The sequence below is a fragment of the Dermochelys coriacea genome, chromosome 13 (assembly GCF_009764565.3).
Source record: "Dermochelys coriacea isolate rDerCor1 chromosome 13, rDerCor1.pri.v4, whole genome shotgun sequence".
NCBI lineage: Eukaryota > Metazoa > Chordata > Testudines > Dermochelyidae > Dermochelys > Dermochelys coriacea.
Window position 1 is genome coordinate 4481397 of NC_050080.1, and position 142100 is coordinate 4623496.

Consider the following 142100-nt stretch of genomic DNA (forward strand, 5'->3'; position numbering starts at 1 on the left):
CTCCAGCCCCCCAAGTTCCCAGCCCCCAATTCTCTGCCCTCAAGTTCCCATTATCCCTTCAGCCCCCCCAGTCCCTGGCCCCCCAAGTTCCCATCAGGCCCCTCTCAACCTACCCAAGGTCCCCTCCCCCCGAGCGCCCCCCCCACCTCTCTCGCCAACCAACACGTTAAATCTTTGCTCCCGTCTCCTTCGTCCTGACGCCATCCGCTGCCTTCTGGCCCCGCCCCCTACCCGTGACGCTTGTTTCGTGCCCCGCCCATCACGCCCGAGTCACCCCTTTCGTGGCCCCACCCACTAAGAGGCCGTTTCCGGTCCGGGGACGTGGCGTAGCTGATGACGTGTTGGGCCCGCGCCTCCCCGGAAGCGGGCGCCTGAGGGGTCGCGCGGCGGGTTGCGTGCTGGGTGTCGGCGCCGCTCCCCTTCTGCAGCCGCTCCGCGGGTCCGGCCCCGAGATGGAGAGCGCGAGCCAGGGTACGGCGCCGGGGCCGCCGTGCCCTGAGGGCGGGGGCTCGCGGGCCCTGGGGGTGGCTCCGGCTGAGGCTGGGTCGCCCCCGGCTGAGCTGAGGCGGCGCCTGCTCTCGCGGTTGTAGCGGCTCGGTGGGGGGGGGGCGGGTGCCCCCCCCCCGCCGCCGCCGCCCCTGCCCGCGTCAGGGTGCCTGGGCCCTGGGCTGCTGAGGCCCGGCCTGGCTCCCTCCCTGCCGTCCGGGGGTGGGGGGTGGGGCTGAGTGAGGAAGGGCTGGAAGCTCCTGTTCCTGTCGCGGGCGCTTAGGAGGGCTGCTCCGCCTGCAGCACGCTGCACTGATGAACTAGCCGCCACAGTCGTGGTCCCGCTGGAGATGAGCCCCCTCCCTAGGCAGTAATGATCGGGGGAGAAGGCCTCCCCTGGAGAAGCCCATCCCCGTGCCTGGCTGAGCGAGGCTGTGTCTGATGTTGCCCTGATTATGGTTTCAGAGTAGCAGCCGTGTGAGTCTGTATTCGCAAAAAGAAAAGGAGGACTTGTGGCACCTTAGAGACTAACAAATTTATCTGAGCATAAGCTTTGAAGTGAGCTGTAGCTCACGAAAGCTTATGCTCTAATAAATTTGTTAGTCTCTAAGGTGCCACAAGTACTCCTTTTTCCTGATTATGGTGTCACGGCTGAACTCTGTCTGGAGGAAGAAATGTCTTAACTTCTGCGATTTCTCATATATTAGAAAACTCACCTGGAGCTGGAGCCACCCCTATTTTTAATAGACTGAGAAATGGAGGGTGAGGCTATAAACAAATGTATTTGCAATTATAGGAATGAGGGCATCTGACTCCCTTCTTCATAGTAATTATGGTTTGATTCTGTCAATCTGTAGATGCCATGCTGCTCTAGAGAGCCCACTTGCTGGAATGACTTCAAAGCTTTCTTGCCTCTGCAATGCTAACAGTATCAGCTGCAGTGTACTGCATGTAGTTCACTAAACTAGTAGTTGAGGTCATGACACTTGTTAATTTAATGGAAGCTGAATTGTTGCCTTCCCTTATACACATTCTGTAAATGAGAGAGACGCTTCAAGCTAGTTCAGGGGATGTACTGGCACAGATGTTCCCTGTGGGACAGTCTCTCTCTGATGTGTTATAGGTTCTGACGGATTGCCCAGTTTATAATTAACTTCTGATCCAGTTCTTATCAATCCTCTATAGAGAGATGCACCTTGTTTACCCTGCCTTGTATATTAGCAATGCATGTGCTCAGTGATTGATGTGTTACTTTTGGCCAAAGAGCTGTTAAAATATTTTTGACTAGTAAATTTTTCTTCTGATACTTCTGAAAGATGCTAAGTCTTTTATTAGATGAGAAGTTTCTCTTCCTCTTTTTCTCCCCTGGACTCCATCTGGAGCACATCTGCTTGCATAACATGCTTTGCTTGCTAGCGGCTTATTTTTTCCACATTCTGCTTCTTGTCTGTGACAGATATCAACCTTAACTCTCCCAACAAAGGTCTGTTGTCGGATACCATGACAGATGTACCCGTGGATAATACTGTTAGTGCAAGGACCTCTGCACCAGAGGGGCTGACTGAAGCTGAGGAAGAGGAGTTAAGATCTGAGCTTGCCAAGGTAAAATGGTGCTACCATTTCTGTTAAGATTGTGCCTCTATATCTGACAGAAGTAAAAGAGACAAGTGGCAATTCCATCCGCTGTAAGAAAGCTTAAGGGACACTAAATGTTTTAGACTTCAGCAATGGTGTAATGTTAGTCTCTTCTCTGGAATCTAAATCCATCATTTCACTGCTGAAGAATTAAATTAATTGCTAACTTTGTAGACTTTAACAATATGCTTTATTTCATGTTCTCCCTTCTGGTTTTGCTACAGCACTTAGCACCTTTATCAGAGTTTTCCTGATATCAAAGTTACAAGGAAAATGGTTTTCCCCAAACTGAGACTAAACAAAAAGCCATTTAATGTCAGGCTCCATTCAGAGTGAGAAAACAGGTGGAGTGTGGGGGAGAAACTACTCTTGAATTATGAGAACATGGAATTCCTTTTAATGTTCCTTCCCATTATAGGCAATGGCTTTGAATCTGAAAGCTTTTAAGATATTGCGGGTTTACAAATTTACATTCAAATATGAATGGGCAAATAATGAAGGTGACCTCTTTAAATGTCAGTTTATAACTTGCACCTGAAACAAAACAGGAAGTGAGAGCTACAGCTGTTTTCTTGTAGTTACTGAACTCCCTGTAGAAACCTAGTCTGATTTTGACTTGAACGCAATTTCAATAATGCAAAGCAGTCCAGAGGTACTGAGTTGTGGCTTGTTAAGATTTGTTTCCTTCTGCCGCTACCTATTTTCTGATGCTTACAGTTCTGATGCCAAACTGGATTGAAACCAGAGAATAAACCACAGGGAAAGATGGATCTTAGTTTCTTAATAAAAACAAAGGAACAGAATTATAAAAATAAACCATTTTCCTTGTATGCAGGATTCTGCAGTTTTTCAGATCTGTTAATAGAATCTACTGTTAACTGAGGATGCAGCCCTAGAAAAGGCTTCTGGGACTTTTTTGTGACATTAAGTGGCCCAGTAGGGTTATTTTTCTGGAAATTTTCCTAACTTAACCCCCAATTTTTTTTATCAGGGGCATACTTAAGTTAAACTGTCTAAAATTTTAAAATCATATTTAATTGGTGTCTGTGGAATTTAGATTTCTTCTCACATTTTTGTTAGCAGAGTTTCAGTGTATAAATATATCAGATTTATATTGAGGGAGCTGTGAAAAGTTATTGCCTATTTTTCCATGTTTAACCACTTAATTAAAAGTTGTGATCAAACTGAATTTCTGTAACACTAAGGCATGCTTCTAACTGGGAACCTGTCTTGTAGGTGGAAGAGGAAATTGGTACCTTACGTCAGGTATTGGCTGCCAAAGAGAGGCACTGTGGAGAGCTGAAGAGAAAACTGGGTTTGACCACTTTTGATGGGCTGAAGCAGAACCTGTCAAAGAGCTGGCATGATGTCCAAGTCTCCAATGCGTAGGTGTTCCCTATACCAAAGATTTCAAACATATATAACTCTCTGTAAAAAGCAGTTCCTTCCCAGTGAGGTTCTTCTGTGACTTTCTTAGTGGAGAGAGGGTAAAGAAACTTTCACAATATTTGCTTGTCATAGTAAAATGTGACTGCCAAGCAAAAAGTACCAGAAATCTATCACTTGTGATTGTCTGGGAAATGATTTGGGTAAAGCATTTTCTAATGAGTGCATGTCATAGTTCAGAGGCTTGATCATTGGGAATGGTCCTGGAGTAAGTATTTTCTTTTTAAAGGTTGAAATGCTAACTATTATTCAGTATTTGTAATGTAAACCAGTACATTGGCTCAGTGGGGATCTATGTTCCATTGGTTAAATTTAATGCTCTTAATTTCAGATTTTAGCAGGGATTGGAATTGGTTTATAGTGCATATGGCCTAGAGCATGTAATGCTCAGTAGAGCTCACCTGATGACACACACAGGTGAAGAGAAACAAACTATAATTGAGCTCTAAATCTCATTGCTACAACTGCCCCATTTATTTTATCCTAAATGGAATATCACTCCTTTGAGCTCAGGTGAATCATTCCATAATAGTTTTGCTATTAGAGAAGTTGCAGAGATCTCTCCTTTATTAAACAGAACAGTCTAATCTCTTTACATTTTTATACCTCTTGGAGAGCGTCTCCTGCCGACGTAGTGCTGTCCGCACCAGCACTTCTGCTGGTTGAATTTATGTTGGTTGGGGTGGGTTTTTTGTTTGTGGTGGTTTTTTTTTTTTTTTTTTTTTACATCCCTGACCAACAAAAGTAATAGTGTAGACAAAGCCTCGCTGTTCAGAGGGAAGGGCACAAGGCATTTCTAATACGTAGAAAACCACAGTTTACTCAATCCCCGCTTCAGGTCACCAGTTTTTGAGTCCTATAGCTAGGGCCCCTACCAAATTCATGCTCCATTTTGGTCAATTTCACGGTCATAGGATTTTAAAAATCATAAATTTCATGATTGCAGCTATTTAAATATGAAATTTCACGGTGCTGTAATTGTAGGAGTTCTGACCCAAAAAGGAGTTTATAGGGCCCTACTTATAGCAGACTGCACCCAGGAACAGAATATAATGAGGCACCTAAACTTCATGAAAAGATGTGAGGTCATGGTTTAGACAGTCTAATGAGTCATTCCAGACTCTCTCTATCCCTGACCGGTACTACTAGTGTTGAGACTCAGATTTTTTCCTGTGTCTGGCAGTACGAAGTACATGCAAACGAGGTGAGTTAAGAGCACCACCATTGACTGCCATTAGAGTATGATCAAGAGGGAAAGGAGGCGTTGTAACCAGAGGAACCCTATCCAATATAAGTGTTCTCATGTTGACTGTAACTAGAATCTGAACTGACTGACAATGCCATCATGTGGGGAAGGACTTTCTTGCTCCCCATTTCTTCTCCCCTCAGTCTCTGATCGTTGGCTGGTTTCAATATGTCACTTAAATCTCAAAAGTGATGACTTATCCTTATGAAAATGTTCCCACTTAAAAATATGATTAATCAGATTTTTTGTTTCTAGTTATATGAAAACATCTGAGAAACTTGGAGAATGGAATGAGAAAGTGACACAGTCTGAACTGTGAGTTCCTCTGGTCATCAGCACCACCTGCTTGCTCCTCACTCTATTCTCCAATTTGTACTGCTGCTTGTTCTTTTAGGCATTAAGGGTTGATTGTATGCTTGGGGCAGAGTGAAGTCCTGTTCAAGTCTCTTGTTTATTAACAATGTACATGACTTTCAACGGCTGCAGAGATGATGGAAGCAAAAGATATTGCTGTCATCTCTTTAGCTGTCTATTGCCATAGCTGAAGTAAAATTCCAATCAGTTACCAGGCCACGCTTTACATAAAATGAAGCATGAAATGTTAAGAATTACTGTTGACTGTCAGCTAGCCCTTGTTAGGCAAAGTGTGAATGAAGTCCCATGCTGTATCAGAGTGAACATTGCATTTCCTGTTTTAAAGCTAATCTGTACTTTCTCCCCTTCACTCCATAAAAATCATAGCAAACACTTTGGGGACCAGCTGACTGACTCCATTCTTCTGGCCACAAAGGTAGACAAGATAATTGGATGTGTTCAGTCCTAGGAGGAATGAGGGCCAAACAAACTTGGGCATGTATGTGTCAGCTACTAGTAGCTACTACCATGTTCGTGTGACTTTGACAGTTTACAAATACGGGCCTTTTGTTTATCGGTTGGATGCCAGTATAGGTTAGAATGCTGTGAATTTTAGTTGGTGTGGTGTGGTAGAAATTCAATTACTAGCAGACAGTAGTTCTTGCAATGCATTTCTAGTTACTTGGTCATCTGTCTTAGGCATTCATTGATCTTAGTTCTAAAATAATGTAGGTTATGCCATGTAGTAGAACTTCTAGTGATTGAGATCTTGTAAGTTTTTTGGATTTATGTAATTTCCTGTTAAAGATGAGGAAATGGAGATGAAAGTTACATGACTTGCACAGGGTCATGCAAGGCAGTATCAGAGCTGGAAATAGAACTTGTATATAGTGCTATATAGTGCATGGACGGGGGGGAGTGGTTCCCCATAGGAGGGCAAAGTGGTGGACCGTACAACTTTGAACTGGCCTGATATCTTCTGTACTCCTAGCTTAAATCTGTACAATTTCTTTGGCCATCAACAGTTATCTGAATAAAGAGGAAACCTGGGCTTCGATGTTTGCCCACATCTAAAAGAACAAAGTGTTTTATAATTCTTTCCTCTAGTAGCCATTCCCTCCCCCTGTCTATCACACGGGAATAGCACTTTTTCCTTAAACATCTAGATGCATTAGTTATGTGGAAGGTCCAGGAAGGAGAGCATCTATCTTGAAATCATTGGCACCTTTTCTAATTTCCGTTGTATTTGTAGATATCTTTCAGCCAGCAGCACACTGGAGGACTGGAATGAAAAATTAACCCAATCAGAAGCGTGAGTGTTTTAACCTTTAGTATAAACCAACTTTCAAAAAAAAGCACATTGTCACTAACACTCTCTGCCGCAAGCTAACAATTTTCTGCTTTGACTAGTCCCATAAAGTACTATCAACAAAACCTTTGTATGTTTACCCAATAAATCAGAGGTGGGCAAACTACGGCCCACGGGCCCCTCCCCTGCAGCCTCAGCTCACTGCGCTGCTGGCCCAGTGCTCTGGGCGGCAGGGCAGCAAGCTCCTGGGGCAGCATAGCTGCAGAGCCTGGCCTGACCGTGTGCTCTGAGCTGCGTGGTGGCATGGCTGTCTCCAGCTGGGCAGCTTGGCTGTAGCGCCACCAGCCACTGGCGCTCCAGGCGGCATGGTAAGGGGGCAGGGACCGGGGGGGTTGGATAGAGGGCAAGGGAGTTCGGGGTGGTGGTCGGGGGTGGGGGTGGATAGAGGGCAGGGAACAGGGGGGTTGAATGGGGGCAGGGGCCCCGGGGGGGGCCAGTCAGGAATGAGAGGAGGGGTTGGATGGGATAGTGGGGGGCAGTCAGGGGCAGGGGGTCCAGGGGCAGTCAGGGGACAGGGAGTGGTGGATGGGGCAGGAGTCCTGGGGGTGGGCCATCAGGGGACAGGGAACGGGGGGGGTTGGATGGGGCAGGAGTCCTGGGGGGGCCATCAGGGGGCGAAAACCGGGGAGGGTTGGATAGGGGTCGGGAGGCTGGGCCACGCCTGGCTGTTTGGAGAGGCACAGCCTCCACAAACTGGCCCTCCATACAATTTTGGAAATCGGATGTGGCCCTCAGGCCAAAAAGTTTGCCCACCCCTGCAGTAAATACCCATTTTATATTCAAGTCACTGATGTGCATCCAACTGTGGTCAGTAGTGACATCTTTACCCTCCAACATCTGTCTACTGATCTGGGAGAAATGAGCTGATTCATTCCAATTTTTGGTGGATGGGGTCCATATCACTCTGACCATCTTCAGAGGTGGCACTGGGTTTGTCAGTCTGACCTGACAAGCCATGGATTGAATAAACAGACTGAGCTATCTAATACCTAGATATGGTGAGAGATAGTAATGGGTCTGTGATGCAGCATGCACTTTTTCCTATTTGGTGTCTGGTCTCAGAATCAATATGGCTTCGGTTTCCAAGGCATTCAGTACACCATTTTAAGAACATCGAGTAAATGTTAAAAGCTTACGAACCCCACAGCTATTGTATTGTCTGTCAATCTCAAATAGCCCTTTAATCACTCTTCTGATGTTAAGCAATCCCTTCTTTGGGTTGAGGTTCCTCCTTTCCATGCTAATTTTAGGGTGTTAACAGTGCTGCAGTAAAATCTGGGTCTAACCTGTGAGCTTAACTCATATCTAAGCAGATGGTTACATCTCACTCCTCAGGAATCCTAGTAACTACTGTCTTCTAAAGATAAACTTTGCTTAGCTTGCATAATAGCCTTGCTGCCTGTCATAGTATGGCCAAAATTGCCTGCTTGCACAGTAGCTTGACTGCGGGAGTTCTTACATAATTTGTTTCCTTGGTTGGAGCTGAATATTAAATTAGACTACTTTTTATTTTTTATTTTTTTTCTGCTTAGCTGACTGGAGTCTTCTCTGGAGTAAATGCTACCAGTATATTATAAAAATTATCCCTAGCCCTCAAACTGCTTATTACATTTTTAATGCAATCTCCATTTGTAATTGACTGTAGCTGAGTGGATTATGAGAGGCAGGTAGGATCTCCTTAATTTTTCAGTTTTGCTTAGATAACGGCAGATGTAGGTCATGGGTCATTTGTAGCTGAACTCCCTTCTGTACATCGTGATATGGAATTCAGTTTCTTTTCTGGTTTCAGAGTAGCAGCCGTGTTAGTCTGTATTCGCAAAAAGAAAAGGAGTACTTGTGGCACCTTAGAGACTAACAAATTTATTAGAGCATAAGCTTTCGTGAGCTACAGCTCACTTCATCGGATGCATTTGGTGGAAAAAAACCAAAACCTTTGGTTTTTTTCCACCAAATGCATCCGATGAAGTGAGCTGTAGCTCACGAAAGCTTATGCTCTAATAAATTTGTTAGTCTCTAAGGTGCCACAAGTACTCCAGTTTCTTTTCTGGTAACCTGAATTATATTAACTGCCAGTGTGTGTGTCAGCATAAAGGTGGCTTCCTGTCATGGGAGCAAATGGAAGATTTTTTTCACTGTGTAATACAGTGTGGAGTGCGTGCGTGTGTGCAGGGGGGAAGTGAGAAACATCAGAACTTACCAGAGTGTGGGGTTCTACTTTCCAAGTAGACTGTCCACTTGCATTACAAAATGAGAGTAAACCCTGGCTGTTCTGTTACTTGGTGATATTGAGCACTATTGTTTAAACGCTAGTTATTACCTAAGTCATTGAATAACTTTCCCTGGTAGCATTTAATCAGAGTTCAGTCCATGGGTGTGTTCTCATAGAATAAGAAATTTCCTGTTAGATCTGTTTCCTTGCAGTCATTAATAATAAATTGCCAGAAAATGGCAGTAGGAAGCCTGCCTATGTAGCTTGTTCAAGAGCTGTTTTTTTACACCTAAAATAGTTTTTGCATGCCATTCTTCCTGCTTGGATTGGCGCTAGAAAGAATGTTATCTGGCAGTTGGAATGCTAGCAAGCTAGACAATGTTGTTGTCGTGTTGGTCACAGTATATTAGAGAGATAAGGTGACTGAGGTAATATTTTTTTATAGGACTAACTACTGTTGGTGAGAGACAAGTTTTTGCTTGTTTCTCTCTCTCCAGCAGAAGTTAGTCCAATTAAAAATATTACCTCATCTGCCTTGTCTCTCTCTAGCAAGCTAAACACAAATTTAAAATAAAGTGGGAAGGGATGAAAAGTGATATTCCTAGGGCATTCTGGGAAACAAGTGCAGAATTCCCGTTTCCTCAATCTAGGATTAAATAAATGCCAGTAATCAGATTCAAGAAATACGAGGTTGTTTTTCCTGCCAGGTTTCTTGGGACTCTTCTGCTGAGTAAGTAGTTATTTTCTGTTGTACCACTTCGTGAGCTGCTAGGCAGCATAACTTCCAAGCTTCCTGACTGAATTGAAAACAAAGACCTAACCTATGACACTTGTAGCACTTTCAAAGAGAAATCCTTTGTGCATTGTTGAGAGGCTTCTCTTAGCTTCCAGGCCTTGATGCAGAGTGTGGTTTGCCATCTAATCAAAGCATGCAATGTGGAGAGAGGGTAGAAGCTGGTGCACTTGCCTAATGTTTACATGAGGTGGGTGGAGGAGATTGCAGAATCATTTAGTCAGATGAGAGAACTGTCAGTGGCAGATGTAGATGTTCTGTGATTTCTGCTTTCTCTCTTTCACACTGGTAGCTGGATGGGAGCAAGCAAGGGGGAGGTGATTCTAGTGGGGGAGGGGAGAATTTTATGGGTCTAGGTATAAGCCTTCGCCGTGTTGAAGGGATTTGTCCAAGAGGTGTGCAGTTCAAAAGTGCTCTTACATCCTTGATACTCCTGTATACCTATCTGACATATGCAAAACTACCTCTCTTCAGCAGCATTTAGCATCAATTTGCAAGTCTGTTTTCAGAATCCATACCTCACTACAGTAATTCATGCTTTTGGCTTGCAGATAGCAATAATCTGATGTGTTCTCCCATTTAAGACCACTTGCATTCTGCACTAGCTGTAACTTGTTGCTGCCTAGCAGGGTCAGTTGCGTGGAACATATTGGACCAGTTCTTCAATAGTTCTTGCTTTCTGGTCACTTTCAGGTACAATAAAATTTTTACTTTGAAGTCCTGTATAGGTTGAGTACTGGCTCTTTGAGAGACCTACCTCTCTTTTTGCCTTTGACCTCAACTGTTAAGAACATCAAGGGCTCCCAGGGTAGTAGTCCCCGTATTTAAATAACTGATTGGGGTGGGGAAGGGGGATGACAGTGTACTTATTAAAGGGCTTGTCCTCTATTCTAGAAATTGCTCCCCTCTCTGCTGATCTGACAGTGCCTGACTTTGACCCGTTTATAGTACAGTGCAAGGCCATCTTTCTCTGGCTTGTGTGAAGTGGGTGGGGTGTAACTGGGCACATCTACCCTTTGAGCAGGGCTTGTAACTCCCAGCTTGTGACATACCTGTACTAGCTCTGATAATTTTAGCGCACTAGCTTGAAGAGTGTAGCTGCAGCAGGAGGGGCCAGCTGCCCCGAATGCGTGCCTAGCTTCTTGGACAGGCCCATACTCGGGATGGGTTGCCCCTTGCACCTCCGTGCTTACACTCTATTTTTAGTGCTTGAGCTTGTTCAGCGCTAGCACAGATATTAGGCCCCCAGCTCAAAGTGTAGGCGTGCCCTTATTTGAGTGAGGATGGAGTCTTGGTTGTCCCTATTGGAGGCAGTCTACTGAAGTCGTTTGTTAAACTTTATTATGACTAAAGGGTTAATAGTAAAAATGTTCTTGTTCCTAATTACACTCTGTTTACTCTTGGGTTCTGTCAACTTGGACAATGGCAACTAATTATGCCTCTAGCTTTTGTTGTTTGGATCTACTTTCAGTTTCCTAATGCTGCAGTGTTGGAAACCCAAACATTGCAGCATTACTTTAAAAAAGGAAGATTACATCTTAAACATGTGGAATGCTCCCAGTGCTCTCAATTTCATAAAAATGAAATATGGGGCAATTTAAGTTTGTATAATATTGCATATGTGTCCACTGCCATCGTACTGGTCTTCATTAATATGTGCAACCTGCTGTCCTAACCTGCATTGGAGCCTGAGGCCTCTCCGTTTATGGGCATTACTGGAGTCCAAAAATTAATGTGTGGTGTGATTCAGTTCTTGTCACACTTTTGTTGGATAGCACTACTGAACAGTGTGACAGCCTGCTCAGGGCAGATGCCCAGTACCCAGGAGGGATGGGCCTGAATTCCTTGTATTCCAAGGAAGTTTTGACTCTGCAGGTCAGGTGTAAATTCATTAGCTGTAACAATGCCCAAAAGCCTGTGTTAAAGCTAACAGCATTCAATACCTCTCTCTCAACCTTAAATCATATAATTACCACCACTTCTTACAAAACAAGTTGTGCTGTGGGAAGGATCATGAGTGAAGCTGGAAGACTTGGATGTTAGACATCCAATGTCCTGTGGATTTTATGTCGTCTGAATTTTGGGGCATGAATTTGGCAAATGGCTAGATGACACAATCTGAATAGTCATTTTTGTTGGGACTGGGGGTGAAGAAGTAAAGCTGGTTCATTACTGAGCTTTGTGAAGTACTAAGCATGTGCAATAACTAGTATAGTTGAGTCAAGAGGCCTGTTCATGTTACAGAATGTGGGTTGTTGGGCTTAAAGAAGCATAGTTAAGAGGACTTCTTGGAATCTGGCTCAAAGTGCCACTGTGTTCTCTCCCACACTCCCATCTGGAGAGTGAGAGAGAGAGAAATAACTGTCAGCCTAAATTGTCTACTTGAACTTGTTGCTTCTTGCTTTGGTATTTGAGGGTTGAGAGAGTAGTGGGTGACTCTTACATGTCCTGTTCCAAAATACTCTATCACAGTTTATGTAAGAAGGATAACTTCAGGCTTAAATATTCAGGAGCCAGAAAACCCAGATTTAATTTATCCCAAATTTAATATTCTCTTGTTGGTGTATGTAGCTGATTTTTTTTTTTCTCACAAGTTGAAGTTGCTGTAGATCTAGATGCTAATTGCCAACCTAGAGTAACTTGGATAGGATGCAGTTGTGTAAGTGCTTAGCATGTATTTGTTCACCTGTGGTCCCAGAGCATGGCTTGAAATAGAAAGGCTCTGAAGTGCCTCTTCTCTTGACCCCTCTTATGAACTGTTCAAATATGTATAAAATCAAACTGATGTAAAGCTGTTCAAGACTTCTCATTTACCTGTGGTTAAAGGTTACTGACTGGAAACTTTTCTAGCTATTGGTTCTAAGCTGCAATTGCAAAGGTGATGCTCATTCTTGCACTTCTTACCTATTTTGTAACATGTCGGTATTACCAGTTTCTTCTTCCATACTGAATTCTGCAACAAAAATGCTTTGTCTTCACTCAGGGCTGAAAGTTTATTTATGAGAACAATTTACTCAATACTGAAGGGGGCAATTTTTTTCCTTAAAAGGAAAAAAGGAAGAGTGGGGAGCTATAAAAACTTTAAAAAATCCCAAACTGGAAATTTCAAAATGTTCACTGAAATAACCGATGTTAATCAGATTTAATGGTTAGAGAGAAATTAAAATATCAACATAGTAAAAAATATAGAGTAAATATGAAGAAATACATTAAATCTACTTTCATTTTCTTGCTAAAATTCAAAGCCATAAGTAAATATGAGGTCAGAAGAGTAGCTTTCAGCCATGTCAGTGCAACTTGCTAACCTAGTGCCCTGCTTTCTTTGCCTCGGCATCTTTTTCAAAATGCTGGCAGGTGCTGCTCACATTGCTGCTTGTAATATTTCCCCCACTAACCTTCAGTTGTTCAACTTCTTTCTGCTTAGTTATAAGAAGACTCAGGAAACCCTGTCCCAGGCAGGTCAGAAGACTTCAGCTGCCCTTTCCAATGTGGGCTCTGTTATCAGCCGTAAACTTGGTGACATGAGGTAAGAGCTCTGTTCCACTTTCCCTCTAGCACTGGAGTCCAGGATTCACACAATGTTGAGGTTTAAACACCTGGAATTCATGCCTAGTTTTTTTTCCATTTTCAGTTCTGTGCGCTGTAGTTAATGGCAAAATGAATCTGATACAGCTGTTCCCTGTGACCCGGTATATATTTCTCAGGGTTTAATACATATTTTTTAGCTATTTCTGGATTCTCAGGAATCCTTTCTTCATCGCTTTCCCCAGCAGTGTTCTGAGAGGTCTGTCTTTGGTAACACTTATCGCTTTAATTTTCAACAGTTCCCAGAACATTTAAATATTTGATTCTCTTGTTCCACAAACTCATAAAATTTTGTAGTCTCCCCCGTACTGGGAAGAAGTACCATATTATTCCATTGCAGTTCATTCATCCTGTTTGAATAGTGGTGTTGAAAAGATTTGAGGGGAGCCCTTTCTGTTCTTCTGCAGGAAGATGGAACTCCATTTTCTCACTTCTTATGCTGGTGTTTAAAATAGAGTTTGGCTCCATCAGAGATGTAGAGAACCTGAAGGTGGAGAAAACTGGATATGTAATATGCAACGAAAATAATGCGCATCAGTTCTCTGATGTATGAAAATTAAAATTCCTTGCTGATGGGCACAACTACCTAGCACAGTGGGGAATGGGTATTGGCGGTAGGGGGGTTTAATAAGGGAAGTGACTCAGTCCAGATGTTTGTTACTAATATGGACTAGAACTTTCCCTGTTCAGTAACTACAGAGGTGTATAAACCCACTAATTTGGTGAAAGGGAACAGGAGGAATTGTTTAAACATCTAGAATTAATGTCACTTACCCAAATTCTCACATCTTTAGATGTAAAAGCTAATATTAAATTATTGCATAAGTTTTAGACACTTGTATTAGCTACTGTACCAGGAAGGCTGCTAATGTCTCACTGTGTAGCGGAGGAGGTAGCTCCCTGGGACAGCAGAAGGTGGTTTTAGAATCTGTGGATAAATCAGTGTTCATATTAGCCATTGGAGCACAAAACTAATTATATTTCAGCTGTCTTTCACTTAGATATGGGGGATATTTAACCTCATAAATATCTCTAATGATTTGAGGTTGCTATAATCAATGAAATAATGCAAGTTAGGAAATGAGGCATTCCCAGGCATTCATGTGCGATCAACTCAGGATTTCAGTAAGCGCCATCTAGTATTGGTTTGACCTAATTTTGAGGGCAGGAAGTATCAGTCAATAAAACACCTATCTCAAGGGGATACTGACAAAGTAATTTAATTTCTTTATGAATTCCTTCAACTGAGCTATGAAACTCTGGTGATTCACTTTCTGCTGAATCTTTTCTAACATTTCACTTGGCTTGGATGGCTAAACTAGTCAGTTTCTAGTTCTCTTGTACTAGTCCAGTGCTTTTTGTGTTCATAGCTATGCAAAGGGAAGTTCCAAGTTAAAACAGTCTTCACTGAACTAAGAGAATTCCTAGGTAACTTAAGTTGACAATATCTCTAACTCAGATGCATCAAAGAAGTAGTGTTCAAATCTGTATAAGGTTTAGCCTTGCCTTCAGGTTCAAGGTCAGTTTAGAACTCTGGTTCAGACTGGTTTTAAAAAACCCCTCTAGATTTTAGCCACACTTTAACTGAAAAATTATCTGTTTGGCTTTGGGTGCGGTGCTTGCTCTGATTTAAGTGTTCATATTGCACCCATCAGTATGGTGTCTAACAGGGAAACCAAACCATAAGGGCAGATTTGAGTCAGTGGTTCAAGTGGAAATAATTCAAAGGTCTTCACATGAACAATTTGCAGTTTTAGCTCATCTCTAAATATTATTATTGCCTGTGCTTGAGTATTAGTTGCCTCAGTTTTGCAAGACTGATTACTAAATGTGATCATATTTAGTCCAGAACCTTCATGCAAAACTAGTATCTAGTAATTGTAGAGTGTAATCCCCTCTGGAGAGGACGGGGGAAAAAAGTCTCAGGATGACTTCAGCCATTGCTCTTAAACTCTGTTACATGTGTATTAGTCCTAAGGGAGTTATATGGTGTGTTTTTGTAAAGCTGTACTTTGCATACAGGGTCAGTTAAAAAGCATTGTGATCCAAGTGTTTGCACTAAGGGGTTTAGAACAGCAGAAACCCACTTACTCCATTCTGTGCCAGAACTGTCTTGCATGGGCCAAACGTAATGGGGAAAGAAGAAGTTAGAAGTCTTCCAGACAGTTAATGACAGTGCACAGAAAAGATATCCTGTAAAATACAGTATTTAACTTTTTCTCTAGAGTTTTTTTTTGCAGGATATCAACTCTTCCCTGGACTCTGCATACACAGCTGCCTAATTTATTAGAATAACTTTTTTGGTTTAAAAATAAAACTGTCTTTAAACATGACATTTGACAAAATTCAGATTGGGCAGTTTCTTCATCACAGCTCTCATTCTTCCCAGGGATTCTCCTTTTCCTCTGTGGCTGTGAGTACCCAGGTGGTAAGCATTTGATGTAATCTCTGATCACATAGTACTGGATATTCCAAATTTACTCTCACTGAGTTGTACATGGTATTCCTGGACTAGCAGATATTGTTGCACATTTTCAGTAGCACCCAGCTTGTGTGAATTGGGTAGAGAACTAGTCCAGTTTCTAATCTTTCTAGTGTGCATTTGACTCCTCTTTCCTACTAATGACACAGCAATTTGTATAAATCTTTTTTTCTCCCATTTATTTTAAGGCTGTAGCAGACTGAAATGGGCAAAATGTGGTTCCTTTTGCCAGTGTCATAAGTGCATAATAAATGTGGGGGTCTACCTACCAAACATGGTAGCTGTGGCAGAAGTGTGTGAATTCTGTCCCCTCTAAGTACAATCACTTCACAGTCTGATTGGGAGCATTTGTGCTACCCCTAACCTGGCGTGACTAAACCATGCACAAATATTGTTTGTTCAGCAATGTGAACTTGTTAGTTCTCTATTTAACTCTGTAACCTTAAATTTCCTAGAGCAATGCCAGTGTCCACATCAAAATACATAGGCTGTGTAGTATGAATTCAGCAAGAAAAAGTGAATAGAAAAAGGTACACGTTCATTGTAATTTACATTGAAGAAACCTCTGAATTTCCTGTCTAAACATGCAGCACTAAAATTGTGAAAACACCCTACATTAATGCAATTAACACTTCCTTCTTGGAAGACAAAATGGTGGGTCTATGGGCAGCTTCTCTGTCGGAATTATATAAAATCAGTCAAAGCATTACCAAATAACTCTGCAGGATTTGCTGTGGATTTATGGCCTTATAGTGGAAAACAAATGAAAGTAACCTTTGCTTCTTTCCTGTGAAGATTTAATAACACTTCTTCCAGTCTTCCTCTGTTGTGTGTGTAAACCTATATTGCTCTCAGTTTGTACTTCTCTGCTGGCTTCAGGTAAAAAATACAGTCCTGAGAGTTTCAATACAGATTCAATTTTTTATTTTCTTTTTTTGGAGCAAAGTCTTCAGTAGCAACATTCCCTCGAAAAAGAACTGTAAACTGTTGGTAGTTGAAATGTGATCAGAGATTACAGTGAGTGAGGTTGGTTTCTTGTAGTGAGCAGTTTCCTCTGAATGGGTGAGATGTTACTTGTTTTCAATGAATCTCAGTGCTAGCCTTTAACTGTAATTGCTTGTTAGAATTCTCCTGGGGCTTTCTCTGTCCCTTCATCCTGCATTTTTTATAAGAAAAGGATCCAGACATTTATTTTCCCATCTTGTGGAAGGATTGAGGTAAATGGAAGGGGACGCTGTAGACTGTTTGTCAGCCTTTGTTAGCTATGGAAAAATGCTAGAAAGGGGGTAATGACAACATAAATGTGCAGAATGCTTGGTCACAATTCCCTTGTATAAAATGTTGCCACTATAGAATCAAAATAACTTGTGTTGGGAGACATCTTCAGTACATCAGTTGCCATACATTGCTGGATTGTCTGAAATCTAATAGCTTTAGAATTAATCATGTTCAATAGTTAACCTGTGGTACTTGAAGTTGTCTATGTATAAGAGGACTGATGTTGTTAGTTACTCTATTATCTTCCCCAGCCACCTAATCTCTGAGACTAGTCCATATGGTGGCTAGCTTAATTAATGGGAATGGGTGTTCTGCAAGTAATGTACAGCATTGCTATTAAAGCTATAAAAGTCTTAGCCAGTTTAGCTTTCTCTGTTATCTCTGCATTCTCCATTGATGCAGGTTTCAGGCATTCTGACCTTACAGCATTTTACTGTAGTGTATAATTTCAGTAAACTAATTTTAAGGGAATGCAGTCTTCCCCATTAGAGAGGATAATTTTCAGAATGTATATTTTCTAATATACATTTAATTTCAATGTTTGAAGGAGTCTGCTACTGTAGCTACTACTACAAGCATATTGATTGTTATTTTGAGCTGATGATGACTGGCTGCAGGACAGCTCCTGAATTTATGTAATCTGGAGACATTTTATCAAAGAAGGAAAAGGGCTACAAAAAGCACAAATAGATCTTCAAAAGTTCTGTTTCAGGTGCTAAATAGGCTGAGCTGTGCTTGTGGTAATAATACATACAGTGTTGGGAGTGGTGTATGTTTGTGTATATTATCCAAGTTGTTAATCTTTATAGAGGAATGAGTTGTAGAAACTCTCACTTTCAAACATACCAGTGTTTTGGCTTTGGCTTTGGCTCTGGCTCTAGCTGTTGAAGAGATGGCCTTAATATATGTTGGGGGAAAACCACAAAGCACGACTAACTTCTTGGACTTTGGTGTAATCAGAGCCCCTTGTTCTCCATGGAAAATTTTTGTCTGAAGTGTGTGGCGAGACTACTTAGTTTCTACTGCACCGCACTGCTGCAAAAGATGAAGCTCTGGCAGCTGCATTTAAATAATATAAAAGAGAAATCAGAGTAGCCTCAGTGGTTTTTCTTTGTAAATTCATTTTACGCCATCTCAGTGTTCTCAACATGCCTTAGACTCTCTTGTTTTGGCAACAGGTAACAGTTGTAGAAGCTGTCATGGGCCTGGATAGGATAGTTTAGTCTTGGTGGGTGGAGTAGTTGTGACTTGGCACCCAAGAATGGGTGGAAGGCAGTTTTGGGATTGTGGCATAAATTATAGTGAGGATGAACAGTTCTTGTTATCGTGCCCTCACCAGCCATGTCTGCAGACTCAGGAAGAAAACAGTACCCTGGCTTTTATTTGTTTCCTGTAAGGAGTATTCACAACAGCAAGGCTAGCAAAGCTTTTTAAGTGAAAGCTTAGGGTGTGGCCACTGTAGCGGGAAGAGGTGGGTTTTCCATTGTTTGCTAACCCTTGATAAAATCCAAGTGTTGACAACTTGTGGGTTAAAACCTTTTTTTTCTAATGAAGACAAGGCTTGAGCGTGTGAACGCAGCTTTGTGGCAGGGGCTAGATTCAATAGTGCTGGAATACGCAGTGTTCTGGCTGTAACTTCTTACTGCAGACAGTAGCATTATTGATGTTTGCAAAACTTCATACCTCAGTTCACATAATACAAGATCATAGGGTAAGAAATATGTCTTGGGCAGCTTTTCTTAATCCCTCTTGAGGCAGATTTTGTTGTAGATAGGTGGGCTTTCTGTCTAAGGCATTTATATGCAAGACTTATGGGCAGCTAAGTGGGGCAGTCAGCTGGACACTGGGGCCTAACTAACATTTCACTTTTCTCTCCTGCTGCGGCCGATGGGTTCTTCCAGGGCTCATCCCTTCTCGCATTCCTTTAGGTAAGACGCTTTTCAGGGCTGCTAAAAGAGGAGGCTTATTTATTTTTTTGCTAATCTTTCTAGGGGGCACTGCAGATTTAGAGCTGACCTGTAGGGCCCATCTGCACTGGTAATACTGATTAGTTAGAGAACTTGGTTGCAACAGATGCCCCTGGACTGGCTTTACAATGAGATTGCCATTGGTAGAGGGTTGAACATAAATAATTGCAGTGCTGTAATTGAGTCCCTTGACTTGGTCATATTTGTAGTGTAGATGGGGCTGTAGGCAGTTTACAGCATCTTTTTTATTTGAAAGCTGACAGCTCAGTGCAGTTCCATTCTCAGGATCACTCCATGCATCTTGTACCTCTTGCTGCTGTTCCTAAATTCTGGGAATATCCTGCCTCTTAAAATTAAACCTTGATTAACAGAGTAACTTGGTGCAAGAAAGCCAGTCATAGACCTTGTCAGCTCTTTTTTTTTTGTGTGGTGCCTATGCAACATCTCTTGTCTCTCAAATAAAAATAATTTAGTCCTGGATCTTGGGCCAGATGCCTTTTCTGGATATTCTTGGGCATAGTATGGTGTTTAAAAAGCTTTTCCTAAATTAAATTTTTCTGTGGGAGGTTTAGCTCTTTGTACTGACATAAGCAAATCTGTCAGCAGTTGAAGCATAAAGCCTCTAAACACCATTCACTCTGTCCATATCTTGCATTCTTCATTAGATACACTCAGGCTAACTAGTCTATAATTACAAAACTAGTTTGGACTACAGTGTGTCAAAAGGCAGGAGAGAGGGGCTTTTGTGGGTTATTTCTATTGCCTCAGCTATTTGCAGCAGCCTTAATGTTGTTGGATATAGTAAGTGTTCGGAAATTGTGCAAGACCTAACCTCATATGCTTCCAATGTCTGTTTGAATTGTCTAACTCTTCCTTCTCCACTTTTAATGCTTGCGAGTAGCAGTTATTCCATTCGCCATTCGATAAGTATGCCAGCGATGAGGTAACGTACGAAATGTCTATAAAAGTGGGATGAGTGGGAGGCGTAGTTAATTCCAACCCACTTCTAGGGCCTTTAAATTCAGCTTTCATTTTGTGTATTGGGACTGTTTCCTTCAGTTGACCTCTAATGTACATTGTGGGGTAATGTCTCCTGCAGCCCCTCTAGTTCAGGGCTTTGAGGCCTGTTGCATAGGTTTATTAGTGGCTATGTTAGACTCTCTCCTAATGAGGAGTCAAGTGAAGTGTTGTAATCCTGCCAAAACTCAAATTGCATTTTTATGGCTTTCAAAGGTCCCTAAAGAGAATTATGCTCCTTTTTTTAGAATTTCAATACAGTTGTGACTAGTAGTGCAGGTGACATCTCTCTAACCTCCCACTGTATCCCTGGTTTACAAGCTAATGGTCCAGCATGCCAAAATACCCTGACTTTTGCAGTAGAACAATGTCTTCCTTGTGTGGTAAAATCATAAAAGTATAGAGCTGGAAGGGTCCTCAAAAGGTCACCCAGTCCATCCCTCTGTGCTAAGACAGGACCAGGTGTCTGTACACCATCACTGACAAGTGTTTGCTCACCTGTTAAAAACCCCCAATGCAAGAGATTTCACAACCTCCCCATGTAACCTCTTCCAGAATTTAGCTACCCTTATGATCACTAGCTATTGAAGAAATTACAAACTGATTAAAAAGCCTGGTTTCTCTTGACAATAAAATGTTTAATTGGAAGCTCTGGTTTTAACATGTAAGAAAAATATTCCCTTAGTCCTCCTTTGCATGAATGTACTTTTGTTTGGGACAATATAATTTCCCTGAACAGAAATGTGCCTTTGTGTTTTCATCTTCATAGGAGTTAGCAATACAAATCCTTTCTACTCTTAAGTAATCTCCACAAAGTTGAGAAGCTTAATCCTGAATCTTACAAGTCAAAACTATCCTTAAAGCTACTCATTTTCTAGTAAAAACTTTAGCTAAACTTCAGAATTTAGCAGAATCTGGTATAAACTGTAATCCCCATTCCCACACATGGGGATGAATGAACTGTATGATGGGAGTAGAGCTGGGCAAAGAGTGCAGACCCTTTTCACTTGTTCAGATTCTTAGATGAGTTTTGCTTTGGTTGTACTCGCACCTTTTGCATTTCTGGCATACTAAAGCAGGTAAGTTTTTGTTGTATGGGTGCAAATGTTCAAAATGAGTCTTGTATACATGTCTAGGAACAGAAACTGAATTCTGTTCTCATGAATGTTCTTGCTGGAAGAACTTGTGCACTGCAGTCCATCGAGGGAACAATTCCCCATGATATATGTGCTAAATCATAACTCTTCGATACAGACTATTACTCCTGAAACATTTGTGATCGTTCTGTAAGAAGAAAGGCTACATTTATCAAACAGTGGATTAAAATGAATTGCTCACGTCTAAGGTTCAGTTCTCATATCACAGGACACAAATCTCTCCCACTGACATAAGTGACTACTTCTGTCGTGTGGTCAGAGAATAGAGTCCCGGGTATTCCTGTTGGGTTAGAACTCTCAACGTTCCGTTAATCTCTTTTGCTCCGGAGAAGCCCTTCCTTTTCAGCCTAATAGTAGCTAATGTAGAAAGCTGAAAGACTTTTTTCAAGCCTGTCTAAAATGTTCAGCTTCCCCTTTTGGACTAAAAACATGGCTTTCTTACATAAACGAGAAACCACTCCTTTGTCTGTGAGACTTGCCCCTTACTAATCTGTAATCCATTGACTCAGAACAGAACTCAGCCTGCCTTTTAGGTTTTTAGCTTGAGTGGCCTTTATTCAAACAATAGGAAAAATACAATGTGGTATAAATATTTGCCTTCAAGACCTTGCTGTATGCCAAGTATAGCATGTCTAATGCAGTTGGCCAGTTAAAGATAGTGAACTCTAACTTGCAGGGAGATGGCAAGATGACCGGAGTGATAACTGCCTTAGGTGTGTTGTGGGTGGTGGTGCTCTTGCATTTGAATGGCTAAGGAACTTTCACAGGCTTGATATTCTCAACCTGCTCAATTCAAACTAAAAACCAGTTGTTCCAGTAGCTTACCCCTTTTGACTTTACATTGCCTCTTTTCCTTCAAGGAACTCTACGACCTTCAAGTCATTTGAAGACCGAGTTGGAACCATAAAGGTAACTGTCTGTTCTCCTGTTGCTAAACTCCCACTTATATCCATGATAAGCAAATCCCTATGCAAGACAGTCTGTGTGAAACTAGCTTAAAACTGTCAAGGGGCGCTAGTGCTTACAGAGAACTTCCGGGGTAAATGGCACTTCGGGGCCCCTGTGCTTAAGAGTGTGCAGTCTCTAAGGCTAATAATTGGTAATAGATTATGGGGGGAGAATAACTTTACTGTATGTCAGTACACCCCTTGGAGAAGTGCTAACTGTCTGCACTGAGGACACAAGACCAGTGTCCTTCTCTTGTCATCTTCAACAACTTTTCTTGCTTTTGCAGTCCAAAGTGGTGGGCAGCAGGGAGAACAGCACTGACCCCCACTCCCCTACAGGCTCTGGCGACAAGTCCCCCCAGGACAACGCTCCTTTCTAACCCCTTGGTGTGGCTTTTTGCATGGCTGTGCACAACTGCAGGAGCCCCACTAGTTCTTCACAACAGCAACAGCGTGCAAATAAAGGAAGGGGGCAGTTCCCATTCTGAAGAGAAGTATCCATACATTCATACACCGACATTGCTGCTGGAGTCAAGTAAAATAAAAATGTTTTGTACACAAATATTTTACACTAAAGTTTGTAGATGAAATGTATCACTGTGCTGTCCTTTTGGGAGAGCAGGTAAAATAGTTTACTCAGCCGAGTCCAGAAATAGCATTTCTGGTGCCAAACACATGCATTTCTCACTCAGTGATAAGCTGTTTGAGTAGGCAAGATTGTTTCTTTAGGTAGGGTGGGACGAGCAAATATGGAAGAAGCCAACTGCATGGGAAACACAAATCTTCAATATCTGGCAGCAGCCCTCTGTTCTAAATTATTTATGAAGAGAAGTAGTTCCCAGTCTCCCATCACTGCTCTCTCCCACTACCACAGAGGTGCAGGGCCTGAGAGGCATTGAAAATTTTTCTCTCGTTAAGATGCGAATGGGGTAAACAGTCATTTTCTCTGGGCTCCCAAAAAGGAAACAACTGCCTAGTTGTTACACTAATGCTCTAGCTTTAACAGAACTAAAATCTTTATTTTTAAATGCAATGAACTTCAAAAATAAAAGCTGAGTGAGAGCTTTAGCATCATATAGGGAAATAATACCTTGGACTCTTAAGTTAAATCGCAAGCCTTACATCACCTTATGCTTTATTTGTTTATAATCTTTTTATATATAGAGAAATGTGAGGGTTACAAAGTTGGGTTTGGAGCACTGGAGTTTTGCATCATACAATAGTAGCAGCATGCCCATGTGCCAGTTATTGTGTTCATTTCAATGGTGCACTCTGTTGCCTGAGTATATAAAACTTGCTTCTCTGTTCTTGGGTGTATGCCTTCATCGTCCTGTAAGGAAGAAGCTCTGAAGACAGCTAGCAGTGTGGCCAGATTAGAAAAGGACAAAGCTCTGTCTCTAGCAATGTGGGCACTGTACTGGAGAATCCTGTCTCTACCCTGCCATTATGTAGGTGGTTTAGTTTGGAGGGTCCTAAATTTGATGGTACATTCTCTTGGCTAATATCTCCACCCATAATCTTTGTTTACAGTACTTGCAGAGAATCCTGGAGACTAACTTATTCCTTAAGTATCTGGATGTTTTACTATTCTGCTGTCCAACACTATCACTCAGGAGCTGTAGAATGAAAGGTTACTCAATGGTGGCCTGATCTTATTCTAGGCAAAGGTGCCTCCACATAAAAACCTAGAGTGAGCAATTCTGTGCCTTAGAGGCTAAGTGGGACTTACTCAGGTCTTTAGGTTTGCTTACATACGTATCAGTCATTTCTGTAGTTTGAGTTCCTCTAGGATAACAGTTTTTTTTGTCCTTTAGAGAAGCAAGTTTTGACATTTGGATCTGCTGATCGTAAACCTCAATAACCATGCTTGTTCCCCCATTTTGCAGGTGTTGGGGGAATGCATACTATGAAAAATTAGAAGGCAGATGTGATAGGAAATAGGTGGAGTGTAGAGTGTCATTTACCAGGTTTTATTGTTTGTGGCTGAAATTACCCACAGTGTGGGGAAAACAGTGTCAGTTAAATGAGGGACTGCTGAAGCTTAGATATTGAACTGTTTTTCTCTACAGGTGAATGTTGGGGAAATTTGTCAATAAAGCTTTCCATTGGGAAACAAATTACATGAATTTTTGGTCTTGAATTTATACTTAGAAATCTAAATGAGTAAGTGCAAAGGTTACGAACCCATCAAGGGCAATATCCAACTAGCAGAGTAATTTTGGGAGGGAGGCCTAAACTGGTGACTTCTGTGTAATGTATGTCATTCTGGCCACTAGAAGCCTCTGTATGTGCTATGCTTCAGCTGATGAACTGGTACCTCCAGTCTAGTACTTCCCTATAACAGCCACTAGCAAACATCAGTTGACACACACAGTATGCTCCCATGAACTTTTTGTGCAAAACTGACCAAAAGAGGTAATGGGGGAACTTGCATGCTGCTTAAAATTGGAGGAGCTGGCCCCTGTCAAGAGGAGAGACTGGAACCAAAAGGAACTTGGTGGAATGAGGGTATGAGCTGACAATTTCGTTATGCAATGAATCAGCAGAAAAGAGCTCAGTACATTGTATCGTCTGAGGCACAGAGCAGAACATACTTTCTACCAAAGCAAAGTAGGCACCAAAGCAGGAAAAATCAGTCTAGTACAGTGGTTCCTAAATGTTAACAGCCCATGAACCCCTCTAAATTGTGAAATCTCATGAACCCTCTCCTAAAAATGAATATTTCCAGGGATTTAAGTTTAAATTTCCTCCGTACTCCAGGGGGCTCCTGCTGCTGGACCCCGTTGACTGCTCCTGTCAACTGAGCTTGGGCTGCAGGTCCTGCTGACGGCCGGGGCTCAAGCTACCAGCCCCAACTGCCCGGCCCCACTCTCCCTGGGGCTTGGGCTGCCAGCCCCACACAGAGCGCTGAGGTTCAGGCAGCTGGCTCCCCTGCTGACGGGGGGGGGGGGCTTGGGCTGCCAGCCCCAACTGCCTGGCCCCGGTCAGCCAGGGGGTCAGGCTGCCAGTCCCGTGTGGAGTGCTAGGGTTCGGGCATCTGGCTCCCCCGCTGATGGGGGCAGGGCTCGGGCTGCCAGCCCCAACTGCCCTGCCTCGCTCTCCCTGGGGCTCGGGCTGTCTGCCCTGCAACCAGGTTCCACCTGGTGCCTCCAGTGTCCGGGGTCCTCTGGCTGCCATTAGTGAAATTTTTCTGGCGAACCTCTTGTAACATTGTGCGAACCCCAGTTTGGGAACCACTCTTCTAATACAACTCCCTTGGGAAACCTTGGGCCTAGTTTTGAGAAGGGAAAAAGTGCAGGAGCATTGAAGGATGCTAGTGCTGCATTAAAAATAACGTATGTGTAAATTATCAATGCCTGTCTACTTTTCCTGACTACTGTACCCCTTTCAGGAGTCTGATTTCTTGCATACCCCCATGTTTCACCTCACCTGAAAATTATTTGCTTAGAAAATCCGACCTAAAAATACAAAGGTGTCACAGCACACTGTTACTGAAAAATTGCTTACTTTCTCATTTTCCCATACAATTATAAAATCAATTGCACTCACATTTTTTCAGTGTATAGTATGTAGAGCAGTATAAACAAGTCATTGTATGAAATTTTATTTTGTACTGACTTCGCTAGTGCTTTTTATGTAGCCAGTTATAAAACTAGGCAAATATCTAGATGAGTTGATGTACCCCCTGGGAGACTTCTGTGTCCCGCTGGTTGAGAGCCACAGCTGTAGGCGATCCTGGCAAGTGGTTAACAAGCTGTAGGCCAAAAAGTGACTGAGGGGAGTGAGCCCCAGGTTAGTTCTTCAGAAAGGTCAGGTCACTCTCATACCCTTGCATATTGCCTTCAGTTGTACATGGGCATTTCTTCATTCTCTCTGGGAATAGTTTAGAAAAGGGGGGAGGTTTTTTTTTTAAACTTCCTCTTGTTCTCGCCACTGGAATGAGCCAGAGTAACCAAAGTTAACCTGCTGTTAACCCACCGCCTAAAAAGCCCCTCATTTTAATTTTTAAACAGCAAGGTCTTGAATGAAAACATTCCATGCCAGTGGGCTTCTAGGGCTGTGGTGCTGTCATTGCATGGGGAGTGTCAGTTGTTTCCCATCCTAGCCATTGATTCATCATTGCTTCCATCTCATTGATCTCCTTGTATTGGGAATTTATCTCAAATACATCTCTGCTAGAAATGTATGCTAAAGACTAATTGAACTTGACTTTAAGCTTCCTTCCAATAATTCCTCCTCAACCTTATTTTCGGCTTCTGTCCTATATTTGAGCTTTGGCGGTGGCAGCGGCAACAATTCTGGAAGTTCTTCAAGCCAGAGAAACTTGGAATATGGAAAAGCAGCAGCTGAAACACTGGCTTAAATTTTTAGCATGATAATCCTGGAAAATAGCTTCTTGAAACTATGTTGACAGTCGTGTGTGACTAAAGCAGTGCAAGGAAAAGGGAAATTCTGACTGTGATTAGCCTGGAACTGCTCTAAAGGCTGCACAACGTTTGGAGAAGGATGAATATGGACTAGACGTATGTTTCAGGGAAAGACAGCTCTGTGACCTCATAGGGAAATATTTTCTCCTTTCAGAAGGCAGCCAGGTGGCTGAACTTGAGACTTTGATTGGCTGACCACAAAAGCTATTTGGTTTTATTCATATTTGCTGCCTGACTTCCAAACATGGGGCCACATCCTATCATGATCCAGTCATGCAGCTCCCAGTGCCATCCACTGAATTGTGAGCAACGATCATGGGCATAATATTGTTGAAAGCACTTCACTCCGCAGATGCTGGATTCTTTTGTGGTGTAGAAAAGGTGGGTGGAGGGGAGACCCAGAGCACCAACTCAGTTTTCAATTTAATTTAAACTATAGCTTGACCAGCTTCACATAGGGTGAAAGAGTAAGAACGTGAGCCCCCTGTGTTGTCGGATGTGGTTATGATCTGCCCAGGATGGATATGCTGGATTTGGGGTTTGATCCCATCTATCTGTCTGTCACTACTGCTTGTATTTGATCTGGTAGTCCGTTAGTACATAATGCCATGCCATCTCCTTTCTCCCAGGGTCAAGCAGAGCTTTTCCCACTGCTCTTCAATGTCTCTTTGAATTGGTGGTAATTTGAAGAAATATCATGTACTCCCTTGTATTTTGGACACAGCAGTAGAAAGAGCCTCTCTGTTGCAGTGGGTGCATGGTCTTATTCATCTCTTTTCACCTGGTCCCATGAGAGAAGGGCAATGGCTCTCTTCCATGAACAGGATATGGCCTATTGTCTCCAGTTCTCCATGTCCCCACCTAGCCATGAACTATCAATATATCTTCCTCATCCAAGGTCAGGCAGAGAACTTGTCAGTCCCTGGCACATCTCCTTGCAGGCTAAGCAATAAGGGAAGAATGTTTGCTTTTCCACAGCTGTTAACTCCAGGATTACAGTTGAAGACATTTTATGGCAAGGCTGGACTGTCAGAGTGAGAGCAGGAGGCAGGTTCCAAGCAGAAAGTACAGATCCCCAGACAGCTGCTGTAGGTGCTAGCGCAGATGGGAGAAGAGATTTGTGTTTGTAAATACCTATATCAAAGGATCTTAAAGTGCTTTACAAACACTAATAAACTGTCTGATTACATCTGTCATTAGGAAATTTGTCCTCCTTTTGCAGAAGAGGAAATGGGAATGAGGGCCACATCTTTAAAGGTATTTAGGCACCTGACTCCCATTGATTTCAATGGGAGTTATGCACCTAATTACCTTTTAAAACTCTGGCCCTGAGCGGTTAAGTACAATACCCAAGGCCACATATGTATACTGTTACCATTACAGCTAGCTGCATCTTTGCCCCCTTTCTGGTCTGTGTGCACCCCCCACCCCCCAGTCATTTGGCAGGCCTCAAATCTAAATGCCCTGAGGTGGAAATCTGCATTCCTCCTACTTTTAGACCAGGCCCTCGGCTACCATACCCTGTGTATTAACTTTGCTTTCCTAGTAGGTCTGACTGGGTGTGGTACCTGTAGTTCTTTCTTGTGCCAGTCTGTGACCAGTGGTATTCAGTGACAAAATAGTCGTCTTAAAGCCAAAATACTGTTTTAACAGTAGGAACAAAGCATTTAGAGAGCGGATTTTAGAACACACGCTACACACGTCTATCTTGCTTTATGGCATGTCCCCCACTCATGGCAACCAAGATGCCCTGCCCCCGCAAGGACCTGTCAGTCTGGTCTGACTGAAAAACTCTCTGCTCTCCCTTTTTAATCCAGCCAGAGCTCCTTTGTTCTTGTGACTTCCCAGGCGTTGGCCCCAGTCACCCAAACCAGTTCTGTAAATTGGCTGGAACTAGGCAGTAGAATCTTCAAAGCTAATAGTTCAGGCCTTTGTCTCTTATCAACCATTAAGTGTTTTTCGGGGAGTGGCTTATTTAAAGCCATTGTTCCCTTTTCCCTCCCTGACAACTCCTTTATTAATCTAAATCAATATATTCATACAGCAAACATCCCAATAACCAGGTCACCATACCGTATTAATAAATTATTACAAAGCAGCATCACTTCTCAGAATCTCCTCGTTCCCATTCCTCTGTTTTTTTGTTTTTTTTTTAAACCTGATTATTTTTCCTTGTTGCTCTGAAGATCTGTATTCCCAGCACTGCTTGTCAGATTCTGGGACTAATGTTACCAGGTTCGATGCCTTTTACTTAACACTGACATTTCCTCCCACACTGGTGCTGTTGACTGTGCAGCAGTGAGCCTGCATCTTAGACCCCCTTCCACTGCTGAGAAGGCTCCTCTTTCACAGCAGTTGGTAGATGTTTTTTCATTGCATCATTTCGCTGTTGTAAGGAAGATGTTGTTCATGATGCAAAACTCTGGGACCCAATCTAATGTGTAGTATTTCTGAAGCACCTACCATTGGGGCATTAATGCAGTGGTATGTATCTACTGTGTGCCCCTGGTCAGGAGTCATGATCTTGGGCCTCCATCAGTGCAGCTAGAAAAGCAGACAAGATTACAGTCGTTGGATGGAAAATATTTTAGTTCCATGCCACTGCAAAGATCAATCACTCACATAACAAAGATGTATCAAAGATTCATCTCAACCAGGAGAAGTAGGTACTTCATAAAAAACAAAAACAAAAACCACAGTTGCAGTGTCTGAACTGAGCTTTCGTAGAGAAATAACTCAGGAGAGCAAGGCTTGGCTTCTTCCCTGTGCCAGTATGAAAATGAAAACTCAATGTCAGAATGCAGATTCCCAGAACCAGGAATTACAACATGCATCCACCAAGGGCTGCAGAGATGGGAAATAGAAAAGTGAAGAATCAAAGCAGGGTATGGCTGGATTTCAATGGGGCTGGTTTGTAACTTCAGTTTTTATCTGTTTTCAATAAATCCATCCCACTCTGAAAATATTTTTAATAATTGAAACACAGGGACATTAGTAATTTATAAATAAACTCCACCAAATATTGCAACGGTCTCAATTAAGCAAAACGCAGACCAAGAGATCTGATTTTTCTTTTATCATCTCTAATGACTGCAGAAGACTTCACACTTGAAAATTAAAAGGTATCTAGGCCCTTACCGTCAACATGGTGTTCAGTTTTGAAGGACCAGAGAGAGGCACAAAAAATGATTTGGAGATATCAATGAGAAATGTCTATTAAAGGGTGGAAAATAAATAAATATCCCTTACTAGTCTGGCTAGATGAGTAAAGGGGGATAGGACTGTTGTATATAAAATAGTGAAGGTTACAAAGGCAGTGCTTCTCCTGTTTGTCTGATCCCAGGTGCTGAAATTAAAAGGCAAGAAATTCCAAGCAGCTAAAAGGAACTACTTTTTACATACACAACATGCAATTAAGGTGTGGAATTTACTACTCCATGCTAATGTTAAAGCAAATATTGTTTGAAAAAATAATTTGATATAAATAATAGCAACTCTAGTTTAGACTAGGGAGAACAAAATTACACTTCACTCTGAAAAATGGATCAACAATGGGAACAAGGACAAAATTAAAACTTTTAGAGTGTAAGCAATTTGGAGTAGGAACTTGTACTTTGTACTTTATTTGTACAGGTTTTGTTTTCCCTAATGCACTGGGGACCTGATTCTGTTGGAGTTCTGGATGCTATAGGAACAGAAACATTACTGAATAATAATGAAGTATCTTCCATTCAGGAGCAAGCCACAGTTGGAGACAGGATGGACCATGTATCAGTCCCAGGTATCAGTCCCAGCATGTGATCAATTCAAGGAATACTAATGAGTGTGTATATGTCTTTCTTCACCTGTTTGGGGCTCTATAAGGTGACAAAGTAGCTCAATTTTGCTTGGTGGTTCTTCAGTGCATACCAGGATAATGGGCATGTGCCCATTGATGTATTGAATGAATGGCACTACTGCAGTATAACAGGATTCAGCCTGATTATTCTGTTAGTAAATGCATTATAATTTATTCCTTTAAAAATGTGGATCAGAGTAGTCAAATGCGAAAAAGCCTGTTAGAACTGTGAAAGGCCAGAAGCTGTGCTAATGCATATAATGTGGAGATGTCACAAGGCCAAGATATCAGAGAATCAAAGATGTATAGAATTTGAAGGGACCTCAAGAGGTCACCTTTTCCAGACCCGTGCGCTGGGCAGGACCAAGTAAACCTAGACCATTCCTGACAGTTATTTGTCCAACCTGTACTTAAAAATCACTGGTGAGGGGGATGCCACGAGCTACCTGGAAGCCTATTCCAGAGCATAACTATCCTTATAGTTAGAAAGTTTTCCCCTATTTCTAATTATGGAGAGACCGGAGAGATTGAAGTGTTCTCTGACTGGTTTTTGAATGTTATAATTCTTGATGTCTGATTTGTGTCCATTTATTCTTTTAGGTAGAGACTGTCCAGTTTGACCAATGTAGATGGTAGGGGGCATTGCTGGCACATGATGGCATATATCACATTGGTAGATGTGCTGGTGCACGAGCCTCTGATAGTGTGGCTGATGTGATTAGGCCCTATGATGGTGTCCCCTGAATAGATATGTGGACAGAGTTGGCAACGGGCTTTGTTGCAAGGATAGGTTCCTGGGTTAGTGGTTCTGTTGTGTGGTACCCAGGAACCTATCCTTGCAACAAAGCCCGTTGCCAACTCTGTCCACATATCTATTCAGGAGACACCATCATAGGTCCTAATCACATCAGCCACACTATCAGAGGCTCATTCATTTGCACATCTACCAATGTGATATATGCCATCATGTGCCAGCAATGCCCCTCTGCCATGTACATTGGTCAAACTGGACAGTCTCTACCTAAAAGAATAAATGGACACAAATCAGACGTCAAGAATTACAACATTCAAAAACCAGTTGGAGAACACTTCATTCTCGCCGGTCACTTGATCACAGACCTGAGGGTGGCTATCCTTCAACAAAAAAAACTTCAAAAACAGACTCCAACAAGAGACTGCTGAATTGGAATTAATTTGCAAACTGGATACAATTAATTTAGGCTTGAATAGAGACTGGGAATGGATGGGTCATTACACAAAGTAAAACTATTTCCCCATGGTATTTCTCCCCCGCACCCCGCCGTTCCTCAGACTTTCTTGTTAACTGCTGGAAATGGCCCACCTTGATTATCACCATAAAAGGTTTTCCTTCTTCCCCCCCCACTTCCTGCTGGTAATAGCTCATCTTAAGTGATCACTCTCCTTACAGTGTGTATGATAAAACCCATTGTTTCTTGTTCTCTATGTGTGCATATAAATCTCCCCCCTGTATTTTCCACCGAATACATCCGATGAAGTGAGCCGTCACGAAAGCTTATGATCAAATAAATTTGTTAGTCTCTAAGGTGCCACAAGTACTCCTTTTCTTCTTTCAACTCTGCAGGGCTTTTGTTTGAGACCCAGTGCTGTAACCCAGCTGTGCAGAGCTTAATGAAACACTGGAAAGGTTATCCAGGGCTCCCTGCTTAAACAATAGTGCACTCATGTCATAATATAAAGGGAAGGGTAAACACCTTTAAAATCCCTCCTGGCCAGAGGAAAAACCCTTTCACCTGTAAAGGGTTAAGAAGCTAGGATAACCTTGCTGGCACCTGACCAAAATGATCAATGAGGAGACAAGATACTTTCAAAGCTGGAGGGGGGGAGAACAAAGGTTCTCTCTGTCTGTTTGATGCTTTTGCCAGGAACAGAACAGGAATGGAGTCTTAGAACTTAGTAAGTAATCTAGCTAGATATGCGTTAGATTCTGTTTTGTTTAAATGGATGATAAAATAAGCTGTGCTGAATGAAATGGATATTCCTGTTTTTGTGTCTTTTTGTAACTTAAGGTTTTGCCTAGAGTGATTCTCTATGTTTTGAATCTGATTACCCTGTAAGGTATTTACCATCCTGATTTTACATAGGTGATTCTTTTACTTCAATTAAAATTCTTCTTTTAAGAACCTGATTGCTTTTTCATTGTTCTTAAGATCCAAGGGTTTGGGTCTGTGTTCACCGATGCAAATTGGTGAGGATTTTTATCAAGCCTTCCCCAGGAAAGGGGGTGTAGGATTTGGGAAGATTTTGGGGGGAAAGATGTTTCCAAGAGGGCTCTTTCCCTGTTATATATTTGTTAGACGCTTGGTGGTGGCAGCAATAAAGTCCAAGGGCAAAAGGTAAAATAGTTTGTACCTTGGGGAAGTTTTAACCTAAGCTGGTAAAAATAAGCTTAGGGGGTTTTTCATGCAGGTCCCCACATCTGTACCGTAGCGTTCAGAGTGGGGAAGGAACCTTGACAACTCATATTACCAAATGTATAAGCTTGAAGGGAGTTCACATGTTCAGCATACTACATGGACAATGATATCACCACCAGGAGAATAAACAGAAGAATCCTGGAAATTTAAGCTACTGGGGAAAAACACCCAGACTTTGAGCCTCAATTGTGTGTGTGTGTTTTTTTTTTTTTTTTTTTTTTTTTAAAAAGTAATGCACTACTGTGCTATAGCTTCCATCTTTTCATCTTACCATTCTAGTAATTTTAAATAAAATACATACCACAAATTGACAGTCATAATTAAAGCTGGGTTACAGTAAAAAAGGATGGTTTTTAAAGATACCTTAAAATAAGGCTTAGAATTAGCTGCATTTATTTTTGTGTGCTAAATGCCCAAATGCCAAAAAGTAAGGCAGATACTTGAGAAATAACTAACTTTAAATGTCTCTGGATGACTTAAAATACACACCAAACAAACATGTCAATCAGCTCTACTCTAATGCTTTGACGTGAGCTATCATGGAGCATGGATGTGGCCCCAGAGTGGTCAGATACACACTTTTTTTTTAGCATCCGAAGTGATTTTGCAAGAAACATAGATCTGCTGTGATATAGAATAGTAAATAAAGCATATTCCAGTAAAAGAAGTCTTCACTTTACCTGCTCCTCTACTGTGTTCTCCATCTGAACTCCATACGATGTTGGTATATGGTGAATGCTGAGCCATTAAAGCAGACTTAAATGGAACCAGTTGGTGTGATTTTGGGAGGCTTGAGAGTGATATGTATATGCGTCACTGGTGCCACATCCTCCATCAGGCAGTGGCCCATTTTGAGGAGAAGTGTCTTGCCCTTAAAGCTGAAAAGAGAGAGAGAGAGAGAGAAGGAAGGAAAAAGAAAGAATTTCTCCCAGCAGACAGCTGACCCATCAGGAAATATCTGTATCTACTGTGGGCAGATCTGTGGTTCCAGGATCAGACTCCTGAGTCATTTCAGACCGCTATGTAAATCATCCTCGAATTGAGGGATCGCTGATGATATATTTCACTGATCTCTTTTCTCAAAACTGTCTGAATCACTTTTGCTCAAACTTAAAAAAATGAAATCTCTGCTGAGGCAGAGAGAAAGCATGAAATATTAGTTCCAAACAGTTAAAGTTTGTCAAAGTTGAGACCAAGAACTTAGCAAGACTTAGAATGGGACTGGACATTTATATGGATCACAAGAATATCTAGAGCTCTTATAAATTACGCTAACAAAAATTCTGGAAGGGATATTAATCTTTGTGGTGCGGGGTTTAAACCAATCTCTATTACAGATTAAGATGAGATCAATGTGGGGGTCTGATTATCCCACATCTGCTACCGCAGACTTCTTACACCTTCCTCTGAAGCAACAGGTGTTGGCTGCTGTCAGAGACAGGATTCTGGATGAGATGGTCCTGGGCTCTGATCCGGTCTGGCAATTCCTATGTTCCCATGCTATAAGTAACCTGCATGTCTGTCACAGAGGTCATAGAAGTCTCAGATTCCGTGACTTTCCGTGATCTTCATGACTTCCACAGCGGGCAGCAGGAGCAGCAGCAATTTGGGTGTGTGGGAGGGGGCTCATGGCTCGGGGCAGGGGGTTTGGTTGTGGGGCAATGCTTATCTGGGGTGGGGGGCTCCTCAGTTCCCACCAGCATGTCACTGCAGCTCCTAGGCCAGGTGTGAGCAAACTATGGCCCGAGGCCCACATCTGGCCTGTCAGACCATTTAATTTGGCCCTCCGCTCCAGCTGGGGAGCAGGGTCGGGAGCTTGCCCCACTCCACGTGGCTCCCAGGAAGAAGCCAGCAAGACCCCCCTCCAGCTCCTATGTAGTACAGGGAGGCGTGGCCAGTCAGCTTGCTGTGCTGTCCTGTCCACAGGCACGGCCCCTGCAGATCCCATTGGTCGTGATTCCCAGCCAATGGGAGCTGCAGAGGAGGTGCCTGTGGACCAGGAAGTGCTGCAGAGACACCTGGCCGCGCCTCGGAGTTGGAGCGGGGATATGCTTCTGGGAGCTGCCTGTGCTAAGAGCAGCCCGGAGCCTGCACCCCTGAGGCCACCTCTCGCCCTCCAAATCCCTTGATCCCAGCCCAGAGCCCCCTCTTGTACCTCCGACACCCCAACCCGGAGCCCCCTCCCACTCCCTGAACTCATTTCTGGCCCGCCCCAAAGCCTGCACCCCCAGCCAGAGCCCTCAACCCCTCCTGCATCCTTACCCCCAATTTCGTGAGCATTCATGGCTTGCCATACAATTTCCATACCCCGATGTGGCCCTCAGGCCAAAAAGTTTGCTCACCCCTGTCCTAGGCGGAGGGGCCAGAGGTCTCTATGCACCCGCCTGTGCCTGCAGACCCTGCCCCCGCAGCAGGGTGAGGGCAGAATGAGGGGGAAGGGATGTGATGCAGGGACAGAAGAGGCTGGAGTGGGGGACATGGGACAAAAGGTGGGGGGCAGAGGCTGAAGAAGGACAGGGCAGAATGGGGAACAAGGGAGACAGCCCCAAACTCCTGCTGCCCCATCAATCTCACCCTGGCCTGCCCACCCAGGGTGATGCCCCCAGGCTTTACCTCCCAGCAGATCCTACCCTCTTTCTGCCAGGTACTGACTCTCTTCTGTGCCCGGTTGTTCCAGCACCACAGCTGCTCCTGATTGCAGCTTAGCCCCACTTGCTTCTGGGGAGGCGTCAGAGGAAAGACTCCTGCCATCCCTCTCACCTTCTGTTTGGCTGGGGATGATGGCATTGGTGACTTTTTCATTGCTGAGAAATGTCATGCATGGAACTGTGGAGAAATAGATCAAATGACTACTACCAGTAACATCCTGGGCATTTTTAATATGTAAGTCTGAGGCTGGAGGATCCAACAATGGTTGAAAGAAAGCTGCTGCTCTTTGGAGCACTCAGTGTATCATAATGCATTTCATTTATTTAAAAATATTGCATTGATATATTTCAGAGTGGCAGCCGCGTTAATCTGTATTCGCAAAAAGAAAAGGTGGACTAGTGGCACTTTAGAGACTAACAAATTTATTCGAGCATTAGCTTTCGTGAGCTTAGCAAAATTAGTACACAGGGTATGGTATGCATGCACTTTGCTATGTTGTATTGCAGTTAGACCCAGCTATTAGAGAGAGGAGGTGGGGGGGGGGGGTGAGGTCATATCTTTTATTTCCCCAACTTCTGTTGGTGAAAGAGGCTTTGGGGCTTACACAGAGGCTTTCTTCAGGGCCTGCTCCAAAGCTTGTCTCTCTCACCAACAGAAGCTGCTCCAGCCAAAGATATGACCTCACCCACTTTCTCTCTAACAGTGTATTGACTATGAAAATGAAAGTGGAACAAGGATAGGAAGTTAAGGCTGCCTGAGGAAGGCTGCTCACAGCTCCCTGGTGGTCTAGTGGTTAGGATTCGGCGCTCTCACCGCCGCGGCCCGGGTTCGATTCCCGGTCAGGGAACGTGGCTTTTTTTTTTTTTAGGGTCTCCTGCTCCCCTCCACGCTTCCTAATTCAAAGCCCCCCGTCGGTCGCGCTTTGAAGGGGCGCCGCCATGCGCGGATTTGCCTCCTCGCACGGTGCAGCTTTCTCCGGGCCGTTAGCTTCCGCTGCAGCGCTTCCCGGGGGCTGCTCCAGCCTTCCCTGCAGGGCGGCGGGTGACGGGGCCGCCCCGGAGCGACCGGGAGGGGCCAGAGGCGAAGCGAGTTTCCCGGAGTGACCCGCCGCCGGGACGAAGAGCACGGGGAGGCTGCCGGCGGCGAAGCCCGCTCGCCGGGACAGCCCCGGCACCCGTGCAAGCTTGTGCAATGCCCCCCGCCCCCACCGGTGCAAAGCGGCCCTGCGGGAAGCGCAGCCGCTGCCGCCTGCCCCCCCCCCCCGCAGAGAGCGGCCCCCCCGGCTGCGCGGCCCGGCTCGATCGCTTGATGTTTAAGCGGCGATGCGGCCGCCCCGCGAGCGAGGTGACACCGTCCAGCCCCCCGGCCCGCACCTTTGCTCGGCGGCGTCTGACGCGACGCAACCCGCCCCGCGCTGCTCCCGGTCCCCGGGGGGGTTCCCCGCAGTGACACGCCGCCCCCCTCCCGGGGCGCGGGGGCGGGGGAAGGGGTGGTGGCAGCGCGCGTGCACGGCGCGCGCCCCCGCCCCCGGGGCGAACCCCCCCCCCGCGCCTTTTCCCTGCCCCGCCGGGACTTGGCGCGCTCGCGGCCGCGCCCAGGGAGGGCGGCGCGCTCGTCCCCGCGGAACCGGGAGGGCGCGCGCGCGCACGCACGCACGCACCCACGCGCGTGCGTGTTTATGGGTGTGGGTGTGTGAGCGCGAGCGCGCACGCAGCCTCCCTCTGCCCTGCTCCGCGTCCCGCTCGCTTGTGGCGCTTGGCGGCGGCTGGGGCCGCTGAGGAGACGCCGCCGGAGCCCGGGCCGGCCTGTGAGGAGGAGCCGCCGCCCCGCACCCCCACCCCCGCAGGAGAGTCGAGAGCCCCCCCCCCCCGGCCCGCTGCGGAGGGCGCAGGTAAGTGAGGGGGGAGCAGGGTCGGCGAAGGGGGGGGGCCGGACCGGACCGGACCGGACCGGACGCCCCGTCGCACCCCCCCCCCCCGGTCTGTGGCGCCTCAGAGCCTCGCACGCACCCAGGGCCGGCTGGGCGGCTGCAGGCCAAGATGGAGCTGATGCTGCTGAGGGGGAGGGTCTGACGCTGCAGCACAGCGGGGGGGTGGGGGGGCATGAGGAGAGGGAGTGGGGGGGGGGCAGAGGGGATAGAATCGGGGATCTCATCAGAAAGTGGAATATCCCTCATCCCCCCCCCCCCACCCCCGCTTCCTGCTGGGTTCGTGGATCATGAGCTGTCTTTGTCCTGGGGGGTGGGGATTAGCTGTTGAGGGGCAGTATGTGTGTATGGGGACAAGGGATTATCTCATTTTGTCATAAATGCCACATAACTACAGAACCTGTTCATAAAAAGGTATTAAAATGATGAACTTCGTATTTTTCCCTGGGAACCTCTTGCTGGGGGGGGGGGGGGGAGGGAATGAGGAAAGCCCAGCTTCCCCTTCCCTCCTCCCACTCTTGCATACCTGGTACCAGAAGGACTTGCAATGTTTTTGTGTGCTTGTGTCCTCTGTCTTTGGACTTTGAAATGACAATAAAAAGTCCTCAAAGACGATATAAATAATAACTTTGGATTTAGGGCTTGTGTTAACTGAGACGCCTAATGGCAAATGACAGCTCACGGGATTTCAGATGTTGTCTCCCCCTATGTTGCTGCTTGGGATTTTTATAATTAGTGGCTGCTCAGAGTATTACACACTTGAGTTTTGTTAAATGATGCGTTTAGAACCAATGGGAAACCTAGTTTTTGAAACAGGAATTTGGAGAGAAGGGAGAACTCATTTATTTTGTGATGCTTTAATGAAGACAATTTGATTCCAATGGTATTCTGTCTGGATGTAGCAATGTGGATGGGGTAGTCAGTTTACTAACATACTTCGATTTTTTTGCTTATGCTTTAACTAGATCTTGCCATTGTATGCATAGTAACACAAGGCAGTTGGTTTATTACTGACGTATGATATAGAGATGGAGCCATTTCTCCCTCAGAGAAAAAGGTGAAAGCCATCCATGCCTGATGCTGCTGCTGTGTGACACACAAGGAGATTTTCAGCTTTTGTATCTTGCTTGCTTTTGTTTCAGTGAAGCATCAGTCTGCAGAGTGTGCAGAAAGTCATTGCTATGGGTTTGTCTGTGTGTATTTAATGTTCTCTCTGAGGCTGTAATCTGTAATAAAATGTGTATGCGAGTGTGAATGACAAATTCAAAAGATCTTCTTGGAGAAATACAAAGATGAGCCTGAATTTATAGCATATGTCTGTCTTTTCAGTCAATGGTGTTTTATTACGACAGTTTCTTTTGGGAAAAGAAAAAGTGAAATTATAGTATATCTGACATTATTATAATCTGCTACCATTGAAGCAAAAACTTGAAGGTTGGAGCCAATTTAGTGGTTGGCTTTGGCAACATTTTAGCGATCTCATTGCTTATGTTAAGCTATGATAAACATGCAAATCTAAAAAGAGCCAAGGGTTTTTTATTTCATGTGAAGTGCACTGAGGCAGGTCAAATGGCTGTCAGATATTGTTAGTTGTGTATAAGAAGCATTTGTTTTAGATTTGTTAAGCAATGGAAAAATTCAGTTAAACTGTAAGAACAAGTTCATGTTTTAATATCCCCCATTCAAACTGCCCAGGGTCATTGTGTACGTATATTTTTGTTGTTAGAAGTGGCCTGGTCTTAGATAGAGTAGCTAGTGCTGGGGGATAGATGCCAGCGATGCTGATGAGCGGGTTCTGTAAGAATTATAACTGTGCTGCTTTTCTTAATGCAAAGCTGGATCTCAGAAGAAATCATAACTAATACACAGAAGATAGAATTAACTTTAAGAAAGTAGTGTAGGGAAACTTGTGCTATCTATGTCCATGGTGTATTTGTTCTGTGGATAAGTAGGTCTTTGGGCTTCAGGTTTGTTGATCTAGCACCTTTTTATGAGCACTAAGTAAATAAATATCCTCCCCTTCCTTGCATATTTCATCTTAATGATAAATGTAAGCACAATCTGAGCAAAAGTCTGTTTGCGGTGGTGGTGATGAAGAGAATAAAACTACATGTTGTAGATGAGTCACTTTAGTCTGACACCATTTATTTTCTTCTACATGTTTTTGATACATCATATTGGTAAGTATGAGGTAATAGTGTCTAAGTACCTTGATGCCCCACACAGGGGTGACCTAAATGCATGGTGTATGTATGCTCTGTAGTTTAATATGTGTTTTATTAATATGTGCTTGAAAGAAACAGCAAGAGACAAAACACACTTTACTAGGTCATTAACACATGCCTTGGCTGTGCAGGGGTTGGAAGGCCTTTCAAAAGAATATGACTAATCAGTGCATCTCCTGCAGTCTTTCATAGTTAAAATACCAAGAAACCTATATTTTGATAAGTTAATGCACTTGAGCTACAAAAATAAAGTACAGTAATTGGGGTAATTTCACTGAGTTTGTAAATGAGATGGTGAGGCTGTCATACCAGTGCAGTCACTGGGGATTCATCACCCAAAGATGATTAGCAGCCAGTCATATAGTTGCTCTGGACAACTGATAATCAGAGAGACAATGAAATTACTTATTGAATGGGGCCAAGATTTTGTTCCTGTATCTGTATTTAAAGCATTTATAAAGTCATCAGTGGGAGCTACTGAGTGCTTAGTACTTTGGAAAATTAGGGAGGTACCAAAAATATGATTTTGGGGATCCTAGCTTAAGGTTTCTAGTTTTTAAAAATCTTGACATAGTTGAATTATTGCAGTTTAACCTGTTTGGTAGATAGTATTTCTGATTATTGATGCTTGTGCCTTTGATCATCATACTTGCTTTCTTTGTAAACTTCAAATATAGGTAACAAAAATCGTAGCATCCTAGAAACGTAGGGCTGGTCATGTAATGAGAGGTCATTACGGAATGAGACGGAACCTGCTCAGTTTTTTAAAAACTTTCCTCATTGGTCAGGTTTTCTAAACTTTTATCATTTCTCTCCTCTGGACTTTCCAGTTTGTCCACATCTTTTCAAAAGTGTGGCACGCACAATGGGACACAGTACTCCAGCTGAAGCCTCACCTATGCTAAACAAGGTGGGACAGTTATTTCCTGTGTCTTGCATACCACGCCCTGGTTAATGCATCCCAGAACGATATTAACCTTTTTTGCAACTGCGTGACATTGACTCGTATAATTTGTGATCCACGATAACCCCCTCATTTTGTTCAGCAGTATTACTGCCTAGCCAGTGATTCCCCATTTTGTATTTGTGCATTTGTTTTTTTCCTGTCTGAATGTTGTACTTTGTATGTGTCTTGATTGAATTTCATCTTGTTAATTTTAGACCAATTCCACAATTTGTTGAGGTTGTTTTGAATTCTAATCCTGTCGTTCAAAATGCTTGTGACCCCTCCTAACTTGGTGTCATTTTTCAGATTTTATAAGCATACTCTTCACTCAATCATCCAAGCCATTAATGAAAATATTCAATAGCACTGGACCCCTGCATGATCCCACGAGATACGTCCTTGGTTTGACAGCGAACCATTGATAACTGCTTTTTGAGTATGATCTTTCAACCAGTACACACCCACCATATAGTAATTTCATATAGACTACATTTCCCTAGTTTGCTTATGAGAAAGTCCTGTGAGATTGTGTCAAAAGCTGTATTAAATAAAAATATACCATGTTTACAGCCCCCCTGGAACAGCAACAGTAACAAAGAAGGATATTAGGTTGGTTTGGCATGATTTGTTCTTGACAAGTCATGCTGGCTATTTCTCATAACCCTGTTATCCTCTAGGTCAGTGGTGCTCAAACTTTCCTGTCGTAGAATTTGATTCTATGCTTTCTTTCACATATAGTGCCACTCCCACACCAGCACGACCTGTTCTGTCCATCCGATATATTCTGTACGCTGGTATTATTGTGTTCCATTGATTATCCTCATTCCACCAAGTTTCCCGGATGCCTATTATATCAATATCCTCATTTAATACAGGGCACTCGGGTTCGCCCATCTTATTATTTAGATGTCCAGCAATGATATGTAAGCACTTTAAAAACTTGTCACTTTTTAGCTGTCTGCCATTACATGATGTAATTGAATGGGACTCTTTTTCTTTTGACTGTTTCTCATCAGATCCTACCTGTATTTTATCATCTTCCATCCTCTGTCTCCTCCTTATTAGGATATAGGGAATCTGCATTTATAGATCCTCCCCTAAGGGATGTCCCAACCTCCTCTGTACCTGTTGGCTTTCCTCCAGCCCTTAGTTTAAAAATGACGATGGGTGTTTTGAGAGTTCTGGGCAGTTTATTAAATAATTTGTTCATTTAATTGTGTGCATAATATTTTAAGTTTTATAATAACGGTTTGTTAAGAACCCAAAGATTAGAATAAATTTTTAAATAATCATAATAAACTAAGGTTTCAGTGCACTAGCCGTGTTAATCTGTATCGGTAAAAAGAAAAGAAATACTTGTGGCACCTTAGAGACTAACAAATTTATTTGAGAATAAGCTTTCATGAGCTATAGCTCACTTCATCGGATGCATAAAGTGGAAAATATAGTGGGGAGATTTTATATACACAGAGAACATGAAACAATGGGTGTCACCATACAGACTAACAAGAGTGATCAGGAAAGGTGAGCTATTACCAGCAGGAGAGTGGGGGGAGGGGAACCTTTTGTAGTGATGATCAAGGTGGGCCATTTCCAGCAGTTGACAAGAACAGTAGGAGGGGAAATTAACAAGGGGAAATAGTTTTACTTTGTGTAATGACACATCCACGCCCAGTCTTTATTCAAGCTTAAGTTAATTGTATCCAGTTTGCAAATTAATTCAAATTCAGCAGTCTCTCATTGGAGTCTGGTTTTGAAGTTTTTTGTTGTTGAAGAATTGCCACTTTTAGGTCTGTAATCGAGTGACCAAAGAGATTGAAGTGTTCTCCGACAGGTTTTTGAATGTTATAATTCTTGACGTCTGATTTGTGTCCATTTATTCTTTTACGTAGAGACTGTCCAGTTTGACCAGTGTACATGGCAGAGGGGCATTGCTGGCACATGATGGCATATATCACATTGATAGATGTGCAGGTGAACTAGCCTCTGATAATGTGGCTGATGTGATTAGGCCCTATGATGGTGTCCCCAAATAGATATGTGGACAGAGTTGGCAACGGGCTTTGTTGCAAGGATAGGTTCCTGGGTTAGTGGTTCTGTTGTGTGGTATGTGGTTGCTGGTGAGTATTTGCTTCAGATTGGGGGGTTGTCTGTAAGCAAGGACTGCCCTGTCTCCCAAGATCTGTGAGAATGATGGGTCGTCCTTCAGGGTAGGTTGTAGATCCTTGATGATGCGTTGGAGAGGTTTTAGTTGGAGGCTGAAGGTGATGGCTAGTGGCGTTCTGTTATTTTCTTTGTTGGGCCTGTCCTGTAGTAGGTGACTTCTGGGTACTCTTCTGGCTCTGTCAATCTGTTTCTTCACTTCAGCAGGTGGGTATTGTAGTTGTAGGAATGCTTGATAGAGATCTTGTAGGTGTTTGTCTCTGTCTGAGGGGTTGGAGCAAATGCGGTTATATCGTAGAGCTTGGCTGTAGACAATGGATCGTGTGGTATGACCTGGGTGAAAGCTAGAGGCATGTAGGTAGGAATAGCGGTCAGTAGGTTTCTGATATAGGGTGGTGTTTATGTGACTATCGCGTATTAGCACCGTAATGTCCAGGAAGTGGATCTCTTGTGTGGACTGGTCCAGGCTGAGGTTGATGGTGGGATGGAAATTGTTGAAATCATGGTGGAATTCCTCAAGGGCTTCTTTTCCATGGGTCCAGATGATGAAGATGTCATCAGTGTAGCGCAAGTAGAGTAGGGGCATTAGGGGACGAGAGCTGAGGAAGCGTTGTTCTAAGTCAGCCATAAAAAATGTTGGCATACTGTGGGGCCATGCGGGTACCCATCGCAGTGCCGCTGATTTGAAGGTATACATTGTCCCCAAATGTGAAATAGTTATGGGTGAGGACATTGCAGATACTTTCCCTTCCTGTTTACTGTGATCATTACAAACTAGCATTCAACCTGATTGTAACCCTGATCATTAATACCACTGCTATAAGAAGCAGTAAGACTAATTTTATTTCCCACAGTGTATGCCTTTCTCTTGATGCTGGTTTTAAGCCTTCATCTTAAAGGGTCCTTAGCAATTTGAAAACTAGTCATTTCAAAAGTTTACAGTAATTTCAGGTAATACCCCTGTGTGTGAGTCCCCCTGCTAACTTTTGTTACAATTACACTTCTCAGTTGTCTTAAAATACTCTTTTCTCCCCCTTTTTATTTTTTCTGGATAAAAATCCCACACAAACATGGGAAGTGATGTAGGCTATATCAAACAAAGAACTTAAGCATGTGCTTAACTTCAAGCAAGTGAGTAGTCACATTAAGGTCAGTTGGACTACTTGTGCACTTAAAGTTAACCACAAACCTACTTTACTGGATTGGAGTAATGGTGAAACATAATGCATACAAAGTGATGTCCAGTGCACAAAGGAAACAAACTGTAAGAAAGTGTGGTTTTGCTTCTTTCATTTATAATATCCTTAACTAATTTGTGTAGCAATAGCAGGTAATTTTCAGACTGAAATTTGATTTTTTTAAGTAGTGTCCCTTTAAATATTTCTTGCTTTCAACAAAGTTCCATGTGGCACAGTTGCAGTACTTCAGAGTAGACACTCACAAGGGTGGTGGGAGGGATTCTCCCATCCATGTAGTTAATCCAGCTCCCCAAGAGGCACTAGGTAGGTCGATGGAAGAATTATTTTGTTGACCTTGTGTGTCTATATCAGGAGTTCGGTCATCTTCACTATGTCGCTCAGGAGTGTGGCTTTTTCACACCCCTGAGCGACGTAGCTGGATCTAATTAATTTTTGTGTGTAGACCTGGCCTTATTGTTCCTATTTTAACAAGAGGAACAGATACCTTGTAAATTTTGCTTGACTTATTTTTTACCTTGATGATGATAATCTATTGACACCTGTCTGTTACCTGTATTTCAGGTGAGCTCTTGAGATTTAAAAGTCAGTTCCTGAGTGCTAATTGACACCTAAAACTTACATTGGCAAAGCTGTCTTTCTCAGGGGCATGAAAAATACATATCTCTGAGAGACATACCTATTCCAACCTAATCCTCGGTTTAGACAGTGCTAGGTGGGTGGAAGAATTCTTCCAATGACCTAGTTACCACTTTTTTGGGAGATGGATTACCTATAGTAATGGGAGAATCTCTCCCATCACTGTAGTGAGTGTCTGCACTGAAGTGCTACAGTGTTTTAAGTGTAGACCTACCTTGAGTCTGTATGCCTGGGTGGATCTCATGCAAAGACATGTCATGTATAATTTCCTCAAATCAGATTAGGAAGGAATTTGTAGGAAAACTAGCTCGTACCCTTCCAGGTTTCTTGGTTTTCTGTTGCCCAAGCCTCACTTTGAGAAGCTAGGTGCCACTCCTTGTATAGGCCCATTATGTCAAATCTCCACTGGATGAGTGAGCTGCATAAATAATTTAATTCTGCTCCTTCTTTTATTTTGAACAAAGTTATTGCATGTTTGAAAAACAACTTTGGTTTCCTTAGTTGCTTCAGAAATACTAAGCTGCACTAATTTATTTTTTTGTGTCTTACCAAAGGACACTGCAAGCACGAATCAGATAAGGATGGAATTGAAAGAAACTCTGTTATCAGAAGTAATCTATTACAAGAAAATACCCAAAAAATAGAATTAGAAATAGAATTTTCTGTCTTAACAGGCTTTTTTTACTGTTCTTAATTGAATCTTGTAACAATTTCTCTTGGCTTTGAAATATTAAACATTTGACCCATACTCTATAATATATTTGAGTTTTTGCACAGATTGGTACACTCATCAAAAGATTTTTTTGCTTTCAAATCAGTTGATAATGCCATAAGAAGAAACTAAGCTGTAGGTAAAAAGGACAAGTTGCTGTTTGTTTTTGCTTTTTAACCATTGAATCAGCTGTTTGCAGGAAAAATGCTGACATACAAAAATTGCCAAGGGCAGTAAGTAGAGAGAAGAGTGTACGTAACTATCTAGAAATGTCAGGTACAGGAAATTCATACTGCTAGTACTTAATAGCCTCAAGCATTTCCAGTGAGATGCTTTTATAAATAAAAATTACAGCTATCATAGCTAAAAGATCAGCCACAAACCATTGTGATCATCTAGTCTCACCCCTTATTTAAGGCAGGCCACAGAACTTTCCCAAAATAATTCTTGCGTCTTTAAAAAAAAAAAAATTATAGTATTTAAGGTACTTGGAAGAGTTAAAGCAAATCTTTATAAGCGAAGGGGGAAAAAAGCATGTTAGAGGATTTTAGTCCTTTTCCTCCTCCATAGTCATGGATTCAGTGAAATTTTGCTTGGTTCTCAGTTCTAATAGAAACATGAGAGAAGTGCTGTCAGCAGACAAAGTGAACATGCAAGATCTTGCTCAAATATTGTATCGGAGAGTGACAGTCTACTTCCTATGGGGAAGACATGTGGTCATCAAGAGATCTGAGGGGAAAAATAAAAATAGCTAAATGTTCACGTGTCTGTGAAAGCCTGCAAGGAGCTCTTGTATTCAATGTAAAATCACCATCCACATTGCCTTCTGGTATCCTAGCCCTTTGTAAACTGTAAGAAAAAGTCCCCTCCCTAATTACTAACAAACTAGATTTCTGATTTCACTTCCTTGTACCTGACCTACTATGCTTTATTCCTTCTGTCTTATCCCATAGAACTCCTGATTTCCATTTGTCTTGTGGGGAAGAGTTCCTGTTATACTTGTAAGTACCATTTTGCTACAACATTTAGTTCATGATTTTAACTTGCAAACTCTAAGTAGGCAAGTGGATTTTTGTCAGTCATTGCTTGAAGAATAATATGTTTACGATTGTACAATACATAAAGTATAGTTGCATTAAGGGATTCTGGTAACAATATAAACTGTGAGCAAAGTTAACTTGTTTTGTTTCTGTTACCATATCTCTGAGAGAATTGTAACATTAGTTTGTGTACATTTGAAATGATAAAAATCCAAACTTCTCTCCTTCCCTTAATCTCTTGCTGTCATCTCATGTGCACCTCCCCACCCCAGCCTCCTGTGTCCTTTCTTATTTTCAACCACATTCCTTTCCTTATGTTTTGTTCTTGGTATCCTTTACTATAGTACTTTAGCTGTCCCCCTTAAGTGTTGTTTTTAAACAAATCCTGCAAAAGAGATTTCACTCTTCTTTCCTTGCTGTCATGCAGCAGGGTTTGTTAAAAATAAATTAAAATAAAATGTCAGGGTGTGTAAAGATACTATTGGAAAAGGAGTAGTGGGGGAAAGTGAGTTGTGAATTGTATTTTTCCCTCAATGTGTTTGGTCTATATCATTTTCCCTCCTTCCCTAGTTTGATAGTTTTAAATTCAATAATACTTCTGTGGCACCTTTCATTTGGGGATGTCAGAATATTTTATAAACAATTAATTGACGGGGATTCTCTGGAGGTGGTACTACTCTTCTCAGGGGGATTAGCAGTAGGTTAATATATAGGGGTGATGCTTGCATTCTGTGGAGAGCAGTATGGCATGAGGTATAATAGGATGCTTTTTATGTTCTAGTGTTGGTCAACACCAAAAAAGTAGATCCGATATTTTGCTCTCACTCAAACTAGTCTCAGACCAGTCATCATTTTGGCAGTGTGATCTCTCTCATTTTCTTTAGGGGAATAAAAATTTTACATTTAATAATTTGATACCTTACAGTACTAAAACCAATATATTGAGAATGGGAGTGACTTGTAACGATGCAGTAGAGTAATAAGTGCTCGTATTATAAACCCCTGAAGATTATTTTAAGTGTGGTTCTGCTCTGAAAACTGAGTTTATAAAAGTGGAATTTAAGGTTTCTCCATCTTACTGTCCCAATGATTTCTATATCAGTTTTGCTCATTTCAGATGCAGAATATTTTTTCTAACTACCCAGCTTGCAGACTGAAACTGGGATCTGAAATTCAAGCTGTGCTATTTCTTAATTATCACCAGTAATAAAGATTCTCAGCTACACCATTGTTTTTAATTTGTGCCCTTTGTTACACTGTGAAACACAGTTGCCTTCATTTGGAGTTTTTTCTCCTTGCGCAGCGTTCCCCGGTCTCTGCGCTTGTCAGGCAGGTCTTCTGTGACCTAGCCCTCTAGCCGAGTCACACTCTGTGTGAAACAAACTAACTTCTTCTGGGGTATAGAGTCTAAAATGTCCTGCAGCCCTCCTTGGGCTCAGTCTTTAACCCATCACGGTACCGTCAGTTGGTCCAGCTAGGTTGCAAGGTTCCTACTCTAGTACTGAACACCGTCTCTGGGGCTCCTTGCCTCTGCTCGAGGCCTCAGTGACCCCAGCGTTCCTGCTGAGCCACCCCGCTTGGACTCAGTTTGCTAACCACAGCTCCCCGCTAAGTCAGTCCCAGTAGTGTGATTCCCGTCCGTGGAGTGCCACAGTTGTAATTCCCTTCCTTAGGGTGTAGCTACTTCTGCCCAGTGGTTGGTTGGAAGGGGGCCTGTCCCACCCATTGCTCCGGGTCTCAACTCGGGGACCTTTTAAGTATAGCAACCTCATACTGTGTCCCTTTACTAATTGCTGCTCTGTTTTCCTGGGCTACTTTGCATGACAAATTCAAGTCTGGTCTTTTCTGGAAGTCTCTCTAGTGCCTAGAGATATAGTGAAATTGTGACATTACAAGAGCTGGGAGAGTGAAAATTAAGAGGAGGATGGGTTTTTAGACATACTGCTCAAAACTTAGATTTTTGGTATTCGTTAACACTGGTTAAGTTGAGCAATTAAAATTTTGGAGAAAGAAACGCTTCAACATTCATACCCCTTCATATAAGGTGTGAGAATTAAATATACATCCTCTGAGACCCTGGGGAAGACCAGATTTGATTTACCAAGTATTTCTGAGGTAAAAGAAAGTGTGGGGGGAAACCCAAACAAAAAACCAAACCCACATTTTTAATTCCCTCCAATAATCATGAAGAAGCAAAACTGAAAATAAGTCATATTTTAAAATAATCCTTTTGCAGACCATCTTTAAGATCGTTGAAATGCAACTGTTCAGAAAAATTGACTTCATCTTACCATCCAGGAATCGTTTTTGACCGTTGCCTTTTTACAACACAAACTGCTTAATACTAGTTATGAAATAGGAAGTGTTTGTGGGGGGGGGGGCAAACTCATGGTCTGTGCATAAATAGTTGCAGTAGATTCCTGGTGACTTCTTAAAGACACTTAAGCTATTCTGACAGGTTTCAGAGTAGCAGCCGTGTTGGTCTGTATTCGCAAAAAGAAAAGGAGTACTTGTGGCACCTTAGAGACTAACAAATTTATTAGAGCATAAGCTTTCGTGAGCTACAGCTCACTTCCGATGCATCCGATGAAGTGAGCTGTAGCTCACGAAAGCTTATGCTCTAATAAATTTGTTAGTCTCTAAGGTGCCACAAGTACTCCTTTTCTTTTAAGCTATTCTGTTTCTAGAGCTGGTTTCTATGTGAGGGACCAAGTTACCAGACAGAGAAGGGTTGGACGGTGAGTAGCTTTTCCTGAGTCCAAGGGTTGTCTCTCTCTTTGAACTTGATGTGTCAAGGGAGGATCACTACAGCATATCATTTCATGTGGTGGGGAGACCTTGTCTAGGTCAGCATTAGGGGAAGGGGACGTAATTGCTTACATTGCTGATGCTTAAAATTGGCTCTGTTGTTCTGAACATAAGAACATCAGAATGGACATACTGGGTTAGACCAATGGTTCGTCTAGCCTGGTACTCTGTCTTCTGACAGTGGCCAGTGTCAGATGCTTCAGAGCCAGTGAACAGATCAGGGCAATTTACTGAGTGATCCATCCCCTGTTTTCCAGTCCCAGCTTCTGGCAGTCAAACGTTTAGGGACTCCCAGAGCATAGGGTTGTGTCTCTGACGATCTTGGCTCATAGCCATTGATGGACCTATCCTCCATGAACTTATTTTTGAACCCCATTATAGTTTTGGCCTTCAAATCATCCCCTGGCAATGAGTTCCACAGGTTGACTGTGCATTGTGTGAAGAAGTACTTTTGTTTTAAACCTGCTGCCTGTTAATTTCATTAGGTGACCCCAGGTTCTTATGTTCTGTGAAGGGGTAAATAGCACTTCCTTATTCACTTTCTCCACACCATTCTTGATTTCATAGACCCCCATAGTTGTCTTTTCCAAGCTGAACATTCCCAGTCTTTCTAATATCTTCTCATGTGCAAGCTGTTCCACACCCACAATCCTTTTTATTGTCCTTCCCCATAATTTCTCCAGTTCTAATACCTTTCTTGAGATGGGGTGACCAGAACAACACATTATCAAAGAATGCTGTATGTTAAACTGCTCAAGAAGGACATCAGTATCCCAAAGGGTTCTGATGGATCTTTTTCTTGCTTTCTTAGATGTCAAAGTAGACTCCTCATGAGTAAGGATGTGTGCTCACATGGCTGAAGGGAAGTGCAGAACTGAATGTTAGAGAAAAGAAACTGAACACAAACAAAGCTAATTCTTCACAAAGAGGCTTTCTTTTTTGAACAATCATGGTCTTGACTAACCTCCTTACATCTATTACCAATAAGATCTTGGGTAGATACAGCCGAGAATTTTAATATTTGTATTTTTACTGTTTAGTATTTAATTTCTTCCTTTTCTCTCAGCTTGGCTGATGAAAATAGTCTAGTTGGTTTTGGTTTCAGGTTCTCTTGCACTAGTTCTGTGATGCTCAGATTGAAATGGTGCAAGGCAATGTTTGTTGGGTGGGGAGGGGGAACCAAAAGCCTGTTACAATTGGAATTAGTAACTAAATCATGGAAACATTTCTTTTGGGTTTAAGTTTTGTAAAGAGAAGCTTTTACGTAAAAATCTAATTTTTGGGCCAGACGTGAATTGATAGGATCCCTTTGTTTGTTTATAAAGGCCATTTAGCATTATTTGGATTTTTTTGTAAATCCTCTTTTTCAGTAATTCTCTGTTACTTTATAGTAACTGCAATAATTATTTATGAATGCAACAATTATTTATGAAGGCAGATAAAGCATTTGTCTCCTTTTTCTGTTCTCCCCTATTGTAGGAGGTAGATAGGGAGGGGAATTTCCAGTAAATCTGTGCCTTTCTTGGTGAAGTAATTGCTTTTACTTGGCAGATCAACATTAATTAAAGTGTGTGTTAATATCCTGGATATTATGATATTATGTTTTTTTAGTCCATTCTGGTGGTGGTGATTTTTCTTTAGATTTTCTCTACAACACTAATTTTAATTTGCTTATAACTTGTTTGCAATTATTTTTGACTACTCAAAACTGACTTTGGGGAAAGAAGCTTGTTGGACTAACCTCTCTTCTTCCCAGATAACTCAGTTAATCTAGTATAGCCATAATTTGACACATGCAGTTTGTTAAATGGAAAGATCCAGATGCTTACACAGTCTTTGTTTTTATTCTAGATTTTTATATGGCACCCTCCACTGAAGCATGTCCCAAAACATGTATAAATCTGTCTCCTCCAGTCAATAGAGCCTGGGCTTTTTGTTTGGTCTGATGTTATTTTTGGGAAGGCTAGGTTGGAATGGATTTTCCGTTTTGCTTTTTTGCATATTGGATGTTGCATTCCATCTAACTCAGGGGTGGGCAAACGTTTTGGCCTGAGGGCCACATCGGCCTTATGAAACTGTATGGAGGGCCAGGTAGGGAAGGCTGTGCCTCCCCAAACAGCCTGACCCTCCGCCCACTATCCAGCCTCCCCTGACAGCCCCCCTGGGACTCCCATGCCTATCCAACACCCCTTGCTCCCTGTCCCCTCACTGCCCCCGGGACCTTGTGCCCCTTATCCAACCCCCCAACCCTCTTCTCTGCCCCGTTACCATGGGGCTCAGAGCAGCAGGAGCTCGCAGCCCAGCCAGAGCCAGCCACGCTGCGAGCAGCGGGCCAGAGCACTGGCGGCAGGGTGAGGTGAGGCTGTGGGGAAGGGGGGACAGCGGGGGCTAGCCTCCCTGACTGGGAACTCAGGGACTGTGCAGGATAGTCCTGCGGGCCGTAGTTTGCCCACCTCTGATCTAGCTTCATTTCTTTCAATGTTTGGGAATCCCATGCAAAATTGTTGCAAGTGGGAGAAGAGTTTGGGAGAGAGTACTTCAAGGTCTGGCTATGTTTTGATAACTTCTGGTGTAATTTGCTCACTTTTTCACAGGAAAAGTAAAAATTGGCATACTGTGTTCTGATTGAAATAGTTTATACTAGTACAAAAACTGTGCAGACCAATATAGGGAAACTTTAAAGGGGGGATTTTAGCAAACCAAAACCTTAATACAAAAAACAACTTACTGTGCAGTTTTTCATGGACCTCCGGCTGTTTTTCCCCCCCTTCAGATCAAGTGCTTTCTTCTCCATCTTAATTATGAGTTTGCTGCAGTATCCTCCTATATGTGCCACCATTATGTTGCTGTGGAAATTACAGTAATGTCATAAATAATAATTGAACTTCCCTGCAGGATTAAATAGGGGGAATGGGATTTTAAACAATGAATGCAAATTTAAACAAAGCTTTTTGAATATTTGGTTTAATTGGGGAAAAGGTGAGAGTCGGGGTGGAGCATCTAAAATGGGAAGTTGAACTACATTTAAGGTATTTTTTTTTCCTTAAGATGTGAAAGTTCTTCTTGAGTAGATTTGAATCTTAGTCTTCTATAGGTTTCAGAGTGGTAGCCATGTTAGTCTGTACTAGCAAAAAGAATGAGTACTACTTGTGGCATCTTAGAGACTAACACATTTATTTGAGCATAAACTTTTGTGGGCCAAAACCCACTTCATCGGATGCATGCAGTGGAAAATACAGTAGGAACACAGACACACACCAGGAAAAAATGGGTGTTGCCGTACCCACTATAATGAGAGTGATCAGTTAAGGTGAGCTGTTAATCAGAATGGCCCAATTCCAACAGTTGACAAGGTGTGAGTAACAGTATGGGGTAAAAATAAGCATGGGGAAATAGTTTTACTTTGTGTAATGACCCATTCACTCCCAGTCTTTATTCAAGCCTAATTTAATGGTGTCCAGTTTGCAAATTAATTCCAATTCAGCAGTTTCTCATTGGAGTCTGTTTTTTGAAGTGTTCTTTGTTGTTGTATTGTGACTTTTAGGTCTGTGATCGAGTGACCAGGGAGATTGAAGTGTTCTCCGACTGGTTTTTGAATGTTATAATTTTTGATGTCTGATTTGTGTCCATTTATTCTTTTACGTAGAGACTGTTCAGTTCGGCCAATGTACATGGCAGAGGGGCATTGCTGGCACATGATGGCATATATCACATTGGTAGATGTTCAGGTGAACAAGCCTCTGATAGTGTGGCTGATGTGATTAGGCCCTATGATGGTGTCCCCTGAATAGATATGTGGACGGAGTTGGCAACGGGCTTTGTTGCAAGGATAGGTTCCTGGGTTAGTGTTTTTTGTTGTGTGGTGTGTGGTTGCTGGTGAGTATTTGCTTCAGATTGGGGGGCTGTCTGTAAGCAAGGACTGGCCTGTGTTCCAAGATCTGTGAGAGGGAGGAATCATCCTTCAGGATAGGTTGTAGATCCTTGATGATGTGCTGAAGAGGTTTTAGTTGGAGGCTGAAGGTGATGGCTAGTGGCGTTCTGTTACTTTCTTTGTTGGGCCTGTCCTGTAGTAGGTGACTTCTGGGTATTCTTCTGGTTCTGTCAATCTGTTTCTTTACTTCAGTAGGTGGGTATTGTAGTTGTAAGAATGCTTAATAGAGATCTTGTAGTTTGTCTCTGTCTGAGGGGTTGGAGCAAATGCAGTTGTGTCTTAGAGCTTGGCTGTAGACCAGTGGTCTCCAAATTTTTTTGATCATGCACCCCATCAGTAAAAATTTTTTGAGCATGCACCCCAATGTATGTGTATTTATTTATGTACAAATTATATACATGTACTATTGTACTAATACATTGTGTAAATTATAAAACATACACAAAAATAGAAATTAAAAAACAATGAGATAAAGATGAAATAAACAATATATTAAAATTTTTTATTTTATTAAAGGTACAAAAAACCTTTTTGCTCACTAAAAAAAAATATTTTTAGTGAGAGCAATGTGATTGAATATGCTTTATTATTTTTGAAAATCTTTGCTTAACACTTGGTGATACAGCAGGCGCTCAGCGTGGGGATGTGGGGTCTGGGAGGGAGTTAGGGTGTGGGAGGGTGCTCAGGGTGGGGATGCGGGAGGAGGCTCAGGGCTGGGGGAGGCAGGAGGTGCAGAGCACTTACCTGGAGCAGCTCCTGTTTGGTGGAGGGGGTGTGCAGTGGCTCTGTGCAACACAGCACTACCCCCATGGCCACAATTCTGGGAGCTGCCCCCGCCCGGCAGGCAGGGCCACCCAGAACACGGGTTTCAGGGCCCTGGGCTAAGGGGGCCCTGGGGCCCCGGCCTGCAGCTCTAAAGCCCCTTTTGGAATGCGGCCCTGAGAGCGTGGGCTGGAGGACTCAGAAGGGGCAGTCGCGCAGCCAGCGGCCGGAGAGAAGTGGTGCTTTCCCCTTCAAAGCGTCACTTCCCTCTGGCCGGCTTTGAAGGGGAAAGTGCCGCTTCTTTCCGGCCACTGACTGCACGGCTGCCCCTGCTCCTCCACGGGCCAGAGGACTCAGGGCTGCCTCCTTTTCCCTTCCCCCCTGCCCCTCCAGTGGTGCTCCTCCTGCCACACCGCCCTTTTGCTCCGGCGGTGCTCCACCTGCTGCGCCCCCCAATCAGATGTCTTGCACACCCCACTTTGGAGACCACTGCTGTAGACCATAGATCGTGTGGTGTGGTCTGGATGAAAGCTGGAGGCATGTAAGTAAGTATAGTAAGTGATCTTCCTAAAAACACCATCCTGGCCACTATGGATGTAGAAGCCCTCTACACCAACATTCCACACAAAGATGGACTACAAGCCGTCAGGAACAGTATCCCCGATAATGTCATGGCTAACCTGGTGGCTGAACTTCGTGACTTTGTCCTCACCCATAACTATTTCACATTTGGGGACAATGTATACCTTCAAATCAGCGGCACTGCGATGGGTACCCGCATGGCCCCACAGTATGCCAACATTTTTATGGCTGACTTAGAACAACGCTTCCTCAGCTCTCGTCCCCTAATGCCCCTACTCTACTTGCGCTACACTGATGACATCTTCATCATCTGGACCCATGGAAAAGAAGCCCTTGAGGAATTCCACCATGATTTCAACAATTTCCATCCCACCATCAACCTCAGCCTGGACCAGTCCACACAAGAGATCCACTTCCTGGACACTACGGTGCTAATACGCGATGGTCACATAAACGCCACCCTATAACGGAAACTTACTGACAGCTATTCCTACCTACATGCCTCCAGCTTTCACCCAGATCACACCACACGATCCATTTTCTACAGCCAAGCTCTACGATACAACCACATTTGCTCCAACCCCTCAGACAGAGACAAACACCTACAAGATCTCTATCAAGCATTCTTACAACTACAATACCCACCTGCTGAAGTGAAGAAACAGATTGACAGAGCCAGAAGAATACCCAGAAGTCACCTACTACAGGACAGGCCCAACAAAGAAAACAACAGAACGCCACTAGCCATCACCTTCAGCCCCCAACTAAAACCTCTCCAACGCATCATCAAGGATCTACAACCTATCCTGAAGGACGACCCATCACTCTCACAGATCTTGGGAGACAGGCCAGTCCTTGCTTACAGACAGCCCCCCAACCTGAAGCTAATACTCAACAGCAACCACACACCGCACAACAGAACCACTAACCCAGGAACCTATCCTTGCAACAAAGCCCATTGCCAACTCTGTCCACATATCTATTCAGGGGACACCATCATAGGGCCTAATCACATCAGCCACACTATCAGAGACTCCAGAGTAGCAGCCGTGTTCAGACTGGTCCAGGCTGAGGTTGATGGTGGGATGGAAATTGTTGAAATCATGGTGGAATTCCTCAAGGGCTTCTTTTCCATGGGTCCAGATGATGAAGATGTCATCAGTGTAGCGCAAGTAGAGTAGGGGCATTAGGGGACGAGAGCTGAGGAAGCGTTGTTCTAAGTCAGCCATAAAAATGTTGGCATACTGTGGGGCCATGCGGGTACCCATCGCAGTGCCGCTGATTTGAAGGTATACATTGTCCCCAAATGTGAAATAGTTATGGGTGAGGACAAAGTCACGAAGTTCAGCCACCAGGTTAGCCGTGACATTATCGGGGATACTGTTCCTGACGGCTTGTAGTCCATCTTTGTGTGGAATGTTGGTATAGAGGGCTTCACCAACAAACATAGTTTACACATTAATTTTTAAAACACAAACTTCAGTTCAAACTTACACTGAGGTCAAACAGTTAGTGGCTTGAAGCACAATGCTTCACATTACTAGTATCCCTTTGATTAAAAAGGAAAAATGGTTCTCTACCAGGTGGCTTGGAGGGCGGGTGGCCTAGTGGTTGGCATGCTTAGCTTTCTGCTCCCTGTTTGGTTGAGGATCCTCAGTCTTTAAGGCAGCAATGGCTAGGGGAACCAGGCCCTCCCTCTCCCAGCCCAGGGCCCTGTGTGTGTTGACCCCTGAACCTTGTGGGGTCCTCCTAGCAGGGCGTCTAAATCCACTGCCTTGGGCTACTTCCTACCACTTTCTGTTCAGTTTGTGGTATGGCCCCTCTAGTCCAATTTGCTGAGTGTCTTGTCTCCCATAGAACCCTTTCATGGATCTTGGGCAGTGCCCTGCTGTGGTCTCTGGCTCCTTTGGGCAGGGCAGCTGCAAGTTGGTCAGGCCAAACCCCATAATGTCTCTGAGCTTTTCTCACTTAGTTGCCTTAGATGCCAGAGTCTCCTAGGTCTTCTTTGCAATGTCCCTTGTCTGAGGAGACAGTAGTTACTCTCAGATGGCTACCTTGGCTGGCAGGCTAGCATCTCTTCCCCTCAGGTAGGGAAGGGTAGCTCCTGCCTCTTCTCCACACAGCCCCAAGGTGACCCAGGTGTTCTCCTTCTCTCCCTGCTCCAGACCTGGTATTGGCTGCAGTTATAGTGGGGTGGGGCTAGCTGGGCTCTCTTAAGCCGTGCTGTGTTGGCAGGTAGTTTGTTTGCTTCATCAGTTTCCTCTTGTGTATATAGTTAATATCTATCCTCTTTAACTCACAGGAACATAGTACTTAGAGTTGGAAGAACCTAGTAGACATTGCATCCCCCTGCAAGGGCAACATCTGTTCCTTGATAAAGGTCATATCAGATAGCAGACTGAACACTAGATCTTAGCCAAAAGGCTTCGTATTGTGATTTGGAAAAGGACACTGCTATGGGAAGTTATACATTGCACTGCAGAAGAGCATGTGGAAGTACTGCACTTTGAAGTTGCAATGAACCAAGCCATCTTCTCAGTCTGTTTATCAATATACTTGCAGTTACTATTTTAAGACAGGTAAAACAGTCTGTATCTAGAGTATTTTAACAGTAAGCCTTCCTGTGCATGGTGGTTAGCTTTTAGCAATTTGTTTAGTTTGTAGTCTATTTCATCTGATGATACTAATCCATTTTACACTTCATTAGTTAACCTTTTTAATCTTTTCATCAAACTTATGACATTTACAGATGTCACCTCAGAACAATATCTAGTTACAGTAATAGTTTTAGCTAATCAAATTTGTGAGCATATCATGCTTGCCGGTATAGACTGATCATCGGTGCCGTGTTATATGAAACGTTTTTCCTCCCAAATCCATGTTAATGGTTTGGAGTTTCCCTGTATGACAACTCTTAGAATTATTTAAATAGTTAATACAGTCACCTTATTTGCACTGATTCTTTGAATCCTTGTGAATTTATCCTTTTCTCATTTTGCTGATATATCACATCACAGGGTAAGATATTTTAATGATACATAAACAAAAAGTGAGGATCAGGGTTTGGACTCAGATTGACGACAGTATTTTATTGAAAGGAGAAATTACTTAAAAAACCCCTCTTCCTGTGTGTCGGAGGAGAGTGGCGCAAGTGTCAGAAATAGGCACTTTTTCTTTCACAAGGAAGTGGAAATATTAAAGAGAATCAGAAACACTGATGGAGTTAGGAATCTGTAGAAAAACTGGGAACATACGGCTTGATTCCTCAAAGAAGAGATGCTGAAAACACTAATTGGGGCAAAGCATAGAGAAGCAGAGAAAATTCTTTTAACATGCGATAGTTTGCATTGATTCAAAGAACTAGGGCAAATGAGACCGGCAGAAATTTTTTGAATAAATAATACACACAGTTAACGAGACAAGGGTACTCCCCAACAAAAATTCATGTAGACTTTAAAAAACTTTTTACATTAATATTAGTATATTATTGAATTTTGCTTTGCTATTTTGTATTCTTGCTTTCAGTTGCAATCTGCTTGTCTCTGGCATTCTTCAATCTTTTTGTTTGATTTGTATACCTGTTCATCTATCACATGCCTTTCAAGCACTTACTTATCCTCACTGGCCTTTCTTGCTCCTCCTATGTCTTTAAATGGGACAGACAACCCTGGAGCATATGTTAATTTTGTCTTTGAACATTTTCTGTTTCATTTCGGGGTTCCTTCCTTCTGTTTCAGCCCCATTTGTTTTTATTTTGAACACGATGTAATAATGAGAGAAGGTATTTACAAGTGATTACAGACTGGGTATTATGTAGATCTCTGGGTCAGTGGATCTGGCCTGTTGAATAATTGGATTGGACATGTGGATCAAAACGTTCCTGAATCACTAAATTAGAGTTGCCAGTTGCAACAGAAACCAAGCGAGTAAAATCCCAGAAATCTGTACTGCAGATGGCCCCTGAAGTGAACAGTGAATGCTATGAATAAGTGAGAATGGATTGTTTGTGAGAATGCTATGAATAAGTGAGAATGGACCCTGTGATATGATTTCTGGAAAGAGAAGATTGTAAGGAATATCTGGGACAGGGATTGTATGTTTGTATTTTAACAGAATTAAGCTGTTAGGAATTTACTATGTTGGTTTTATAAGTAGTTTCCAGCTGCAAATTATTTTTTCTGCTGCTAAAGAATTTTTCTTCATGTAGACAGAATTGAGGCTAGCAAACAAGCTCCATAGTTAATTCTTGAAGAAAAGAGACCATGAAAATATTTTTTCTTTCACGCATTTTTTCTTTGTTTTTTCCCCAGCTAGATTTTTTTGTACGTTTTTATTTCAGAAAAATGTTTCCTGTTGCCAGCATGTGGGCAGCTCTGTGCTGGTTTCTTGTACTTGCTTTGCTTAGTACTCTTCTCCACTTGTCATTGACAGTCAAACGCTGCATGCAGTCTTGTATGTGGTGAGGCAGAAGAGTGAAAGGCAGAAGAGTGAAAACAACCCTTATAGACATCAGTTTGACACATCTAGCTTCGCTTGTTCATAGATTTTTCAACTGTGTATTAGTGCTATACTGCAGTTTTACCTGATCTCCTAAATTCATCAAACTTAAATTTCAGGTTGAAACTGATTTACTAATTACAATACTTGTGGGAGCAGGGCTTGGAAAAATCTTACAGTACACCTAGCTAGAGGCTGGTACGATAGATTTGGGGTATACCATATGCAAGGTCCAGGCCCAGTAGCCTAATGAGAAGCCCATCCCAGTTCCTAAAGATCCCAGGAACCCCAACCCTAATTGTCAACATTATCAAGTTTTATTAATCTTTGCAGATTTCTGAATAGCACTTGTGAAACATCCATCTTATCAATTCACTCTGTTGCTGGAGGAAACTGAACAGAGGCACTAGAACTGCTGTCAGGTTAGAGGAGACACTATGTCCATTTGTATTTGGAAGGTTGTCTTTGGCCATGTCTGCACTACAGGTGCTACAATGGCACTACTCTGGCACCATAGTTAAACTGCTATAGTCTGCACTGAAGATGCTTTCCACAGTAATGGAAGGGGGTTTTCTGTTGCTGTAGGTAATCCATCTCCCTGAGTGATGGTAGCTTGGTTGACAGAAGTGTGCTTCCTTTGACTTAATCACATCTACACCAGAGGTTAGGTCAGCATAAATATGTTGCACAGGGGGTGTGAATTTTTCACATCCCTGAGTGCTGTAGCTATGTCGACCTAACTTTTGAGTTATGCTCAAATAAATTCGTTGGTCTCTAAGGTGCCACAAATACTCCTTTTTCTTTTTGTGACTACAGACTAACACGGCTGCTACTCTGAAACCTAACTTTTGAGTGTAAACCAGGGCTTTGAAACAATAAAGGCTAGAAACTGTCTAAAGGAAAGTTTTATTCTACTGATAGTGGTGGCTTAAACACCCCCATGTCCCAGAGAGAGTTTCTGACCCACAACTATCAGATGATCAAGGGGATTTATCAAGACCAGGATGGATGTTTACTGGGGTTCTTCATTCTTCCCTTAGTATGGGGGTGCTACTGAGTTTAATTAGCATCAGTTTTCTTCATTAACCGTACTCAGTGTTTGTGAAAGATTGACACCCATAGAGAAATTGTCTTCTGTTCTACAGTAGAATAGATGCTGCATGCCTAGCAGTAATGTAAACTTCTTTTTTTTGTTTGACTATTAAACTCCAAGTTTGATGTAGAGAGACCACCTCTGGGGCGAGTAGGTAGTTCACCCTCAAGCTCTTTCAAGTTTTGGTTTCTTTGTGTCTGTCAACAAAAATTTTTGGTTATGAATAACTCAGATGTATACTCTTGCCTGTTGGAAATTGGACTGAGACCCCCCCACCTTCGTCATTTAACTAAAGCTACTGTACAGTTTTTGGATGGCAACAACTATCAGTCACTATTGACTTGGACTGGATTTGCCCCTAGAAAAGGCCTCTTGTTCAAAAAAAAAACTGTATCCCATTTTTATTTTCCTGAATCATTGTCACATTATGTAGCATCCTGCAGCTTTTCACATCCATTCACTGAAGTTGGTTCTTGACTTTTCTCTTCTTTATCACTTATGTGTGACCCAGTGACTAGCAGCAACCTTTGCACCTTTCACCTAGAACACTGAAAGGAGAGCAGCTTATGTTGCTGAACCACATTTTTTCTCCTTGTATGGTAAAACATGAGTTACTGAGAGCTTGTCTACACTTAGGGTATGTCTACACTACGAAATTAGGTCGATTTTATAGAAGTGCTCCTGGCAGACCTCAGTGAGGTTGATCAGGGGCACCTGGACAGACATGGCTAGCCTCCTCTTAGAGCACCGAATGGGAGTGACTCCAGGTCATTCTCTACTTTAAGTTTCATCTCATGGAGATTCAGTCCTGCCTGGAATATCATGCGAGATGGAGGCTTCTGCTTCAGGCTGCTCTCCCAACCGGCAGCACCGTGTGGTCGCACTTGCCCCAGCCTGCCCCTTGCGCCCATGGTTCATGAAGCCTGGAGAGTAGAAAGGAGCAGTTCAATTTGTGGAATGACAAATCGAGAACGAAGGTTTGCACTCTATGGGCCACTTTAAGATTATTTCAGAGTCCTAGATAGCGTTTAGTCCATATAAAAGGCTTTATGAAAATTTTCCCCCGCCCCAACAAAAATATTAATTTATCAGAGTGGCTGAAAGGATAAGGAACCCGGGATTATAATTGAGAGAGAGCTTCCATATTTAACTCATAATAGATATAATTCAAAGTAAAATTTCACAGCGCGGTCTGTTCTAAAAACTAAAAATGCAGGAGGAAAGTCAGAAAAAGGAACCTGTTTCAAACACCTTTCGCATGTTAGGTGAACGTGGCGGAATCCCAACTTGAATGTATCCCTCGCGTGGTCCCTATTATACTTTATGTAATATGTGGTTGTGCATTAATAGTTTGGTGTGTCACGGGGCTTCTCTTTTTTTGCCACAGACTTGGCCGAATTCACAGGAATGTTTTCTCTAGCCACAGAAGCTACCTAATGCAATGTCTATATCTATGGCGTTCCTGCTCACAAAGTGGTCATGCCCCTGCCCAACGCTAACACAGCGTGGAGTGCATGTGACACAGCGACCTGGCTCGGGCAGGATCGCTAGCAAGGCATGATACTTTTGCTGTTAAGCAAACACAGCAATTCTTTCCTGGTCTCTGCCACTGAATACCTCCATGCATTAAGCTGTGATCTGTCAGTGCGGGAGGACTGCATGAGCACGGAAAACATGGCATCGCGAGTGTGGGTTTTTTTCACCTTCTAATCTGCGATAATCTCAGGGACAGAGATGATGGGGGAGTGTAGAAACATTCTGGGGGGAATGCATGGTCACCTGCGCTGCTGAGTGCTGCTGAGTTCGCCACGCTGGCCAAACAGGAAATTAAATTAAAAAGTTCCTGGGGCTTTTCCTGTGTATTTGGCTAGTGTGTCTGAGTTCAAAGTGCTGTCTAGAGCGGTCACAATGGAGCACTCTGGTATAGCTCCTGGAGGCCAATACCATCGAATTGCGTCCACACTACCCCAAATTCAACCCGGCGATGTCGATTTCAGCGCTAATCCCCTCGTCAGGGAGGAGTACAGAAATCTATTTTAAGAGCCCTTTAAGTCGACAAAAATGGCTTCGTCGTGTGGACGGGTGCAGGGTTAAATCAATCTAATGCTGCTAAATTTGACCTAAACTCGTAGTGTAGACCAGGGCTTAGAGTGCTGCAATGGTACAGCTGCAGCGCTTAGTGAAGATGCTACCTATGCCGACGGGAGAGCTTCTCCTGTCACTGTAGGTATTCCACCTCCCCGAGAAGCAGTAGCTATGTTGATGAGAAAAGTCCCCCTGTTGACGTAGCGCTGTCTGTACTGGAGGTTAGGTTGGTATAACTAGGTGACTTGGGTTTAGAAAATTCTCACCCCAGCGATCTACTTATACTGATGTAAGTTTGTAGTGTGGACCAAGGCTGCGACTGGTTCACTTTTCGCTATATATAATCTGCTCCAGGAATTATGTTAATAGAAGCCCTGTCTACATGAAGGAAATTTGCACTGGCCTAACTACATTGTTGTGGAGTCAGTGTGGTCCCCACAGCATGAAACTACAAACTTCTTGTTACTAATGTCATGTAAAATGGCATTAAAATTGGAATATTGGAATTCAGTTACTCCATGCATTTGCATGAGTCCTTTTAATTTCAATCGGACAATTTTGTACATAAACTGCCAAAAAAGGGGTGATGCCACAAGTAAAATATAGCTTTTTACTATGGATGGAATCTAAAAATTAAAGTTCACTTATTTCTAACAGGTCATACCATATGTCATGAAATTTTGTTTGCATTTTTTAAAACAAATTTCTTTATTTCTAAAAACATTTCAGATTATTAAAAAGGCATCATCAACTTAAAAATCATACTACTTTAAAGTTTTTAGCTACTGGTGTTACAAATAACACCTTAAATGATAATTATGGAAAGATTAGAAAATGTTTTACTTTGTGCATTCCACAACATTTTGTCTAGTCAGTTTTATTGTGGTTTGTGTGTGTGTGTGTGTGTGTGTGCGCGCGCACGCGCAGGCCTTTTATGTAGCAACTGGGTAGAAAAAAGAACTTTAAAAAAAAATCACTTTTCTTTAAACTACAAATATTGACAGGGGGCTGAGTTAGTTATTTGCAGATACCTCTCTCTGACTTTCTAAAAAGTTAAGTGTTCCTTTAAAATGTGGCTTGTTTTTTTAAATTTTTTTTTCACCATTTGCTGCCATTAACTTGCGTTTCCCTAAGCTTGGACAATGAAAATAAATTAATCTGTTCACTTTTCTGTTTTTATGGCCTGCCACAGTGAGGCAGTGTTTAGATCAAAACATAATGGGAATGTTTAAATGGAAACTAATTCATTTTAATAGACATGCAGATACAGTGTCTTGGGTTTTGTAAACCATTTTTACACAAAACCTAACATTTGTGTTTAAGTGCTCTGATAATGTCCCTTTAATCAGTCACTTATTTGCTACTGACTTTAAGTAGTCGTACATCCAGTAAGCATATACCGAGATAGTGATTTCAATTGTTGTTCTATTTAAACAGTCAGAAGGAAAATATTTGTTTCAAAAGTGAAGTATAAAATTCTCTTTTGGCATTTCACTTAAATCTGTTGTCTCTAGTATAGCATAAAGGCTAAGTGTAACAAGGTGACTGTGATATTTTTTATTAACGGTTACAGGGATTTAAAAAAAAACCACAGGAACAGAACAGTATTGTAGCATCATGCTAATACACAAATGGTTTGCTTGTTTTCTTCCCTTAGGAGGATTCAGTTTAATTTCTGTGGAAACGGGTATTAGACACCTAGGATCTAGTTTGACTATTTATTAAGGTAAGTAATGCCTTTTTGATTTCTTGCAGAGTTTGCAAATCTCATTTAATTGGCAGATACTACAAAAGGAGCAGAAGGTTCACATTTCGGGGGGTAGAGAAATTTCCCAACATCTTGATGGGGGTGGAAGGAGAAACAAAGTTTAGAACTCCTTCCAAACACCATAAATCATGCTACAGTCTGGTACATATGGGTTTTTCCTTTAGAAAATGTATATGAATTTAGTTCCCTAGAAAGATGCCAGATCGTGATAACTGCTCTTAGTTAGCGTGAAGCAGATGGACTGGATGTGGAGGCACGTAGTGGTATTGCACTTATGGTATAAATCAATATTTACTAATACGTGTGCTGATAGTTTGGGGTTTTATGCAGTCTTTTACCGGTAAATATTGGTTGAAACAGAACACTTAATTGAAAGTGTTAGTTTTCAGCTACATAATCTGCTGCACTGGAAAACTTGAGATTTCACTTTTTCATTTGGAAAGTTTACTTCTTTTAATATGTAATAGACGTTTAGATTTTACCAGTCAGCTGCCAGGATTCACTTGTGGGATAAAAAGCCTTCCCCAAAAATCTAGAGCATCACTAAATTATTTAGCAAAAAACACCCACTTGAGGTACTGTTTGTAATAGCTGGTAAAATCCCAGCCCCAGATCAGTCTCCATGCTCATCTGCTAAAGCAGCCTTGCAGGACAGTATATCTGGGATAGCTTCTTCATTTTCATGATGATCATTGTAAAGGATGGCAAGATTTTTTTTGTGAGGGCTGATACTTTCATGACAGTTTTACAAGCTGTGCTAAAAGTTCCCATAGGATAGCACTTTTTTACTTTACTCTCTCTGTTATTGTGGTGATTTTCTACCATTTGCATCAGATCGTTTATCATAGTATCTGTTAATCTTGCCAATGGGATTTTTTTCTTTAAGTGGAGGAAAAGATAATTCTTGGACTCAGTTCTAGAAGATGGATAGTTGATATTGATGCTAAAAGGCATCAATTGACATATAAATTGACACCTACATTGACACATATAAAAGGCTGAGGGTGCTTAATTTTCAACCCCTTCTCTGTTTTGAGTAGTTAAAACTCTCTCCTGGCCTTTCTTACACAATGAGTATGCCTGTCTCCAGACAAGCCCAAGAAAGAAAGGAAAGAAGTGTACTTGTGAACTCTCTCTCTTGTCTTAAACTATGTCCTTTCTGTTAGCAGAGTTCAATAAATATTATCCAGAGTGGTTGTATTGCCATTTTTACAAGAACTACCTAGGTTCCTCTTTCATAGCTCAACTGCAAATCCACTTGAGCAGCAGCCTGGTGGTAAGATGCTCCCTTCAGCATATGTGTCTGAATTCTCCTACTCCAGAAACTGATGATGACCTCAGCACCTGTAAATGATTTCTTTTCTCTTCTTATCCTCTGGCGGTTTGATTGGTGTCCGGATTCTCATCTTGTACTCCTGGAGGCAATCGAGTGGAGGTTCTTCACTGAGAAGGGAAGCTGTCATAGTTAGGTCCTTAAGGCTTCAGGGCTCCTCTCTTGGCCTAACTATCTTGCAGGGGGAAGAGCTGCTGTCTGACCCAGAGGAAGGAGATGTATCCAGCCTATTGTTTTGATAGAGCTCTTCTTTATTCCTTTCCCCGCTTCTTCTTTCTATGAATCAGCTGCAGAGAGCATAGTCTTATAAAGGCTAGGATGAGAAGCTCTTTTAAAAAATGAAAAATTCTTTGACTATTTTGCCCCTGAAGGTGATAGAGAGAAGTTATTAAAGGACTCCCTCTTTCCACAGTAGTTTTAAGGATCTGCACAAGTCACTTACCTCGTACCATGAAAAACATAGTTAGGACAGAATATGAATTCCTCTAATAAAGCCTGTCAACAAGCAAGCAATGAGTTCTAGAGGATTTCTGAGAGAAATGTTGTTGTTTTTCAGCTTCATATACTGGATATGTTGTTTATCCATGCTCACCAAAGATATATTTGCCTCCAAGAGACTTGTTTTTCTCAAAGAACCTTTCAGGTTTTTTTGTAATTAGATTCTGTTGAGGTTGGAAGTAATTGAGCTGGTTAGGTGGAAGGGCCTTTTATACCTTATTTCCAAAAGGCTTAGAGACTGAGTGAGATGCATGGATTCTGTCAATTTTTACTTCTGTCAATGATTCAGATGCTTCCATGGCATGCTAATCCTATAGTGTGGATCAGCTGAGGCAGAGATTTTGAACTCCTAGTTTCTGGTATGTAAATATCCTTTACAGGATTATTTTTCATTTCTCACAACTCTTTGAGGCTTATGCAGTTCATAGGGCTTGGCTACACTTGCGAGTTAGAGCGCTGTAAAGCAGCCCTGGGCACCCTAGCTCACTACCCATCAACACTAGCAAGGCATGTAGAGCGCTCTACGGCTAGAGCACTGCTGGTACTCCACCTCGGTGAGAAGATTAACGCTTGGTGCACCGAGGCTGAAATGCCTGTGCATCAGTGTGAACGAGGTGTTGCATTACTGCGCTCTGATCAGCCTCCGGAAACGTCCCATAATCCCTGTAAATCGAGTGGCCACTCTTGTCATTGTTTTAGAATCGCTGCAGGAATGCAGATATGCCCTTTGAAAGCTCCGTTTCTGACAGCTGGCTGCTTATCTGCTCTGAGACAAAGCAACTGTTAGTGTGGAATGCTGTGTATGAGAGAGAGGCGCGGGGTGGGGAAGGTCTGCTGCCATCTGAACTTACAAGACAGCATGCTGACATGCTCTCAGCCCCCCAAAAACCCAGTCTCTCTCTCTCTCCCCCCACATACACACAACACTCCTCGTCACACTCCACCCCAGCCCCCACCCCCATTTGAAAAGCACATTGCAGTCTCTTGCATGCTGGGATAGCTGCCCTTAATGCACTGCTCCCAGTGCCGCTGCAAATGTGGCCATGCCAGTGCAGGTGAAGCTGTTAATGTGCACAGACTGCAGCGCTTTCCCTACTGCGCTCTCCAAAGGCAGGTTTAACTCAAAGTGCTCTACATCTACAAGTGTAGCCATGCCTATAGAGTCAAACAGATCTACAACCCAGCATAAACTTTTTAGGCCTTAGAATAGTTTATTACATAGCTTTAAAATACCTTACTGCGTGGTGGTGGTAGACATTATATCTGTAGCCTAGCTGAAAAAGCAGTGGCACCAGAAATATTCAAGTGTTTAAGGAAGACATGCAAAGGAAGTTGCTTGAAAATGTCAGCTTGATCCAAACAATGTACGTTAAATTAGTTCTTAATACCAAGACAGGTTGGTTAAGCAGGACAGTCTTAGATTGTGAGGAAAAAGTCCCTTCACGCAGACTTAATTGTGAAGAACAGTTGTGTATCTTTGATAGACATTTTTATGACCAGATCTATAGAACATTGAACTACTATATCCTTATTAGAGGTTTCTTCCTCATTGAAGGCTTATGCTAACTGCTCTTTTCCCTGTTGGACCCTTGATCTGAGTTATTTATGCAGAGCTGTGGGAGAGTCTAATTGCCCAACATAACATTGGTTGATAGGTAAGATGCGTTTCAGCCTCACAAGAGGAATCGGCTGTCTGCAGATATATGGGTTATCCTACATATTCATCCATATTCCATATCCCTTTTTGATTTATTCAGGGATGTCAGTGCAGTGTTTGTGACACCAGTTCTTCTTTGAAATGATTCTGAATTTCTGTACTCAACAAATCATGCAGGAGGAGCAGATTGATCAGAAAGGAGAGTGCTTCAATTTATATAAGTGTCATAGTAATCACAATTGGCAATGTTAAGAAAAGATGTATAAGCCAAGTGTGGTGGTTCAGTGTTTCTGTGTAATTTGTATGCGTAGAAAATTACTCCTAAAATACTTTATCACTAACAATACACCACCATTTTTAATTGCAAAAACTGAACAGTATGAGCTAAGCCCAAAATTTTAAAATTTGGGTGGCAGAAGTTTTCAGAGGTGCTGAGCATCCTCAGTTCCATTTGACTCTCTTTGAATGTGCTATAAAGCAGTATTTCATCTGGGGAATTGGATTAAAGCAGTCATTCCATTGGTTATTCTGCTCAGAGCCCCTGCTAATTCAAATTAGTTTTGTATTTCTTTTCATCTTTAAATGTGTAAAGTAATATTAGAGGCAAGTTTGTGCTCTCCAGTTTGCAAATATTTCACTAATAAATATTTAATGCCTAAGTCTGGAAGCTAAAGGAAAAGCTACCATTGTTAGAATGTGCCACTTGACCATTAAACTTGAATGCACATGGACAATGCTGTCCATTGAGTTAGCAATGAACTGATGCAGAGCTTCAAGGCTGTTTGTTTCTAGCCATGATCTGGCTCTCATGAGTCCTATATTGTTAAATATAAGTATTTTAGAATGCTGTGTAACTAGGATGAGAGAGGGGGGGAAAAACCCAACAACCCTAAAACCACTGAAAGTGTGAGTTTCCAGCTGGCTGTCTGCTTCAGTTCTGAGGAGAGGATTTTTTATTCATTTTAGCTTAGGATGACAAGGTAGGTTTCAGCTGGGACTGAAGCATTTGGATTCTATCAAAGAGCATAGCTAAACTGGTTGGAGCATATGTCAGCAGGATCTTTATTTCAAGCAAAATGAGTGCTATTTGCATTATCCGCACTATATTACATGTATAGTGTTCTTGCTGGTTTGTAATATTAATAATTTTGACAATAGCTCTTCCATAAATAAAATTAGGTCAGGCTTTTCTTTCCCAATCAGGACACCTATGGTAATACAAAGAATTATTTTGATTTTATTTTGTAGCAGTTCTAGTCTTTCACAGTTTTTGAAATTTGAAAATATTATTCGGAGCTTGTCCACAACTTGCATAGCCTCTTCCAGGTACAGCATCAGTTCTCGGGTCCTTGATTCTTATGGTCAGGTGTGAGTAATTCTTGAGGATAATGTTTCCAGTGTTTCCTTTGATAGAGCACACAATGTTTTGGAGATGGTTTAATTTACTACTGTGTGACTACTTCACAAAGCTGACATTCTCTGTGGCTTTCAAAATGAGATGTCACTTGATACAGAACAGGATGGTGGCTTTGGTGTTTCCTGAGAAGCTAGAATGTTTGCTTTGAAGTTCTGTTCACAAAATTTACAGAGACTATCTAAAATGAACTGCAAAAATCCAGGTTTTAACAAAAAATCAAGGCGCATGCTACTTTTAATCATTTATTATTTATTTATATTACTAGAATGCCTAGGGGTCCTAATCATGTACCAGGATCCCATTGTTCTGTGCTTGTATAGCACCTGGCAGAAAGACAGTCTCTTCCCAAGGAGCTTACAATCTAAATGCATCTCTCTCTAGAAGATTGCAAACTTTTGTTTCTGATGTGGATCTTACCACCATAATTCACATATTTGGGAATAGTAAACATGGTTTTTGTAAAGGGAAACCATGCCTCACCAATCTACTAAAATTATTTGAGGGGGTCAACAAGCATGTGGACAAAGGGGATCCAGTGGATATAATGTACTTAGATTTTCAGAAAGCCTTGACAAGATCCCTCACCAAAGGCTATTAAGCAAAGTAAGCAGTCATGGGATAAGAGGGAAGGTCCTTTCAGGGATTGGTAACTGGTTAAAAGATAGGATACAAAGGGTAGGAATAAATGGTCAGTTTTCAGAATGGAGGGAGGTAACTAGTGGTGTCCCCCAGGGGTCTGTACTGGGCCCAGTCCTATTCAACATATTCATAAATGATCTGGAAAAAGGGGTAAACAGTGAGATGGCAAAATTTGAAGATGATACAAAACTACTCAAGGTAGGCAAGTCCTTGGCAGACTGCGGAGAGCATAAAAGAATCTCTCAAAACTGGGTGACTGGGCAACAAAATGGCAGATGAAATTCTATGTTGATAAATGCAAAGTAATGCACATTGGAAAACATAACCCGAACTAGACATACACAATGATGGGGTCTAAATTAGCAGTTACCACTCAAGAAAGAGATCTTGGAGTTATTGTGAATAGTTCTCTGAAAACATCCACTCAATGTGCAGCGGCCGTCAAAAAATCAAACAATGTTGGGAATCGTTAAGAAAGGGATAGATAAGACAGAAAATATCATATTGCCTCTCTATAAATCCATGGTACGCCCACATCTTGAATACTGCGTGCTGATGTGGTCGCCCCATCTCAAAAAAGATATATTGGAAAAGGTTCAGAAAAGAGCAACAAAAAATGATTAGGGGCATGGAGCATCTACCATATGAGGAGAGATTAATAAGACTGGGACTTTTCAGCTTGGAAAAGAGACGGCTAAGGGAGGATATGATTGAGGTCTATAAAATCATGACTGGTGTGGAGAAAGTAAATAAGGAAGTGTTATTTACTCCTTCTCATAACACATGAACTAGGAGTCACCAAATGAAATTAATAGGTAGCAGGTTTAAAACAAACAAAAGGAAGTATTTTTTTCACACAATGCACAGTCAACCTGTGGAACTCCTTGCCAGAGGATGTTGTGAAGGCCAAGACTAACAGGGTTCAAAAAGAACTAGATAAATTCCTGGAGGATAGGTCCATCAATGGTTATTAGCCAGGCTGGGCAGGGATGGTGTCCCTAGCCCAGGGGTGGGCAAACTATGGGCTGGATCTGGCCTGCCAGCCATGTTAAGTCAGCCCTCCAGCTCCCCTTGGCATGCAGGGTGTGTGGCTTGCCCCACTCCAACCAGGGAACAGGGTCGGGGGCCACTCCATTCTGCTTGTGGAAGCAGTAGCATGACCCTGCTCTGGCTCCTACTTGAAGGGGCAGCCAGGGGGCTCCGCTCTGCATGCTGCCCCTGCCCCAAGCGCTGCCCCCATAGCTCCCATTGGCTAGGAACTGCAGCAAATGGGAACTGCAGGGGCAGCACCTGTGGACGGGGCGGCGCAGAGAGCCGCCTGGCCGCAGCTCTCGGTAGGAGCCAGAGTGGGGACATGGCTGCTGCTTCCAGGAGCCGCTTGAAGTAAGCGCTGCCCGGAGCCTGCACACCTGAGCTTCTCCCCACGACCCATCCTCCTGCCATGATTCCCCTCCTGCCCTCTGAACCCCTCGGTCCCAGCCCGCAGCACCCTTCTGCACCCCAAATGCCTCATCTGCAGCCCTATCCCACAGCCTGTAATCCCAGCTGGAGCCCTCATCCCCTCCCACTGCACCTTACTCCCCCACCCTAGCCCGGAGCCCCCTCCCACACCCTGAACTCCTAATTTCTGGCCCTACCCTAGAGTTCGCACCCCCAACCAGAGTCCTCACCCCCTCCTGCAGCCCAACCCCAATTTTGTGAGCATTCATGGCCTGACATATAATTTCTATTTCCAGATGTGGCCCGGGGGCGAAAAAGTTTGCCCACCCCTGCCCTATCCTCTGTTTGCCAGAAGCTGGGAATGGGCTACAAGGGATGGATCACTTGTTGATGATTAACTGTTTTTTTTTTGTTTTTTTTTTCATTCCCTCTGAGGCCCCTGGAATTAGTCACTGTTAGAAGACAGGATACTGGGCTAGATGGACCCTGGGTCTGATTTCAGTATGGCCATTCTTATGTTTAACAAGACGTTCCCTGTCCCCTACAAGATAGCTTACCCAAGTCCTTTTCCCCAGTATTTTTAATCAGTCTGGCTGAAATCCCTACTCATAAGAACAAACCTGCTGGTGGCTTGTCCTCACAGATTGAAGAAATACCAGGGTATCTCTCTGCATATCCAAATATACCAGAACAAACCTTTGATGTTCACTTGTAAATAAGGCTCCCCCCACTTGTTTACCTCTTCCTGTTAATTTCCTTCTGAAGTCTCTGCCAGCTTTCATTAGCATTTGACTTAGTATGCTAGTAGACATACAGTTGTATGACATACAATACACAATGGTCCACCACACCCTGTCTGGAGAAGTTTGTCTCAAGAGATGCTACCTTTGAGTGACTTGCTTTTAACCGCAGACCTAAAGAACATTTTTTTAATATGTATATCTAACTCCTCATATATTTCCATACATATATCTTGCAATGATTATGATGACCTGTGTGATGTAGGCTTTCAGAAGAGTTTTTACATGACCCCTTTTGGGTGAACCCATGGATTCTCTATGTATCCCTGTCCTCTACCAGTTGTCATCAAGAGGTGCTTGGATCACAACCACCCTGTCCTCCCAAAAAAAAACTCGTGTGATTTCTATCCCAAATTCCAAATGTCAGAGTTAAACTTAAAAAACCTGTATTCAGTGATCAGTTGTCTGCCAACCATCTTCTTACCTGGGCTCTTTGATTATATTGCATGGATGACCAGGCAGCTCAAATTTTCAGTGTCCGGCTCTCAGTCTGCTAAATAATGAAAAGTCATCTATCAGCCATACAGATCACAGCATCTCTAACTTCGGCTACTTCCTTTGAGGAACCATTTGAGTTCCTGGTGTTATATGTAAATATTACACAGGGAAGGGCATAGTATTGATTTTACGTAATGACATGTTCCAAATTTTCCTTTCAATTCTGTATCCATTTTAAAATTTTGTTTGGTTTTTATTGCATATCTGAAACGCAGAGTTACAGGATCTAGGAAAACATGCTTCATTTGTTTGGGTGGCAACTAGGCTGTTCAGAAATACAGCTGAAATCTCAAGTTTAACTTTTGAGGTAAGGAGGGCTGTCATCTTATAGGTATTGTTTCCCCTTTTTGACCTGAATGGCTAGTCAAAGTTTGGGGCCCTTGGGATTTTCCAGTTGCGAGTAGAAATTGGTAACAATCAGGTATTTCTTTGATGCAGTTTTGCTTGGTTACAAATACCTGCTTCTTTGAATGAAGGAGGAACCAAGAACAAAAAGAGCAGTTTCTTAGCTTGCAGCTCCAAGCCTTGTCAGCCAACACCAAACCCAAAAGCTTGCACTCTTGCTTTTTCTAGGGTTTGTGTGTGTGTGTGTGTGTGTGTGTGTGTGTGGATAGATAGATATATGGGGGGGGCACAACACATGCACCCACAAACTCCTTACCCAAAACAGTGAAAGTACTCCGCTCATTCAGTGCAAACTCCTGGGCAGGTTCACAATCTCTTTTGTCTTAGGTGAGGGCTTTTGATTAACTCATCCTGACAGTTACGTTAATTGTGATTCAAGCAATGATCGGTACTTCCCAGCGTAAGTGTTGTCACTGTTTTGAACAGTTCTATCCTGACTGCTTATGAATTTTGTGCTGTTGAATTCTGATTGCTTCAGCAGCCTGTGAGAGTGAAATTGTAGTAGCAAGTGAATTTTTACTTGGATTACATATGATATATGAACTGGACATGAAAACAGATTTACGTTTCTGAAAGCCTGGCCAATGAGACATTATATGAAGAATCCAACACATGATACATGGAAGATTTGTAAGGTATGCAGCCTTTGTTTGACTGACAGTTTCTGCGAAAGCAAACAAGACATCTTATCTTTTTGGAATCCTAGGTAGTGTTGGAGGAGGATTTTTTTTGACTGATTTTCATAAAGAAACAATAAAAAATACAAAAAGGTAAATGACGTACAACCTGTATATATTTCTAAATATTGTATGCTTCATGGGATTGCCAATAGAATTATGAAATTACAACATTTTACAATTTGTCAAAACTGCAAAAACAATCAAAAACCTGGAACCCTGATGCACATTCTAGGGGACTGTCCATCAGTCAGGCAGCTGTGTAAAAAGGTGGACATGAGAACTCTTTTAAATTACTTCTGCTGTGTAACAGATTTACTGTGGTAATAACATGGCCAGGTTTTAGCACAGCACTAAAAGAATTCATACTAAGGACCACTTGCATTAGAAACATAGAATCATAGAACTGGAAGGGACTTTGAGAGGTCATCTAATCCAGTCCCCTGTACTCATAGCAGGACTAAGTGGTATTTAGAGTCCATCCCTGACAGATGTTTGTCTAACTTGCTCTTTAAAATCACCGATGAGATTCCACAACCTCCCTAGGCAGTCTATTCCAGTGCTTCACTACCCTTACAGGAAGTTTTTCCTAATGTCCAACTTAAACCACCTTTGCTTAAGCCTATTGCTTCTTGTCTTACCCTCAAAGGTTAACGAAAACATTTTTTTCTCCCTCCTCCTTGTAACATCCTTTTATGTACTTGAAAACTGTTATCATGTCTTTTCCTCCCCCTCCCCCCACAACCTCCCAGTCTTCTCTTCTCCAGACTAAACAAACAGTTTTTTCAATCTTCCCTCATAGAAGATGGCTTGCTTACAACACTCCTGCTAATACATCTCAGAATTATTTTCGCTTTTTTTTTTTTTTTTTTTTTTTTTTTTTTTTTTTTTTTTTTTTTTGCAACAGTGTTACACAGTTGACTCATATTTAGCTTGTGGTCCACTATGACCCCCAGATCCCTTTGTGCAGTACTCCTTCCTAGGCAGTCATTTCCCATTTTGTATGTGTGCAACTGACTGTTTCTCCATAAGTGGAGTATTTTGCATTTTATCCTTATTGAATTTCATCCTGTTTACTTCAGACCATTTCTCCAGTTTGTCCAGATCATTTTGAATTTTAATCCTATTCTCCAAAACACTTGCAACCCCACCCAGCTTGGTATTGTCCGCAAACCTGATGAGTGTACTCTCTATTCCATTATCTAAATCATTGATGATTTAGATAATCATTCTGCAGTAATCCAGAATCTGTGAAGGAAAGGTTTGATTTGCATTGCTATGGTGGTAGTGGAAGATGTTCATATATTCACAAATTTAATACATGCTGTCTGAATGTGATTCACTTTTGGCTGAGCAACTTACTCTCATGCATGCTATAGGAGAGACTCTGATACAAATAAAGTATTGCCAGGTTACTGGACTTCAAAGATGGTGATCAAAGATTTGGTATGCAAAGGGTAAAACTCAGTTTGATAGTGCAGACTCCAAGTCTAGAGTTGGATATATTAGAGGTATTGAGATGGATTAACTGTGTTAATGAGATTGCGCCTTTCAGGATTTGACTGTGTAAACGTGTAACTGGCCTTTTGATTTATGTGGGAATTGTACAAGTAGAACTATTAAAAGTGCAAAAATTTACCTTGCAGCAACGGTAGAGCTGTTTCTGGTAGTCTGGATTCCAAACCAGAGGTACTAACTTTGTAAATTGCTTGGTTGGCACTTTAGGGAATTAATTCTAACAGCACTGATTTGTTAGTGCTTTAAATTTTTAAAATTTAAATACAATGAGAAACTTGATTTGCTTAGTTTTCTCCTCAGTTCCCCTACCTGCTATATTGTGTGGGTCTTTTAGTGTGGGAATGGGCTTTCACAAAAAAGAACAGATGGTCTGCTGGCCATTTGCTTTAAAAAAGAATATTTGAGTCCCTGTAGGGATCTAAATAACCATCAAGGCATCAGTGAGGAATTGAAATAGCTGTTTATCTAAATTTATATCTGACATAATACATTTAAAAATACCTAATTAACATAAAGAATTTTTAATGAACATACCCCTGACCAAAATGTGTTTAGCACAGCAAAAAATACATAAGCACACTTTTCAGTAGAGGTGACTAACGCATGATGATGTTCTTGGTAACTGGTGTGCAGATGGTTAAAAGTGATGCTGTTTAATCCAGGGGATTACCTGTCTTCATAACCTTCTGAGCGAAACCTCTTCAGGGAATCCTGCCTGATTAGAATATGTAGCAGATGGCGGGTGAGTGTGTGGGGATGCCGCACTTTTTTTTTTAAAGATACAGAGCATCTCTTAATATTGTTAATCAGAATACTTGAAAGGGCAGATTCTGTAGAATAGACAATATCCTGGTGCATTCAGTTTTACAGTGTATTGTAACCTATACTTGGGTCTTCAGCCTTTAGAAAGTAAAACTCTTGCTGTGATGCCTGCAAAAGTCTTTGACCACGGTTAGGCTGCAAGTAAAAGTTCAAACTGCAGGAAACCACTTGACTTAACTTATTCTTATACTGATGTGTGTTGATTATGATTTCAGTTATACTTGTCTCTGTTTAATTGAAGTTTATAAAGTTTCTGTGTTTCACCAGTCTCATCTTCTTAATTAACTGCAAGTAGCCATCTGAATAAAGAACCTGTTACTTGTAACTAGTAAATAATTTCATAATTGCAGTAATCAGGTTACACTTTATCGCTGACTTTACTAATACCTCATTTATAGGCCTGCATGTCAATTGCATTTCAATTTTGAAAAATCAATTCAAATAGCAGTCATTTATTCCAGGCTCTGAACTTTTGTTAATTTTCAGATGCTTTAATCATTTTCAGCCCCAAACTTTTAAAGATAATTTATTATTCTACTTCTGCACCAATATTTTTCTTTATTCTTGAGGCAAGGCTATAAATAAACATGCATAGGCTGGATTCAGATTTGTTTCAACTTTATTAACTCTGACCCTCATGAGGCAAGGAGATATAGTGGGTTTTTTTGTTTTTGTTTTTGTTTTAAAGTGCCACATGTATTCATCTTTGGATTGTCAGTAAAGGCAAAAACCTACTTGATAGACAGTTCCTTCAAGAGCTAAATTAGTGTTTAAAATTTTAATAGGCCAAACCTTCCTGAGGCACTCAGATCTAAATCCCACAGGTCTCTGGGGGAAAGTTTGTAAAATACCACCTCTCACTGTTTCAATACTTAAAGAAGTTTCACTTAAGGTGAAAGTGTTCACTGATGATTACACTACAGAAGTAACTAGACATAAGGGGAACTTTTAGGAAAGGTGCAAGGAGAAGGTGTTTGTCCTTAAGTGAAAAGGGCAGGAGAATCCCTTATGGTCAGTGGGATACTGGTCAGTATGATTAGCTAGCTACCAGATTGATAGATTCAGGACCAGCAGCCTGACCTTGGCAGTAGAACCATTCTTAGGATATGTCTACACTGCAATTGGTGTGACTGCAGTTTGTGTAGGCATATCTGCACTAGCTTTCACCTAGCGAATGTGGCTAAAAATAGCAAGAAGATGCAACAGCATGAGTGAGGAACGTGAGTACATACCGGGGGGAGGGAGGGAGGGGAGTCAGGCGGGCTTATATAGCCTGTGCCACGGCTGCATCTTCACTTCTAATTTTAGCTTCACTAGCTAGATTAAAGTTGACCTGAGTGTACCTATATGAGCTGCAATTATATTCCTGGTTGCAGCGTGCTGGGGGAGCAGGGTAGGCTACAGCCAGGTTGGATGTAACTAATACTGGAATTGGATTAAATTTTCACATAAATCTTATCCATTTGTAAAAAAATAAAAATCTATCAAACTGTTAACAAAATATATAGCATTGTTTATTTTGTATATTTTTCATCTTTCAGAAAACTATAAGGGATGCTTATTGTAGAATAGCGAGATTCTTAACATGATCTGTGATTTTTTTCCCATAATCTTTTATTTTTCATAAAAATAGCATATGTAGATATCAAAGTGTAAAACTGTAACGTATTTTTAACATCTAACTTTGTGTTTTCTCATGTGAAGCATTTGTCTGAATAACACTTAAAAAAGAATTTCAGTGTTATCTTCAGTTAATTCAAAGGGACTGCCCAAAAAGTACCCAGAAAATAATGAAGTAAATAACTTCTTTAAAACTTATTGGTGACTTGCAACAAATTACATCTTGAAAACATTAAGTCTTTGATCCTGTTCTCAGGCTTCCTGTCGCAGTGATGTTGCCAAGAGGTCTTTTCTTGAGAGGTCTCCTCAGTTGTGTAGAGAAATACTCGTTCTTATTTCAGTTTCTCAGGACCCAGCATCTGTGGCAGGGGAACAGCTAAATTACCATTGTGAGGGAACCTAAAGGATATTTAAAGAATTAAGAAGAGAGGGAGAATGGCATTTATATCTATTTTTGGCAGAGTCCATGCTGCAGTCAGATAGCGTTGAACTGCCTGTCAAGAAATCAGGGAGAGTTCTTATGTCCCTGCCAGTCAGTCAATTATTCCCATGCTTCGCCATACCTATATATTTGTAGCAGTAGATCTAGTCTTCCGTGAGGCAAATTAGCAAGAGTTATTGCTAGGCGACACAAGTCTGGCTGTATTTGTACTGACTGATCAGTACAATGGCAGCTAGTATTTGGTGTCTGGTGAATCCCCAAAAAGTGGCTTATTTACATTCCTAATATACACTTGTAAAGTAATAATATGACTTCGTCCTTCTGTCTTTGTTCAACAGTAGAGAATTTCAGATTTGCTGTAAACAACAGTTTATAGGAGGGACTCTAAAGCAAATGTTTTAGATTTACGATTGGTGCTGTGCTGCCATTTCCCCATCAATACTCATGCATGACTCTCGTTACTATCAATAGTAGTTACATATGCAGCAAGGGGAGAACTCTAAATATTTTAGCACTCGCTATGTGTGAGGCTTTTTTGTTTGCTGTGCCATGATATCTAGGCCAAGAAGGAAGCAGACCATAATTTTTGGCTTCAAAGTACCTCTCTGGGGTTGCTGGGTTTGGAGAGGGAAAAGTTTTTAAATTTTTTTGCCTGAGGAGGAAGTATTTCAAAATTAAAATGTCTGCTCTGTTCACACCATTTTTAAAATTCTTTTATGTCTTCAGTTTCTTTCCAATGTGAAATGTCTAGATCAGGAGTAAATCTTTACTACCAGCATATCATGTACATTTTCCTACCAATGCGTAAGGAGACTCATTGAAAGTGGACATTTCTGTTTCTTCATCTGTAACTTGTAATTGTAATCATGCAGGGGAAAAGAAGTTGTATTGAAGTAGACTAACAGAAATTTGTAAACTGGATTAGTGAGGCTGAAATAAGAACTCGATGAGTGTTCAGAAGCAGCTTTTTAGTGACCTTTTGATCAAGACTAATTGTCTCAACAGTCTTTAAGAAACATATCTAGAACATTAATGACCACTGATACTAATTAAACCAGGGGTGGACAAACCACATCACGTGGGCCAAATGCAGCCCACAAGCCATTTTAAGCTGCAAGCTCCCACTGGGGAGCAGGGTCTGGGGCTTTTCCCTGCTCCTGCACTCCAGCTGGGTCGGGGGCCGCACCATATGGCTCCTGGAAGCTGTAGCATGGCCCCACTCCGGGGCACAGGGTCAGGGGCCGCACCATGCAGCTCCCAGAAGCAGCTGCATGGCCCCACTCCAGTGCTCTAGCAGGATCAGGAGCTGCTTCACGCGTAGGAGCCGGAGAAGGGATAGGCCACTGCTTCCAGGAGCCGCTTGAGGTAAGCGCTGCTCAGAGCCTGCACCTCTGAGTCTCTGCCCATGCCCCAACCCCCTGCCCCATCTCTGATCCCCCTCCCGCTCTCCAAACTCCTCAATCCCAGCACAGAGCACTCTCTTGCACCCCAAACCTCTTATCCCCAGCCCCACCTCAGAGCCCACATCCCCCCCAACCCCAGTTTTGTAAGCATTCATGGCCCGCCATACAATTTCTATTCCCTGATGAGGCCCTCAGGCCAAAAAGTTTGCCCACCCCTGAATTAAACAGCAAAACTGAAATTTAATTGTGGTTATCTTAACGAGCTATTACAGTACCATGCGTCTATCCATCTGAGCTATCCACCTGATCATTGGGCTCCTTTCTCACTGCCACTTAAAACCAGGATGATTGTTCATTATTTTTGTTCTCCTCCTATCTTAACTGCATGATATGTATGCAGAGAAAGGAATTTGCAGAATTCTTGTGCTTTTGTTTTAATTCTGCTGTCTCAAGTGTTTGTGTTCTCTCTGTTGGATGCTTCAGCTGAGAGACACAATGCTCTGGAGTGGAATAGAACATGATTTGAGGGTACTAGGAGATCCTCTCCTGCGGTGGCAGGCTTGATGATTTTGCCTATGGGATGGAAATCCCTCCAGTCCTTTCTGTGGAATTGACTGTGAAAACCAAGCGATGAAAGCTGCAACCTTTCAAAGGGTATTTGTTTTACATTTTCTTCTATGAGCTGAAATTGCTCCTTTCGCTGTAAAAGGTAAAGGGTTTAACTAGAAGAGAGTGTGAGGCTTTAAATACTCATTTCAAAGGCCTATTTAATCTGGTGTGGGTTAATTGTAACTACATAATACAAAAATAAGTCTCCTTTCTATGCTGCTCCTTGCTCCAGGACTGCAGCTAAAGGATGGCAAATGCTTATCTCCTAATGTTAAGGTCATGACATATTTGTCAATGGTTTGCCACAGGGTAGAATTCCATTGGGGTTTTTCATATTTGTATGTGGTCTGAGAGGTTAATTCAAGTTCAGATATTTTTATTCAACTAGAATATATATTATATGGTTTGGCCCTTTAATGTAAACCCTTAAAGGGGAGACTGCCTCCTACCTAAATGGGCAGGCAGTCTCTCTTCTTTCTCTCCTCCCCACTCCTTTCCAAAATCCTTCAAAGGAAATAGTAAAAAAACAAAAAAAAACCAACCACAACTATATCAGGGCCTGTTAATGTACATGAAGCATTTGGGGGCGAGGGGGTGTGAAGTGGGGGGAATCTCAGTTGGACTAATTTCCATTTCTTTACTTAAATGAGTCATCTGGTGGTTAGTGGTATCCTCTGGTTGCAAAGAAATTAGTCAAATGGAACTGCAGCACCCCTGTTTCTCATTTCTATATCAGCCTTTGATCACCTGAATTCTCCCATGCAACTTTCCCAATCTGAAATAGCATTAGCAATACCACTTGAGGAAGGGCAGTCTCTTTCCCAGTGAGTAGCTCCAGTGCTATTACTAAAAATTTATGAAGCACATGAAATAAGTGAACGTTAATTTTTTTCCAAGGGAGGTAAGAAATGGGAATACTGTAATACTTAAAACTAGCATTTGCATATTCAGTGTAATAACTGAAAGAAGATATTTACTGTTCATCCATTGCAGGTTTATATGTGTGACATGCATTGTAAGTACTAGCAAACAACTCCTTCTCTATTTTCTTAAGTGGATTGACTGAGCAGATAAGATAGGACCAGGGCAGTGGCGTCTTTACTTGGAGGTCTTTGACTCAATAATCAGAGCCCTAGGTCACCTATCACTCAACCTCTTTGCTTCCATATTCAACATGAAGATTTCCCATTTCTTCTCTAGGTGAAGGGACCACTGACCCCATAGCCACACACATGCTTTCTTGTCCATGGCCAGAAGGATTGCTATATACCTTTCCCCTGTTTGCAGTACTCCTCGAGGCAATTCAGAGGAGAAGGGAAAGGGCAGAGTAAATTCTAGTGGCCTCTCATTGGTCAATAAGGCCCTCCCTGGTTTTCAGATGTAATTGAGATGGCATCTTACTATCTGCTACTTCTCTCACTCAGGAAGGCGCTTCAGTTGCAGGCAGCTAAAACAAGGATAGTCCGAGGGTCTCAAATGAGCATTTTAGCTTCCAGGAATGGATTGAAAAATAGGACATATTTGAGGACATAGCATATTTAAATACCCTAAATAAACCACTTGAACCTCTGTCCCAAATATCTGTTTCCACAAAAAGTTTTTTTCCAGTTGCCACTGCTTCAGCAAGAAGAGTTTCAGAACTAGAAGCTTTATCAGCTTTATCAACCACAGTACTGCACTTTTCAGCAGGACAAAGTTGTTTTAAGAACTAATTTTCATTTCATTCCCACAGTAAATTTGGTATTCCATAGGCGCTGGTCCTTTCATCTTTCTGTCAGCATCCAAGTCATCCTATTAAAAACTATGGCATACACTGGTTGTCGGGAGACCACTGCAGATCTAAATTGAATGCACTAGCCTTTTCAGAATACTACTGTTGCTTTTTGTTTTATACTATTCATCAGTGAATTGATACCTTGGCTGCTTTCTTATATCCACAGTGACTAAAATGGTGCATAGCAGAAGCTTACAAGGCCAGAAGCCTTCCTGCTCCCGCAAATGTCCATGCTTATTTTCTCAGTAATGGCTGCTACTTGGGCTGAAAGGTCATATGCATCCTACAAAGAGGGGAAGCAGTCACTTGGTTGTCAGTACCCCTCTTTACAAAGTTTTACAAGCTGGATGTGCAAGCCTCGTGTGGCTTTCGATCAAGTGGTTCTGCATGCCATGGTACCACAATGACCAGATGGGAGGGAGTCTTACTCAATTGCGTATTCTTAATTATACTATACCATCCTTTTTGTTGATTTGTTGATATTGGATGTACCACCTCTATGGAATCTGTAGACCTCCCTTGTACAGAAGAATAGGAAAATGTATTTTAACTTACTGAAAGTTTCTTTTGTTCTAGTGGGAAGTTCTGCAGACTTGTCTTGCCTGCGACAGGCATTTTTCATTTCCAAATTTCCTTTTGCTCTCAGCATGTTCAGTTGCCATGCGTTAGGCCAGAATTAATACTCGTTCTGCTGTAAGAAATCTTAAGTTTCTGGTGTTTCAATAAGCTGCTAATCCTTTGAGAATTTAATACATGAGCAACAGCTGTAAAAACATCTTGAACTGATGGAGCCTGCAAGGGGATAGCCACTCCTGTCTTGTCCTGATGGATCTGATTCTGCAATAGGAAACCAATGTAAGAGGTCTGTGGACTTCCCCATTAGAGGAAAGGAAAATTTTGGAGTTGTTCTATTTTCCTATTTATCAGTGAAGTAAGCAGTCATAAGTCAATACATGAATGGAGCAGATCTGTTGGATAGGAGGTACCCTATTTTCATAGTCACTTTTTTCTAATGGTAATGGTATATCTAAGCATTTGAAATTCCTAATGCAATAGTAAGCAGATTTGAAATGGTAGATGTCATAAAGTAGTTATGCTGCATTCAGATTTGAATAACGTAATTGTTGGAACAAAGTCTCTCGAACTTTGCACTCCAACTTGCTTTTTCCCAAAATCTGTTACAGTATTTTGATTATGATTAATTAAACATCTGACTTTAGAATTTAGTTTTAAAAGTCAGAAGAAACTTTCAGTACAATAATTCTCAGTTAAATACTGTGTTTGTGGTGAACTGAATGGATGAGAGAGCTGGTAATGAGATACAGAACCTTTTGTTTCTAGATCACCTATTGAATACAGCCCAGATTTGGTAGTGGTGGAAAATTACTATCTAATGGCTGTTTGCTAACCTGCGCAAAAGTGGTGTTGGTTTTTTGGCTAAACCACCATCACAACTGCAAGCCTTGTTGGTGATCTCAGTGGAGAGGCCAGGGATTTAATGAGCAGGGAAGAGATTGAATTGCCCCCAGCGCGCGCTCTCTCTATATCTATATATACACACGCATACATACTACTGTGTGTGTGTGTGTGTGTGTGTAATCAAGGTGAGAATTGACATACGTTGTTGGAATGAAGCGGTGAAGCTTACACTACACTGTGCATGCTGTGGGTGACCAGAGGAATTCCTCTGTTCAAGCTGTCAATCTGACACCTTTCCTGAGTCTTTAAAGTTCATTTAACCAAGACAAGTAATTTATTATTTGTACTGTCAGCACCTAGGAACCCTAGTCATGGACCATGACTCCATTATGCTAGGGACCGAACAAACCCAGAACAAAAAGATGGTCTCAGCGCACAAGCAGCCTAATTGTTGTCAAGTTTTTTTGTAGGCATTGTGGAAAAGGAGAGTGTTTAAGGAGAGATTTGGAGGAGGATAATGAGGTAGTTTTATGACCGTTTAATATATGCACCTCAGCTGTTTACCTCAACTTGTTTCATGGTTCTGTAGCATCTGACTTGTTCCATTTCATTACCTGGATTATAAATTAATGTGTTTAAGTAGAGTCTGAGTCTATGGTCTATCATAATGTTTATAGATTTCATAGATACTAAGGTCAGAAGGGACCATTCTGATCATCTAGCAGGCCACAGAATCTCACCCACCCACTTCTACGAAAAACCTCACCTATGTCTGAGCTATTGAAGTCCTTAAATCATGGTTTAAAGACTTCAAAGAGCAGAGAAGCCTCCCTCAAGTCACCCATGCCTCATGCTACAGAGGAAGGCGAAAAACCTCCAGGGCGCCTCCAATCTGCCCTGGAGGAAAATTCCTTCCCGACCCCAAATATGGCGATCAGCTAAACCCTGAGCATATGGGCAAGATTCACCAGCCAGATACCCAGGAAAGAATTTTCTGAAGTAACTCAGATCCCATCCATCTAATATCCCATCTCAGGGGATTAGTCCTATTTACCCTGAATATTTAAAGATCAATTACTTACCAAAATCCCATTATCCCATCATACCATCTCCTCCATAAACTTATCAAGTAGAATCTTAAAACCAAATAGATCTTTTGCCCCCACTGCTTCCCTTGGAAGGCTATTCCAAAACTTCACTCCTCTGATGGTTAGAAACCTTCGTCTAATTTCAAGTCTAAACTTCCTGGTGGCCAGTTTATACCCATTTGTTCTTGTGTCCACATTGGTGCTGAGCTGAAATAATTCCTCTCCCTCTCCTGTATTTATCCCTCTGATATATTTATAGAGAGCAATCATATCTCCCCTCAACCTTCTTTTAGTTAGGCTAAACAAGCCAAGCTCCTTAAGTCTCCTTTCATAAGACAAGTTTTCCATTCCTCGGATCATCCTCGTAGCCCTTCTCTGTACCTGCTCCAGTTTGAATTCATTCTTTTTAAACACGGGAGACCAGAACTACACACAGTATTCTAGGTGAGATCTCACCAGTGCCTTGTATAACGGTACTAAAACCTCCTTATCCCTACTGGAAATACCTCTCCTAATGTATCCCAAAACCGCATTAGGTTTTTTCACAGCCATATCACATTGGCAGCTCATAGTCATCCTATGATCAACCAATACTCCAAGGTCCTTCTCCTCTTCCGTTACTTCTAATTGATGCGTCCCCAACTTATAACTAAAATTCTTGTTGTTAATCCCTAAATGCATAACCTTACACTTCTCACTATTAAATTTCATCCTATTACTATTACTCCAGTTTACAAGGTCATCCAGATCCTCCTGTATAATATCCCGATCCTTCTACGAATTGGCAATACCTCCCAGCTTTGTATCATCTGCAAACTTTATTAGCACACTCCCACTTTTTGTGCCAAGGTCAGTAATAAAAAGATTAAATAAGATTGGTCCCAAAACCGAACCCTGAGGAACTCCACTGGTAACCTCCCTCCAACCTGACAGTTCGCCTTTCAGTAGGACCCGTTGCAGTCTCCCCTTTAACCAATTCCTTATCCACCTTTTGATGTTCATATTGATCCCCATCTTCTCCAATTTAACTAATAATTCCCCAAGTGGCACGGTATCAAATGCCTTACTGAAATCTAGGTAAATTAGATCCACTGCATTTCCTTTATCTAAAAAATCTGTTACTTTTTCAAAAAAAAGATTAGGTTGATTTGGCACGATCTACCTTTTGTAAAACCATGTTGTATTTTGTCCCATTTACCATTGACTTCAATGTCCTTAACTAATTTCTCCTTCAAAATTTTTTCCAGGACCTTGCATGCTACAGATGTCAAACTAACTGGCCTGTAGTTACCCAGATCACTTTTTTTTCCTTTCTTAAAAATAGGAACTATATTAGCAATTCTCCAATCATTCGGTACTACTCCTGAGTTTACAGATTCATTAAAAATTCTTGCTAATGGGCTTGCAATTTCAGGTGCCAATTCCTTTAACATTCTTCTCTATAATATTCTTTATGTTGAGTCCCAGCTTCTAATTTTTCCCAGTTCCAGAAATGTGTAGTGGTTTTGATTTGCCTAGATTTATCCTGATAGTTTGTTGTTTTTCCCCTGACAATGCAAAGCTGGAAGATCTAAGAAAGCAAGGTAAATAGCTTTGTTTGGAACTTTTAGCATCTCTTCAAAGCCCACTTATCTTTTTTTTTTTAAAGAAAAGATAAAAGTTCATATAAAAATTCTAGTGGAGTTGGCGGTTGATCATTTAACGAAGTCAGAGGTCTGGACTTTGTTTGGATATAAGTATCTTTATTTTAGATGGGATTTTCTATAGCTCTGTCTTAATGCATAGGGGGTTTCTTCCACTCAGGTTAGTTCAACATGGCAGACCAGAGGCAACGTTCGCTGTCTACCTCCGGAGAATCATTGTATCATGTCCTAGGACTGGACAAGAATGCCACTTCCGATGATATAAAAAAGTCATACAGGTAAAGGTTCAAATGTCTGGTCCCTGACACTTCACAGAGCACGTTTACTAACCTTTTCAGATAGTCTGAATGTCATGTCCATTGTGTTATGTAGTCTGTGCTTATATTTATCAGTACTCCTTACAAGAAAAGCTCTCTGCACTGAAAACATCTAGTTTCATCTTATGTCAACTGGGGTGAGAATATATAGAGTACTTCACATGAACTTTTAGCAAATTTTGAAAATTCACAAAAAGAAAAGGAGTACTTGTGGCACCTTAGCGACTAACAAATTTATTTCAGCATAAGCTTTCGTGAGCTACAGCTCACTTCATCAGATGCATTTGGTGGAAAATACAGAGGGGAGATTTATGTTCTCTGTGTGTGTATATAAATCTCCCCTCTGTATTTTCCACCAAATGCATCTGATGAAGTGAGCTGTAGCTCACGAAAGCTTATGCTCAAATAAATTTTAGTCTCTAAGGTGCCACAAGTCCTCCTTTTCTTTTTGCGAATACAGACTAACACGGCTGCTACTCTGAAACCTTTGAAAATTCAGATATTGGAATTAAACTGCTTGGTTTTTTTGAGAATTGAATTCTTGCAGATCATTTCTTTCAGTATTTAATTTAAACCTGTTAACAAATGTGTAGAGAAGTGTTAAGAGTTAAACTCTTGGACTAGAAGTTATGCAGTTTCTTGCCAGCTCAACAAGAAGCGTAGTTGTGTCCAATCATGTCTAATTCCCTGAGCAAAGGAACATGCACTGAAGATACAAATGATGTACATTAACTTGTCAGCAATGTATTTCAGTATCTGTAAAAATCAGTTAATATTTTTTCACAGTAAACTTTAAATACTAATTTTTAAAATCCAGATTTGACTTTTAACCTTAAAAAAACAAAAAAACCCTGAAACTGCTTTGCATTGTCCAATTTTTTTAATCTTTTATTTTTTGGGGGGAGGAAAAAAATCAATACTGTTCTTGTGTTTAATTGCTACTCATAAATATTGTGCTACAGTTCAGTATGGTTATAGTTAACAAATGGCAGTGGTTTGAACATTACACTAGGGGTCAGTAGTAATCTTGGCTTGTGAATGCTCTTGAGAGAAAATAGTTTTCCTTTTATTTTTGTCCTTTTTTTTTCAAAAGGTCAAAATTAAAGTGAGTTATCTTTATAGTATTAATAATATTTACATGAAAGTAAAAGATGACCCACAAGTATCCAAAGATTAGATAAAATGTTCTCAAAATTAATTGAAATTTGAGGTAGTAAAAGCTATTTTTCTAACACATGAAACAAGTTTTACCTTATTGGGAAAATGAAACACAATTTTTCTTTAGAGTGATCACCTCCTTAGATTCTTTAAGGAAAATGAAACTGCTTTTGTAGCTTGTTTTACAGACTGTCTTTCTATGATCACATGGTTCCTGTGCTGTTCATGTTTATAAAGCTGAGACTTATTCCCTCATTTCATTTCTCTAGAAAAGCAAACTTCTTCCCCAGCCCCAGTACATGATGATGATTTCACATGAATGATAGTGATGTGATCTGTATTAAACTACAGAACACTGTGTAGTGGAGCCATCATCTCCAAACTCCTTCACTATCCCATGGACTTGTTATAGAATTTATGTATAGGAAATGGGAAACATTAGCTTTATGTAACATAAAGATGCAAAAGTAAGTCTGTTTTATAGATTGTTTGGAATCTGTGATATATCATGCTAAATATAAAATCTGTCGCTTCACTGGAACTACGGCATTACTGGTGAAACCGGGAAATAGCCCTCCAAGTAACATTTCCATTTCTAGGGTCAAAGTTTCCAGTGCATGCTCATCTTTTGCATGTTCAAAAACTCGGATATGTGCACATGCATGTCGAGGTTTGTGTACACACCCATTCCAACCCTCATTTTTCAGCTGCCCATCAAGGTATTTCCACACCTAAGTCTAGCACATGCAAAAGTGTGTGCAGACTTTTCTATAAGTATTTCTGAAAATATGGCAACTAATTTAAGGTCCCATGTGGTAAATTTCTGTAGCAGGTTAAACAACCATTTCCCAACACCACAAAAAAGTGCCAAGTATAGTTCCGTTTCAGAGTAGCAGCCGTGTTAGTCTGTATCTGCAAAAAGAAAAGGAGGACTTGTGTGGCACCTTAGAGACTAACAAATTTATTTGAACATAAGCTTTCGTGTAGCTCACGAAAGCTTATGCTCAAATAAATGTTAGTCTCTAAGGTGCCACAAGTCCTCCTTTTTTTTTTTTTGAAGTATAGTTCGGTGGCATTACCCTAATTTTGTACCACAGAATTACAATGGCTCAAATAAAGTATGGAAGATTGGTTTCTCTTTTCATATCTATTAATAGGTTATTATACCAGTTTTTCTTCAGAGATTCTTTATATTCTCTTCAAAGTGTCTGAACTTTCAAATTTTAAACAGCACCCAAAGATCAAAAGAGCCTTTTCTTCCTGAATTCAGTGACCTCAACAGGCTATATAAACGTCCAGATCCATTGAAGCCACGTTGCTGAAAACTTAATGGAGTCTATAATGATTTTCTGATACCTGGTAACTGTGAAAGTTAATTCCACCACAAGCACATTTTGAATTGAACAATAGGCTGTTTCTGCACAATGATTTGAGCACTGATCCCAAATAATTGGCAGTTCTATTTTTAGTTTGCTAGACGTTGCAGGTTAGATGTGGCAGCATTCTCAGATGTGGCCTTCAGAACCCTGTCTTAGATTTGTTGCGCATTCTATACTATTATGTATGCCCCCCTTCTTTTGGAGCATTGCTACTGAGAACTTAACAGTACAAATTGCTAGATCAGATGAGCAGAAAAGAAAGCTTCCTTTGTCTTTGTACTGAAGTCTCAATCTGAAACTCACCCTGTGAGCTTCACTAGGCTAGTGGAATAGACCATGTAGAAAGATTACAATTTTGTTACCATCTAAAGGAGACTCAGTGGGGGCAATGGAAAGGTAGAAGTGAAGTAAATCATAATTCTGTAAATACTTTTGCCTGAGACTGGAGAGCCTGTCAGATTTGATGGGAGGAAAGATAGACAGGTCAATCTACCTATTGTAGTAGGATGAATTGCAAAAAAGCAGCTGAGAATTTTTTCCCCCACTCCACAGGAAACTTGCATTGAAATATCATCCTGATAAGAACCCAGATAATCCAGAGGCTGCAGATAAATTTAAAGAGATCAACAATGCACATGCAATATTGACTGATGCCACAAAACGAAACATATATGATAAGTATGGCTCCTTGGGCCTGTATGTAGCAGAGCAGTTTGGAGAGGAGAATGTGAACACATACTTCGTCCTATCCAGCTGGTGGGCAAAGGTAAGTGAAATAAAGATTTATTTGCATTTATTCTGAACAGATGCTTAGCCATTCAATGGGTACTGTACCAATATTGGTAATTGGATATTCATGGTATTTTATTTCATTTATTTGATATTTCTGGCACCTATCCAGAACTTTAGACAGATCCCAACCTTTAAAACACCATTAGAAAATCTGTTTTCATGCAATACTTTTTATCCATCAGTTTTCCAGTTACAAATTCCCAATTAATAGACTCTCCCACAAAGAACTGCACACCATAGCTAGTCATTTAATAGAATCACACCTTAGTCACCCTCCAGTTTCGTTTGCCTGTAAACCCTCAACCTCCCTAAGTGATTAAGAGAAAAGATAAAATTAGCAGTGTGCCCAGGAAGATTAATATATCTGAGCTCTTGTAGACCACAGAGAATGCCCTCCCATTTGTGTTGAGGTCTCTAGTTCACACATCTGCACTGATCTTAACTGTGACAACATGGTCAAGGAAAGAGATGTAGTCCTTTAAGCAACCAGGTTCCGAAACATTTTAAGGTTTAATAGATTAAAACAGGCACTTAGATAACTGCCCAGAAATGTATTGTTCATCAGTATCTGTCTGTGTACTGGTGGTGTGCGCTTCCTGAGTGCTGCTCAACTGCTAGGTGACAGCATTCTGCACTATCTTGATCTTCCATAGGGTCTCAGTGTACTGCTGCAGGTATGCCTATCACAGTAATCTGTCTTAAGTGACACAGGCACAAATAACAGCAGCTTGTTCTGCATCATAGTGAGATGCAGATGGAAGCAATGTTTGGTTGTGGGTGGTTTTTTTGTTTGTTTTTTTTAAAGCAACAGCTGCTACTAGATTTTACAAAAACATCCCTGGACCTAATAAATTCCAAGATTGCAAGCTTGAGCCACAAATCAGAAACACACTCCCTTAAATAGGCAAGCTCACTAAGTATTCCCATCTTCTCCCTCAACACCCACCATTTCTTCAGCCAGTTTTCCCTAATCCACTTTTCAATTTCATAGATAATGGATTATTTATTTATTCTGCTGCACCCAGCCAATTCGGAAGTGATGGAAACAGAACTGAATATTGTTGTAGTCAGTAACACTGTAGCTCATGTGTCCTCCTGAACTCTCTTAATAGTCTCATGCACATTGAACAGGAGATGTAATAAATGTTATGTGGAGAGTTTCTGGCAATAAACATTGCCAGTTCCCAAGAATCATTGTGTTTTACTTGGTTCATGTTTATATTGCTGCACTCAGATGCATGCAAACCCTGAAATGCAATTGTGAGATCTTTACCACTCAGGAATTTAGAGTGTTTAAAAGAAAATATGAGATGTGAGTTTTATATAATCTATAAATCATTCTCTTTTTTTGGAGGGCGGATGATGTTTGTCGTATGCAAATATATCATATCATGATTAATTGTATTTCTTAGGAGCCACTTGATCCTAAGTAGGAAATCTGAACTCTTCTAGCTCGCTGTGCTTTAGTACAGTGACATTACTTACCATCCTACATGGTTGATTAAGATTGTTTTCCAGTCTTGATGATTCAGGCATTGGGTATGTTTTCCTGCGTAGTTGCCAACACCTTCATCTTCTGACTCCTTTGGGGTGAGAAAATAGTTGTATCACTGATGGATCAGTGACTGGATAATTGGCTGAAATAAAAACTCTCCCGGTTAGCAATGCAAAAAGCATTTTACCCTCAGTGGGTACCACTATGAACACCACGGGCACCTGGAGACGGGCAAGACAAGACTAACTCCTATTAGTGTTTCATGAGTGGTTCTTAGCTTTATCTATAGTTTAGGATGCAGCTGAAACAGTAGCTCAGTATACCCCAATTTCAGGAATTTTTTTTTTTTCAGGATGCAGTGTTCTGCTGTGAATAATATGCAAGTGTTACCTTTAAGTAGTGTTGCTTTGTCCCTTTGTATCTTGACCCTAGGCCCTCTTTGGAGAGGGGGTGGAAAGAAGAAGATTCCTTTAATTTGCTTTGCCTCTAGAGTGCTTCTCCTTGGGTTCCTCTTCCTGTATATCCAGTCCGTCTCAGCAGCCCAGTGTTCACCCTGGACTAGAATGTTAATGACTATTTTCTTAATTAGGAAATAAAATATTGCATATTCGTATTTGTTTGATTCTGTTCCAGTGACGAGCCTTATGTTCAAAGCAGCTGGATCTCTGTTTATATAATTAACCTATTTAAACTGACCTCTTCTGTAGTTAGAGCTCTAGGTTAGGTAACAGGACTATCCACTTCGTTAGAAGATGCAGCTTATGTGTTGTGAACATTCTTTCCGTTCCTTTCCTTTCTGCAGGCCCTGTTTGTGTTCTGTGGGCTCATCACAGGCTGCTACTGCTGTTGCTGTCTGTGTTGCTGCTGTAACTGTTGCTGTGGAAAGTGTAAACCTAAACCTCCTGAAGGCAGCGAGCAGGAATACTATGTCTCTCCAGAGGACTTGGAGGCACAGTTACAGTCGGACGAAAGGGGTAAGTTTCATTAACAGCAGGTGAGGAATAGGTCATTGGAGATGGGGTAGCTGAAGTCCCTTTTGACCTTAATATCTATGAAGTAATAAACCAGCCAGATTCTTGTGCCTAAGTGTAGTGACCCTTTACACCGAAAGCACGTTAAGTTAAATGTTACAGCAGCTTTGCAAACCGCCTCAGGCATGTGGGAAGAAGGATGCTTCCCCATGTAACCATGTCCAATATGATCAATCAACACAGAATCTGAGCTTTCATTTTAAAATTGTTTATAGAACACAAGGTTTGTGCTGATCATGTTTTTTTTTTACTGATGCCTCAGCTGCTGGACTGTGTGCCGCTCTCTTCTTGAATTATGGACAGAGTGAGCAAATGAAGGAGCAGCTTTAACATCCTCTGTTGAATCCCTGAGGCTCCTAGCTCCTCTAGACTCCAACTACCATAAATCTATGGAGTGGATGATCTACTTCTCTCTACCTTTTCTGCTGCTTTGCAGCCTCCTCTCCTCACTGGCCTTAGACTCTTCTCCTACCCAGTTCCCACAGATATCAGCTGTAGGCCCAGAGAAGGGAACAGAAAGTACCTGGTTGCTTATCTTCCAGGGATGAGCCAGAGTTCCTAGCAGCCGTTAATGAGTGAAAATATTCTTTCATTCTTTAGCTGATCAATGCATGGAGCTATGTAAACTTATTTCTTTGAAGCAAGAAAATGATTTTGAGTTAAAAGGAAACAGCCCGAGTTGGGTATTATGATTTAGCTCACTTAGTCTGGAATTAATGCTTTTAAGAGGGAAACCAGAAATGGCTGCTCTATGCATGCCTGGCTCTTGATAGGTAAATTAAAACACCATTCCTTCAAATAAAGTACCTAGTATGCAGGTGTTCTCATTTGATTTGAACTCCAACTGAAAACAATGAATTAAGATAGTGCTTCAGAAGAGAGGGTGTGGAAGTATACTGTTGATACTGTCACTGAGAAGTGTGATTGCCTGCTGCTTGTCAAAAATAAATGGAAACTATTTTCCCCAGTGCAATAAAACATTGCTTTCACTTCTTTTCAGAGGCCACAGACACACCTATTGTGATACAACCAGCATCGGCCTCAGAGACGACCCAGCTCACAACCGACTCTCACCCTAGCTACCACACTGATGGATTTAACTAAGTTAAGGAAACACTGATTTAGAATGGATAAATAAATACATGGCCAATTCAACACTCGAATCATGAACATTGGAAATAGTGAATGGGGAGGAAAAAAAAGTTTTGCCACAGTAAGAAGGCAGCTTCCAACCTGCTGAGAATATTTTGTAATCCCTTCAGCCTTTTGTCACCTTCAGTGTCGTATCTTGATGATACATGAAGTGCTGTAGCATGCAGTATTTAAAGCAGTTTAGCTATGGTCTTATTTGTTTTTCCTTTTTTATTGCATGTATGGAGTTATGTTAAATGTCTGTGTTATGTATTGAGGAGTTTTCACAATAAGAGTATGATGAAGACATTCTGCATTTCAAGCACTGATACCAGCCTAAAACAAGATCTTTTTTAAAGTGAGTAAAATCAGTCACACACAAGCTGCTCTGCTTCCATACAGTTGAACTGTGAAGACCTTAGAGTTCATCATTTTTAAGTGAGTGCAACAAAGATCTTAAGATCTTTGTTTTTAGCCCTTCCTGTCTCTCCCTGCTCCTCTATCTATCTAAGCAAGTTTACAATGCAAAGAACTGAAAAAATGTCAACATGGTAGGGCAGGAATTCTTGAATGCTGGTTTTCAGCCTAAATAAAACTGCCCTGGACATGTTTTCCGCATTTATGATTTCTACTCTTCAGACATTAAATTGATGGACAGCTCCTTATGCATAATGGGAATTCTCTGATAGTATAGGCCCAAAATGTAGGTTGTGACAAAAACCAAATGTTAGAATTATTTTTAGGGATTTTTTTATTACAAGCAGAAACTGTTTGTCTGAGTTTAAGCATTCCCCTGCAGTATTTATTGCAGCCTCTTATTAGTGCATGAGAATCTTAAAGTGAAACTGATTAGTCTGTTTTCATTATCCAAGTGAAGGGGAAACAGGAAGTAAACGAATAGCAGCAAGGGTGGAAAGCAAATTAGATTTTTAAAATGCTCTTTTAATAATCTAAAATGCTGTTAGGAACACTTTTTTTAAAAAAATGCTTTTAACCTGACCATGTCCCTTTAACTTTGTCATGAACAACTTTTTGGGATGTGTAAATGGCTATTTAAGAACAAAACACCTCACTTTGTGTTTATCTCAAATAATAGTTTGCACACGGTATTCTGTTTAGATTTGTTTACTTACACGTTTTATTTTTCTTCACAAATTATTGTGGAAACTATTAAACAGTTTCCTGTGCTATCTTGAAATCAAGTCATGTCTGAATAATGTTTAAAACTGTAGTTTAATTTGTGAATTTTAGGTTTGCTCAGCTGTTACAGAAGCATTTACTTTGCAGCTGATATATTTTGCTTTTAACAGATTTCTCTTTAGAAAATGTTGAATAAGGATTTAGGGGAACAACTAGTAAACTTATACACAGGGAGCTTTTGGTAGTTATGCCTCTTCTGCTTTGATCTTTTATGTCTATATCACTTCTCCTCTCTTCCCTTTGCATCTGTTTCTTCACATCACATGCCCCCACCGCACTCTCTTTTTCAGGCCCTACAAAGTGATTGACATCCTTCCAGCCAACATTCCCTTTGGGACTCTTCCATGCTTCTCTTTCACAAGGCAGAGGGGTCACTTTGGAGAAAGTGCTCAGCACTGCTCACGTCTCCCTGCCAGCCTATAGAAGAAGAGCCCAGGAACTGAACTAAGGTCTCTTGCCATAGCAGGGCAAAGCACTACAATTGGGCTAACCTTGCATAGTTTCTTTGTTATTGAAGGCTGTAGCTTGTGCCTTGTCAAGATGTGCAGAAATGTCCATGTGAATATCTTTCACTATAACCTTGCACATAGTGAAAGATTACTTAAAACCTCTGGCTTGAAATTCTGCCAAAAATATTAGGCAAAAAAAATTTCAACTCTCCATGCTGAATCAGGTTGTTCTAAAAGCAGTCTCTTCCCTCCTCATAACTGCTGGTGCATGAACACAATTGCATGCATGTAAGTCTGGTGCAGGCAAAAGTGTGCTTTTGACTATGTTGGATCCTGGTGTGGTATCAAAAGGGAATCTGTAATACTACTTAACTAAACAGATTTTAGATACCGTAGACATTTATGAGCCATTTTCCCCCTGTAGCATTTGAGTAAAGTTGATAGTCCTACAAACTTGAAGTGTCCTACTTGGACACTATTACCAGCATATCTTGGGCAACCAGTGATTTACTGCTCTGCTCTTTGTTTTAGTACTTAGCATCAGGAAAAACCCTGTGTTGCAGTCTCAAGAGATCAGTCACAATCTGATCTTAGATCCTTGCTTAAGTAAAGACTTTATTTAACCGCTTTGGATGGGGAATAAATTAAATTTCCAGCTCAAAACTAGGGTCACAATGGCCTTGTATAGACTCTACCTAAACCTGTACTTAGTGTTATGTTCTACTCTGGAGTACATTAGGATATATATGCAAACTTAATTCCCTAGAAACTTACTGGCCAAAGCTGCTTTTGTGGTCTGTACGTCTCAGTGAATGCTAATGGGTAAAAGTTAACTGTACATTTATCTGCATAGCTGACAAAAGGGGCTGGTAAAATGATAGACTCTTTCCGCCTGTATTAATTACACTCCAAAATATTCTTCCTTCCTCTGGTCTAGAATGACTGATGAAAAACATCAGTTCATTTGAATTGTCACTTTAATGTGAAGAAGTTGTGACTCCTTGTATCAGGGATCCAAGTTAGTTTTGATCTTTAGTTAGTTTTGAAATTGCAGATGCTATTTCTTAGTTTCCATAGCACTTCATTTGCATCAGTAAAGTCATCAGTTTCCGTGTGCAATGTGAGCATTAAATGCAGGACGAGGCTTCTTAACTCTAGCTTCAAACTCCACTGAAGTCACTTACTGCATTCTTTGTAAACAATGTCACAGTGTAGGAGCCCTGTGTACTTTTAAATACAAACTAATCCTAAAACTGTGAAATTGAGGAAGATCCGAAAATCGAAGTTAAAGATGACACCTCAGTTCATGTTCTGCACTGTTTGGAAAAAGCCATGAGAGGGTACATTTAAAAGTGCACCACAATGGTGTTAGGGGGAGGGAAAAAACCCAAGATTCAGACTAGTAACACATTTATATATACTTGATTATCCACTATATAAGTCCATAATTTCCTCCTTTTTAATTACCTAGCAAGACCCAAATTCAGAAAGTGGTAGTTTCCTTTCAACAGTTGATGTGTCCACATCCATCTACAGTAAATTAGCAGACCATGCATCATTGTATGTGGTTATGTTGTAAGGGGAACACCAGAACTCTGATCTCAGGACATAGTGCACTCCCTCCCTTTTTAACATCTTAAATCTTTTCAACGTAAGCTTTGTTGCAGGAGTGTCATCCCTTTTTTTCCTGACTGCTCAGTTTTTACATGAAACACGTGGTTATTTTAAATGTAATTTGTTATTTCAGAAAAGGATGTTAAACTGCATTATGTATCCGGAAGACTTGAAAGTTATCCATTCTCCTTTTCATCTTTGTTTTTTATTTTAAAAAGGGCCTTGCCAGTAAATAACTTGCCACGTTTATTTTTAATTGACATATACGTTATACATAAACACCAAGTTCTAAAATTACTACTTGCACTTTTATAATTGCAAAATGGCCAAACTTTGTGTACACACACCCAGTGAGTACAAAATGTAAATAGTGGTTCCTTAGCTAAAATCTTACATGCTAAGCAGCAGCAAGCATTTCCAAACTTTATGGGATGCCTGCATTATACTTAACAGAATTGGAATAGCAGCTTCACTTGAAGGCTACAACAGGCACCAAAGCCTGGGAAATAAAAAGGGAAGTCAACTTAAAGGCCATTGTTACTGGCTTAGATGCAGAATGTTTCTTTCCAAAACACTTAACCTAAGCAACTTTATTCTGTGTTAAGTGTGTTGCCAGAGTTAAACTTAAACTGTAACTTTTTTTTTAAAAGTTACACAAGAGAAATTTTCTGTTTCCTGAGGTCTTTTGTTTAGGTTATTTAGTTGTTCCCATCTAGCTCATAAAATCTATTCAGAGCACTAGCTCCCTTAATAGATAGAAACATAACCGCTTGGTATCCAGGAGGTGGGATTTTTGAGACAGCCCAGTCTGGGGAGTACCCTAATGAGTGATATTAAGGACCACTGACTTTACTTCCCAGTTTTGTTGTGAATCCTAGAGAGGATATGTAAACAAAGCAACTGCATCAGTCTCAGCGAATACTTAAATACCATCAATTTTTCATAATGGCAGAACTGCTGTTGAAGTAGCTGGTGATGGATTTATTGTACCCCATTCTTTCTCTGGATGTGGAAATCCCCAAACTTCATCTAGTGCAACAAATGATGAGTCAAAATCTTCACTTTAAGTGAATGAAGGGGCACTGTGCCTCTCAAATGCCAGTTTAATTTCATTGGTAATATATGTAGGAAGTTAACTATTTATCTGTATATAAATTTGTTTATGTAAACATCTTAATGGCATTTGATATGTAGATTTCTGCTAATTCCATGCAGTGACATTTTAGAGCCATATCTTCAGTCTTATTTTTAGATTTGTAACATTTTTAAACTGCTTTAGATATTAGTGCTCAGTGTTTAAAATATATGATGCTCTTTGAGATTTATATGTGCAGAACCTCTTCAGAAAGAAGGTGTTAATGTGGTACTAGAACAAGGTACTAAGTCTTTCAACAATGTTGTGGTAGAGGGACAACAGTTTTAAAAACCCATTCTGTCAGAGCCAGTTTACACTACAGATATAACTAAGTTAGGGAGCTGATTGAAGTTTGTTCCTGATCTTTTTTTTTTTTTTTTTTTTAACTAGGGTCATTTTATGTAATGTGCTGGGACCTGTGTGTGCTTTTACAGGGCTAGACTTTTAGTATTAGTAGCGTACACTGGTCCTGAGAGAGGTGCCCTGTTCCCTTAACTAGTCTGTGCCCTTAAAATCTGTCTGATCCCCTTCAGTGTTCTCGACGTTTCCAAATAATTTAGGAAATGTGTTTGTGCTGCAGTTTTCCCTGCCTAGTGCAACTGGATATTGGCTCAGCTTTTACATGGGATCCTGGCTAGGTAGATTGATAGACTTCTGCCGCTTTGCAGTTCCTCCATCTTACTGACCCCTCTGGGTGCTGTTCAGCCTGCATTAATCCTTGGACTGGAGCACTGAAATCCAGTTCCTGTACAGATGTTTATAGTGGTGAGGTTAGTATGAATTGAACATGCATAACCATTTGAATGCCACTGCTCCCTTCTATAGAGGGGGCCTTCTAGTTTGTAGTGTACCATTGAATTGCTTATACACCTTAAAAGAAATACCACTGATAGCTTGGAAAGTTTAATTTTGTTAGCTATATTGGGAAGGGAGAAGGCAGGAAATCTTGTCAGTGTTCAAGTCCTATGAGAACTGATAGTCTGTTTCACATACTGCATTTGGAGACTTCACTGTTATATAAATGAGAGACTACAAGCCTGAAGTTATTCCAAGAATGTGCTTTCTTCAAAGGCTAAGCTACATCAGGGCAACTGTTTGTCTCTTGCCTGCCATGCCAAACTCCATTATTCGGAAGACACGTTTTCCTTTGAAAGAAAAATGCCAATATTACATGCACCATTCTGTTTATTACTAGAGGGAAATGCTGGGTATTGGTAGGTTACATTCAGATATAACCCGAATAGATTTCTCAAGAATTAATGGCTGTCTTCTTCCGTACTACATTTTCACAACCAACAAAGAATGTTTCCTTGTTTGTGGATGGTTGCTGATCATATTTTGTGTGCAGCAGTGGTTTCCAAAAGACTTGAAGACTTATTTGAACCCTGTCAACTGCCCTTTGATCCTGTCCCATGAGACTGTATGACTGGAGGTGTAACAAAATACATCAATAGTTCCTGATTCCTGTGCTGGTTTTAGCTACACTGTACCCAGTGCAGTGGGGGATTCAATGTAGTTTGCAAATCCAGGAGGTCCAAACCTGTAAGTATGGGGTTGCAATATTGTGTGTGTATGTATATATGCACATATGTATATATTTATACAACGTGTGCACCTGGTACTGCTGCTGTCTGTCTTTGGTGGTAAAACACGAAATTTGCTTCCCAGCACTACTCTTATGAACTCTCAGCCAGACGAGAAGAAGTTAGTTTTGTGTGCCCAGAATCAGAACTTCTCCTTTTAGCTGCAGGAAAAAGAAGTAGATATGTGAGTGAATGACAGGTGAAGGGAAAAAATGAACAGATCCTGTTGTATAAATAAAATTAGGTAAAGAGAGTTTGAGTAAGAATGTCATGCCATTTGTAAGGGGGGGGTAAAAGTCCTCTCAGCTTCTGTGTGTCCACAGTCTTCCCTCCTTGCTAGAATGACTATATCTTGAATAATAAGATGCCTTTGCACTGTCTGGTTCAGTAACCCCAATTTTTGTTGCTTACAAACAGACTGACTTCAAAAGGGTGGCATGGAATTGATTATGAATTGTAAAGTAAAACTAGTGGTGACTTGAAAGCCACACAGATTATGGCCAGTGTTCATATTACTACCACCAAATTACTTCTAGTCATCTTGGTTAGAGAATGCCAGGTGGTCCTGCTTGGGCCCCATGTCCCTGAAGGAGTTGCCTAACATGAACACAAAGTACATGCACAAATCACATTTGTTTTTTCTATTTGCTAATGGCAATCAGCACAAATGTGAAGATCTATAGGGATCAAGGAGGGTTTCCTTTTGCTACTTAAATGTTTGAACTGATATTTGTCACAATAGATGAACCTTGACATTTGCCAAGTTCAGAAAACTTTTGCTGTTGAGGTTTCCTTTTTTGGTGCATGTGTGCCACTTAAGCCAATTGCTGTCATTCCATTCATTCTGCCACATCCCCTCCTTCTCCTTTTTGAGGTAGGAGAGGAGGGGCTATTGGTTTGCCTGGTCACTGACATCCAACAAGGTTTATATTTGTTTTGCATGTGAACAAGGCCCTGAGATAAGCAATTCACTATGGGTTTGTCATATCAGCCTCTTATGAAGCCTGTGGGAGCTGAAGATGTAATGAGAGAATGCATTTCACATTTGCACTGTTTTTCAGCTCTGATGGGGTGAGGGAAAAGCCCTTGTTTAAAAAATGTTAGCAGTTGTAAAAACAAAGGATTAAAGCATCTGAAAAGCAATTATATATGTATAGACATATATATATTTTGTTATGTAACTAAAGGACCATACTTTGAATTGTATGTAAGTAAATGTGGCTGTCTGAACTTTGTGGATTGTAACACTCAATACTACTGAGCTCCTGTACATACATACGGTTAAAGCAGAAGGAATTATTTTATGTTTTAGCATGGTAATTTGTGTAATGTATGTCTCAGTATAAACTAAAATAAAGATTGCTAAATTATCTGAAACCACTGTTGTAAAATAAATGTTTTCAATGCAGAAACATTTGTTTGGGTTTTTTCTTTCCATTTTTAATGCAGCCTTCTTTGGCTACCAAGAGCATCACTTTGTGACGTCAACCACAGCACAGAGGTTGTTACCTAGCACCTTTGAACACTTGTCCACATCATGAACCTCACCACATACTTTGTGGTTGCTAATCAGAAGAGACTGGAATAGTAGGGGTGTTTAGGTTGGATTTCAGATGAAGGTGGAGTTTTGCTTGTACTTAATTTCACTAAAGGTTTTCCTGTTGTTGAATGTGCACAGACCTGTTGGCTCTTGACTCATGTGAGTATTTAAATCTCCTCCTTGAAATAACCCTGGTTTAGGATTCCCTTACACTGGTGTTTCTCAATTTTCCTCACCTCTGACCCCCAAATCACCCATTTTTTTCTCCCGTAACTACAGCCCAGCATCTATTGTGCTGTTTTGGTTCAAAAGGCTTTTGTGATATGTAATGCAATATTAAATTTTAGTTCCTTATGTCATACCTGCAAAAAGTAGGGAAATTTAAATATTGAACATGTAAAATACGTGAAGACAATTAAATTTTCAAACGGAAAAAAAAAATGCAAAACCTCTCATAAATGGCCAAAATTGTTGCATATACTTATAAAGCTTTACCAATAGATAGTTGGTTTTCCCAGAATTACATATGAAAATAAACCCCTTGACACACGTTTATTCTAATATGTTTGCTTTTATGAATTATTTGTACATGTGCTCAGATTGGCATTCTATTAATCTTAAAATAACATTTATGAAGGATTACTCAGTTATCATATAACAAGAGACCATTTGAATAAAATGGGAACTAGCATACATCATGTGAAGCTTGTCCGCTAGCACATCATGTCTTTTTGCCTTGATAGAGCTAAGAATCCATAAGGTGTGGAAAACTCTTAAGTTTGCCTGTCTGTCAAGAACACATTGAAAAGGAGAGGTTTCTTCTGTCTCAGGTAAATACATGGTCGCCGACTCCATACTATCTGAGCACCTCACAATCTTTTAATGTATTTATCCTCACAACGCGCTGTGAGGTAGGGCAGTGCGATTGTCCCCCTTGTACAGATGGGGAAACTGAGGCAGAGGCTAAGTGACTTTCCAAGGTTATTCAGGAAGGTTGTGGCAGGGACTTGAGCCCAGCTCTCCCAAGTTATAGGCTAGTGCTCTAACCACTGGATCATCCTTCCTCACTTTGCAACCTCTTATTTAAGTCCCAGTAATGGATGCTGTGCAAGATCAAGATTTATCCTCTAGTTAGTCGACTGCTGCTGTGGTCGGAAGTAGCCATTATGCAACCCTCTCTCCATCCCATAATCAAACGGCTGAGCTTTTCTCCTGGCTATTCTTTTAACTGCTCTCAATCTCACATTTGTTTATATTTCAGCAGCATCCAAAGGTCCCTAGTCAGATTTTCCTTGCACTAGGGAAACCCCTGTGCCAAAGAGCTTATGCGTACTGGATGCCTGATTGTGTGCACCCTGGCTCTGTGTGAACTAATTTAAATGTGCTTGAGTCCTTTTTAGCTTCACCACCTATAGTGGATGTCTCCGTTGGGTAATCTGCTGACACTGGGCTATGAAGTCAGACTGGATGAGCCTTCTTTCCCTCCAGAGATGAGCAAGAACCTTAATAGTAACATGAGAGGGGAGTAGCCTCAGCCATCAAATTCCAGGAGTCCTAAAGTGGAGCTGAAGTAGAGCCCCAGAGACCTACTAGGCCAACAGCTGCATCCAGCACTTAATCTGTGTGGCAGGCTGCTTTCCCCTTCCGTATCTTCCTGTGCTCTTCCTTAGCACCACAGTCCAGGGCCAAACAGGCCGAGCCACGCAGTGCTTTCTTGTTCTGTTGCTTGAGTGCTGCTGGGAGTTAGGGGAGCAGGGAGAGTCGAGGGCTGCATTGGCTTTCTTGTCATGCCTATCCAAATGGAATACAACTCCTATCGGCGGGATCACCCCATCGACAGCCTGGAGAGGCAGCTCATATGCCCTATTTGCTTGGAGGTGTTCACCAAACCTGTGGTAATCCTGCCTTGTCAGCACAACCTGTGCCGGAAATGTGCAAATGACATATTTCAGGTGAGTAATCCTAGCTGCAGCCTTCTGCTCATGGGGAGAGTTTTTTTTAATTTATTTAATCCAATTGATACTGCAGGGTCCTGCATCTGTGTTTCTAAGTAGGCCAGAAAAGATCATGCTATTGAAATATGGATTGATCAATTGGGTAGGAAAGGAGAATGCCCCAAAATTGTCCTAATCATCAACCCTTTCCAGCTTCTGCTAAATTTTCTCACACACAATCCTCTCAGGAAAGGTTTCAGAGTAGCAGCCGTGTTAGTCTGTATTCGCAAAAAGAAAAGGAGTACTTGTGGCACCTTAGAGACTAACAAATTTATTAGAGCATAAGCTTTCGTGAGCTACAGCTCACTTCATCGGATGCATCCGATGAAGTGAGCTGTAGCTCACGAAAGCTTATGCTCTAATAAATTTGTTAGTCTCTAAGGTGCCACAAGTACTCCTTTTCTCTCAGGAAAGGAAAGTAATCCACTGAATTCCTTTCCCGCTGATCCAAGTGTCGGGGCCGACAGCTCATTCTGTCAAGGGACCTGGGAGTCTCAGAAACATTAACGATTTTAACAGCCCAGCCTATTGTGAGGTAGGAGAGAACTATCCCCTGTTCACAGATGGGAAGTGGAGGCAGAGAGGTGAAATGAGTTGGCCAAGGTCACACCGGGAGCCTATGTACAGAGCCAGGACTAGAATGCTGATCATCTGAGTTCTAGTCAAGTGCCCTGACCACAAGACCATACTTTAACATCTGTCCCATGTTTTCCCATCCTGCACCCCCAACAAGAAATAGCCTCTATTTGTAATATTAATGTACAGAAAGTTTGAGCAGAAAGTTGGGAGGGACCCAGCTAGTGTTACTTATGCATCTGATTCCCCTGTTACAGGACCAATGTCCTTTTAAAATGTACAAAAATGCTAAGTGCTCCATTTCTGGGGCAAGAGAACATAAAGAGGTGATCTAGTAGTAGCTCTGATGGTTGTCTGCTCCAGGCCATTATAACACACACCTAGCAGTGTTGGAGAGAAGGTTGTGCTTCACTGACCTCTAACAAAATGACTCAAGTTTTCCAGAAAGTCAAGCAATGTCTTTATGCACAGCAAGAGTGAGAAATGTTAGCCTAAATGTGAAGGAGCTGTCAACAGACACGAGGGGCCGCTCATGCCAAACCTGTTAGGAGAAACTATTCTAGTGTGTTCATAAGGAATGGGCTGGCATGCTGGCAGCTCAGTAATGCGTCATTTTCTTTTGTGACAATCTGGGCATTCATAGTAACACATGGCATTTCATTAAGAAGCACCACCACACCTGAGACAGGTCTGTTAGTCTTCCTGTCTCCATTTTACGGATGGGAAGATCGAGTCACTGACAGGTGAAGTGACATGCCCAAGGCTATGTGCTGGGAGACTGTTTGAACCATGATCACAATATAGATGCTCTTAATCCTGTGCTTGGGCCATTGGATCAGGATCTCCCTCAGCATGAAATGTTCATGTTCTCACTTCACAGCATGCAGGAATGTTGGGTATGGTGATGATACACCCTGAAGTTTTAATAGCTTTTAACTCCTTCCTGGCTCTTTGCTGCTGACCACTACTGACCTTGCAGGGCTAATTCCTTATTTGATTGAAATTAACTGAAAGAACTGAGGGCACTAACTTAACATTTCAAAAAAAGGTTTTTTTTCCAGTAGCAGTACAGAACTATCTTCTTGAGTCATATGCAGATTGCTCAGCATAGCTGAGGGGTTCTGCATGTTCTTATTCCAATCCTTCTGTTGTCCTGGGGGATTTTCATCACCTGCCTTTGGGCTATTAAATATCTTGTGTTTACACTTCACTGCTGCACTGCAATCCCTCTCTTTAACAGTACACCCTCTTCTCATTTTGCTTCCTATGTGACAGGTTTGCAGTGTGCTCTTAGGGTCGTGTGATTCCTATCAAACCAGTCGGTGGCCAGCTGAGTAACCCGCTTGTAGCAGCATCTAATGAAGATCCTTTTTTGTGTTTCAGTCTCGTGGGACAACCCTGGGCTCTGCAGGCCGCTTTCGCTGCCCATCCTGTCGCCATGAAGTGGTCCTGGACAGGCATGGTGTCTATGGCCTGCAGAGGAATCTACTAGTGGAGAACATCATTGATATTTACAAACAGGAGTCGGCAAGGTGTCCCAACCCGTTCATTTCGTGTGTGCGTGTGCGTGTGCGTGTGCGTGTGTGAGAGAGAATCCATCAGTACAGCCTGTAGACTCTGTAATGTGTCTTCTTGCAAAATATTATTCAGCCATTAGAGGTCTCTGTGTACTGTATAGCGTTCCAGACAGGCTCCGGTTCCCTGGTAAAGAAAGAAGTCAAAGCTAAAAATCAACCAGTGTAGAAGCCTGGTTATGTCTATAGTTGTCGCTGTGTTCTTTAATCAATGTCTCCTGCATACGAGCTTTGATTCCATAGATTACGACAGACTTGACTCTGCCCCTGTGTAAATGAGAGGGCAACTCCGGATCAAACATGCCCACTTCATAAGTCAAAGAGTTTTTGTAACTGTTAACTCACTGTGGGATCTGAGAGAAAAACTGGGGTCTTTCCTTTTCATGCATCATCACCTCGTACTAAAGATCTTGCAGGCCAAACTGTGCTTTCTGTAGCACCCTTGCCTCCAGGGCATTTGCACGTCTGCAAGTAGAACTTAGCAAACAATTCTGCTGTTGACCCACGAGTGGGAACAGAACCCTGCTCCCCCGCTCTCAGCTGGGTTGGCTCTTCAGGGCTAACAGAAGTAAAAAAGTGGGGGAAGCTTCCCTACTAACACCAGCAGAGCTGGGCTGCTGATGGGATAGATTGGTGGAGTAAGAAGTTGTCATTTATGCAGGTGCCTCGCAGGTGTACGTATGCAGTGTGAGAGACAGGCCCTGTCCCAAAAAGCTTACAGCGTAAGTAGATAAGACAGACCAAGGGTGAGAGGGGCACAGAGCTGAAAGTGACTGGCCCTCAGTTGGGGGCTGGGAGCAGAACCCAGATCTCCTGCCTTCCTCCTGTCTACTGGATGCTGCCTCCCCTTGTTCATTTTCTGTTCCTGCTGGTTTTGGTAGGAGGGAAATGAGGTGAGCTTCTCTGGTGCTAACCCCAGTGCCAAACTCCTAGCAGATGGCACTGCTCACCTCTGAGCTTTGCAGCTGGTTGGTTTCCATTGCCCCAGAGCCTGGGTCTCAGTACTGACTTCTCAGCGTGTAGCATCTGCCCTGTTGGACTTCAGGTCTTGGCACTGGTAGGGGGAAGAAAAATCAAAACCCCATCTTGACTTTCTGCCTCCCTCTCTCACATGCCCTCTCCCCCCATATAGCTCCAGGCCTCTGTTAAAGACAGAACATCCAAGCTGTGAAGAGCATGAGGAAGAAAAGATCAACATCTACTGCATGACGTGTGGAGTGCCCACCTGCTCCCTCTGCAAGGTCTTTGGGGAGCACAAGAAGTGTGAAGTAGCTCCTCTGTCAGACATCTACATGAAACAGAAGGTTGGCTTCTCCCTGGTATTTGCTCACAGGGATGCCTGGTACTGGATCACTGCTACCAGGGTGGAGGGGAGAAAGTTGGGCATCTTTCTTACAGAGCGCAACCTTTTATCCACTTAAAACGAAGATTTAAAATGATGCATGCATATCCGCAGCTCTCCCATTGCATCAGTGTAGGTCTTGTCAACTAGAGAAGACCATTCAGAAGCTTCAGGTGCTGAGTTCAGTGTTACTGTTCGTTCACACCACTAGTACATAGGGACTATACAGAACATGCAACAAATAGACCCGAGGTTCATTGGGGTGGGGTGGAGGTAGGAAGATGGTGCACACAGTATGCAAGCACTGTCCACCTAAGGATCTGAAAGGCTTTGATGCTCATTAATTAAGTCTCACAACACCCCTGTCAGGCACATGTTATCTCCTCCTAACAGATGGAGAAGCTGAGGCATGGAGGTAAGACCATGACATCCTCAAGGTCACACTGGGATCAGGATGCTGTGGGTCTCCTGATTCCCATCCTACACTCTAACTTGCACTTGGTGAGATAAATTCAAAGCCAAACTGTACGTTTTTTTTTTTGTAGGGACAGTACTGTCAGCAGGTGGACTGAGACTTAGATGGGTCTTGGGGTGGGGTGGGAAGACACTGATGTCTTATTTATCTAGCACCCCCCGGAAGAGGTGCTTGGGAATACTACACAAATGGTGACAGCATGAAGCCATTCCCTCTTGTCTCTGAAAATGTGGAGCTTGCCTTCCACCACAGCAGGCACCTGTGCTGGGAACCAGGGTGGTAGTGAACGAGGGAATGGTCTGTCACAGCGGCAGGCTCTTTGGAGCCTGGACCATCTTAATCTTCTCCTGGTGTCTTGTGCCTTGCTGGCCATGTTCTCGGTGCTGAATGGTAAATTATCTGAGTTCTCTCTCTCCCTCCCTCCCCCCCACCCCCCACAGTCTGCGCTGACAGATGGGATTGGAGCCCTTGTGGCCACCAATGACAGAATCCAGGTCTTCATCGATAACTTGCAAGGCACTTGCAGGAACATTGAGGTACTGCATGCAGGTTCTCAGGATCCTTTTTGGGAAGGAGGAGGGGGAGCCCCATAAAACAGTTCTGAGCTCAGAGAGGGGCAGCTCTTTTTGGACCCAGATAGTTTGGAAGCTCCTGCTGTTGGCACAGATGCATTTTCCTTTAGATGGCTGCATTTGAAGATGACCTGGGAAACCAAAGTCCCTGTCTGCTCTACATGTACACTCCAGGGCAGAAGTTTGCTGGGATGTTCTAATAGGTTTTTTCTTTGCACTGGGATACAATGAGTGCTGGCTGGCTGGCTGCTCTGGGGCTGCATTTCAGTGGCCAAGTACCTATATCTTTCTAAGGTACCTTCCATCTGAGGCTACCAAGGGCTCTACTGGCAATAATGAACTAAGCCTCCCATGAGGTAGAGAAGTTCATTGACCCCTTTGACAGTTGGGGAAGCTGGGAAGCAGTGGGGATGTGTCTTGAGCACACAGTGTCAGATCTGGGACTAGAAACATGGAGTCCTGACTCCCACAGGTAGAGCTGCTCAAGAATTTTTTGTCAAAATGACCTGTAGTTTCAGCAAAGTCAAAGGTCTTTGCTGATTTTTGTTTTTGATCAATTTTTAAAATTTTCCCTTGGGATAAAAAGTATAAAATACTTCTTTTTGCTTCCAGTCAATTCAGCTTGAAATATTTTGGTTTGGTGAGCTGACCTGAAACATTTCATTTTGAATCAGTCCAACATTAGACTGTATTTGCCTATAGAACTGTGGAGTCTCATGGGAGATGTAGTTTGGGTGTTTTGTGCTCCCATTCTCTCATATGGAGCAGGCTCCTTGTCTGGACTGCATCTCCCTGATGCATGTTGATCTCAGCGGACTGAGCAGCATAGTGAATTCTGGGAGTCACTTGACCATTGTACAGGAAATGAACTCCAGAAATGATGTTTCCAAACTGACATTTTTTGGAATATTTCATTTGGTGACTTTTTTTTTTTCAGATTTCAACTTCATCCCAACTAAAACAAATGTCAAAATATCAAAATTTCCCGCAGGATGGAAATTCCAATTTTCACTCTGCTCTACCCAGATCTTTGTTTAATTATGAAATCATGCTGCCTCCTATATAGCTTTGAGGGGCGTTGGAATCCTTTTGTTTCGAAATGCTGAATACAAATGTCAGATGATCCAATATTACTGATGAAAAAGTATATTCAGCTCCTGCCCCTCACTTCATGAATCAGCTGTCCAAACCTATGTCTAAGCCAAGCCAATTGAGCTAGTGAATGTGATCTTTGCATCCTTCAAGCAGGACAACAGCAAGGCCCAGAAGCAGGCTCTGTGTGAGAAGTTTGACCGCATGTATGCCATCTTGGAGGAGAGGAGGAAGATCATGCTGCAGAGGATCACCTATGAACAGGAGGAGAAGACCCAGCATCTGAAGTCCCTCACCAGGTTGTACAGTGAACACATTGAGTCATCCTCCAAGCTGGTGGATGCAGCGCTGCAGTCCATGGAGGAGCTGCAGATGGCAGTCTTTGTGCAGGTAACGTGGCAGAAGGCTGAGTGGCCATTGTCATCTTGTTCAACTTTGGGTCTCCTGTTGCCAAGGAGAACCAGTATGCTTTGTTTCCCAGAGCCAAGAGATGAAAAGGGTAGGGGGAAGTCATGAGTAGGACAAGACCAGCTTTAAAATACAAGCAACCATTGCTTTTCAGGGAAGACTTGCAACTCAGTGCCATGGGAATGGAGTCATATCTTCCTTTCCCACCAACACCTTGGTAGCTTGGAGTCTCCTACTTGCTTGAGATCCTTCAAGTCCAGGAAGGTGTGGCTCTGGAGTAAGGAGTTGTCACCAGTTTTAAGGCAGAGGAAACTAGGTTCTTGGGCAGCCAGCTTCTGTAGGGAAAACTCAAAGGACAGCCAGGCTTGAGGAAAGCACTTGGTCTGGGCTTTGTGCTTGTTTGTTGTTGTTTGGGTTCATAATTCAGCAAAACCCCAAAAGTGGTGTATTGGGTTTATACACAGTGTGTATCCTTTATAATGGGCAGGGATGGTGTCCCTATCCTCTGTTTGTCAGAAGCTGGAAATGGGTGATAGGGAATGGATCACTTGATGATTATCTGGTCTGTTCATTCCCTAGGGGGCACCTGGCATTGGCCACTGTCAGAAGACAGGATAGTGGGCTAGATAGAACTTTGTTCTGACCCAGTATGGCCGTTCTTATGTGGGAATCCACCTGTTTCTCTCTCACTCAAACACACACACTCGCCGTGTGTTTTTATTTTTATTTTTTTTTGTTCTATTCCCATAATCTCACCTTTCTTCTCTTCTCCTTTTCTGGCTACTCAGAATGCCAAAGTTCTCATACAGAAGTAAGTAGAACTCCCTATTTTTACATTCACATTCTGACCCCAATTTATCTGAGGGACTGGATCATCTGGGATCGTATCTTACTTCCCTTTCCCAGAATTTCTGAGGTGACCCAGAGCTGTGAAGTGGAGGTGCTGGAATCTGGTTATGACAATATGGAGCACTACGCTGTGGATTTCAATGCCGAGGAGCGGGTGCTCTATCAGTTGGACTTCATTAAAGGTGAGAGGAAATGGTCTGGGCTGGTCAGAAATGGGGGCCTTGGAGAGGAGGGTTTTCTGGTCTGTTTGCAGGCTCACAATGTTCCATTCACCGTGGTATCGGGGGCTACTTCAACCAGCATAAAAACCTTCCTCCTTTTCTTGATTCTAATGTCACTTGCGTCCCAATTCTGCCACCATGTCCATTTCACTGGTCGCTGATTTCAGTGGGACAGTATGTACTCCTGAATGTGAGCCTGGGTGTCAGAATCCTGTCTTTATGTCGGGGAGGAGCCGAGAGCCTTTCTCCTTGCATTGGACATTTATCCCTGTTACATCTACCAGATGCCTATGGCTGCTCCTCTGGAAGCCGCCTCCTTGGGGTTCTTCACTCTGTGTCCTGAGATGGACACATTGGAGGAGCAGTGCTGTGTTCATTGGGTGCATTTCCTATGAATGAGTGAAGGAAAGAGACAGGGAAGGAGGGAGATAGCTGGTGAGCAAAGAGAAGAATGAAATATATGATGTAGGATGGCACAAAACCAGCACCTCATGGTACCTGTGTGCTTTGTTCAGTTGGGGAACCTTTTCCTCCTAAGGGTTGAATCCAAAGCCCACTGAAGTCAGTGGAGAGTTCCTATTCACCCCAATGGATCATGGATCCATTGGATCATGGTTCCAGTCTCTAGTTCATTCTGGGTACGGAAATCCATCTCATCTTACTCTGACCCCAAAGTTCCTTTGAGAGGGAAACAAGAATCCAGCTCAGCTCCTTTCCCTTCAGCAGAATCCCCATTTGAGTTGTTCTTCCCCAGAGTCCATTCACACTGGGGAAGGACTGCCATGTATTTTCAGTAATTTTCCTATTTCCCTGTAAATTGATAGGCTGAGGGGTTCCCCTGCTCTGAGACTTCCTCAGCTGACGGTTCTGCTGACATCAGCATCTATGAAATCTAGGTGTCTGTGCACATCTGGACTAGGTGCTGTCTGCATCCCTTTCACATTGCCAGGCCTATTTATTATCCTTGTAGTTGATGAGTCTGAAGAAGGGGCAGAGGAAGGAGAGGAAGATGCTGTGTGGGGAGATGCTGAAGGTGCATCAGCAGAGTCTGTAGCAGACGGGCAGGTGGCCAGCAGTGAGGGCAGAGAGGAGACCCTGAACGTCCCTGCAGAGGGAAAGGAAGAGGAGGCAGAAGGAAAAGCCCTGATGTTAAAGGAAGCTGAGAGTGAGACTGCTGAGGAAGCTGATGCCAAAGCTAAACTACCAGGTTCAGCTCAAGCTGCAGAGTTGGATGTCCCAGCTGGCAAAGAGGGATCTGAGAGAGAGCCGGGCACTGCACAGCAGGTAATGGCTTCAGGACCCTCCTGATCACTACAGCAGTGATGCAGAAGGACCCGGGACACACACTTGCTGTGGTAGGATTGTCCTCTCAAAAGCCAAAGATACACACTTGTGCATGACATACAAGCGAGGTGTGTGTGACATGTCAGTGCACACGCGTAATATAATCCCCGCTAGGGTGGTCTAGGCCAATGGCCCTCATCTTCTCCAGACCAGAACCCCTATCCCCCTTTAGCAACATGGTGGTTGTGACTCTCCTGAGACCTATTTGCACCCTCCAACTTAACCCCCCGAGACCTATTTGCACCCTCCAATTTAACCCCGCCCCATCCTATGCTATCATGAAAGTGCTTCACCGAGGAGTTGCAGAGCTGAGGGAGTGGAGAAGCTCAGGATTAATGAAATCCTGCCCCCAGCCCACGCTTGGTCCAGTGATAGATGGTGTCATTACACAAATTGGACCCTACAGAGACGCTGTGAAGCAGCACCGATCCGACACATTGTCAGAGGTGTTCGAGAAGGGACAAACCTAGTCCGGTCATTCGGCCCATCTCCCCCCCAGGAAGGGCTCCGTTTGGACAGGGTTTCTAGAAGGCATCTGGTATAAATTCCTTCCACACCCGAGCATGGCCCTTGCAGGTGTTCTCACTGCCTCCCCTTCGCCCCTCTCTGGTGTTTGCTTTTTCTCAGGGTGCAGCAGTTCCGGATGGGGCTGCCTCAGACTCTCAGGGGTTCGGGGCCGAAGCTGTCGAGTCTAGCAACGCCTGGCAAATGACCGCCCCAAATCTTGCCCTGCAAACTAATCCCAAGGAAAATGCCCTGGAAACCCCGGCTGAATCCGCAGTCCAGGGCCGGGGAACTATGGAGACAGAAGAAGCCGCTTGCTTTGTCCCAGCCGAGACGTTCAGCACCTCGGACAGCTCAGCCGGGAGCAAGAAGGGTGTTGACCCAAGCGAGGGCGGTGCCCGTCCCGCCAAAGGCAGCGCGGAGGGGGGACTAGTTATGGCATCTGTCTCCAGCCAGGTCAGTGAGATCCTGAGGCTAGTTATGGTCCCTCGGGCTGGGCAGGCTCCACTTCTGGCCCATGAGGTGTGGGTGCGTTAGCAAGGCGTGTTGCCGTTGGGAAATAAACCATGAAGCCTTCCAGCCGAGGAGTGACGTCCAGAATTTGTTACACCCAGAGAGGGGACGGAGCTGGAGCTGGCAACAAGTTTTCATCCACATTTTTCTTTCTTAGTGGGGGGGGGGGGGGGAAATGCAGATTTGGCAACAAGGAAACATGTTGCCAATTTGTGTCAGTTTCACCTCGATTGTTGCGGCTGGAATGCCCCCCCCCCCGACTCCGAAAATAATCCGAACATTTGATCTGGGCATTTTCAAATTGAAATGTTTCCATGGTTTGGGGCTGGAATGACCTTCTTTTGGTTAAAAATGGTTTTTAATGTTGGTAAAGAAACCAATACCAAAAGGTTCTGAAAGAAGCCTGAAATGGAAATGAAACATTTCATTTTGGGTTGAAGAAAAACATTTAGTTTGACCGCATATGATCTTTTTATGGACTTTTTGATTCACTGAAAATTTTGGATTTTTTTCCTCGAGTTTGACCCACAATAAGCCTCCCCCCTCCCCCAATTTTTTGGCATTACCGATGAACTGAAAACCCTGCTAGTCTCACGGCTCTCAATGTAAGTGCTGGGGGGAGGGTGTCCTTTATTATTCAGGAAATGTTCTGTAATCTTTAATTTCTGGATAGTCACACGGATGGGTGGATGGGATCTTGATTCAATGCCTTACCCATGGAAGGCTCTGAGACCAGTTCAGCACCGCCCTACCGCTGCACTGCAGTAGCTGTGGTGTGTCTGACTCCAAAACCTGGTGTAACTTGTGTCCTTTACATCCAGAGGAGACAATGCTGCTGGCCAAGCTGCAGCAATAAATCCATGCAGGAGGAGGAAGGGAACAGAATGCTAGCTGGTGCACAGAAATTGCCCCCCATGGCTGGTCACCTTTCATATATTAGTCTTCCCTGTTTTCACACTTGGCACTTCTGCAGGCAGAGTTCTCCAAATGCCAGAAACAATCCTCTGACTCTTAGAATAATAGAGTTATGGAAAAGTAGGGCTTGAAGGGACCTCAAGAAGTCATCAAGCCCAGCCCCCTGCACTGAGACAGGATCGAGTTATCCCTGACAAGTCTCTGTCCAACCTGGATCTTAAAAACCTCCAATGATGGGGTCCCTTGGAAGCCTATTCCAGACGTAACTATCCTTATAGTTAGGTAAACTTCCTAATTTTCCCTTGCTGCAGATTAAGCCCGTTACTACTTGTCCTACCATCAATGGACACTGAGAACAATTGATCACCATTTTCTTTCTAACAGCCCTGAACATATTTGAAGACTATCAGGTCTCCTCTCAGCTTTCCTTTCTCAAGATGAAACATCCCCAGATTTTTTAACCTTTCCTTATAGGTCAGCTTCTGTATCATTTTATAGCTCTCCTCTGGACTCTTTCCAATTTGTCCATATTGTTCTTAAAGAGTGGCACCCAGATTTGAATACAGTACTCCAAGACCTATGCTTTCCTTCATCCTTCTCTTGCTCTTAATGTATTTGAAGAACTTCTGTTCACTTTGGTATGGTTATTACACTTCAGGTCTTTCTGAAGATCAGCCTTTTCAAAAAGAACCCATCCAGGACCAGGGAAGCAGACACTGGCTCCCTTTTCATCCCTCTCTCAACTGAGAGATACTGGGCCAGAGTCTATGTAACTATTCACCTACAGCTGTTAAGAACTTGAGGTGAACTCATGTGAAGGGTTAATATTACCGGCAACTTCTTTGCCAGCACAGACTGTGCATAAATGGCCCTGTTTTAACAATGAAACCATTCTTCTCATCCCCAGTAGAAATAGCAGGGTTTAGGTATTTCCTACATTGTATTTTACAGATGGTAAAAAAATGTACTTTGAAAAAAATACCCCAGAATAACCCACATGCATTATCCCTGCAAAGTGAGCTGCTGCTTCGGTGATGATCAAACTTTTTCCCTTCTAGGTTGGGGAACCTGAACTGCTCTTGCCTGCTCCAACTAAATGTATTTTTAGCGACTCTGTTCCCGTTGTCCTCTTTCTGAAGGATTGTTGTGATCTAATGATGCTCTGCACTTGTGCAGGGCCTTTCATCTCAAAGGCTCTTGCAGAGATGGGTGCTAGTTTCCCCTTCCATAATGGAGATAATGAGGCACTGAGAGGACAGATTTTCAGAGGGGGGACCTGTGCATGCACCAGATAATTGCTCATGCAAATCACTATTTGGATGGATTTGCACCAAGTTACTGCACTTGTACTCACAGATTAAGCTCCCAACCCGTCTGAAAGTCCATTCCACCATGAACTATCAACCGGGGGTTGTGTAGATCCCAGCTGAGTGGAGGGGGTGATATGGATACAGTTGAGAACCACTGCTCAGGGTCATCTCAGTGCCCTATTCTCTATAGCTGGTTCTCTAAGAACAGAGGGTCAGAGAGAAGCACTCCATCTTTCAGCCAGCTGAGGCCAGAGGGGGGTAGGACACAATGTGGCACAGATACACAATGAGGGTTGCCATCAAAATGATTCCTGCAGAAAACTGAAAGAGGGGTGAGATTCCTAAAGGCCTCTTTGATGCTGCTGTAAGCAATTTTCAGCAGTCAATGAGAGGGGTCTTCACATCTCTACGAGATTTAGGAGGCTTTGGTGTTGGAATGAGAGAGCTGCCTCACAATGAAGGGCAGTTGAGAGGCCTGGGGAATATGGCATATTCTGATTGATTGTATTACCCCAGCGCTTAGGAGCCCTACTTATAGACCACAACCTCATTGTGCTAGGTGCTGTACAAACATAGAACAAACAGCCCCAAGGAGCTTAGAGTATTGACAGGAGCCTATGGACTAGTACCTGCCTTGCTGGCTTCTATGTTTCATACACAGAGGACACCTCTTTCTGTTTGTTGTACATCCCCATTCCTTTGCCTGCATTCCCATCTGATCACAGCATAGTGTGTGTGTGAGTGAGTGAGTGAGAGAGACTCTCCACCAGGCTGTAGCTTTCTCCCTTTCAGAGCTGGCCTGGGTGATCATCCTGACATGCCTTTGGAACTCAGTGGCCATGTGCCTTCTCTGGGGATGGGAGCGTGGCGTTTCAAGCCAGGTATAATACCCTGAACCACAGATGGTAACTGAGCTTCCTCCTTCCCTTTCCCTCTGTTAGAGAGCAGGTTAGAGAGTTACAAAGGATGAAATGAGGAACTTGCCCCTGCTCTCTGGAGCGGCACTGAATATATGCTCCTTCCTGCTTTTCCAGGACCCCTCTGTGGTGGATGGGAAGAGTGAAGAAAGTAATGAAACTCCATTTGGGAGTAACTTCAGTCCTGCTCTATGATGTCAAGACAAGGTGGGTGCAGGGCTCCTGCTTCCTGGAGTGGACAATTTCCCATTGCCCCCAATCCCTTGCCCTCCTTTTTCATTTTCATGGGTAGAGTCACCCCTGGCTCAAGCTTGGCAGAGAGACACTGGATAACTTGCACTGGTTTCTTACCTCAATAATAGTAACTAATACATTAGCATCCTGATATTCAGAGGCACCGAACACCTACAAATCCGACGCAAGTTGTAGGTGCTCAGCACAGCTGAGTCCAGCTTTTTGTTTCTAATTTGTATTGAAGTTCTCAGCCTGTAGTGCAGGAGATCAGACTAGCCACTCAGAAGGGTCCCTTCTGACCTCAAACATCTGACATGTGTGCTCTCCATCAAGAACGCTTTGGAGGGAAATGTGCAAAAATGTAAAATCCTCATTAAATATGTCCCGGGAAAGCCATGTAAAATCCTTAGATATTTAGTGTGTCTGCCTCTGCCATGCAGTCTTCCTCCCTGCATTTCAGAGCCCTGGTGTAGCAGGAGTGTCTGGAAGACTAAAAGGGTATTAGACACGCAGTACTGGTGGTCATTTGTTTTTAGCATTAAACTCCATTTCAGTGAAATGTTCTCTATGGACACTGATGTTACTGTGTGAATGTCTTTCATTCAGACACTAGAGAAATCAGGTCAGACATCTAACATGATTGTAATGGTTTTTCTCCCAGGTCCACCTTCCAAGCTCAACAGCTGAAAACCACCAGAGTTATAGTTTCTTGTTTGCCTGGTGAAACCCCCCGTACACCCATCTGGATTTTTGTTCAGAAGAAAAGGCAGCTAGCCTGAATCATGGGAGCAGGTGGAAAGGTGGCATGTGCTAGGACGGGACTGCTAGGAGCAGTGCTGTCTACATTTAGAATAAGCAAAGGCCAGGATGGTCACTTACCGGGAGCCCTAGGGCTGCATATAATGTGTAAAGAAATGTACCTGTAAATAAATCAAACCCAAAGCGTCCGCACGCTCACCTAGTGTCTGCTTGTATCTGTGCCCAAGGCGGTGAATAGGGATTGCTGCAGCTGTCTTGATTCTGCACAGTGAGGGAACAGAAAGTGAAGGGCTCCAGGAGTCTGCGGGTTGCATTTGCTCTTGCACTTTGGACACCCCGGCGTTGGAGAAATTGTCATGGAGGGAAGGGAAGATATGTTGCCACTGTAAGGTGGCTTTGCTGGCAGCCCCTGGGTTTCAGCAAGGCCTGAGCCTCTGGCATCACCTCCAGGATTTTACCTGAAAGCTCAGGGGGATCAGATGGAATAAGATGCTGCTTGAAAAGCCTTTGAGTCCCAACGTGCTAATGGGACCCCAGGGGGATCCGTGCCCCGGCCAGTGCTGCCTCTTTGGGGCGCATTCGGGGACTCCTCTCACTCTGGTTCTGAACAAGTGTCGTGTGGAGCCAATGGAACTCCGGAGTCAAGCCGGGTCCGAAATGCCAAACAAACTAGTTTCTGTGTAAATCCAGCCCCTGTAGCAGGTTCGAACCTGCCCCTCTCGGAAAAAGCCTCCCTCCGTCTTTGACCTCCTTGGCGGGGGGCAGCCCTGGGGCGCCCCCCCTCCGTGCGCCCCCAGCCCATCAGGGCGCCGCTGTGAGAACCCGGCCATCCCCCTGGCATCGTGCCTGCAGCAGGCCGGGTAGCGCCAGCCGGAAGGCCCCAGCGGGGCCAGGAAGGGGCCGGCGGGCGTTAAGAGAAGCAGGCTTGTTAAAATAGAGTTTATTGCGAGCTCGGGCACTGCCATGCTTTACTCCACGGCACACACAGAACACAGGCGACAGCGGCCCGGGACGGAGCGCTAAGCGGAGCGAGAACACACCTGGCCCCGTGGGACTCACACCTGGCAGCGCCCCCCCCCCCGCCGTCCTCATCCCCTGGCCCGAAAAGCGGGGTGTTTATCTCCCTTCCTGCCCCAGCGACTCAGGGGCGCCGGGCCGATCCCCCCCTTGACACTTGTTACAAGAATATATTTAAATGTGCAACCTCAAAACGCGACCCCCCCCCAGCCCCCTGCCTCCTCCCCCAGCCCGCCCTCACTTCCCGATGTTCTGCAGCAGCATTTGATTGCTCAGCGCTTTCTGGGCCAGTCTCTCCTCCCGGGACATCTCCAGGAACTCCCGCAGGAGGTGGAAGGTCAGGTCGAGGGAGTTGGGTCTGCCGTCTTTCCGCCGCGAGGAGTAGGGAGATCTCCCCTTCCTTCGCAGCTCCGGGGTGCTCTCCGCGCCCCCGGCCTCGCAGGGACCGAGCAGTCTCTGGAGAGAGGGGAGCCCCGCTTCTGTGCCCGCTGAAGGCATCGGGGGCTTGGCCCCCAGCCCCGGTCTCCTCGGCCACAGTTCCCAGGTTGGAGCGGGGACCAGAGCGAACTGCGGGGCAGCTCCCCGGGCCAGCTCCAGCGGGGACCCGTTCTCCGACGGGAGAAACAGCAGGACGAGGACGAAGGCAGCCGAAATCATGCGGATCCTCATAGCCTCTGCTTCTGGGGCTGGGCGCCTGCAAAGAGAGCCCGGGAGGGGTTACCCAAAGCCAGCGGGGCGCTGCAAGCCTCCGTCACGGGCAGGCCGGACCCGGGCACCTTCCCCGTGCCAGCAGCATCGAGCCCCCCCACCCCGCCGGATCCATCCCTGGGGCGGTTACCAGGAGCCAGCCCCGTCCCCTTAACACATGGTAGGGAGGCGATAGAAACTCCCCCGGTTCTCCACCCTCCAAGCCAGGCTCCGAAGGCTCGCCCCAGCCAGGGCAAAGGAGCTGTCCCCGCCCGATCCCCAGCCCTGCCCCGGGGCGTCCCAGCCACCCCAGAGCTTCAGTTACATCTACCGGAGAGAGGTGCCGCTTTGCTTTCAAGTTTGCTGAGCTGCCGCCGCTGGACTAGGGACCCCGGGAGCGGAGGGGAAGCCAAGGAGCGCCCCGCATCGCCCTTGGAGAGGCCGGACGGCTGCAGCCCAGCCAAGGACCCTCGCCCCGGGCGCAGCGCTGGGGGGGTGGGGGGTGGGGAGGACTCACAGTTGCGGTTCTCTGGAGAATTCAGCCGCTGGTCCCAAGCGCAGCAGGTGGCAGGAGCCCCGCACTCATGAACACCATTGCGAGCCATGCGGGCAGGGCTATATATACCCCCGGCAGCCTGCCAGGCTCCCCACCCACGCGACGGGCGGCTCAGCTCCTCAGGCGTGTGTTGGGGGGGGGGGCACGGATCAGCGCCCCGGATCGGGGAGCTGCTGGTATCGTGACGTGCTAGAGACCCGCTGGGGAAGGGGAGCTGGGCTCCCAGCGGAGCGGGGCTGGATCGCTTGGCTGCACACAGGGGGCGGGGGCAGGGGGGGGGGGCATTAATTAGCGCAAACATCTCTGCGGGCGCAGCGAGGCGGGCGCTGGAGCTGCCCAAGGTGCTGAAACGCCGCGGGCTTGCTCCCGGGAGGAGCCTGGTTCGTGCGTTTCCCCTGCAGGGACGGGCTGGGGCGCGGTGCCAGGGGCGCCTGTGGGCGCGCGGGACCCGAGCAAACCAGCTGTAGCCGAAAAGACAGGACTTGGCCTTTTGTTTGTGCTGTCTCGGCCGGTATGGCCGGGGAGGGGGACCGGGGGGGGGGCAGGCTCCCTGTGTCTGACGTGCCCAGCCGCCGGCTGTGTAGCCCTCTTTCCTTCGCAAATACCCTGGCACCCGCGGCTCTCCCCCCCCCCCCCCCGCCGCCCCCGCTCCCGATTTTCAAAATTCAGTGCCTAAGGCCCCGAATTCCCGACACAGGCACCCGAAAGTGGCCCGGTTTCCCGCCCCGCATTGGACACCGCTGGGTGTGCAGAGCTTTTGCAAAGGAGCCTCTTAATTTGAAGGAGCCTGGCTAAGGATGTGGGGGCTCAATTTTAGGCATTCTTTAAAAACCCGGTAGCTATATAGGTCCACACACACTGATATATTCCAATGCAGGTGTGGCGTATGCCGGGAGTGGGTGGGTGCTGTGCGATAGAACAAAAGATCAATATTATTTCTATTTCTCTCTCCGCCTATGTGCCCGGTTAATGTTGGAGAGTGCCCACTAATGTGGCCTGCATCGGACTGAACAGGTGGTTCTCAACCTATTTACCCTTGTGGGCCCCATATGCAGCTCTCTCTCTGTTATGTGGGCCCTATTCACACAATAGCTATACTACCTGTATGGCCCTGAGCACGGTCACATGGGCTGCAGCTGTGCGCTGACCGGGCTGCAAGCGGCCTCCCGGTGGGTCCAGAACCACTGGACTGAGCAATAAAGCGTTGCAGGTTTATATGAGTGAAAAATGTGAGCTGAAGTGTCTCTTTCATAAGTTGGGAAGCAAAGAGATTTACCTGACTAGCCTGCCTGCAATTCTCTTCTTAGAGTGACTCATTTTATGAGCTCATGGAGATTAAAACTTCACTTATGCTCTTGAAAGCAATTTTCCTCCTTTGGCTAAGTACAGAGGTAAATACTTTTCTTTGCCTAATCACCCACCAAGGTATATGCCTTTTAATGCGAATTGTGGCTTGCGGGGTGGTTCTTCTCCTCTCCCCCCTCCCCCAACTGGTGCTTACATCATTCAGCTTTTGGAGTGAAATGCTCAATTATTACGGTGATCTTGTGGAATTTAGATTCTCCTCAATAAACAGCTCAAGGGTAAAGAAATTTCTGCCATGCCAGAGCTTGGCTGCATGGAAAGAAGCATCATCCTTAGTTTAGGTGAGCCTATGTGCAGGCTCATTTTGAAGACAAAAGGGAGGCTGCTTTCTTGCTATTCATTCAAAATATTCTAAGCAGAGTTTGCCTGCCTGAACATTGCCGCCTGAACCCCATTCAAATGCAAATTGAATTAAAGCAACAGCAAAGAGTGTAATTGGCCAGGGACTGAGACTGAAATGTAAATTTCATCTTCCCCACTTTCCCTTTACTGGAGTTCGTTGGTATCTGCTCCTGTGCTGGTTTCAGTTATTACCCAGGGCCATAATTTCGGGTGCTCAACTTGAGACTGATGTTCTGGATAGCCCCTTTCCCTCAGAATCAGGCCCCACCTTTAAGGTGTCTCAAGTCTGGTACCCAAAATTACCAGTCACATTTGAAAATCTTGGCCTTGCACAATGATGAGGCCAAAGGCAGCTCTGTTTGCTGGTCCAAAGAGGGCGGCCTTATAAGGGCCACAGGCAGTCAGATGTAACACGGATTGTCACGTTTTTTCTTGGTGTGGACCATGTGTCAGAAGATGGAAGCCTCCCTTCCCATTTGTGGCCATCTCCCCTCTCACTGGCTACTGAATAACATCCCTCTGGCAACTACAACAGTTGCTCACATGACACAGTCACTTCAGGAAAGTATTTAGGGAGAGATTTTCAAAGACACACAGAAGAGCGAGGAGCTCAACGCCCCGGGGGAGTGGGTGTGGAACTGCCCTTCCTGCCATTGAAAAATCTTCTCCTTAATGTCTTTTCCTCTTCTTTTTGGCATTTAGCAGCTGGAAACAAAGACCGTGTCACCAGCCATCTCTCCATGGACCACAATCCAGGTGATCAAATGGTGGCTCTCAGATTTGGAGGTATATAGGGATAGTATACAGAGTCCTCAGTTCTGGAAGGGATTTTAAACCTTGTGCTTCAGGGATTAAGACAATCTCTAATTTAAGGGGACCAGAATGAGACCTAATGTAGCCAGCAGATTATCTCACAACTGCTACTGTGAGGTTCTTAGGTATTCCTCTGAAGCATCTGGAGCTGGCCAGAGACAGGATACTGGGCTAGACTGTAGGTCTGATACAGCCTGTCAGTTCCCTATCCATTTTCCTGTCAAGCAATATTAGGATCTGATGTAAGTTTAGTAAAAAAATGTGAATGTCTCCCTTTTCTGTTTGAACGTGAGGATCAGAGCTCTAGAAATGGTGTGGAGGGGTGCGGGGGGGTGGAGGGTGGGTGTGAGAGAGAGAGAGAGAGAGAGAGGCTTAGTCCCATTTGGGTTGTGATTAGGATTGTAAATTGAAGTGAAAGCTTTGATGGATCTTCTGAACATGGAAAGTGTTAACAAGAGAACACATTTCACCTGGTTACGGGTAGCACCATGTCTCACTCAGATAATAAAGGCCAATCTACAGTGATTACAGCTTATAAAATGCAATTCTCCCTGGGTAGACTTGATGACAAGTAACAGACACAGATAACAACTGCTACTGTGTAAAGGCATCATCTATAGTAACTCCTAGTATAATGGAACTGAGCAATCATTCATAATGGCATCTTGCAGCTATCATTACCTAAAGAAAAGGAAGATCTGGTGATAGAAGCTTTTTATCATCATTTTCCCTCCTGGTTCAAATGCAAGTCGCTGTTCTGCACAGATTGCCTACGTCTTTCATAATGTTTTGCCTTTTTTGTTTTGTGACATCTGATTTTGCAAACAGTACAGAGGAGGTCCGAAAGTTAAATAATTGATATGGATGGTTATTCCTGAGGGCGAATGCACCCGTGACAGATTTATGACATTTAACAAGTTTAACAATGTCATAAATGAATGAAAAAGAAAAGGAGTACTTGTGGCACCTTAGAGACTAACAAATTTATTAGAGCATAAGCTTTCGTGAGCTACAGCTTCACTTCGATGAAGTGAGCTGTAGCTCACGAAAGCTTATGCTCTAATAAATTTGTTAGTCTCTAAGGTGCCACAAGTACTCCTTTTCTTTTTGCGAATACAGACTAACACGGCTGCTACTCTGAAACCTGTCATAAATGAATGAAAATGCCCATAGACAGAGTCACTTGCAATCAGACAGGGGTTGATTCTGCAAACACACACGTGAGTAACTTTACTCAAATGAACAATCCCAATTAAATTAATGGCACTACCTGAGTGTGTAAAGTTACTCAGATGCATAAACTTTTGCAGACTCAGGGCCCTAGTTTGTATGATGTAGTTACATTTGCCAAGGGGTGGTACATAGTGACACTTGAAGTCCAAGTTTATTTTCTAAGTTTTATTTTATGTATATGCTCAAAAACTGTGAAGAAATAAGTATTATGATGATTAAACCATCTATTATCCTGAGAAAGAGGTGTCAGAATATCTTCTAATTCTGCAGTTGTGGGTCACTGGTTTTTTTTTCTTTTTTGCCATTCAAATTCCTTTTGTGGGGAAGAAATTGCTGTCCAGATGAGAACATTTTATAACTGAGTCTAAAATGAAACCATCATATTTTTTCCTCCTTTTTGAGAGGAATGAGCTAGCCTAAGGGCCCAGCAATGAGTACTGGACAGGCAGACCCCCTGTAGCTGCATAGAAGACGATAGGCAGCAGTGGACCTCTGTGAAGGATCAGGCCCTAAATTAGTTCCCTAACAATGGTCCTGCTGAAACCATAAGTGTGAGATGGAGGACTAAAGTTTTGGAGCATCTCCCTATTTGATGTGATTATCTCTCCCTCTCTCTCCACTTTATGTGAGCACTGCACATGGAATTAAAACCAGCAGGGAGCTGTCTGTTGGGACAGTGGGCTCTGGGTCCTCCTCTGAGTGTGACAGCAGTTCTCAGCCCTGCTCTAGCTTGCACTTCAGGATGTTGTACTCTTGGTTCTGGCTCTTTGGGGAACAGCTCTGGCAAGGAGGGGTGTGAAGGCAGTCACCAAACTGCAGGCCTGGTGTTTCATTCATATGCTTTTTTATGAGAAGCAGTGTAGCTCCTGCAGAGTGAGTAGTGGTGAAGTTGAAGAATTTTTTTTCTTTTAAATGGTGGTTCTGGAGATGGATGAATTTCCTGGGTGTCAGGTTGCAGCATCACTCTAGATTCAAAAGGAAGCCGGCTGGCTGGTGCTGCTCTGTGAATAGATGCAGCCAAATCTGTCTAGAATCTAGCTTTGGCCCGAGACACTGGTGGCATGTGGAGCAGTTAATCAGCTTAGACGTAGCCCTGCTTGAGTGCTAAAGTGTAGAGAGAGCACAGATTCCTTTTGGATCCGGTGTGCAGGCTGTGGGGAAGTGCAAAGGTTGTTAATTTAGTGTCAGAATTGCAAGGAGCGTTCGGCCAGGTCTACGCTAGAAAAGCTTTGCCAGCATAGCTATACCAGCAAACCCACTGAGGGTAAAAACAGCTTATTCCAGACAAAAGTGCTTTTGGTAGTGCAGCTTATACTGATTCAGTGAGTGAAATAAGATCTACCAGCAAAAGCACTTTTAGGCTTGTATAGCTGCATCCACACTAGGGCTTTTAGCAGTATAGCAACGGCATTACAAATCACACCCCTAAGTGCTATACTGGCAAAAGTCCTAAGGTAGATGAAGTTTCACCAGCATGCAAGTGCTTTTGCCGGCCTAGCTTATGTCACTTGGGGAACCTGTCTAGGCTCTGCTGTCTAAAGCGCTAACTATGCTGGCAAACCTTTTCCTGCAGACCTGGTCTAAGGGGCTTTGGGGGAAAACTGCTATTGGATTTCAATGGGATTTGGGCACTAAATCCTTTACGCCCCTTGATTTACATTTCCTGTTACCTCTGCTTTAGCTAACTCATGCAGACACTTCAGCCTGGGCCTGGCAGCATTACATGTCTCAGCAATTCAAAGCCTCTGGTTTATGTCCTTTTACTGGGGCCATGGGGTAAATGCTAACCACTCTGGAGCTTCTCAGTCTGTCCATACTGGCGGAGTAAACAGCACCAGCTGCTGAAGGGCAGCAAGTGAGCTACAGCCTGAGGTTGGCTGATTTGTTTTTTCCCCCCACTATGAAGACCCAGGATCTCTTACAGGGTAAGCAAATGGTTCAGGTTGTCTCTTGTTAAAGTGACTGAATGTGTTCGTTTGATCAGCTTAGCCTAAGCCACATTGCACCGGAAGGTATATACATGAAATAGCTTGTCCGCCTCCAACATCCTCTCTTGTCCTCTCTGGAATTCATTTGTGACCGTAGCTCATCACACATGCATTGCTCTGTTATATACTTGCTGTAAAGCTCTCTCTAGTCTCATCTATTGGAGTCACTAAGGTTTCCAAAGATAGGTCGTGGAATTCTTTACTTTGGCATTGCACTAAGAACAGCTCTGCACTTCCAGAGAGCTTGCCATTTGAGGATCTACCCCCATAAGACCTCTATATCACGGGCCCAAAGTTTCAGACCTGTCCTTTTTTCAGGGCCTGGTTTTAGAAACATGCCATGGGGCCTGATTTTCAGGGTGCTCATCACCTGCAGCGCCGAATGACTTTCAGTGGAATTGTGGGTACTGCAGCTCTGAAAATCAGCACCAGGTCTGTCCCCAATCTGGTCGAGAAGGGGAAACTGAGCCACAGTAATTTGGAGACTTGTCTAAAGTCTCCCAGGAGTCTGTGGCAGGACAGAGAACAGAACCCAGTCTTGGTCCTGTGTCTTAGCTGCAAGATCAGGCACCCCTATCTCACTGTCACACAGCAAGTGAGCTGCTAAGACCCTTCATCATTGGCCTTCTCTGTGTGATGGTGTGAGTGGTTTCAGCTCAATTTGATGCATCCGATGAAGTGAGCTGTAGCTCACGAAAGCTTATGCTCTAATAAATTTGTTAGTCTCTAAGGTGCCACAAGTACTCCTTTTCTTTTTGCGAATACAGACTAACATGGCTGCTACTCTGAAACAGCTCAATTTGAAAGTCAGATGCTAACTCGATGAGTAGAGATTGTTTTGGAGATTACATTTATCAGGCAGAGCTATCTCAGGACTGTAAATCTAGTTTTGTCCCTCGGTATCTCTGTTTCCCTTATGGCAAATCCTGCGTGATAGTGCTTTGGAACATTTTTCTTTTGCCCCTGGTGTTTTAGGATTAGTCATTTAATCCTAGGAGAGACATTTAAAACTTTACCAACAAATGAGTCTAATAAGTGGTGTGCATAGTATTTAGAGATCTCGTCTCAGGATTTTTTAAACATTTTTGTTCTGTCACAGAATCAATGACACATTCATAGCTGAAAAGTACATGCAGACAGGCAGCCTGGGGATTAATTATTGCTTTATTGTTAAGGATACCATTTTGTTTTCCTCTAGTAAAAACAGAAGGCAGCTAAGTGTTCATGAAGCTTTCAGTGATGTCAAACTCATCAATCAGATTCATTGGATCATCCAAGCGGTCCCATGGCTCTTGGGACTCAAAGAGCCTTCCAATTAGGGATGACTTGTCATGGGAGCTTTCCCTCTCTTGAAAAGCTAGACGCGGATGTGGCAGTTCTGAACTAGGGACCATGACAAGTTCAGCTCCAGCAAAGCATGGATAAATTTCACTTCTTTCTCCTGGCAAACGGGTGTTTCCTAGCAGCACTGAAAACTTTTCTCCACTTGGAATTCCTTTCCTTAGTCCTTACTAACATTTCGAGGCTGGAGGCTCAGAGTAGTTTTGATTCTTCCTACACATGATGGGGCCGGGCTGGGACCTGATCCATACAGCCAAATGGGAGACAATACTTTTGTGATGCCCACACCCTTCGGTGTGCCACCTGGGACTGGGGTACCACTGAGCTTGCCTAACTCACCAGCCTGTGTTCCCTTTCCACTGTACTGCTATGCAGCCTGTCAAGCCCTTCCTGAGGCTTCAGACTGCACTTAACCAGCATGCACACAGATAGGGACACACCCAGCTGCAGCTATACACACAGATGCTGAGATCAGCTCTGCATGGGAAGGCTTAGCTAAGGAATTGCCCAGTACTGAAGTGCACCCCCCCCAGAAGATAAACCCAAAATTGTACCATCTTGTGCTGCACAGAGATTTGTATAGTGCAAGCTCATGAAATTCGCCCCCTCCCTCAATGTGGAGAGGGATACACACAGCTTTCTGCCCCCAGTTATGGTTTTCACACACACTGGTTTTAGTCAAAACAAACGAAAATTTATTCACTATAAAAGATAGATTTTAAATGATTATAAGGGCTAGCAAAGAGATCAAAGCAGATTACCTAGCAAATGAAACACATTTGTAATAGATGCATAGACAATATTCCCAACTTCAGCTACAAACATGATACATGCATACAACTAGGATAATCATCTTCAGTAAGTCAGACCCTTTCCAATGACACCTCACATGCCTTATCTTGCATAAAATACATAATAGCTGTGCCATAATCATATCATAACAACATCTCGATGAAGAATATGGGGGAATAGTGTTGCAACTTTGTCTTGCGGAAAGTTTTAATAAACTAGCTGTGTAATGTTCAGAGCAATGAGAACATCTGGAAACAGGGGCTCAGGAATTTGTAGCACTCATTCCCCAGCAGGCTTATTGGTGTATGTCATGTAGGTTCGCCTCTGTCCTGGAGGCAGGCATTCGCCCCATTGTGCAAGGGCATGGGTTGGTCAATGGGTTGCGTGTGGGGCAGTCTGGGTGCTCTCACGGAGGGGAATGTTCTGTGTGGGCATGAGGGGAGGCAGGACAGGGCACAGCTGAGATTGTTCTCATTAAACCTGCAGCAGTGTCCGAACCCATTTCGATGTCTGGTCTCTCCTAGAGCTGCATGGCTTCAGTGAGCCCGAAGGAGAGGCTGAGCCAGCTCTATTTGACTGCGAGTTGGGTGACCAGCGTGGAACACTCCAGGGCACTTGGCCTTGGGCAGTAAGGTTTGCTTTCAGAGAAGGGCATGGGAGGTCTTGGTCAGTTAGTGGGGAGAAAGAAACGAGAGACCTCTCCCTGCTCCCCAGCACAGCAACCCCACTCACCCCTTTGAGATTAAAAACTAGGCCAAAGGGTGGAGTGAGGTGGAGCTGGCATTGGCCGTGTTTCTCCCATCTCCCAGCTGAAGCCTGCTGAGAAGAGCTGGTAAGATGCCACCCTGGCTTGGCACAAACCCTGACATGTATGGCTGGACAGAAGCAGTACAGTAAAACTCTGCAATGGGCTGGGATGAGCCAGGTAGGATCAGCACTGACTGCATCCAAGCCCTGGGGGAGATGCGGTCGGTGCTGATAACATTGGTGAGTGCTGAAGGGTGGCCAGATATAATGGAAGAGATGAGTCAATACCCTTATCTCTGCTCTCAGCCTCTGGGGAGAGACTGAAATGAACTTGCACTTGTGGAAACTCTGCCACTGAGATGCAGATATGCAGGCACTGTAACTGGAAGAGACTCCTGCACTTACACAGCACCTTCCACTGGGCCTTTTCTGATGGTAAGCCTCACAACTGCCCTGGGACAGAGGTGGTTTCATCCCCATTTTACTGTGGGGAAACTGAGTCACAGAGAGGTGAAATGACTTATCCAAGGTCAGATGCCAAACTAGTGGCAATTCTGTTGCGACCCCCGCAACTAGATGAATGTGGGTCTTTAGCCCCATCTAGTGGATGGTTAACCAAGAAGGCTTCCAACTTGGTTATTGCTTAATGCTTATGGACTCAGGCCACGCATTTCAGAAGGGACAGCTACGTTTAGGTGCCTCTGTTTTTGGGTGTCCGACTTGAGGCACGTCAAAGGGTGTGATGTCCAGGAATTGCTGGGAAGCCACCCTCTGAAGCCTCAAACCCGTTCAGGCGCCTCAAGTTGGGCAGCTAAACCGGAAGCACCCAAGATGACGAGTCATATTTGCAGATCTAGGCCTTAGCCCTTTAGCTTGGGCATTACAGGTTCATATTTTTTGTGCTGAAGGGCTTGGCTCCAATGCCCTCTGTTGGGCTGGTTACCCTGGGGTTAGAATTCATGCGTTCCCACTCTTGGGGCACCTCTACGAGTGCCTGTGTGTCAATTCACCGCCTGGACATGGAACAGGCATATTTTTATTTATTTATTTTTCAGGTTTTTTTTAAAAAATTCCCCCTCTGAGCGCCAGCCAGTGCTTTAGGTGCCCAGCCCACACATTAGAAAGCCCAGCCCTCCCCACACCCAGGGATGGTCCATCCAGCTCTCCACCTCGGCCCACACCCTGATCAGTGGCCTTAGCAACGAGGGGCGAGAGATGGATCTTGCAATGTGCAGGAGAAGATTACACACCTGGGCCAAGGTGTGCGGGGGCGGGGGAGTGAGTCCCCAACTCAGTACCCCCTCCTGGAGAACACCCTGCCAGCAGTGCCCTCTGGTTTATATTAAGGGTGTCGGTGCTGGTCTCGCTGTGGTGTAGGCCATAGACAGAGGGGTTCCCTCAGGTAACCAGGCCTCAGGGCTTTATAGGGTAACACCAGCACCTTGACCGTCACCCATAACATTTCTGTGGTTCACCTGGAAGGCCATGTGGGGCTGCTTTGCGCCCTGTTCTGAGAGGGACGGGGTGAACCCACACAAACCACATGAAAATATCTTATCCCTGGGATGGGTCCAGCCGCCAGCCCCACGTGCAGGTTTTGTGCTGCCTCTCCAGCTCTGGAGAAGGCGTCTCATGGGCTGACGAACCTGAGATTGACCTTCATGTTTCACCATTCTCAGGTTAGACAGTCCTCGAAACACCCCTCAGTTGGGCAGTGGCCTGGCTCCTCCTGTGGGACGTCTTCCCCCGCCTGTCCCCTGCAGTTGAGATGAGAGAGAGAGAAGAGTTATACCTCCCCCTCCCTCTTTATGTACCGGCAACAACATCTACACACCATGTCTGCTCACCGTGTCGGAGCTCTTCATGGGCTAGAGTGAATTAGAGCCTTCACCCCCAATACCATCTACAGCTACTGTGCCGTATTAATAACCATTCAGGGGGCTAGTTATCGAAACAGCAGCCAGCTGACAGCGTGAGTTAATGGTAGCAAATTGTGTAGCTGTCTACCATGGTCTAGGCCAGAAATGGCTGCTGTGAGAGCCATTCAATCATATACCGGCACTGGAAAGTTTCCCCCTTGTATGTGCCAGAGGTGCTCCCTTATTGACCTCTCCCCACTGCATCGGGGGGCGAGTGTGGATGTATTATATTGATCTTAGGCCTTCCCTGCACTCAATGGCAACTTGTTGCTGTCATGTCAGACGCTGGTTGAAATATCACAAGACTGGTCTCCTGCATTTGTGTGGGGATTCAGAACCCAAGGTCCATATGCAAAAGAGAATGTGCAGAGGGTTACCCTGAGCGCACGTGCAACTCCCGTGCCTGCCAATGGCTACAGCATGTGCAGTTGTGGGAACTGTATGCGCACTGACAGAGGGTTGCAATTGTGCTTGCGTTCTTGCACGTGGTGAGTTTGGGGTGGAAGAGATGAGGAAACATTTCGCGAACCATTCCTTTGAAACACGTTCCTAGTTACAATCCCTTTATTCCCAGCTAGGCATTTCAGCTTCTTCCCCTCCACACCAGCCTGAGCGTGCAGTAAAGTATCACCTTCTCAAAGCCCTCACAGGGCTGTTCAGGGGCTGGCTTCCAGGCATGGGTTTCTGGGCCAGGCAAGGCCTAAGCAGATAGATGGGAGGGTACCATCTGGCAGAGCAAAAATACACCTTAGGATGCTGGGATTCTCCTGCTGCTGGCACCCTAGTACTTGTGCCTGGCCAGTGCCTCACGATACTGTGTTTGGCCCAGTGGTGAATGTAGCGATTACAGAGACCCTGCCCACCCCAGGGAAGGCCCATTTGGTAACACTAGCATTGCTCGCTCATTCGACAGGCACCTGCATTATGACCATATAAGGGCAAATATCACTTTGAGGCTGGGGCAGCCGATGATGGCCATCAAAGGGGCCTGCAGAGCAACTTGATTGGGCCCTGGGGTAGCTTAGAAACATAGAATCTCAGGGTTGGACAGGACCTCAGAAGGTCATCGAGTCCAACCCCCTGCTCAAAGCAGGACCAAGCCCCAATTTTTGTCCCAGATCCCTAAATGGCCCCCTCAAGGATTGAACTCAAAACCCTGGGTTTAGCAGGCCAGTGCTCAAACCACTGAGCTATCCCTCCTTCCGTCCCTTTCCTGAGTCAGCTTTTCCATGTGCTGTCACTGCTGTGAGAGACGGAGCTGACTGCGTCGAGAGCAGTGACACTTCCTCCTCCTCCATTGAGATGACGACTGTTGGCTCCATGATGCTTCCAGCCTGGGCAGCAAGTGCTTGTCTAATGCTTAACTCCAGTCTAGCAAGTGGCCATGCTTCTGCATGCTCCCCTGATGGGACTGTGTGCTGCTGGAGAATCTCCCAAGCACTGCTGCACATGCGATATTAGTACCCCAGGTGTTACGGACTGTGACCACAGGTCCCTTTTCTCCCTGTCTTAACGTGGGGGGTAGGGGGTCAGCCTCTGGGTTGGGGAATGGCACATCAGTACTGCCTACCTCCCCTTCAGCGGGGTTCATTTCAACCCAGCACAGAATGTAGAATGCTGTGGAGCCCAGGGATTGCAGGAGAGGCTTGGCAGCTCCCGGCGTGAGTGTGCAAGGCAGAGCACTGAACGGGCATGTGGCAGATTGGCGTGTGCTCCAGCAAGGTGTTTGTGTGATTGCCATTGCAGGCCTTCCAGCACTTTGCCCACCTGTGCATTGGGGATTTTGGCAAACATGGCCGGCTGGGGCCCTCACCCTTAGGTGCAAGTGCACCCGTGCCTGCGCTGTGCAGGTTCAAACAGGGGAAAGCTGTAACTGGTTACCTTCACATGCTTTTGAAACTGATTTAGTTAGGCCAGTGCAAACCCCTGTATAGACACTCTTATTCTAGTTTAAAAGCAACTTATTTTGGTCGAGCCTGTTCCCAACTGACTAAAGCTAAACCAAAGAAAGCCGCTTTTAAACCAAACTCAGTGTCCACAAAGAGCTGGTTTTAAATTCTGACCTGAAGTTAAACCAGATGCAGCTTTGCAATACGGGCAATCCCATAGAATTTGCACCCATCCTTGTACCTGCAAGAAATTTGCACAGCACATGTGCTTGCATCTGCAAAGCTAAGGTGCAGACAGGTAGGTCACACCCGCACGTGTAGGCTGGGGAGGGGAAGGCTTTGTGTCGTCTGTTAATAGCTACTGAGGAGGGGGCGTGCTGTTAATGGACATTTGCGTTGGACGGGCAAGAGTTACTCTGTGACCGCCGTGCTCTAGCAACGGCAATATACATTTCTAAACGTTGTAAATATGCCTTACAGATTTCCAGGACAAGGTGCCGGCTAGACACCAGCCGAGGTTCAGGGTGGGAAGTCAGCCCGGAGCGTTAGGGTGCAATGGCACGATTAGCATGAGATTCTACAAGCCGAGCCACAGACAGGGCAAGCCAGAGCTTCCCACCATGTGCGAGCAGACAGTGGAATGGTAGGCTGGCATTTTTAATCCAAATGGAGGCCAGCGAGGGCTCTGTCCCACGAAGATGGACTTGCAGGGCCAGATATTTCTAGCTAAGGCCAGCAGGGCTGGAGGATAATCAGGTGCTATTTTAAGTCAATGGGAGGTTTGCCAACACCTTTGGGGGAGCACTGCAGAACCCAGTTCCCACTGTGGTAGTGGTGTGTGCCCGACTCTTTGAAATTCTGACCCACAATGTCTCCCGTGTGGTTTTTATTGCATATTAACTACGTGCTCTGTCATGTGTTATGGCTTACATAAAGGTGTGTGCATTATGGCTTACACAGAGATGTACTCTCCCTCTATGTGTGTGACATAGATATATATGGATTGCACTAATGGTTATCTGGGCTAGATAGATGTAGACTCTTTTTCCTATTTCTGTGCTTATATATGAATGCACATCATAAAACCAGTGTGCTAATTTCCGCAGAGGCTGTGTGTCAGGCAGTGCTTTAGAACAATTTAGAGCAGCAGCCTAAGATCCCCTTGTATAGAGATCGAGCTCTCCAGCCAGCTAGTGTGCGCACTGAGGTCAAACAGGACTATTTATACTCTCATGATTAAATTAAGCAAGGTCTTTGCTGGATGAGGGCCAGAGAGTCCATAAACCACCTTGTGGGGCTGAGCCACTGATTGCAAACTTTGGTGCAAGCTTGTGCAGCATCGAGCACAGATAAAGGAGCAGAATTTGGGGGTTTCCTTATCACATATTTAACAGCATAGTATTGATCCAAAGCACCACAATAGCACTCCTGCAAGCCCTGGGGATTCAGGTTGCTGCTGCCGAGTGCTGCAGTGTATTTCTAGAAGGGTTCCTTGGAGTTTGAAATTCAGCCGCACAAAAGCTCCTGCATATTGAAGAGGTCACCCATGCATTAACCAGCACACTTTCCAAAAGACTCCTTTTCACTTTTTTAACTCTGTATAACGCTGAGTTATACCTGGGCCAGCACACAGACATGCTCTCTTTGATTTGTTCATTCCACAGTCTAATCGTAAGGCACTTTGCCATAATCGGGGGAAAGGCTTAGTTAAGTTTTGCAGACTTAAAAAGTGAATTATTTGAAACACCTCAGAAGAGAGATTTTTTTTTCTTTCGTATGGCTGATAATACTTCATGAAATACCCAGTAGGTCCAGTAACTCATTAGAAAAAGGCATAATGGAACCTGCTGTCTATCCTCAATTCCTTGACTGGTTTTACCAGTTAGTTTCCCTGGTCAGATTATTTTCACACTCTCTATTATGCATTGAACCAAATTCGCCTCCCAGCTCCCCCAATGTGAATCCAAAAGAACTTGACTGATTTCAGCGGAGTTACTCAGGATTCACACCAACATCAATGAAAGCAACATTTGGCTCCCTGGAGTGAAGAGAATTGCGAAGTTGTAATGTGCGCTTATTCTGAAGGGCGCTCCTACTTTTTATTTCAAATCTGTGAGCAACAATTTTTTTAAACGCATGAAGCTCTGTAGGCTGATTTAGCTCCCATGCCCTGGTTTGTTAAGGCCAAAAGACAAGGATACATTTAATCAATTAGAATACGCCCTGTGCCTTTCTCCCCCATATCCTTTGCAGCAGCAATGTGAAGTTTTAATATGTTTATAAAGCATTGATGAAACAGTTGCAAATTTCTGAGTTTAGCAACAAGCCATTGCATAAAAATGGGTTGACATTTAACTACATTGTAGGACTCCAAAGGATACTTAGAAATTACCTCTGCAAAGGGGGGGGGAAGAAGGTGCAGAGCCATGTTTGTCTTACCTGTGAAACTGTGGCTTCTTCTGGGAGGAGAGCTGATGGTTTCTGGTCTCTCTTCTTTGGCTTCCCCAGCCCCAGACTCAGGTCCCCGCCTCTCACATTCACTCCTCCACTGCCTCCCCCACTCCTGCTTTTATGGCGCTCCTCAGCACTAGGCTGAGTTGAGCCAGCTAGTAGCAAATTGCCACACATTCTACGAGCTTCCTGTTTGTTCATCGCATACGTCTGTGGTAAAATTTCCATTACACCACTGGACGGACGAGGCGGCAAAATCGCTCAAAGAAGAAGAAGAAGAAGAAAAAAGGCTTATAATGAAGAGGTTCTTTAAGCTTACTCGAAATTAAGAAAGGGAACATTTCTGTGCCACTCAGCTTTTAAAATAGACTTAAAAGAGGGTTTCCTTAGTGATAAGACCAGAGGTCCCCAGGAAGAGGGAAAATCTGTGTTTGCTTCATGGATCCCTGGATTTAATTTCTACACGATACTGGGTCACTGGGGCATTTGTTAGAATGGAAACTTTCACAGGTAGAAGAAACTCTGTGCAAATGTTACTAGGAGATTCTCTGTACGTCTCCACTCAAGGAACCTAGGTTAAATGTGCTCAGTTTACAAGCAGAAACATGCATTTTTCTAGATGCCAGCTCTGCAAACTCAGCCTGGGGTCTGAAAGTCAAGGTAGCGCCTGCATCTGCACTAGGAACCTCTGACCCAACTGAGGTTTGATTCAAGTACCCAGATCACTGGCCTTCAAGGTATCAAGGATCTGCAAATGGGATTTTAGCTAATAATTCAATAATCTAACAATGCATGATCCAGATTAGAATCTAGCTCCCTCTCCCAGAGCTGTATTGACTCTGCAGGGCAGAGAAGAGCACCACGTCACACAAGTGTATTTTCCTTACAAAGGGCAGTAGATCTGGCATGGCCATGCCCAAAGAATGGGCTGTGCAGTGAGAAGTGATTTTTACATCATCGCTTTCTAAGCCTAGAAGATTGAAAGAAGCAGAGAAAACACATTTTGCTGCAGAAATGTGGGCCTTTAAAAAGAAAATGAGGGAAGAGGTGAAAAACGGGGTGCAATAAAAGATACTGCTTTTATGGAGCACTTTGCGTCAGCAGATTTGAAAGTACTTTACAAAGGAGATTGACTAGCATTATCCCATTGAGAAGACGGGGACGCTGTGGTACGGAGAAGATCCGTGATGTACCCATGGTCTGTGAGATGGCTTGACTTAGCCTGTAGCAGAGTCAGGAGTAGAACCAAGCCTGTCCTGGACACATTAGATCACGTTGCTTTCTGGAGCACATTGGTTTCCAGACCAAGACGCTGGTTGCTCCTTGCTTAATTTGTGTCTCCATGCCTGGGCCATGTTCCGGCTGGTGATGTGCATAGCAGTGAGTGGGCAAACATGGGGCAAGGGGAGTGTTACCTGCCTTTTTCTGGCTCCTGTGAAACCGCATGGAAATTCTGCTTTTGCAAACTCTCTGCGGTAGAAGCTAGATAAGGGCACAGTGTGGCCGAGGTGTTGAGATGTGAGGGCCACGTGTTAATGGGGCAGAGAAGTGCTCTTGTGGTTAAAGAACTACTCGGTCACCGTTGTTCTATTCCTGATTCTATGCCCGACACTCTGGAAAAGTCACTGCTTCCTGCCTCAATTTCCCCTTCTTTAGAATGGGGGTAAGACCCGCCAGACAGGGAGAAAGGTGCTGGGAGCCTTAGCCCCTGTCTGCACTGGTGATATCACTACATCAGGATACACCTTTCAAACTGGAATAGCGGCACCAATGCAATGCCCAGGCAGCACCAGGGCAGGGGCCTCTGCACTGAGGGTTTGCAAATATCCCCAGTATTGACAGACTCTATTTGAGAGAACTGTTTGCAAAGTGCTTTGAGATCCTTGGATGCAAGGCACTAGAACTGGGGTTTGCAACATTTTTCCTTCAGAGCCTCTTCCCCCCCCCCGGCCAACCCTTCTATACAAATTCCACGGCCCACCTGTGCCACAACAATTGTTATTCTGCATATAAAAGCCAGAGCCAGTGTTAGGGGATAGCAAGCTGGGCAATTACCTGGGGTCCCATGCCACAGGGCCCCCCGCAAAACTCAGTTGCTTAGGGCTTCAGGTCCGAGGCCTCAGCATCACACAGCATGGCTTAGGCTTTCTGTCCTGGCCCCTAGCCAGTCTAATGCCAGCTCTGGCTGGCTGACCCTCTGAAACCTGCTTGTGGCCCCCCGGGGGCCCCGAACCCCTGGTTGAGAAGTGCAGAGTGTTATCCATGGTGAATGCCCCACAGTCCAGGGGGAGCTACCTTGCATACCAGCTCAGAGAGGCTATTCTTGGTACTAGTGGGGACCAGCTGTCAAAGAGAAAGTGGGGGGCTCCTCACAATGGGGATGTGGGTGTACGTTGCCACTCATTTTGTAGTGTATATTTAGAGGTGATTACATCCTTCCCCCCAAAAAATGTCCCAGTTTCTAGCATGCATCCTGCAAGCTCTTTATCTGCTTGGTACATTCTGACCAGGAGCTCTTGAAGCCATTCCTTTGGCCGGGGTGGACAAGGTGGTTTAACCTCTTTGGGCAAAGTGCCTTGCAAGCATTAAATTATTATGAAAAAAACCTTGAACCATGTGGCTGCATCCCCATGCGAGAGGACTGTCGGTTTCACTGCAAACGTCCAGGGTCTGCATTAGATGGTGTACCATGTTTTCCATGCCAGATCACAAATCACTTGCCACTTGCCCCAGGGCAATTTGTGGGTGGGGGGGGGGCTATAAAAACGAATCACTGGCTATAATCAAGGCCAACTTAGAGCAGGCTGATTTTGTAAAAGCAATTGTATGTATTTGCTTGTCCATTAGTGACACTAACACTGCCTGGCTTCAAAGGGCTTCCTTGGTAATGGTGGGTGTTCAAAGTTTATACCTTACATTACATTTCACACTAAATTCACTGTTTTCAGCAGTAATTACAGAGGGAAGGAGCTGAAGAAAGGGCTGGGGAATAATACGTGTATATTTTGGATGCCTTTTCTCCTCCAAAGACAGAAAAATATGGTAAAATAATATTTAGTATTTTAGCTTTCTCCTTCCAGTTTGAACGCACCCTATTTTGCCTCTAGATCCTGCTTTGCAGACAGTATATAAGGTTCTGAGGCCCTTTCAGAGGGCCTTATTCCTCTCTCAAAGCCATTGTGATGCTAATCTTAGCATGAGACACTCCCATAATAGACAGATCATGGACACAACACGCCATAAAGACCCATATCATTGTCACGGTCTAGCGAACCTGGGTACGCTCAGGGTATGTCTTACACGGCAATGGGAGATGTAATTGCAGCATGGGAAGACATCCCTGAGCTAGCTGTAATCTAGCTTTACGATCCCAACTTTAATCTAGTTAGCTCACGGATTGATAGTGAAGATAGAGCATCATGGACTTCAGCTTGGGGTGTTTGAACCTGCCTGCAACCTGGCTAATTATGTGGGTGGGTATATAGATAATAAAATCAGCGAAATTATTTCTTATTTCTCATGTATGTGTGTATGTAATTCTCAAGACACTAGTGCTACCTTTATGGACTAAGGCTCAGCAAAATGGGACTATTAAAATAATTTAATATTGCAAAATTTTTTTATTTAAAAATCCTAACTAGAATTTTAAAACTGTTTTTATTTGCCAGATAACTTCTTTTTTTAAAGACCTCGGGGGGTGGGGGGTGGGAAGTGGGGAAAATGTGGTAAAATCTCAATCTAGATCAAAATGTTATGAGTTAATGAACTTTACAAACCACTAAAAAATAATGTCAAGAAAGGAACTTGGATGCACTTGAGCTGGCTATATGGCTATACTGTTAACAAATATATTAAATGTATGGATAATAATATACTATATCTAATTACTTTAACTAAATTCCTGCACCTCCCACAATGTAATTAATATGTATGTCTCACTCACCCATCTCTCCCCCACCACAGCCCCGTGGAACAGCAGTGGATTTTTTAAAATTAAATAATTCCAGCACTAAGTTGGAATTATGTGGTTTGATGGTCAAATGTGATCTTCCCCTGCAGAAAGAATTCATTAACATTTGGACAATTCAAAGTTTTTTTTCATCCAGCCCAAGTATTGAGATGATTGTCTTATATCTTGAAAGATCCCAAAGCAACTGTTTTACAAAGTGACATCTTGAAACACTTCACTGAATTGTGACCATCTCTGGGGTGACACATGACAATTGTTGACTCTTTTGATTATTTTATTGAATTCTTTTACTGGCTTTTTATTTTTCTCATTGTAAATGTCTTTTATCCACATTAATTCTCCTGGTATAATGCCATTGAGAGCCAGAGAGAACAAACTCTTTCCACTTTCTTTGGTTTATGTAAATGGCTGCCAGGTAAGAGATCCCAATCTGGGGAATATACGAAATGACAGACAATATGAATTTAATTTTTGGTATCAGTGAATCATAGTTTCCAGTAATTCAATATCTTGCATCTTATCTAACCTTGTTGTGTATGTAAACATGTCACACACTGATTGCTGCCCTATACCCCTCCCCTTAGACATTTTAAAAATATCCCCACATTTTCCACTACAATTTTATATCAACTTCTAGTTAAAGACCCGTCGCTGCTAGGTGACCATTTTTACTGCCGACATTTTCAGTGGCTGCTTCAGACACATTTCACTGTGTGCAGTAAGCAGGAGTGAGGCAGTCATTTTAATTGGCTGTGTTTGCATCCCATGAAATTATGGGCCAGTGGATTCCCGGGACAGGATGACTTTGCCACGTCGCTCTATTTCAGATCCATGCATCCAAAGGGAAAAATCCAGGGCTTTGGTCAGTTTCCTCAGAATCGTGCAATTTTGGAGTAAATTGCCCAAGTTCTCAGACGAATACAGTACAGCACTGTCATGTTTCAGGCTAAAAGCTGTGGGTCTCTCTCTCTGAAAAAGTAGAAAACACATGGTTTGAAAGGTCAAAAGAAAAATGAATTTACTGTTCTGAGCTGAGCATTTGTAAAAAAGGCTCTGTACCCCTCCGAGCTTCCGTCCACACACCAGTGGCTACAAGCAGTGCATTGGAGATGTCCCAGCTTGGTGCCTACAGTATGCTAATAAGATAGTACTGCATATCTTTAAGAGGGCCCTGTCTCCTGCTCTGTGGCATGAGAAACTACTATCGGAAAGCTCTGCTTTCCAGAGTACACTGCTTGAAATGAGTGAGCGACTTTGTCTTTCATATTCAAGCAGAAATTTAATTTTTACTGCTTTTATCTATTTTTAGTTGCGAGGGGCCCAGGTTCAAGTCCTTAGGTTGCTGGTCAGGCTACTTGTGGTTTGGTTAGCTCCTGGTGTTGGGCAGGAAGTCAGACAAGAAGTTCCTGGTCTTCGGTTGAGTTTGCAGAAGCTACTGGGGTGGGAGGGGTTCTCCTGCTCAGGGACAGAGAGCGGGGAGACAGCAGGAGCAGTTATCCTGAACCCTGCCTGATGGGGTTTTTGATAGTAGGTGATGGGAATAAATCAAGTGCTCTGAAGATGCTTTGGACTAATTTAATCAATGGGTACAAGGTGGCAAGGGGGATGGGAGACATGGAAGCAATAGTGTAACATTTCCTCAGTGTATAAGTAGGGCAGTAGCTTCAGTTTGGTAAATGCTTTTCTCATTACCAGGAGTATCCCAGTTTTTTCAGGGGATTATTTTTTGCAACCCCTTTATTTAATATAGTAAGGGGAGGTGGGGATGTCTTGGCCTACAATAATCACAGGGAAGGCAGTTGCTGGCCAGCTGGAGACTACTGCCTGACAGCCTTTTACCTTGTAATACTATATTTTCTTGCAGTGTGTTGTTCAGCCACTGGATGTCTCTATGTGCTTTTTCAGTCCCAAATAAGTAGGGTGCGGTCCCTGGTAAACAAGGAAGACAAAGCTGGAACAAGAAAAGGAGTACTTGTGGCACCTTAGAGACTAACAAATTTATTTGTTAGTCTCTAAGGTGCCACAAGTACTCCTTTTCTTTTTGCGAATACAGACTAACACGGCGGCTACTCTGAAAGCTGGAACAGGAGCTGTGTGGAAGCCTGTGTGTCGCTACAACAGTTTTCTTTAATACGCACCTCAGGTTCAGGAGGACCACTGATTCAATATATCCTGACACATCTCATCACCATTCCAGGCACTGCCCACTGCTCCAAAAGGTGCCAGTGCTAGCTTTTCAAATATCCCTCCCTCTGTCTCACAATGGCAACTTTCACTCTGCAGTCTGGGGACAGGGCAGCCCTCCTCTCTCAGAAATAAGGACTGATTTCACTGTAAAGTCTTTGGTGCAAGGGCTTTGTCTTTCAGCTTGGCTGCAGCGTATCCAGCACACTTTGCAGCATTGTAGTTATAGTACTATTATTATTAATGCACAGTTGTGCCGTATGCAATACTGAAGATCGAGGGGTAGGGGGAAGATGATATCAAGCTTGTTCCTTGGCAGTGTGCATCATGCATTAATCAGGGGAACCCCAGTCTCAACTGGCTGTTGCTTCCATGAGATGGGGGAGGGTGACATTTACCCTCTTGTGACTGTTGTCTCTAAACAGATAAGTACCCAGAGTGTGGCTCTGAGTGACCAAGACTCTCTAGGGACGCACTGGGAAGTGGGCAAACCTGACCTAGGAGACTAGGCTTCAGGTCAGAAAAGGGCATTTCTCCCCAGTCTCTTAGGGTTGTTGGAACAATCTTATTATGCGGGGCAATCTGGGGCTGGCAGGCACAGATGATTTCTCCTCTGGGGAGCCTGTTCAAATCTTTAAAGATGAAAAGAATGGCCTGGGACCAGCCCCACCTGCCTTGCCATGTGCCCCCTGCTGTTAAAGCACGTTCATTTGACACAGCTCTTTCTGCAAAGCTATTTAAGGAAGCAAGGGGGTCTGTGGGGCTCTGTAAGATTGATCTCAGCACAGCCGAGTTGTTGTTTTCGCTGCCGTAGCCTGTCAGTATCTCAGCCTTTCTGGTCACTGCTGGGTGGGCGTTTGTGCGCTGCCGTCTGGCCAGCGAGCAGAGACAGAGGATTAACACGGCCTCCCACGCACTTTTTCCGATGTGGTGGCTTTGCCGCCAGAAGTTTGCTGTAAACAATAGAAAGTTGCTCTTGAAAGGCTCAAAAAGGAAGGGTGGGGACGTGCACAATGAGAGGGCTCCTGGCAGCAATGGTTTCAGGGCGGTAGCTCCGTCCTGCCCTTGCTGTGCCAGCAAATGAACTGAGCCGTGTGGCATGCTGACCGCAGGCATTGTGCATGGAGCTGCTGGTGTCTGAGCAGTGGGCGTGCTGCTCCGGGCAGCAAGAGGAGCACATGGTGAGCCCAGGTTCTCTGGAGGTCTCTGCCTGGGACAGGTCATGTGCTGGCCCGCTGGAAGGAAGGGGCCAGCGCGCTCTGGCTGATTGCGGCAGGCCTCACATAAGTGGCACACATGAGCCCAGCCTGGGGCTGGGGCGAGCCCTGAGGGAAAAAGGGGATTAGTTGCAGACTGTCCACTTGCTCTCGGTTTCCTGAGGGTTACAGGCCACTCTGTGTTGTGACATCGCAGCGCGCTCCTCGGGGGGCCCCCTTCAGAGCCCAGCTGGGGTGCATTGGCTCAGCACACACCTAGTTTGACTCATGGGCCTGCTTGTGGAAGAGGACAGAGAGGTGTGAGAGTTCGGTGGGGAGCTAGGGGCAGGTCCAACGTCCCCCTGGTCCTGATACAAAGTATGGGCATCTCCTCACGCCTCTCCTAGCTGACGCCAAAGCAACTTGGGGAATGCTGCTTTCATGATTGAGCAGGGCCCCCCCCCCATGGGAGCAAGGCCTGGTAGGTGAGTTTCTTAGCTGCTTTTTTTTAAAAAAGGCAAAGGCCAGGAATTTCCAAGGAGTGTAGTTAGGTGTCTATATCCAGTAGGAGTTGGACACCTGCCTCCCTGTATCGCTTTTGAAAACTGCAGCAGAAGCCTCAGCAAGCCACCTTCTCTGCTTCCTTATGAAACAGCCCAGCCCTGCTAAGCTTCCTTTCCTGGCACCGCTGCTGCCCCAACTCCCATCTGTTCAGGGAGCTGTTTACCTGGGTGAGGCCAGGAGGAAGGGAGGGTTTGTCTACACTACACGGTAAGGCCAGGGTTACTGGGACTCACGTCAGCTGACCCATGTTAGGGAACCCTGGGCTTGAGCATCTACATTGTAGTTTAACCCTGTGGTCAGACTTTTCTAAACTTGGCTTGAACCTACAGTGCTCAGACCCGAGTAAAATTAACCATGTCCCTGAGTCCCTAGTGCCCCCTTGCCTGAAATGCGGCCACTGTAGACCTAGGACCGTGGTGCACTGTGGGAAAACTTTACTGCCATCCCTGCATGGTACCAGAAAGCAGCTTGCTTGCAAAAAGCTTGATAGATTCGCTTTCTGTTGCAAACCCCAGGAGGCTCTCTGATAGCGTGCATGCAGATCAGCAATCAGAAGAGAATGGATTTATGCTAAATTGAGCAGCTGCCATTTGAAAAGGGGGTGGCTGGCTTCCTTTTTCAACAAAGTGGATTGCATATTGTTGGGACAGAGAGGACTAAGGAATTGTCCCGTGGAATTGTGGGATACTTCTGGCTAACTCTCAGGACCCGCGTGAAGCAGGGCTGTGGCTACACTGCAAAGCAATGGCTGGGTCCCAGTTTAACTGGAGTTCGGACCCTCCAGCCCTGGGGGCGGGGGGGAGAGGTCCTGAGACCCTAGCTCCAACCCATGGGTTAGCACAGTTGCAGTGTAGACACAAAGAGGGGTTAGGCTTGAGCTTAGGCTCAAGCACAGGGTTACATTGCAGTGTAGACATACCCAGAGAGAGCAAGTCGCACACAGTTGCAGAAGTGAGAAGGAAACTGGTTCCATTGCTGAGGCCTCGTCATTTACCCTATAAAGGAAGCCAAGTTAAATGGCATCCCCGTCTAACACCTACAGGGTGTCCAGTGATGCTGGTAGCTCCCTCTTTGTCCCTTGGAGAAAGGTGTGTGTACGCTCTTGCATGCCTCACTAAGAGCTTGTCTACACTGGAACGTGATACAGCTTTAACCTAAAGTGGTAGGACGTGCCTAGTGGGCTTGTAGTTACAGTGGTGTGAAGGT

The 142100-nt window shown here is 43.5% G+C and overlaps 4 protein-coding genes, 1 long non-coding RNA gene and 1 other non-coding gene across 23 annotated transcripts; 4 read left to right on the forward strand and 2 right to left on the reverse strand.

Annotated features, from left to right (window-relative positions):
• The first annotated feature begins 214 nt into the window (after nt 1-214).
• Nucleotides 215-24088, forward strand: TPD52L2 (TPD52 like 2). 16 transcript variants are annotated; one of them, XM_038369059.2, is made up of 9 exons: nt 304-471; nt 1943-2088; nt 3358-3506; nt 5069-5128; nt 12963-13064; nt 18785-18811; nt 19752-19793; nt 21885-21933; nt 22259-24088. In XM_038369059.2, exons 1-9 carry the CDS (start codon nt 453-455, stop codon nt 22349-22351), a joined length of 687 nt encoding a protein of 228 aa, XP_038224987.1. In that variant the 5' UTR covers nt 304-452; the 3' UTR covers nt 22352-24088. The 16 variants fall into 16 exon arrangements, with proteins under 16 accessions (XP_038224995.1, XP_038224998.1, XP_038224997.1 ...); XM_043496214.1 differs by lacking the exons at nt 18785-18811; nt 19752-19793; nt 22259-24088 and adding exons at nt 6420-6479; nt 22113-22252 and having other exon boundaries at nt 298-471; nt 21885-22043; XM_043496217.1 differs by lacking the exons at nt 21885-21933; nt 22259-24088 and adding an exon at nt 6420-6479 and having other exon boundaries at nt 299-471; nt 19752-21586.
• LOC119841563 lies at nt 23779-36829 on the reverse strand. Its single transcript, XR_005288585.2, has 5 exons — nt 36715-36829; nt 35323-35518; nt 33373-33570; nt 28862-28942; nt 23779-27493 (listed from the first exon to the last, which is right to left on the reverse strand). It is a non-coding gene; the product is annotated as an uncharacterized LOC119841563 (long non-coding RNA).
• On the forward strand, nt 36117-36188 carry TRNAE-CUC. Its single transcript has one exon. It is a non-coding gene; the product is annotated as a tRNA-Glu (tRNA).
• Nucleotides 36830-37062: 233 nt separating the features above from the next.
• Nucleotides 37063-100113, forward strand: DNAJC5 (DnaJ heat shock protein family (Hsp40) member C5). Of its 3 annotated transcripts, XM_038369772.2 has the most exons (7): nt 37065-37232; nt 46103-46150; nt 63605-63673; nt 85578-85695; nt 88824-89037; nt 91361-91532; nt 92590-100113. In XM_038369772.2, exons 4-7 carry the CDS (start codon nt 85589-85591, stop codon nt 92691-92693), a joined length of 597 nt encoding a protein of 198 aa, XP_038225700.1. In that variant the 5' UTR covers nt 37065-37232; nt 46103-46150; nt 63605-63673; nt 85578-85588; the 3' UTR covers nt 92694-100113. The 3 variants fall into 3 exon arrangements, with proteins under 3 accessions (XP_043351599.1, XP_038225700.1, XP_043351598.1); XM_043495664.1 differs by lacking the exon at nt 63605-63673 and having other exon boundaries at nt 37063-37232; XM_043495663.1 differs by lacking the exons at nt 37065-37232; nt 46103-46150; nt 63605-63673 and adding an exon at nt 75315-75339.
• Nucleotides 100114-101931: 1818 nt separating this feature from the next.
• On the forward strand, nt 101932-111729 carry LOC119842135 (tripartite motif-containing protein 54-like). Its single transcript, XM_043496087.1, has 9 exons — nt 101932-102232; nt 104195-104343; nt 105524-105689; nt 106643-106738; nt 108023-108256; nt 109063-109085; nt 109181-109305; nt 110315-110628; nt 111316-111729. The coding sequence occupies exons 1-9, from the start codon at nt 102029-102031 to the stop codon at nt 111727-111729; spliced, it is 1725 nt and encodes a 574-aa protein (XP_043352022.1). The 5' UTR covers nt 101932-102028.
• A 4466-nt stretch (nt 111730-116195) lies between these two features.
• On the reverse strand, nt 116196-118190 carry LOC119842338 (corticoliberin-like). The gene is made up of 2 exons (XM_038370327.2): nt 118062-118190; nt 116196-117551 (listed from the first exon to the last, which is right to left on the reverse strand). The coding sequence occupies exon 2, from the start codon at nt 117524-117526 to the stop codon at nt 117095-117097; it is 432 nt and encodes a 143-aa protein (XP_038226255.1). The 5' UTR covers nt 117527-117551; nt 118062-118190; the 3' UTR covers nt 116196-117094.
• Between the last annotated feature and the right edge of the window lie 23910 nt (nt 118191-142100).

What these genes read in the sequence shown, in the direction of transcription:
- TPD52L2 (XM_038369059.2), top strand. An exon ending in TAAGATCTGAGCTTGCCAAG is followed by an intron (nt 2,089 to 3,357) that starts GTAAAATGGTGC and finishes CCTGTCTTGTAG; the next exon opens with GTGGAAGAGGAAATTGGTAC. An exon ending in AAAGTGACACAGTCTGAACT is followed by an intron (nt 5,129 to 12,962) that starts GTGAGTTCCTCT and finishes CTTTCTGCTTAG; the next exon opens with TTATAAGAAGACTCAGGAAA.
- LOC119842338 (XM_038370327.2), bottom strand. Translation starts at nt 117,526, where the DNA reads ATGAGGATCCGCATGATTTCGGCTGCCTTCGTCCTCGTCCTGCTGTTT.
- DNAJC5 (XM_043495664.1), top strand. Translation starts at nt 85,589, where the DNA reads ATGGCAGACCAGAGGCAACGTTCGCTGTCTACCTCCGGAGAATCATTG. An exon ending in GATATAAAAAAGTCATACAG is followed by an intron (nt 85,696 to 88,823) that starts GTAAAGGTTCAA and finishes CCCACTCCACAG; the next exon opens with GAAACTTGCATTGAAATATC. An exon ending in TATCCAGCTGGTGGGCAAAG is followed by an intron (nt 89,038 to 91,360) that starts GTAAGTGAAATA and finishes TCCTTTCTGCAG; the next exon opens with GCCCTGTTTGTGTTCTGTGG.
- LOC119842135 (XM_043496087.1), top strand. Translation starts at nt 102,029, where the DNA reads ATGCCTATCCAAATGGAATACAACTCCTATCGGCGGGATCACCCCATC. An exon ending in GCCTTCTGCTCATGGGGAGA is followed by an intron (nt 102,233 to 104,194) that starts GTTTTTTTTAAT and finishes TTTGTGTTTCAG; the next exon opens with TCTCGTGGGACAACCCTGGG. An exon ending in GCCAAAGTTCTCATACAGAA is followed by an intron (nt 109,086 to 109,180) that starts GTAAGTAGAACT and finishes TCCCTTTCCCAG; the next exon opens with AATTTCTGAGGTGACCCAGA.